Consider the following 144,179-nt stretch of genomic DNA (forward strand, 5'->3'; position numbering starts at 1 on the left):
GGAGAGGGAAGGAGCTTTTAATTATTAATGAATAATAAAGAATAACTATACTTAGGTGAGTTTCCATTTCTAATTATGAATCTAGATTAGATTTGACTGCTCTGCTAGACAGAGTTGTACTGCCAGAGGGGCCTGCAGTATTAAAACCCAGGTACTATGAACAACTTCCCACATTTTTTTTTTAAAGAGACAGAATTTTTTAATATTTATTTTTTAGTTTTCGGCGGACACAACATCTTTGTTTGTATGTGGTGCTGAGGATCGAACCGGGCTGCATGCATGCCAGGCAAGCGTGCTACCGCTTGAGCCACATCCCCAGGCCTGCCACATTTATCTTCTACATTTTGCTAGAAGATTCCTCAGCTGCCTGGAGGTCCAGGGTTCCTCCCAGTTTCTTCTCTCACTTGCCAAATATCCCAGCCTCCTTTTCCCCACACCCTACCCTTCAGAATCAGCTTGAGTTTGCCTCTTCTGGAAAAATTGTCTGGTTGGGCTCTGCCTGGTTGGACTAGTTGTGACTCACTAGAAAAGGCAAAGGACAAAATTATTCCATACCTTCTTGCATTCTTTCTTTTTTCTTTTTTTTTTTTTTTTTTTTTTTGGCACCGGGAATTTACCCAGGGGTGGTTAAGTACTGAGACACATCCCCACCCATTCCTTTTTAATATTTTATTTAGAGATAGGGTCCCACTGAATTGCAAGTGCCTCACTGAGTTGCTGAGGCTGGCCTCACAATCCTCCTACCTCAGCCTCCCTAGTCGCTAGGATTACAGGCGTGTGCCACCATGCCTGGCTTCTTCTTGCATTCTTGAACCCGAAGCCTGAGTATTGTCAATGAGGTACTTTGGTCCCATCAAGAGATTAAAAGTTCACAAACATGCTACTAAAGGTTGCACTAAGCTAAATCAGGGACTTTAAAAAATAATTGAAAGTAGTGTCAAAATCTCATCCATAATGTTGGTTCCCATGCAGATAACTGCACAGGTGGGAGGCAGTGCCCTCTCCTGGCCAATGCCACACTTGCACGTGGCCAAGGGGACTGCCAACTCATGGCACTTTTTGTGTTCACTTGGGGCAAGCCCATTTGGGGGTTATTATCATCTCTAATGAATAAGTTTTAGGGTTCTGTCTGCCCTTCCCTCTTCAAACAAGAAAAAGCAAGCCTGTGGAGGTTAATTTTATGTGTTAACATGGCTAGTCTATTTATGTGTTAAGATGCCCAGCTATTCGATCAAGCAGCAGCCAGTCTGTCTAAATCATAAATTTTTTTCTACTCCCTTTCAGATTATTAATCTATTATCAAATAGTTTATTTCCTTATGATAAAGAAGAACTGCCATTATAAATGCATACTTAAAAGTTAAAATAAAAAGTAACATTTATTAAAAGAAAACAAAGGTTCTCTTTGATATGTGATTAACATTTAAATCTATAGACTTCAAGTAAAGTAGATTATTCTCCATAATGTGGATTGACTTTGTTCAATAAGTTGAAGGCCTTAAAGAACAAAGAGCAAGGCTTCCTGAAGAGCATCAATTCACTCTTAGGATTGCAATATAGAAACCCTACCTGTTTCCAGGCTTAGCTTGGAGGCTCACAGTGGCAATGTGAACTCTTCTCTGAATTTCCAGCATGCTGGCCTGCCCTACAGATTCCAAATTTACCAGCCCCCACAACTGAGGAAGTGAATTCATTAAAAAAAATGTGTGTTTCTTGCCTCTTTCCATAGGAACCGATCAACATTAAAAGTTAGGTTCCAAATTAAGGACCAAATTGCAGATGAAGCCATGAAAATGTCACAAAAGCAAAATTCAGTAAGTCGTTCAAAGTAGTAAATATTTTCCTTAAGTCTTAAAATAGGACTTCCATAAGCAATGTGGGATTCCTCAGAAAACTTGGAATGGAACCATCATTTGACCCAGTTATCTCATTCCTCAGCATATACCCAAAGGACTTAAATCAGCATACTACAGTGATGTGGCCATATCTATGTTAATAGCAACTCAATTTGTAATAGCTAAGCTATGGAGCCAACCTTGGTGCCCTTCAACAGACAAATGGATAAAGAAAATGTGATATATATACACAATGGGATATTACTCAGCCACAAAAAAGAATGAAATTATGGCATTTGCTAGTAAATGGATGGAACTGGAGATTATCATGCTATCTGAAATAAACCAATCCCCCCAAAAAAACGAAGGCCGAATGTTCTTTCTGAAATGTGGATGCTAACACACAATAAGGCAGTGGAAGAGGATAGGGAAGAATAGAAATCAATTGAATTAGACAAAGCAGAATGAAGAGAGGGAGGATGGGAAGAGGAAAGACAGTAGAAAGAATGAGATTTAACTTTCCTGTGTTCATGTATGAATATGTCACCAGTGAAATGCCACTTCTTTTACAACCACAAGAATAGGAAGTTATACTCCAAGTAGGTATAATATGTCAAAATACACTCCACTGTCATATATATATAAAAAGAACAAGTAAAAAATGTTTAAAAAATGTAGAACCCATGAGAAAATTAAAATAAAATAGGACTTCTATAAAATTTAATCTTATTCCATAACACAACTTTTTACAAACTTAATTACCATTTTAATTAAGAAGGATTTAGAAGGATTTTTCAAGACAATTAGGTTGAGCAAATCATGTTTTTAAAGCTAGCCTAATGGTTATCTCTAGATGGAGACATTTTGTTTCATATATATATATTTATATTTATATTTCATTCAGTGATTTTCTAGAAATACCTACAAGTCTTAATCGCAGGTTATATACTCACTTCTAAGACTTATTATAGTAATGTATGTGTAGCCAAAACAGCAGGAAAAAGCTAACACATCCATTGGGGCCAGGGAGGCTTAATACAGGCTTCCAATGCCCTACCTTGTGTGAAGCCACACAAGAGAACACTCTAGCAATTGACTCCAGGGACAGTTGTGGAATGTCCTTGCCCATGGAGCCTGTTCAAATCTCAGAGTCTAAGGCTTTTATGGGGCACTGTTTCATAGGTATAGTCTGCTAAGTACCCAGCCATGACAACCCAAATTCAGAACTAACATATGAAACCAGGTGCACATCATCAAACTTGATGTTTGTGGAAAGCAGCCTGACAAACCAGCACGACATGGTCCATTGCTCCAGGTGTCTATAATAAAGTCATCAATCACTGAGATAAAGAACACTCTAAAACAGTTTCCAGTGGGTAGCCAAGGGTTACTCATGGAGCCCTTAGAGTCATGGAATGTGTAAGCAACCCAACCTGCTGTGTTAACTCTTTCCTCAGAGTCTGCATTTCCTCAACTGTCTATAATTAATCTGCATTAACTTTATAATAAAAAATAACTCTTAACATAAAGGCATCCAGTTAACAATTTTCTTTTTTAGTTATTTAATGATGCTGCTTTGTAACATCTGCACATTTCCTTGTCGTCAGCAGAGCTGCTGAGAGAAGTTAAGCCACCCTTCTAGATGTTTCCCATTGCTCACCAAAGTTGTAAAGTACCCTTTGGGAAAACCATCAACATCAGCAAGACAGAGCATGTGCAACCTGGGAGGAAGCACAGCAATGCCTACTTCACATTCCCCATCGAAGAGATGAGGAAATATAACACAAAGCAGCAAAATGACTCACTTCAGTTTCTAAAGTTTAGACTCTTCTATTAAAAACTCCCTTGGAAGTATGAAATGTCTTCTAGGTTGCTTCTGAATGTCTATGCCTTGGGCAGAAAAAGGAGGAGCCCTAAATGATGGGGTTACCTGAAATAGGTGTGCTTATTATGATTCCTTTTTCCCCCTAGATGTGAGGTGCACTGTTGAGAGCCGCAGCCGGTCAGAATGATGCCTGGCATTTGCCAGAGGGAATGTTTGAAAGGTGACGCCAGCGAACCATTGAGATGATGATTTGAGTTAAGCTATATATAATTGCTGTGATGCTGGATTGATTGTAGTGTATATTTGACCTTTACTGTCAGGCCATGGAGGGGCTCTTGCTGCCTCCGGCACCCACTACTTTGGAGTTCTTGCGGGGATTCCTGGAGAGTTCCCATTGGTTGGGGAAGTGCCGGAGGAAGGATTTCCGGAGGAGGGATTTTCCGGTTGGTGTGTGGTGTGTCCTGGGAGAAGGCCACGTGGGTGGCGTTGGCGGAAAAGCATGCATGCAGTGCCGGTAAGAGTTGAAATAAAGTAGTTGCTGTTTGAACCTACAAGGCTTTGTGGCGGCTCGGTTATTCGTGCCCAGCCAGAGTGCGGCAGGGCACTTTTGGGGTTATTTATTTATTTATAAATTATTTTTTATTTATATATGACAGTGGAATGCATTACAATTCTTATTAGACATAGAGTTATTATGATACTTTTTAGGTAGAACTTCCCTTCTTTCTCCTTGTCTAGTTTCCTGATGGCAGCACCAGGTCTTTGTCTGAAACATTATCCTTGCTTTGGGTCAATGTCCCAGCTTGAGAGCAAGTGAGAGATTAGGTTCATCTTCACTACATTTTCCCCTCTCACCTCCATTTATTCTCTTGTTTGTCTCTGCTGGACTATAACTTCCTTGAAAACCTAATGAAACTAGGTTATATCATGGTTTTGATTATGGGTAGTGAAATCAAACCATTCTAGGCTTGATTTTTGGCTTTGTATCTCATTGGCCTGTGTGATTTGAGTGCGTTCTTGGGTGAGTTATTTAATGGAAACACTCTCTTCATAAGGTTAGTGGGAAGATGAAAGGAAGCAATAACTCTCAACAAGTATAGGTCTTGGCATATGGTAAAACTTAGGTGCTCTATTTATTTGGGGAAACTTCTGATTTTCAAAAAAGAAATTTAAAGTAATTGGCACACACTATAAACTGAACTTTGTTTTTTGGGGCACCAGAGATTGAACCCAAGGGTGCTTAACCAATGAGCTACATCCCCACCCCTTTTTATGCTTTATTTTGAGACAGGGTTTTGCTAAGTTGCTGAGGCTGGCTTTGAACTTGTGATCCTCCTTGCGTTAGCCTCCCTAGCTGCTGGGATTACAGGCATGCACCACCACACCTGGGCTGAACATGTTTAAAGTATATAATATAATACATTTTGACATGTATATACTAATGGAACATCACTATAATCACATTTGTGATCATACCATTACCCCCAAAGATTTCTCATACTCTTTTAATCCCTTTCCTTGTTCTCAGGTAATTACTACCTATTTCTTACAGAAAAGCTTGTATTTTCTAGAATTCTATATATCTGGAGTCCTGTCATAAGCATTCTGTGGCTTTCTTTCGTTTAGCATTATTATAAGAGTCATCATGATGTTGAGTGTATCCATTGCTAAGCAGCATTCCACTGTATGGACATACCATAATTTGTTTATCCATTTCCCTATTGGTGAGCATTTGGCCTGTTTCCAGTTTGGGGAAGTTAGAAATAAAACTTACATGAACATTTGTATATGAGTATTTGTATGGACCTGTATTTCTCCTGGGAGAATGGATAGGATGTAAGGTATGTTTTCAAACTTTTTAAGAAACTGCTGAATTATTTTTCCCAGTGGTTGTCCATTTTACATTTCCACTAGTGTTCCCTGACAGTTCCAGTCAGTGTGGATATGGTCAGAGTTTTTGATTTTAGGAATTCTATTAAGTGTGTAATAGTGTCTCTTTATGATTTTAATTTTAATTTCCCTCATGACTAATGATGAGCATTTGTAATGTGCTTCTTTGCCACCCATATATATTTTTTGAAGAAATGTCTGTTTAAATCACTTGTCCCTTTTTAAAACTGGAGCATTTTTTTTTCTTGTTGAGTTTTAAGACTTCTTTACTCTGAACAAGTCCTATATTAGATATGTGATTTACAAATACTTTTTCCCACTTTGTAAATTGTCAATATTGTTGACAATATCTTTCACAGAACAGAACTTTCTTAATTACAATGAAATTCAATTCATCATCAACTTTCTTTTATGGAGTGTGCTTTTGGTGTTCTAAGATCACAAAGAGTTTCCTAAGTTTTCTTCCAGAAGTTTTAGGTTTTACTTTTAGGTCTATAATTTACTTTTAATTTTTGCATATGGCATAAATCAAAGGTGTTCTTCTTACTTATGGTTAGCCAGTGCTTTAGCATTATTTAAAAAACTGGGCTGGGGTTGTGGCTTAGTGGTAGAGTGCTCGCCTAGCACATGTGAGGCACTGGGTTTGATCCTCAGCATCACATAAAGATAAATAAAATAAAGGTATAGAAAATCCTATCAGGCTGGGGATGTGGCTCAAGTGGTAGCACGTTCACCTACCATGCGTGAGGCACTGGGTTTGATTCTCATCAGCACCACATAAAAATAAAATAAAGCTATGTGTCCTCCTAAAAAATAAAAATAAAAAATAAATATTAAAAAATCCTATCTTTTCTCTACAAAATTACTTTTACACTTTTGTAGAAACTCAATCTATCATATTTATGGGTCTATTTCCATACTCTTTTTCTAGATTTATTTGTCTATCTTTATGCCAATACCACAGTGTCTTGATAACTTATATTTCCTGACTTCAAAACATCTTTTAAAAGTATTTAAAGCTATTTCTTTTCCAAAGGTGTCTAGCTATTCTAGTTTTTTAAAAAATATTTTTTAGTTTTTGATGGACCTTTGTTGGGGACCCCAATCAAGTCAAGATGGCGCCTGGCAGTTTGCCAGGAGGAGTGGTTTGTGAGGAAACGCCACCGAGCCATTAAGATAATGGAGATTCCTTATTGGCTGACTGCTGTATCTAGATGATGCTAATTGAGTCAAGCTGTGTGTAATCAGTTAGATATATGTACCTCTGCTATTCCGAAATAAGGCGGCTCCTGCTACCTTGAGTTCCCTCTGAGTTTCCCCGCAGTAAAGCAGTTCCAGCTTCAACCTTCAAGTTGCTTGTCACCTCCCAGTTATTTTGCCCAGCTGGACTGTGGCAGACCTTTATTTTATTTATTTGTATATGGTGCTGAGAATCAAACCCAGTGCGGTGCGTCACACATGCTAGGCAAGCACGCTATCACTGAGCCACAACCTCAGCTCCTTTTTTTGCATTTTCAATGAATTTTAGAAGTAGCTTGTTGATTCTCTCTCTCTCTCTCTCTCTCTCTCTCTCTCTCTCTCTCTCTCTCACACACACACACACACACACACACACACAAATTTCCTGTGGTTTTGAGTAGGATTGCATCGAATTCATATGTAAGTTGGAGAGGAATTGCCATTTTAACAATGTTGAATCTTTTGATCCATAAATGTGGAATATCTTTTCATTTTTGAGGTCTTCTTTAATTTCTCATAGCTATGTTTTATATTTCTCAGTGTATAGAATTTGTACATTTTGTTAGTTTCATCGCTATTCATTTGACATTTTTGGTATTAGTGTAAATGGCATTTTAAAACATTTCAATTTCCAGATATTGGCTAGTATATAGAACTACATTTTTTATTTTTGTAGTAATGGGGATTGAACTCAGGACCTCCTCACATATGCTAGGCAAGTGCTCTACCACCAAGCTATAGCTATAGCCCTTAGAAATACAATTAACTGCTAGGTGTAGTAATGCACACCTGTAATCCCAGAGACTTGGGAGGCTGAGGCAAGGGGATCTGAGTGCAAAGCCAGCCTTAGCAATTTGGCAAGATCCTAAGCAGCTTAGTGAGACCCTGTCTCAAATAAAGGGCTGAGATATAGCTCAGTTGGTAGAGTGATTGCCTTGCATGCACAAGTTCCTGAATGCAATCCCCAGCACCACAAAAAGGGGAAAAAAGTGGGGGGCTGGGGAATGTGGCTTTTTGGTTAAGTGCCCCTGGGTTTAATCCCCAGTATCACCCCAAAATACAATTAACTTTTGTATATCAATTTATATCTAAGAAATTTGCTAAACTCATGTATTAGTTCTTTTCTGGGGGTGGGTACTGGGGATTGAACTCAGGGGCACTTGACCACTGAGCCACATCTCCAGCCCTATTTTGTATTTTATTTAGAGGCAGGGTCTCACTGAGTTGCTTAGTGCCTTGTTGCTGAGGCTGGTTTTGAACTTGCAATCCTGCCTTAGCCTCCCAAGCCACTGGGATTACAGGTGTGCACCACCATGCCAGGTGGTGAGGCACTGGGTTCGATTCTCAGCACCACATAAAAATAAAATAAAGCTATTGTGCCCTCCTAAAAAAAAAAAAAATTTAAAAATCCTCTTTTCTCTACAAAATTACTTTTACACTTTTGTAGAAAATCAATCTATCATATTTATTAATGTTTATAGAATTAATACTCATGTATTAATTCTAGTAACTATTTTTGTAATTGTCCTGGGGTTTCTCTGCATAGATAATCATGTCAGCTATGAACATGACTACTTCCATTACTACTTCCTTTCTAATATAGTTGTCTTTTTTCTTTTTCTTTCTTTATTGTACTGACTCAAGCCAGTAGAGCACTCGCTAATAGAAGGGGGAAAACAGAAAACTTTGCCTTATTCCTGATTTTAGGATGAAAGCATTCAGTCTGTCATTTAGAATGATGCTAGCTACAAATGCTCTCTCACAGTCTGAAAAAGTGTCCTTCTATTCCCTATTTTGCTAAGAGGTTGTTTTGTTTTTAAATCAAGAATTGTCACTGTTTTTTTTTTTCAAATATTTTCCACATGTACTGACATTATTGTTTTCTTTTTTAGTCTATAATATGAATTGCTAGATTAAAACAACTTTATTAAGTAGAATTCATGTAGCATAAAATTCACCTCTTAAAGTGTACATTTCAGTGATTTTTACAATATTCAGAGTTGTGCACCTGTCACCCCTGTCAAATCTCATTAACAGTTTTACTAACCTGAAAAGAAACCCTGTTACTCATTAGGAGTCATTCCCCATTTCCCCTTCTTTCTAGGCCCAGTGACTACCAATCTACCTCTATGGGTTTACCTATTCTGAGCATTTTATATATAAATAGTATTGTACTTTTTTCAGTATTTTGTGACTATATTCTTTCACTTAGTATAATATTTTCAAGGACATATATGTCTTAGCATGTATCAGAATTTCATTCCTTTTTTAAAAAATATTTTATTAGATGTCAATGGACCTTTATTTATTTATATGTGGTGCTAAGAATTCAACCCAGTGCCTCACACATGCTAAGCAAGCTGTCTACCACTGAGCCACAATCCCAGCCCCAGAATTTCATTCCCTTTTGTGGTTGAATAATATTCCATTATATGGGCATATGACATTCTGTTTATCCTTTCATCAGTTGATGGACAGCTGTATTTCCACTTTTTGGCTGTTATGAGTAAAGCTGCTACAAACATTCGTGTACAAGTGTTTGAGTGAATATACGTTTCATTTCTTTTGGCTATCCACCTAGGAGTACAATTGCTGGCTATCTAATTTTGTTTAACATTTTAAGGGACTGCCAGGCCAAGGGCAAGTTTCAAGCAAGGAAGTCCTGGGTCAATGATACACACTTGCTCTACCAGACAGATGCAGTTTGTCATAGTTGTAGTTTTTCAATTAGTCTGTGGAGCCAATGGGTGGCCTGATTAAAGACTCGTGGTTTTTGATATTTAATGCACCATTGAAGAGTCAGTGCCCAGGTGCCCCTTATGCATGTTTATTGTTACACATACTATTGGTTCTTCCAGCTCTTTTTGCCTATGTTTAACCCACCTATGTATGCTCTACATACTAACCACTGATCTGTGCTTGATGACTCTAATCAGTTCATCCATCTCATTTCTTTTATAGCAGAATTGAATATTGTGAAACTATATATCCAATGCATGTTAAACTCTCCTTCATCTGTGAGACACACTTTGCACATAGTACTGAATAAATGTTAAATAAAAAATAAGTAAAGCCCTTAGATAATCTTGACATACAAATACAGTTACTCAAACAAGGGATCCTGTTTGGTTTCTTTACTTTAGAGCTTGCAAAAACCTTCATACACTACTGTGGTAGCATCTCTTCCTGGGTGGGTAGCACACAGGTCCTCAAAAGTGGGCTGCCACATGGAACGCTGCACTCAAAGTGCATACCCAGGAACAGTGTTCTACGGAACACATTGTAGGAAGTGCTGCCATGGGAACGGCTCTGTGCAAAGACTGAAAGGGAGCTGGGAAGTGTAGATGTTTACTATGGCAGCTAGACTGAGCAGCTGAACTGAAATTCCCTTGTGTATCTTTAATAAGATATAAACATTCCACTCTCCTGGTTTAGGATAAAGGGGGAAAAAAAAAAACAAGAAGCAAGATAGACAGCTGTGGCTGAGTCAGTAGTAGAGCATTTGCCTAGCATGTCTGAGGTCCTGGGTATAATCCCCAGCACTGTATAATCCCCCCCGACCCCCAAAAAAAGACAAATAGGGAAATTCAAGTTACTAGGGGATAGAAGCCGATCAGATTATTCAATTAAACAGCACACTGCTGACACTGATTCATTTAGAGACTGTTAATTTATCTTAGGGCTGTTCTGCCTTCTTAAATTAGAATCTTCTCAACTCCCTTTGTCCATGGATGAGATCGTCCTCTGCTCATGCCAATAAATGCCTCCTATCTATACCTGCATTAGAGTAATAGCTGACATCACTGAACAGTCTCAAGGAATCTGGAGCAAATGTGCCTGGGGAAAGTAGTGTTCTTTTAAATATGAGGTGTTCAGAGCGTGAGACTAATGAATAGCTCATGTGTACTCCCAAGCCCAGCAAGAAGGAATGGTACAGCTGCAGGCAGCCAAGAAGCAAGTTCTGTTTGTTGGGACATGGCAGACGTCATTGGGGATAACGTATGGAAAGCTGTTCCAGGGTGGAGCAATTCTCTGGAATGTTGGGAACACTCCTACTCAAAGGTCAAATTACTTCTCTGGACTTGGTTCCTCCCTGAACAGAGAACTTGCCTGTCCTTCATCTCTTCCATAAATGCACATACCTGAAAGCCTACAAATGAGCTAGTTTCAAACAGGGTATGGATTTGGTTCAGAAAATATGGCCAGGGACTATGTAGCTTGAGATGAGGACAGACTTCCTCTTAGAATTCCTTCCTCTAAGGCAGGTTTTTCTGAATTGCCTTGAAGCACTAACAGGGTCCTGTATCATAGAGGGAAAAGACCTTTGCACTCCACAGACCTTGAATTTTTTTTAGTACCAAGGATTGAAATCAGGAGCACCCAGCCACTGAGCCACATCCCCAGCTCTATTTTGTATTTTATTTAGAGATAGGGACTCACTTGGTTGCTTAGTGCCTCGCTTTTGCTGAGGCTGGCTTTGAACGCCCAATCCTCTTGCCTTGGCCTCTGGAGCCACTGGGCAGACCTTGAATCTTACCCCTTTGATGCTATTGTGAGGAACAGGTGAGAATGTGATTAATGCCCTTGGGATTCTGTTGATACATCATTAATGTTCCATAAATGGTAGCTGTTTACCTGTTAGGTGCACCTTGGGCCTCACAGAGTAATCTGTGTTTCCTGCATCTGTAATTTCACAATGGATGAAAGAGCTCTGCTTGCTTTTGTTTTCTCTGCTAGACTCTTAACACTCTTACAAAACCAAATACCTAGAAAACATCTTCCAGATCCCATGATAAGCTCACATATGATGCCAGGCACTCAGTGCATTGCATGGATTACTTCATTAATACTCCTAACCTTATGGAGTTAGGTATTAACTGCAATTCTTGTTTTATAGTTAAATAAATGAACGCACTGAGAGGTTAAGTAACTCATCCAATGTGCTATGTCTAGGAAAGCAGTGGGATTTAAACATAGCTAACCAGGTTTCAGAACCTGTGCTCATTAATTTTTTCTCCACTTACCCTAATATCACAATGAGAAATACCACCCCTATTGTCTCTTGTGATTGTGGGATTCTGTTTATTCTGCAATTCTCTTTAGACAGGATCAACACAATGGCTTACAGAACGGAATCTCTTAACAATCGCCTCTTCATTTGTCTAGTGCTGGGTTTATGACCTGATTATGCTCTTTCACAAAATATCTGTTGGTGCCATTGTCTGACTGGACATGAGGCCAAGTGGACTGCTGGGAAGACCCTGTATGTTTTTTGTTTTGTATTGGGAATGGAACACAAGGGTACTTTACCATTGAGTTAAAATTCTCAGACATTTTTAAAATTTTTTATTTTGAGACAGGATCTCCCTAAGTTGCTTAGGGCCTAAATTGCTGAGGCTGGCCTGGAACTTGCAATCATACCTCAGCTTCCCAAATTGCTGGGATTACAGGTGTGCGCCACAGTGCCCAGCTGTTCTGGTGTTCTTACGGGCAACTGTTTCATAAAGTAATTGAGATTTTAAGTAATTATTCTAAAAGGAAAACAAAAACAAAAACCACATGAGGCATGGCCTTGTGTCCCTATTCCATGCCTCAGGATCAGTCACCACTGAAGTTATGCCTCTTTTCTTAAAGAATCTGAGTGAAACTGGGATTTCCTTTCAATATTTGGTGCTCAGTTCCCATATGCTTTAAAAAAAAAAAAAAAAACACATCAATTGTACCTACAAAATGAGTATTACATATCTTTGGAGTTAAATAAATAGAAGGAGTGCTCATGTATTGCCACTGCCCCTCCCTCCCCATAACAGCACTTTACAGAGATGGACTCCCATGTATCCTTCCCCAAATGCATCCTCCTCCATGAGTGGTTGCTGCATGTGGAGAAGAGCCAAATGCAAATAGCAGGAGTAAAGAGGGGACTGTCATATTAGGTTGGAAGCAAAGATAAGACTATTGCTTGCAACGCGCAAGAACTTTACCATTATTTGAGAGAATCTGGTCAGGGCAGTAGATATTCCACCCCAAACTGCCTGATGATTAAAAAACTAGTTTGATAATCCCTGAGGCATTTAATACTTATAGGAGGGTCACAAATTATTATTATTTGGTACCGGGAATTGAACTAGACTACTGAGCTACATCCCCATCCCTTTTAAAATATTTTACTTAGTTTCACTGAGTTGCTTAGGGCCTCACTAAGTTGCTGAGACTGGTTTTGAACTCTCGATCCTCCTGCCTCAGCTTCCCGAGCTGCTGGGATTACAAGTGTGTGCCCCTGTGCCTGGCTCAAGAGGGTCACGTACTCTAGTACACAAAAATGTGCCTCTAACAGTGATGCCTGTAGTCCCAGATAATCAAAAGCTGAGGCAGGAGGATTGCTTGAGCCCAAGAGTTTGAGACTACCCTGGGCAATACAGCAACACCTGGTCTCAAAACAAGAACACAACAAAACAAGAACCTCTCCAACACCAAAAAGTTGACAATGATGAGTCCAGCCAATTGATATTTAAGTGGTTTAACAAGTTTTTGCCATTTATTCCCTCCTTTGAAACACCCTACAAAATAACTTTGCTGCTCTCCTTTTTTCTTCCTTACTGTGAATTAGAAACTCACACAGGGATGGAGGAAATGAACTGCACTTCTACCATGGGTTTGGTAATGTTCATGTATACAGCAGTCACTGAGACCAGGAAAATTGGACATAATTTTAGGAGTTACTCAGTTTGTGTGGGGATTAAGTTGAGAAAAAACTTGGAGCTGTTAGGGGTAATTTGACTTTGGAGAAAAAGACACAATTGAGGCCATAAGGCACAATCTTGGAGGGATGCCCAGAAAATTTGGAAAACTTGTTCCCATCTTTCTCTAGCTTCTCTGTCCTAGAAATACCTGGCTTCCGGATCTAGGACGGTAAGGGGCTCTCAACTTGCCATTGAGATTTACTGAAGATAATGTGATTGTAATTAAATGACTTGGATATTTTTCTTTACTTTCTTAAGAGTCAGAATAAGTAATACCCTAAATAATGCATATGAATTGAAGGTTAGCTTCTATGCTAAAATGTGTTTTTTAGGACAAGTTTTTTCTCTAAGGAAACAGACACTCTTCACTGGAAATTATTATTTTTGCTACATATTGTATGCATACACATATATTAAATATTCTTAGTTGTAGATGAACACTGTTGAGAGCCACAGCTGAAAGGGGCCCCAGCAAACTTCCAGCTGCCAGCTGATGATTGGCCCACAGTGGCCCCAGCAAACTTCTAGCTGCCAACTGATTGGCTCCTCTGCTGTGATGCTCATTGGGGGACTTTTTTTGGCTCCGCCCACGTGACCCAGTTAATCGGCCTCAAGAGCAGGAGGAGTGGGGGAGGTTGAGAGGCTTGTGGGAAGCCAGTGGTGGCAGTTGGGCGCTTGAGGGTTTTTCCTGAGGAGCTGTGTGGTGTGGTATGTGTGTTCTAAAGTTCATTTCTTTTGACAAGTGGCTCCTGAATTGTGCCCAGCCAGACTGCAGCAGAACACAATAACTTGGTTAGTTTTACATTGTGCTGAGGATTGAATCCAGGGCCTCACACATGGAAGGCAAGCACTCTCTACCATTGAGCTATATATAACCCCAGCCCCAATTTTTGCAATATTTAAGATAATGACATAACTTATTCTTGAAAACCAGGGCATTTTTTAAAATGTAAGGGAATATTATAAATAATTATGCCTGAAAAACAAACCAGAATTGTTCTGGACAAACTGGGAAGCCTGAGTATTTATAGTGCAATCTTCGTGTTCAAAAATATCTTCATCTCATTATGTCACTTTTTTTTTTTTTTTTTTTTTGTATTGGGAATTGAACCCAGGGGCACCTAACCACTAAGCTACAAACCCCAGACATTTTAAAATTTTGAGACAGGGTCTTGCTAAATCGCTGAGGATGTTCTCAAACTTGCAATCCTCCTGCCTCAGCCTCCCAAACTGCTGGGATTATAGGTGTGTATCACCGTGCCCTGCTTCGTCATGTCACTTTTTAAAAATATATATTTTTTTAGTTTTAGGTGGACACAATATCTTTATTTTATGTCTATGTGGCGCTGAGGATCGAACCCAGTGCCTCATGCATGGTAGGCGAGCACTCTATCACTGAGCCACAATCCCAGCCCCTCGCCATGTCACTTTTAACCCTCAAGTTTAAAGATCTGATTTTAAAATGGTAAGTTAATATAGGCACCATATTAGATGTGCATTCTTTCAGCTATACTGATAGACCACATAGACCTCTTAGGTTAGAGCAAACAATGTCCACTTCTTCCTCTAATGGTTCTGTGAGCACTAGTATTTGTTTTACAGTCCAGAACTCAACTCAAACCTCAAAATAAAAACTACTCTGTGCATTCCCAACACTTTTTTTTCACTGAACCATAATGGTCTGCCTTGTAGAATTTCATTTTTTTTTTTTTTAATTATAGATCCACCAGACATGGAGACCTATCACCACTTTTCTGATAAGAAATCTGTTAAGTTTAAGTGGCTTTTTTCCTAGTTAACATTAACCTTCTTCATCTTACATCTATTAAGGGGTGGGGGGAACCAGCTCAAGTCAATCCTAATCATTTTTAAGTTAAATAGTTCAGTGGTTTTTCTCTTTTGGTACAGATTTCTTTGGCCCTTCAAGAAAGGATCCAGGTATTCATTTAATACTTGGGATTTTGTATGTTGCAGTAACCAAGCAACAGTGAAGATGGTTTAACTCAGCCTGTCCTGCATTGGCAAGTTTAAAAAAAGGACTGTCAAGCCACAGTTGGCAGAACCTCCCTCTGACTCTCCCACCCTCTGTCCAGTTCATGTGCATCTTGGCTGCACAGCTACTGCTAACAGAACCCTCTTCTGTTCACCACTCTGCCACCCATGGTCTAGTCTTTACCACAGCTGGATGCTCATGTCTCCAGTGACTGCCTACTTATGGGAGCTAGTGGCTTGACCATTTGCTACCTTTTAAAATTCTCATATCTGTATCTTAAATCTCCTAACTGCTACACCTTTGAACATTATTTTCTTTTATAAAAATACATTTTTAAAGTACTAAATTGGTGCTTTTAAGAATTGTGATTATTCACTGTGCATTTCAAACACCAGCTTTTTTTTTTTTTTCAGTGAATAGCCAATAAAACTTGAGACAAAATACATGGAAGGTGTGCTATATATAACCTTCAATGTTATGGATCTGACTTTCTGGGTACAGTTTTGGAAGCATCACACTAAGGCACATTATATGGGAAACTGTTTTCAGGAATAGTTTCCTCCTGTTAGGGAAAAAGCTTTGATAAAAGTCACATCCAGGACTTTAATCCCAATTCCACACAGGAACTATGTGATCTCTACAACCTCTTGGATACATCACCTATAAAATGAGGATAAGAATCCTACTTGCTCTTTTGTTGTGAGGCTTAAATGGGATAGTGTGTGTAAACTGGTAGGTGTTTGTCCTAGGGTGTCGAGCAACATGAGCAGTAGTACAAATAGCCTACAGAGGAGTTATCCTTAGCTTCCAGGATATGAAGCCAGTTGAGAAGTAGGACAATTTATGAAGCTCAATTGATTTTAGCTTCCTCATCTAGAAAGTTAACCAGTGTTACCTTGGAGAAGTTTTCCCACAGCTTTGATACCTGCTCAGTGGTACCTTATAAGAGGACAAGAAACAAGCCAGGATGTCTTGCGGAAGAGAAAAGGGAAGGGTCTAGACTGATTACCCAGGAACTGCAGAAATAGGTACTGCATGCCTGAGCATAATGTTAATATAGTGGACATGTTCTCAATGACAAGGAGGCTGGCTCTATTATTCCTAATGTCATATTACATGATATGACATTGGGAATTTACTTTGCCTCTTCTAAAGTTGGTTTCTTATCTCTAAAGAGGCTATTTTAAAATTACTATAAAAATAACCATTAAATAAAATGAGGTCTGACATAAAACCACCATAGAAAGAGCTTAAATTAAAAATTTTTTTTCTTGCGTGTCACTAACACTTAAGTATGGCTTAGAATCCAAGATGGCCTCAGATTCTACTATACTTGGGAACCTGTGACTATAAATTACTTAAGCAAACCTCAACTAGGAGCCATGGTCATCTTCAATAGCAGTTTTTGATTTTACTTCCACTCCCAACAATTTATCAGTGAGTTAAATACATAAAAGTGGAATTGTTCTAGCAAATGCAGGGGGAGAGACTAAGCTTTACTCATTTGGTATTCTCCTCGATTCTGGAACCCCAGAGCTCTCCAAGTGTGAAAAGAGATTACTGAATTTGTCCAAATGAGGGAAAAGGTTTAAATGCCACAGGAATAAATAAATAAAATTAGGGACAGCCCTAATTCTATTCTGGCACTAGAATTCTATTGCATGTCTTTTTTGAAATAGGTAGCTAATGGGATTCAATTCTAATTTAGACATGTTGCAAGAGGCCTGATACTAGGAGTATTATATGGTAGTAAAAATGGACCTGTCTGGGTCAGGTCATACAGGATAGCCTTTTTGTTCAGTTACAAGGCAAAAAGAAAAGAAATCTCTGCTAACAGTAGAATGGACCACAAATTATTTGTTAATCCTCACACTGGAGTTCCAAGAAACTCTTGTGGGAAATGGCCAACTATTCCAGGCTTAATATGACCTTAACTAAACGTGCAGAAGTTGTAGCCATAGTAGCTCTTGTTTTTAACAGCAAGCAGGGTAGTGGCAACTGGGGCAGAGTGGGAAGGTCACATGACTTTGCACAGATAATCTGGTTACAAAGAACGGCCAAGCCTTGAAGGGAGGAAAGGTACTGTTATGTGGACACTGTTTCTAAAAGGGGGTTTTGGAGGAAGGGCTCTTTTCAAGACAGACAATCTAAACTCCTAAGTGAACGCAGGTCACACACACAGGCATCTAAAAGCCTTGTTTTCTTTGACAATAAATATGCAGTTAATTAGACTCAAGACTTTTCAGGGAAGCCCAGAATTGGGCCTGGAGAATAAATACATGGGAAAACTGCAAAACCATGAAAATACATTTTTTAAAAAAAGCTTTCAGGTATAATACACAAAAGCAAACAAGTTTATCTTAAAAAATATCAAGTATCACATCCATAGCCTATTCCTAATTATAATTACTTCTTAAAGCAACATTTCTTTGTTTACAGATACAGCAGCAGGTGATAAAACCTAACATCTCAGATTGCTTACAGTTCATAATACAAACAAATGTATATGTCTTAAATCACATTTTAGGCAGTTTAACTTAAAATGCATAGACAATTACATACATTAAGTTTGTCATTAAGTCAATGAAGAAAAATCACAATTTTAAGAAGTTACAAAAAACCTTTGTAGAGCACACGTAAATCAAGTTTGCTTAATGGCAACAAATCTGTACCTGCTTATCAATGATGGGCAGTCAAAGTACCTTTAACCAGGGACAGTGTGAGAGGGAAAAACACCCTATTACTTTGTACACTTAAATAGCTGCACTGATCAACATTAACTTCTTGAAACATATTTTCTTACTTAAAAAAAAAGAAAGGAAAAAAAAGGGCATCACACACCGCCCTTTAAAATGCTCCAAAACTGGTTTGTAATTTCTACTAGCAGCTCTTCTAAAATACTCTTATAATGGGTAACTAATAATAGGTGTACTAATGAATTATGTAAAGTCATCCCTAGACTAGGAGCTCCTCAAGGATAGGGATTTGCTTTCTCTGACCTCTGGCATAGCACCTGATCACAATATGTGATTATTGAATGAACACAGACCTCACATGTTTTCTATAGCCAGAAGTCTGCATGGCATTTTAATACTGATTATTTTATTGGCAGTGTTTCCCTTGACAGAATTCTGAAAATAAAAAGAACAGTGTCTTTTGATAATATTGCTTTACTAAGATTATAGTCTTTCCTTGAAGGATGCCCATCATTTTCTAAGCATTTTATTAATGATTCTTCTGAGTTTAGCCTTATGCTTTTCAAATTAATGGTAATACTTGAAAGTCTGTGCTTAACTTCTGGAATTTATAACCTGGCATTTCATGAAGCTGGTTCTACCTCACTCGGGGTGAGGAAGACAGTGGCACTAACTGTTTAGAAGTGCAGGCAAGGACTAATATGCAAACCAGTCTTTTAATGGAAACTTTAAGTAGAGCTATTTTCACCTATACCAAGTTTAAAAACTGTATATTTGAGGTCAAAAGGCAGCCCTAATTAATTATTTTTGAGGTAATACATATCATGGGCAAATGATTTCTAGAAAATATTTCATTGTAGTTGTGACTCAGGCCCTTTTCTTTTCTGAACTATTATTCTCTACTGAAAACAAACAATAGCAAAATGGAGAAATAGGGATGATGATCCTTGGTTACTTAAAAAACGTTTTTTCCTGAATAACCAATATATTACTTTACACAATAAATCAGAGCTGTAAATAGCATCTTCAAAAGCATGAAAAGGTGGCAGGTAAGACCTGGACAAGCCCAAGTATTTGTAAGTCGTCCTTTATTTATATTTAGGTACTGGGGACTGAATCCAGGGGCACTTAACCACTGAGCCATATCCCCTGCCCCTTTCATGTTTTGAGACAGGATCTAACTAAATTGCTTAGGTTGGCTTTGAACTTGTGATTCTCCTACTACAGGAATGTGACACCATGCCTGGATGAAGTCCTCCTTTAAGGAGCACTGAATTTTTAACAACTCTGTGAATGAGAATCTACGGTCTAGGTTTCCATTTTTTCATTATTTGTGGGTTTGGCATTTTAAAACTTGAAAAAGATTCCAACTCCAGAACACCATTGTTTCTGAACATATTGTAATTATTTTTATCAAATTTATCTAGAAATTCTTGTTTGAAGCCCAAATGTAAGCATATTTGATAGTGTGTATCCCTTAAGACCAAATATGCTTGGCAATGTCCTTCCATAAACCAACCTCAGCCTAGCCTGACTTGTTTTATTTATTTTTGGTACTGATGATTGAACCCAAGGTCCTTGACCATTGAGCTACATCCCCAGCCCTTTTTGAGATAGGCTTGAAGTTGCTGAGGCTGGCTTTAAACTTGTGATGCTCCTGCCTCAGCCTCCTGAGTCACTGGGGTTACAGTTATGTGCCATCACACTTGGCATAACTTGTTTGAAAAGCATTATTTCCCTACAAAGAGTAAAACCCTTCCCATATGCTTTTCCTCATCTGTTCACTGAAACTTTTGCTTTTCTTATTTCCACCCTAAACCTAATATCTTTTGGCCCAGAGTACCCGCAAGAATTGAGACATCCCCACTGCAAACCCTAGACAATTAGAGAAATGAGCTCTACAAAGATACAAGTACCAGTCGTAAGGTTCTTGGGGGAAAAAAAAAAAGGTAAAATGGCAGTCTGGGTCACTGGCAAATACTTTTAGGAGTATTAAATACTTTTAGGAGTAATAATTTCAAATCTTGGCCTTACAGCCCTTCAAATTGTTTAGTAAAACATTTTTTCCCATAATAAATGGACTCCACAATTATAGATCTCCACACTTGCTACCTCTTTTAGTGGTGTTACGTTAAACATTTCATCTAAAGCTAGAGTTATCTCAATTTAGGACAGTCACAATAACTATAAATAGAGGTATCTTTGCTTTCTCATTTTCCTATCTTATCCTTCCAGTTAAATGACAGCTTAATACTGACTGATAAATTTAAACTATGATACATAAAGTTACTTGTTTTGCAGACTGGAGACTACTTTGACTAGAGTTCTTGGTAGATATAGTTACTACCTGTTCTTAAAAAGAACAGGAAAGAACAACAACAAAAGAATACTTTTGCCACTATGTAAGGGCTAAGAACCTTTCCCAGTCTGAAGATACTTAAATAAATTAGTTTCTACCTTTGCAAATTCTGAAAGCTTGAATCTATCACCTGCTTAAAATAAGGGACGTTTAAATGCTGATGTTCCTCTCAAAGGTGACCATATTCTTTTCTTAAAAGGAGGTAGCTATCAAATCATTAAACTGGCAGCACTAGGCATTCTTGACATTTTAATTACTGGAGAAATAAACTACTGAATATTTTATTTCAAAGAAAAAACAGCTCCAGCATAAATGTTTTCTATAATCATCTGAGAAATCCACAACACAGTTTAGTAACCCAATGGATACATTCAAATTTTCAAATCATTATTGATAAATAAGATCAGATCTAAAGGCAAGGTGCCAAAAAGCAACCAAAGCTATTTTGGTAGTTATAAACAATACTCAATATTTAACAACATAGTCACACTGCTTTAAACTCAGTTGCAGAGAGCTACAATTTATTATTTTCACTGTAGAAGATAATGTTTTCAAAGATGGTACTCAATTCCACTTATCTGCCTGTCAACAAATACAGAACTTAACAGCCATAAATACTTTACAGGTTCAGGAAACTATGCAGGAGACAATGACATAGCTTAACCAGACTCTGAAAGACAGAAATATTTTTGATTCACACTTGTACAAAGAGAACAGTCATGTCTGTACGACTTATAAAGTTCTCCAAACATAACTGTTATATATTCTGTATGTTCTGATAACAAACCTCACATTGTGTGCTAGTCTTCTATATAAGGGAGTCATTAAAGATGTGTTCCCTCTAAAGAACTGGGGGGTGGAGGGTGACTTCAGGGAATGGTCTGGGCAGAAAATAAACTTCTAATTTCGAGGAAATGAAGCAATTTCTAGGGTTTATCTAGTATGAGGTTTAAAACAAAACAATTCTTTCCTTGAGCTCTTCCCAAAGCAATATGCATATCTTATAATCCATTCTAAAGTAATACAAACAGATATCCGTTCTCCAAGAATATGATTTATACATCTCTGAATGAATTAAAAAGAAAAAAGTTAGGGCTATGGGTGTAGCTTAGTGGCAATCTAGCATGTGTGAGGCCCTAGGTTCTGTTCCCAGCACTGCAAAATTAATTTTTCATAAATGGCAAGATTTTAGAGCTGAGCTATATAATCCATATGACAAAAATAAAACAAATCTAAGTTTTTTACTAAAAATCTGAGAATAAAAATGAACACTGGCTGGATAATGAACATCTGATAATAATTAATTTTAAAAAAAAAAGGTGTATCCAAAATAAAACCATAAGAGGACCAGGTTTATTTATCACAGGGGAGAGCAGCTCAAAATGTTCAGAGGCATCATTTGTTTAAATTATAATGTGATTGTTTTTGAAGTTTATTTGGGGAAGGGGAGTGATTATAGAAAAATACTTAAAATCTGCAACTTCATTGGCAAAATATTTTTAACAATAATCCTTATCATCTTAGATTTTTAAATGTGTAGTTTCATAATTTAAACAAATTTATCAAAGAGCTATTCAATTTAATCATTTCCCCCCCATGAAAACCAAATAAAATCACACCTGAATGATTTACTTCTATGTTTTTATCTTCTATGTTTTGTACTACACATCCAAGAGGCAGATATCTTCTGAGAGGTGCAAGAGTTGTTCTTTCATGAATGCCCTCTAAGAATAGTGAAACCAGCAATTTTTATATATGCATTCATTTGCATATATATGTACTTCAAAAAGCAAAGCGCCATCTCTTCATCCACTGTTAACTTAATGGTAAGACTGCAATAGAAAAAAGAAAAAGTCAACTTCTAGATTTTATAAATGGAGTTTTTAACTCCTTGCTGTGGCTTAAAATAAATTTATTGTTTAATAAACCCAAACAGCAAGTCAACTTATTTACTCTGGCATACAGCTAGCAAAAAAAAAAAAAAAAAGACTTTTAGAGAATATATATATAGCAGATACAGCCGAGATGGGCATTTATTAGCTGGAGTTCTGGTTAGTTTATCTTGTGGATTAACAAATCTTTTTCTTTTCCTTTCCTGTAAGGAGAATCTTGACTCTGGATACTCACTTGGCTTATCTTGTGTGAGATATTGCGTATTTTTTTTTTTTCCAGTCATATACCTAATACACTCCTCAACTAAAATATCAGCCCTATTCTAGTCTGACTTGACAGTAAAGCAAGAAAAATTACATTTAACTCACAATCAGGAATAGTAGTATAATCTCAAGCTCAACGCTACTAAGAATTGAACAAAACTTTGGCTGAGAAGCACTAGGGGGAGTTGCCTGAAAGATGAGCAACATACTCATTGTCTTAAGTTCTCAAAAACTCTCCCTCCGTATCAAGTCAGATAGGAAGAAATTGCTCTTATTAAACTATGCTTTAGTGTGATGCTATAAAAATAATATTGAGAGACATAAAAAACCACAACAAAACAGTCCAATTAAATGCATCTCAAGAGTCTACCAAAGGATGCTGTTGTGAATAATGTTTTTCCTATTATTAGTACTCAGAATACTTTTGCTCTTATCTTTTTAAATGCTGTATCTAAATTTTCAAACTTACTCATTTTATGTATTTGCAAACCTTAAAAAAAGATTTCAAAGACTCTATAATCTTCCATCCAGAACTGGGAAGAAGCAATCTTTCAGTTGTGCTTATGTAACTATTAGTGCATGTGAAGTAACAAATTGAACACTCACATGGGGGCCACCAGGCATTGGCGGAGCACCAGAAGGTCCTGAAGGCACTTGAAAAGGATTATTGGGAGTAGGATAGAGTCCTGGTGTGGGATATGATCCTGCAGGGGCAGGATATGGTGCTGGTGGTCCCCAGGCTCCTGGTGGCACAGTGCCCCATGGAACAGGTGGTGCTGCCCCTGGTGCCTGGGGAGGAGGAGGAGTGGGATATGGCCCTGGAGATGGATATGGCATATTAGGAGTAGGATACTGCCCTCCCATTCCTGGTGCCCAAGGTCCAGAAGACATGGATCCCCATGGACCTAAAGGACCAGCTGCAGATGGATCTGTGGGTGCACCATATGGTCTAGGTAGCTCTGGAAAGGGCATATTTGGTGTAGGATAGGGCCCTGTGGGGCCAGGGCCTGGCACAGATGGGGCTGGATAAGGACCACCAGGTGGGGGACATGATGGTCCAGAAGGAGGAAAGGGTGCTGGGGGTCCTGGAGGTGGTCCGGTGGGAGGCACGGAGGGATACATTCCTGTTGGTGCTGGTCCAAAAGGCACAGTGGAGGGTGTTGCACTTGGTGGGAGTCCAGATGGCACAGAAGGTGGAGCACTTGGGTTATTCCAAGGGTTGGAACCTGGCCAGCCTTGAGGAGGTTGACCAGGTTTGGTATTGCTCACAGCAGGGGTTTTGGCAGGGGAGTGTTCAGGTAGTGCATCTGCCAACTGGAATACAAAACAGACATGTCTTATTTGTCTTATCCAGGAAAAGTCAACATGATTATAAACTCAAATAGATTAGTAAACCATCAGAGTGAGGGATTACAAACCTCAATAGCATCTTCAAAAGCTAATATGTATTTAATATAAAACTTGAGGTGTTACCTTGATTATCAGTGCAATTTTTTTCAGAAGCTCAACTTTTCTAAATACAACTGATGAGATTTCTTATTCTTTTTTTTTTTTACTTTTTTATTATTAATTGTTCAAAACATTACAAAACTCTTTCATACATTTGATTCAAGTGGGTTATGAACTCCCATAGATTTCTCATTTTCAAAAACAGTTAACTTGAGGTACAGTTAACTTAAGATAATATATGTAATAGAATAAACATAGCGCCTGCTATAAAATAAGTTTCAGTAAATGTTGGGATTATCACTACTATAAAGTGTGAAAGAGAGCAAGAGAAGCAACACAAAAAACTTCATTTAGAGATTCATAAACACCTCTGGATACATTTTCAAACATGCAGTTATCTATGTAAATAAAGGTAAACCACCTATTAAAATCACATGCCAAAAAATCCAAGCATCACAAAAAACATCTTTTTAGACAGGACAATGTTTTCCTTAAGAACCAAAATTAACTCATCAAGGATAAACATCAACTTACCGAAAATTCATCAGACATTTTCCTAAAGAAAGAAAGAAAATTTCAAAATCAGTATTTATAAAAAACTCAATGGAAATTTTATAAATGTATTATTTTTACTTATAGGGAATTATCATTTTATTTTGTGTTTTTCTTAATAGGAAAATTTTTCGACAGAAGTTCATATAGCTCTATCAACTTCATCCCTTTTAATGGCTACACAACATGTAATAATGACTATATAGCAAAGTAGTTTCCCTGTGTTGCCAAGGCTGTTCTCCAACTCTCAGACCCAAGCAGCCCTCCAGGTCTGCCTCCCAAGTAGCTGGAACAAGCACATACCACAAAGCCCAGCCTGATCCACACTTTAAAGTTCTGATTTCTGTGGCAGTTTAGGTTGTAACAATGGTGTAGTGAACATCTCTGAATACTTAACTCTGCTCATGTGTGAAAAAGTACCATGAGTGGAATTCATAGAGTCTACTGCTAACTATTTGAGAAACACATATCAATTTACATTGTCACCCCTTTTTTTCTGGATATTATTAAATTTTTATGTCATTTTATTTCATTTTGTGTGGTACTGGGGATTAAACTCAGGGTTGTTCCACTAGAATTTTCCCAGTCCTTTTTATTTTTTGACAGGGTCTCACTACTTTGCTGAGGCTGGCACTGAACTTGTGATCCTCCTGCCTCAGCCTCCTGAATCCCTTGGATTAAAACCACACCTGGCTATAAATCATTTAAAATCATGACAGATTAAAAATTGACATCACTTTTTAATTTACATAAGTGGAAGGTAGAATAACTTTTTTTTGGTGCTAGAGCTTGAACCCAGGGGCACTTAACCATCAAGCCACATTTCCAGCCCTTTTTATTGTGTTTGAGACAGGGTCTTGCTAAGTTGCTGAGGCTGGCTTTGAACTGGCAATCCTCCTGCCTCAGCCTGCTGGGATTATAGGTGAGTGCCACATTGCCCTGTAAGAATAACTTTTTAATACTTAATTTACATTTCTTTCTGTGAATTTACTGCCATCTTGGACCACATTTAGCAGTTTTTAAATTTTTAAAACCTTTCTGCAGTGCTAGGGATTGAATCCGGGGCTTCTAGGCAAGAATTCCACCACTGAGCTATACATTCTAGCCCCACCATTTTAGAACTGAAATAAAATTAACACTCAATAAAATACAAAGATCTTCAGTATTCAGGTTAACAAGACCTAACCATTGTATATTCCCTGTAACCAACCCAAATAAGATATAGAATGTTTTCTATCACTACAGGAAATTTATTTGTGTTCTTTTCCCAATCACCTGTTCCCTATCATCACTTATCTGAGTTACTTTTGCTTGTTCTTTAACTTTGAATGAATAGAATAAGATAGCAGGTTCTCTTTGTGCCTTTGAGAATTTCACTACTTAGTAGTACCATCATTCTCCTCTCCCCTCTGCTTTTTAAGATACTAAGAAATCAGCTGTCATTTATGAGACTTTTTTTTTTCTACTTAGATCTTTTCAACTATAGATCCCTTAAATATTTATTTTTTGGTATAAAAATTTTAATTTTTTCCCTATGTATGACTTCTGGATTTTGTGATGTATGTATGAAGGCCTTCTCCACTCCAAGATTAAAAAGAAAATTATATGTTTATGGTTTAAATTGTTTAAAAATTTAAATTCTTCCAAGAAATTATTACCAAATAACCTAGGTTTATCAAGCAATTAAACTATCTTCAAGACTTCATTACTGCTACAACTATTATTTGTGAAATGGTTATCATTGAATGCTCAAGGTCTCTACTTCTCTAATGCAAATTCTATTGTCATCCCCAGTTTACAGCTGGAGAAAAGGAAGCCTAGCAAGTTACTTTCTTTAAAGTCTTAGAGCTAATGACAAGTAGAGCAAGGGTTCAAACCCACATACAATCTGACCTCAGAGCCTCAAGCAGGCTACAGATCCTCAATCACTTCCCTCAGATCTGGTGGACTCTATTATTTTCTACTGATTTGTACTTAGCATTTTTTAAACCTTCAATTAATTAATTAATCAATTAATTTTTAATGCGACACCAAGGATTGAACCCAGGGCCTCACATGTGCAAGGTGAGTACTCCACCACTGAGCCACAACCCCAGCCCCGTACTTAGCATTTTTAAAACAAATTTTAGTGTCAGCTACCCTACTGTTTTTCCCAGGTGTTACTGAATATTCTCATGTTTATTTTTTCCATGTTATTTTGTAAAAAATTAAAGAAATTGTTGGTGTTCTCATTGGAAATGCATTAAATTTACAGATTAATGAAAGGGACATATGAGATATTTAAAATGTCAAACCTTATTTGAGAACAAAATGTGTCTTTCTTTCAAAATATGACATTTTTTCTTTTCTCTTTGAGATGGGGTCTTCCTATGTTGTCAAGGCTGGTCCTGAACTAGTGTGCTCACCTGTCTCAGCCTCCATTAGCTGGGACTACATGCATGTGCCAGCTAACCTGGTTTAGTTTGTTTTCTTGATCATATCTCTTACTTTCTTACAAAAGAGATTTCTGCAAGCCCTTTTTTTTGTGGTTGTAAATAGGCTCTCCTCCATTGTATTTTCTAATTGGTTAACTATATAAATGGGAAAGGCTTTTAAAATTTTAGTATATTATTTTCATAAGCAGTGACATCACTGAATTATCTTAAATATTTTTAAGTTGATTCTTAAATATTTTTCAGTTGATTCTTTGGGGTTTCCAGATAATAATTTTATATTCTTTTTCCAACATTTACAGCTCTTTCCTCTTTTGCCTCAGTTAGGATAAAAAACAATGAAATGTCAAATGATGACAGGAACATAGTGATCTTTTTTCCAACTCTCCTGGAAATGATTAAGCATGAGTTTCATTTTTAGTTTTAGATTTTAAAAAATTACAGTGAGATTTTATTTATGCCTGTTACTATACTTATTTATTCCTATTTTAAGCACATGAATACTTATTAGTATTGAGCCATCTTGCATTCTTAAGGGTTTTATTTTTAATTATAATTTATCATGAGGAATAATCTCCTTGCTTTTTATTCAAAATATCAAAACCACACCTTGAATGTATTGCAAACATAATTATCCATTCATTTAAACATTAAGGTCTGTGTTCCACTAAAATCACATTACACAATAATACTCAGAAGGATCAATGTTAGATGAAACTGTCAATGTACGATATGTTTGAAGTCTATAAAAGACTGACATACTGTTCAAATACAGAAAATAGTTGTACATCAAGATTCACATTGCTGGATGTGGTGGCTCATGCCTTTAATCCCAATGGCTCAGGAGGCTGAAGCAGGAGGATGGAGAGTTCAAAGCCCGTTTCAGCAAAAGCAAGGTGCTAAGCAAAATTCAATGAGACCCTGTCTCTAAATAAAATTCAAAGAAGAGATCAGTGATTAAGTGCCTCTGAGTTCAATCACCAGTATACCTTCCCCCGCAAAAGATTCACACTAATTCTGGAGCAAAGAATCTTACTAAAGTGACCCATTCAATTTCATATGGTCTTGTTGGTCAGGTTTTCAGAATTTTTCCTTCACTCTTAGTTTTTGAAAAACATGATATTCAATTGACTAGTTAAAGAATTTCATGAATATAAATTATATAACAAACTCAAACTAATATACAACTCTGGCTTTAAAGTTTTTAAATCAAGTGTTGAAATAATGAAGTCCTGACCAAAGGAATTAGGAATAGGTCACTTCCTGTTCTTCCTCACTGCCTTAGTAAATAGACCTGCTCTCCATGCTTAAAATAAACATTGTTCATGTTAATTGGAAGCATTCCAATTTGCTCTTTAGGCTATATTTTCATGTAAAAATAGATTGAAAAAAAGAGTTGGGACATCAGTAAATTCAACATGAGTAAATTTACAGAACGTAAAAATATCTCAATTTTCTAAACAGCTATTCTAAAAGAGCTGAACTACAATAATTAGTAAGATGAGGCAAGTGTAAACTTGAATTTGTCAAAAAAAAAAAAAGCTTATAATCAATAAATGTTTTCATTCTTCCTTTTTGGTCTAATTTAAAGCTATTACTTTTAACAATTTCCATTACAACTTTATGACACAATCTACCCATTACCTGAAAAACACTTAATTTCTGAGCAGCAAGAATAGTAATTTCAAACAGAGTACAAAATGTCTTTAACATACACTAGAAAAGTAAAAACATTTCACTGACACCGAAGGCCTTTAGTGGGAATGACAATTTAATTATCAGAAGTTAAGAAAGCTGAATTCCTAGCAACATCGGACAAGTAATAATTCAAAAAATCAAATTGTGAAGGAGTGATAAATAGTATGAAATACACTAGGAGACCTGGATATCAATCCTTTTAACAAATGCAAATTTTCAAACAAGAGATCATTTTCTTATCTATAAAACACAGAATTCCTAAAGGACTTAAGGGTATATATTTCCAGAGCCACTCCTGACACCTAGCTACCTCACAGATAATTAAAAAATAATTATTTATATAAAGTGCCATAAAATATTTATTCAGAGAAGCTAAACCAAGTGTGTTGGCACATGACTATAATCCCAGACACTCCAGAGGCTGAGGCAAAAAGATCACAAGTTCAAGGCCAGCACTGGAACTAAGCAACACCTGTCTCTTAAAATCAAAAAAAGGGCTGGGGATGTAGCTCAATGGCAGGACACTCCAGGGTTCAATTCCCAGTACTTAAAAAAAAAGGAGCTAAGGTAAATCAGAATTTTTGTGTTCATTTGTTTAGCATGGGCAAGACTGTGAGTATTGTATTGAAAACAAAATTTGAATTAGAATATATGCTAATTTTTATTAGCATATTTATAAAATTATATTCCATTTTTTACACTGGATAATTCAAGAAATTGTGATGGAAAAGTTTTGAGCACTTAAAATTCCCAGTAATACCATTTACATTTATTTAGTTACTTTCTGGAAAATATGTGATAGGCACTGTTGGGCTGTGGGAAAATTAGTACTATGGTATGAATATTCCTGAGAAGTGGTGTTTCTGCAGTTTAGCTAGACTATAGAAAGCAAAAAAAGGAGAAAATTTTAGCAGAAAATTCTTAGACAAGTGTTTGAATCATTTCACTTAAAAGTCAGTTTACCTGAATGGACTTGTTTCTTCATCAATATAAAATGAACCCATAAAATTAAATGGAGACTAAATGGGACTCTTGGATCAAGTTCTAAAATCATGCTTGGAAAACAGTGGGTAGAAAACAAATATCAAATTCTCTTGTCTTCCTTTGTATATGAACAATATAGCATAAAATTAGAAGAGTACATTGCCTGCTCTTCCCTAGATGGCTGGACTCTGGCCAAGTACAACTTTCGCAATCTCAAAGGTAAAGGGAGACCGGAATAGCATTCACCTCACAGATTTGCTATGTGATTTATATAAAATAAATTAACAAATCTCTGCCTGGTATAGAACAAAATCTTATCTAACACTAGCTTTTACAACTTCTGTCTTCCATAAACCTTTATCTGCTGTTCTCAATCCAGAAACATTTGAAAATAATTTTTCCAAGTTTGGCACAAAACTTATTTGATGGCAAAATCTGACTTGAAGCTATTCATAGTTTTTACTAATTCCCACTTAGATTGAATATTCACACCCACTGCTGTACAATCTATTTTCAGAGCCCAGGATAGAATCTAGGACTCTGAACATGCCAGGCAAACACTCTGCCACTGAGGTGCGGTCCCAGATCCTGCATAAATATTAATGTTAGATTATGGGTTGCTACCCCGATTCTGCTGGGGGTGTTACCTCATTTATGTAGACCAGTCTTTGGCAGACTGGAGATAGGCATTTACCATTCCTCCTGGAAAGAAAACTAATATTTCAACATATACAACTCATAAGTTTCTAAAGCAAGTTAAGTTTTGCATAGGAGGCTCAAAGACACCAATAACTAGAAATATTTCTATTATTCCTGCCCAAAGAGTACTACTGAATAAAGAACTTATGAAAAACTTCTGAGGGCTATGCCCATAATGAGGATTCGGTTTCAACACAGGCCTTTACAACCTTCAGGTGTACAAGTATTTCTCCAGTAGTAAGGCTGTAATATTTTTTTGGTTCAATGTGATTTGATGCTTCGACATTAGAAGCATCATCTATTAAAAGCACGCCGTTTTCAAGGTAAAAAGAAAAGACGGTTCAGGCATTTACAGGCGACTATGCATAATACGTGCTTCTAAATCCTAAAACGAATGTTAACAGAACTTTGCACTTGTAGTTTGTCAGGCGAAGTATCTAATGCATCTGTGAGCAACTCTAGTTGAGCGATTGATCATGAGCTCAGAGACTCTAGTAAGAATCCATTCCGGCCTTTCTCTCCCTTTTCATCAGAAATTAATGAATGGGGTGGTGGGGGTCATGGCAAAGGGGCACAGGGCCGGAAGCCCTGAAGGGCCAGCGAACAAAGGGAGTCCGGGATCAACCGGAGCGAACCGGCCACGGAGCGGGTCGCGCCGCCCGGGAAGGGGGGGAGGGGGTCGGGTCGGCCACCTCCCGCTCCGCCCCGCCCCCAGCCAGGCCTGACGTCAAGCGCCGAGAAGCCCACGGAGCGCGACGTCAGCGTTCCCCGACGCCTTCTCCCTGGGGACGGCGGGGGGAGGGGGCCCGCGGCGCGAGGGGAGGGGAACAGAACGCTTGGCTCCGTCTCCCCAGGGTGCTCACGGCCCAAGCAGTGGAGATGACTCAAGGCACCTCCGTTACCGCGCCCGTCTCCCGGTTGCCGCGCCCGCCAACCGCGCAATCGCGGCTCCCAGCCCTCTCCGCAACCCTCACGAGCGCCGAAGCAGCCTCACCTGGCAAGATCCGAGCCCGCAGCAGGATGTAGCAGCGGCGATGGTTTAGAGGGAAATGGGCGATGAAGAACCAGGCGGAGCCTGACTGACGACAGCGGCGGCAGCACCAGCAGCAACAGCAGAGGCAGCAGCGGCAGCAGCGCGCGGCTCCTCCTGGCGCCGGAACAGGAAGCGCCGAGCGCACCGCCCCCGCCCCTTGACCGGGCCGCGTTCGCCCCCTGCTGGGCGCCGGCGGGACTGCGCCTAGTCGCCGGCCGCGGGCTGCCGTTTTCTTTTTGAGGGCCGCGGGAAGGGTTCCGAATTTTCCAACCTCCCAAGGACTCAGAGCATCGCCTGTAGTCGGCGATGTTCAAGGTAGCCTCATGGAAATTGCCACTTCTTGACTTTGACTTGAGGGCAGATTCGGGATCCCCACTCTGGACTCCAAGCATTTTGGGTGTGGGACGCGGTCTGGCCGGACCGAAGGCCCGGACCCTCCGGACAGAATTGAAGAGAGCTGACTAAAAAGGTCACTGTAGGAAACAAATGTGTGTAAATGGTTTGACCAGTATTTGCTAAAGGTTGTCTGCAGACTTCTCCCAATTCACGCCTCTCCTCACATGTTCATTTTTGAATAAACATTAGGTACCATATAGTGGGGCCCAGGAGGTGGACACATGGACCCAGCCAAGAAATCTGCTGGGTAGTAATGATGTATAAGAGTGATGTGGGTATAAAAACAAATACCGGAACATACATTATTTTTATATAAAAATGTATGTAGTTATGTGTGTGTAAGCCATTAGTGGGTTAGTGGGTGACTAAAAAACCTCTTTAAAGACACCAAGTGGACCTACTCTCCAGTTTTTAACGGAAAAGGAGTAACAGGAAATTTGGATGCGTAAGACTTGGGGTAGTCCTAGTTGGGATGAAGGCACAGTTTCGGAAAATTACACTACCAGTATGGAGGACCTATCCTGTCCTCAAAAGAGGCAGCGAATCAGCAGTGACTTATGGAGTCATTAAAGCCTGGCGTAACAGAAAATAAAATGGTCTGGTCTTAAATGCAAATTTTGATATCTTGCTCTCATTTTTAGAATCAAATCTAAAATATTTGCATCATAATGTTACCTTCTTTTGATTAAAAAAAAATTATACCCAATTGGTGTGCCTCCCTCACCTCACCTTAGTCCTGACTTTGGGTATCGAAAGCTTTTCCTTGCCTGCCAAGGACCAGTAAAGGAGCACGCTGGAGGTTCTATAGGAATGACATGTCTACAGGAAACATTTGCTTAGTTACAAACTCCCCATCTAACACTTTTTCAACTGATGTGTCCAGTTCTTTCAATTCTTTACAGTTGTCAGATCGGCAATGTGATAGGAAGACTTTCCTACCTTATGTTCCCTTCCCTTTTAACCTTAGTTTCACCACAAATAAATCTTGCAGGTATAATTGCATCCTGGCCTGTTTCTGGAAGCACCCAAACTGATAAAAACTAAAAATGTATACAAACGGATGGTGTTTAAGGATGCGAACTTTTCAAAAGTGTTCCTTTTCAAATACCGAGTTGAATGTGTGAGGTAAGGACATTTTAAAAACAAAACACAAAGTCTTTGGGTTTCACATGTGAAGATTTAATTAAGTGAAAAATTATTCGGATCAAATTGTTTAAACTCACATCCAAGAAAAAACAGTCAACATCAAAATTAGAAATAAAAGTGGAAATAGACTACTTTGGGGGGTATGGTGTGGATCATACAAGCCTGATTGACAAGAGTAGTTTTGTGAAATTACTATTTAAAACTCTGTATATTCAAGTATTTATTGTTTGTACTTGGCTAATACAGATTTTATTCAATTCTAGCAAAATCAGCATAATTTGAGTAATTTCCTTAAGTTTTTACACCATGGCTCTCAAGGCTGAAAGCTTAGATTTGATCATAACCATGGCAAAGTGATTATCATTTTTATTGCAAATGTAATCAACTTAAAAAGACAAACATCAATTTGACCTTATGAAGGGCAAGAGGAAATTGCAATTGTTCATTTAATTGCAGTCTAAACCATAAATTCAAATTGTACTGTTTTCTATTGTCACATCAAGCCAAGAAAGCCTATTACAGACTACAAAAAGTGAATGTGACTCTGCAGGGTCTACTAAAGAAATATTTTGAAAACCTACCATCACATTATTACTTTATGGGTGTACAGCAATTATTTTCAAGTATGCTCCATGGGTCACTTCTTACCAAAGGATTAACCTTCAGGAAGTGAAGTGAAAAGTATTATTACCTACACTTAATAGGAAATGAAGGCAAAGGAAGATTGAGCAAGCTATTCAAAATTACAAAGTAAAAGAATAGCTTTGAGATAGGATTTATGAGCTAACCCTCTTTCCATTGTATTATAAGCAGTCTATATGTTGCTTACAAGCCAATGTATTTTTAAAAGTTACCTCAATTTTTTTTTTGTGTGTTCAATGTCTTAGTAAAGATTTATAGTGCTGCTTGTTTCTAGTAGGTCATCAATAAAGAAAAACTCTTTGTGCTTTGTTCTTTCTTTAGAAATACAAGTGAATGTAAAACTGATTATGTTAAAACAAAAATGGGTAAAATATTTTTTTCCCAAAGTAAAAACAAGATTCCTTGACTTAAAAAATCTTTTACTTATGTGGGCATTACTTAACATTTCTAAAATAAAATAAATTACTTAACATTATATAGTAGGCTATTTTACATTATTTTGTTGTCTGCAGGAATGTATTATAACTAAGGCTACTTTCCTGTAAAATTTGCTCTACAAAAGTCAAAATATAAAATGTGACATGTCTATTGGATTCTGAATATAGCTAAATGTGATGAGAAATATTTTTAATGAAAACAAGAGTTAGATCTCAAGGTTTTTGTTTCATAGGAAATAAGTGCTCTAATACATGTATCTATAAAATGATCCAAACTTCAGACACAGGAAGTTGATAACTTGATTTATTTTAATGGCTTTGGCTCATGAATAAATGATAAAATTTTGCTTTTCCTTATCAAAAGAAGTGTAATTTATATGAGTCCTATTGCCACATTTGTTCTTCTTTTTAAAGGATTTTTAATTACTAAAGCATTCTTTATATTATTTATAAGAAGTCAAAACTTTAACTGAAAGCTGTTTTTTTGACCACAGTTGGCCATTAGCTGAAATTCAGGAAAGAACACAGGTTTGATCACCAAATCAATAAATCTAGCCACAGGCTGACTAAAAGCTTCCTTTAATCTTCCTATTAGGTCTTCCTTTAAATTAAACCATTCCCTCTATGAATTATTTAGGTGAATGCATGGTTATAGAAAGATTACATATGACTTTTCATACAAAATGCTAAGGAACCTAAAAAAAGAGAAAACCCCATTCAGCATATTCCAAGAATTACAGCATGAATTAAGATGCTATAGATTAAAAAGGTGGTGGGGGGGAACGTGTTCGAGGAGAGGATATATATCCTGAAAAGCTTGAGAGAAAAATAGAAAAGTGAAGTTTATTTCCTGATTAGCACAAGATAATTCCCAAAGCACAGCTAAGTGCCTGGTCCAGACAAGCTATTAGCTATTAAGTAGTTCCCTTTCACTGTCAAGTCTTTTCCCTGAGGTAATGCCTAAATTCTTAATATCTTATTTTCTTTTAGCTCCATTCTCTTTTACCAGTAAGCTCTACATATTTCCACCATGCTGAATTCTTTCTCAACTCTGGAGTTTCTACTTTTCAAATGTTCATAATGTTTACTCTAGTGCTATAAAAGTGTCGGAATAGAAATTTTGTATCTTTTCACATTTTTATTCTCAAAATTTACTCATTTTATTATTTTGTTTTGTTTCTGCAGTACTAGGGCCTTGCTCACATGAGGCAAGAACTCTACTTCTGAGCTACATCTCCAGTCCTTATTTTATTTTGAGACCCTCTTGCTAAGTTGCCAGGTTGGTCTTGACCTTGCAAACCTCCTGTCTCAGCCACCCAAATAGCTAAACTTACAGCAGCCACCATGCCTAGTTCAAAATTTACTCATTTTAGTTACAGTCAATAAATACATTTTTGATGACTTATATATAATACTGATGTTCTTCCATGTGTACTCTCACAAAAACATAGAGAAAGGGGATAATCTTTTAATATTCTAATCCCTTAATTTTTTTAAAAAATTAAGTTCTTATTCTTTTCCATTCATGATAAATAATTTCCTCCTCAAGTCTTTATATATGTCTACTTTCCAAATTTCTTTTAATTGTAGCAAATACCAAAGGGAAAATACAAATCATTTCAGAGTAAATGAATTGCCTGGCTGTTCTCATGTAGTAGATACTTCAAGGATGCACATATGGCAGTATTTTGAAAATGTTAAGAGTTGTTAATACCTTGAATTGAAAAAAATAAAAAAGCCCAGAGAAAATATACCACAAGTAATCAGTTTGAATTATATGAAAAGCTATTTAGATCTTGACTTTCATAGAAACACTAATTTTTACCACTATAAAAGATAACATAATTATATTTCATTTTTCTTTATAAAACTACCCTTTAACAGAATATTCATAGGCTAGTCATTCCTTAGGTTTTCAGTACTGATAAAAAGTTATTTTTAAAAGAAAAGTATTTAAAATAATTGTTTCACAGAAACAGAAAGTCTTATCAAATTCTGATAAAAAACTATAATCATGGGTAGAGTCTTACCACGCTATTTTCTTTCACCAAAGATGGTTATTTAGGAAGTGTTATATTAATAAGATAAGCTTCTCAGTGATCTATAAAAGTGCCACAATAAAGATGAGGTAGTATGAGACTTTTCTACCTTTGTAAAAGGTAAATATCATCTTTAGAAGTGATATTTATCCTGACACTGATGTTATGATAATCCTGAGTCTCATCACTTCTAGAAGAGGTGCCACTTGAGTAGCTACCTTTTGTAGAGATCAAGACAATCTTGAGACCACTGAGAAGAAAATGCTAGAAGATAATGGTAACAGATTTTCCTGGCTTAATTTTGTAATTGCTAAAAGTTTACTTTAAAGCTATTATTGAAAAATGCTATTTTTATGTTAATAGCAGACCTGCAAGATAGGAAATGGTATTTCAACATAAAAGCAACAATAAATAAAACATTTGCTCTACCTTGGAAATTTTGTAGGTCAAAATAAAATTCAATCCAAATAGAAGTTTCCTAATACAGCTAAACTAGCATCAAGGTATCAATGGCTTTTTTAAAAAATGCCAATTTGTACAAAGGGGCAGACAGTTCACCAAAAGGAAAACTGTGGAATCTTTCTAGATTTATTAGTCACTCTTTTAAAAAAAAATAGGATATCATTTCATTTTATTAGTTACACTGGGCTAATGTTTCTAAAAATGCTGCCCTCTTCTTGGGATAGTAAATTTGAAACATGATCATTTTTTTGTTCTGTTCAGTATAATGTATGCCAGACAGCTTTCCTTTTTTGAAGTCACATTAAAAACCAAAGTTAATTCTGAAGATAATAATTACTTGGAACTTGAAGATCAAATAACACAAAGCTTCCTGAATATTGATCTCCATGTATACTTCTTGAATCTTTATTCAAGTCAACTGAAAATAATGAAAAACTACTTAGGTCCTCTTTGGTTAACCAGTAGAAATTTGTGGTTGTTTATAATCTATGGAAATTCCTGAAAGTAACAGGCTCAGAGCTTCTAAAAAACAGCTAAGTAGAATCAACAGTTCATAAATGAATACAGAAAAACCCTAGTTGCTTTAATTACTAAGTATTAATATTGTTATTATTTTTAAAGTTTTCATTGAGAAATAAAGTTTATGTTTTAAGGTGGGGGTTTTAGTTCAGTGGTATAGCACATGACTATCACGGGTGAGGGCCAAGGTTTGCATATGGTGCACGCATGTACACATAAGGATGATTTAACTCTTCCAGGTAGAGAAGACCACCTATTTAGGAATAGCAAATGACCATGCCATATTGTAGAATAAATGCACCTCCAGAATGTCATGTTTTCATTTGATGCTCATTGATTTGGATTAATCCTGTTTTACAGTTAATATTTAAATTAAAAACACAGAAAGTTTGACTTTAAGCCATTTTGTTACCTGTAACATTCCTATAGTAAATTATAAAAGTCAATTACACTAGTATGGATGAATCGTAGCACTCATCTTTACTGAAGAATTTTAAAGCTCAACAAAAAGGGGATGAGGAAACTATATTTTATGTATAGGAACACTGACAGCATAGGTTAAAAATATTTTACATGTAGAAAAGAACATAAGTTTATTATTAAAGAAAAATACAGAATATCCAAATGTATTTGTAAAGCCTACCAAATTTCAAATATGCCTGGACCATCTATAAGTTAAGGAAAGAAAATTTTAAGTATACAATTTACACAATAAAAACCCAAACTGAACATACATGGTTAAAAATATATGTTAACATCCAACAATTAGTGTAGCATAAGAAAAATAAACAGATCCAGCAGAGGCTTATTTTTGATTCCAACTGCCTTTGTAGAAAAATTCAAAGAGGAATAACAAGAAAAATAAAATGTTAAATGAAAATACATATGCAATTATTCCCATGTTACTACCCTTTTCCTAGCATTGTTGTTCTGGCGCATCAATCCTGAGTACTCTAACTTTTGATTTATAATGATACTCCTTCAAATATAATTTCATAGAAGGAGGAATTGGAAGGGCATCAATACCATCGTAAGTTGTACAATTACAAATAACTGTTCTGCAAATATGCTGCAGGGAAAAGGGGAAAGTCCGAATTAAAGGAGTGGATAAAAGTGGTTCAAAGAACATACAGGCGCTTGGGTCCTTATAATGTTCCAGGAGCCCAGTAATATCAGGAGAATGGAAGACACAAGGATCATGTGCATCAAAGCTAAAGTTGTGATTCCATTGTTCAATTCTAGCATGGAGAGAACGACTATAGCGTCTAAAACTAACAGAGAATAAATAGTCTTCCTGTGCTGAGTCTCGAAGTAAAAAGGTACCTTCTGGTTTTCCTTCTAGTAGAGCTTCAGCTGCATATTTATCCATAACTCCCCAGTAACATGGATTGTTATTGATCTGAAGGAGGTCTGGTACAAGGCAGTGAACATAATCAATCTGGGTGTGGTACTTAGGAGGTGTTTCCAACTGTAGGATATCATCATCCATTTCCCATTTGGGTTTGTTTCTTTTTCTGGAACTTGTGCAAAGTGTTATAATTTCATCATCTGAATCCATATCACTATCTTCTATACTGTTATTTGGACCTAGGTTCATCATAGAGCCAGTCATGGGACCACCTCTACATGAAGCATTGTTGGTAGTTATGACACAAGGTTGAACATTGGTATGAGAGAAACAGTTTACATCTTCCATGTTTCTTTGTTTTAGCTGACCATCCCTCAATTCACTCTGAGACAAGTCTGTGCTTACCCATTCATCTGATTTGGGACTTATAGGAGCAGTGTGTCGTTTAATAAAATGCCATCTGAAGGCTAAATCTGATCGAGGTGGGAAAGGACACTTATCTAACATTAGTTCACTGATATGAATTTTTCTTTTAGATGGAAGCCCGGAAGAGTGCCGACTACTACAATTCTTTATTGGAAAACACTGCCCCACAGCATCTTGCAATTTTTGTTTAAGAGATCGGCCTAAAAATCTATGACCACAGGAATGATCTAAGTCCAACTCAATGGATGAACAGCTGTGATTTCTTTCTTGACTCCTTAAAGGAACTTCAGTTTTCTCTATAGTATCCACTGTTTCAGCATCTGAACAACTCTCACTCTTTTTGGACCAAGACAACTTCTTTCCACTCCACACATAACCATCCTTTCTGTCAGCACTTCTACTTCGACTAGTTTTGGGTCTTACATCTATATTTTTACTATTATTTTCACTACTTTCTGCCATTTTAACAAATTTATCCACAGATTCCAGTGTTATAAGTACTGCTTTTTCAGTTTTTCTGACAGGATGTTTCTTCTGAGCACTTTCCGGATATATCTAAAGAGGGGAAAAAAAAAGTCATTAGCAATGTATTATCCACCTTTTATTTATAATATAAAGCCCCAATTAGACACAGATGAAAACATAATTAGTACATGAAAAAGATGAGTACTGGCTATGTTGAAAGCAATCCCAAGTGTTTTGTTCCCACTAAATGTAATCTTGGAGTTCCACAGCCAAGAGTCTGAGGTTCTGTTCCATAGCTCATTTCCAATGTGTATCAGAAAAAGCCATATCTGTTCTCTCAGGTATAACATAGGCTTAAATCTGAATAATTTCTAGTCTTGATGTGTATTTCCTGCCTCTCTCTTTTCATTTTATTTTAAAATTTCACAACAGATCAGTGAATTCTTTTTTGTTTGTTTGTTTTTGTGGTGCTAGGGATCGAACCCAGGGTCTCATGCATGCTAGGCAGACACTCTACCACTGAGCCACATCCCCAGCCATAGACCAGTGAACTGTAAGAATTACAAGTCTTATATGCTGTCTACCCTATACTGTTCCTTCACTTCCTTCTTCTTGTTTCTGTTCCTACTGATTAAAATATGAACAATTTTAAGCTGCAAAGTTAAGAAAGTATTAAATAAATAATTACCACCAAGCAGTAGGAATGTAGTTTCAACACATTTCAACTTTACTACTAATTTATGCAGCTTTCTAGAAATATGGAATTAGACTTTTATTCTTGAACTTTTTTTTTAAAGAGAGAGAGAGAGAATTTTATTTTTAATATTTGTTTCTTCGTTTTTGGCGTTGGCGGACACAACATCTTTGTTTGTATGTGGGGCTGAGGATTGAACCTGGACCGCAGGCATGCCAGGCGAGCGCGCTACCACTTGAGCCACATCCCCAGCCCTCTTGAACATTTCTTGAAAACAAGTAGATTTCTATAGGATATTACCTCTCCTATGAAGTTGGGTAGACAGGATAGAATTTACATTGTAAAATACTGAGTTTCACAAAGACTCATGGCAATGATTGGTCATAAGTAGAATTAAAGTATTTTTCAATGAAATAAGATTTTAAGTCAGAAACTAAGGGAAAAAGTTCTATATTCCCAAATATATTGCAGATGAATTTTGAGACTGGGAAAAACAGTTACACAACATTCTGATTATGATTAAGTTTCTGACAATGCAAGAACATTAAAAATTCCAAGTCAAGTAACTCTCAGGCACTTGAATTCTTTTTTTTTTTTTAATGGCCCTAGGGATTAAACCCAGGGCCCTGTGCAGGGGAGGCAAGCATTCTACCAACTGAGCTACGTCCCCAGCCCTTGAATCCACTTTTGAAGTAAATTTTGAAACAATCATGTTATATGATTGTGCATACTGGCAAACAAAATAATTTATAAGTGCTTAAAAGTGTGAATAAATGATACAGACTTTCCAAATAGAGTATTCCTCTTTTGGTGATTAGACTTATTATTTTTATATAATGCGCCCACTGATACGTAATAATTTAAAATCCTTAGGGAAAAATGTTTCTAATCTAATTTTCAAAGATACACCATCACTTAGCAGAGCCAAAATTATATTCAACAATAACTTTGCTTATTGACTAAATTCCACTGAACAAACAATAAGCAGAAGCAACAAAGCTAGCTATAGAATATGAAAATTCACTAAGGTTTGTATCAGAATAGCAGTTTATTATCTGTATGACCAACTTTACTAGACTGGGTGAATTTCTTAATCTTGCCTCCTTGCTGCCTCTTAATTATGACAATTCTTTTTTTATATCCTCTATTCTTGATAATATTCACACCTTTACCAGGGTCCTGCTTCAGTATTTCTCTCTTAATTCTTCATTGTCTTCAAAATTCACCAAAGTCTCCTTATAAAATCTTTTTTTTTTTTTTAAATATTTATTTTCAGTTCTTGGCGGACACAACATCTTTGTTTGTATGTGGTGCTGAGGATCGAACCCGGGCCGCACGCATGCCAGGCGAGCGCACTACCACTTGAGCCACATCCCCAGCCCCTCCTTATGAAATCTTGATTTTAATGCTTCCTTAGAAATTTCCTAATGAGTAGGAAATTGGATTTCCCCTCAAAATGAAAATAGTTTTTTGTTTTTTCCCCAATTATACAAAAAATAATTGTAAAGTTTGAAAATGGCTGAGTGAAATATTCTTTCCTCAGAAGTCAGCCCAAAACAATAAGAGAAAATAAAAAGTAAAATCACAAACCTAGGGCCAGAGGTGTAGCTTGGCGGTAGAACCCTCACTTAGCAAGTTCGAGGCTCTGGTTGCCAAAGGAAAAAAGTCCACAAACCTCATCTCCAACAAACTATCAGAATCTAAAACCTGAGAAAACAGAGGAGCAATAACTGACTCAGTGGCAGAGAGCTGGGTGTAGAGGTGACATGGATAAAAAGGAAGCCAACAGAGCAGGCAAAGTTCAGGACCTTTAGGCACGAAGAGCTACAGAAAGTGTGGGCAAAGAAAAGGAAGGAAAATGGAAAGGTATGTTGAAAATTTGTCTAAGAACTGTTAGATTTCTTAGGTTTTTACTCCCATACTTAGAGACATTTATTATTTGACAAACTAAACCAGAGGTTCAGGACTTTGGATACCAGACATAGGAAAGTGCAGAGGGGAGGCTGGGGACTAAAAATAGAAGGACTAAATCAAAAGTTTTTTAGTCCCTTCTTCCACGTAGCTCCCAGAACTCTGGTGGGCAAGCTTACACTTCCCTACTAGAACAGGAGAACATACTTTTTTCTTTTCTTTTCTATTTTTTAAGAATCTAACCTTTAGTTATTTGTTTTATGTGGCGCTAAGGATTGAACCCAGGGCCTCACCTGTGCTGGGCAAGCACTCAACTACTGAGCTACAATCCCAGCCCAGGAGAACATACTTTGCTAGGAAATAAAGTGGTCAAAGAGAGAAGACATAGATGCTGAGAGCTGGGAAACCACTAATAAAAAGCCAGAAGGCCACACAAGCATGCCCTGAAGCTCACCTCTACCCGGCCCCGCCTACACCTACACACACACACACACACAAAATCCAGGAAGCACAGTTGTGCTCTACTCACAGATGATCAGTTTTTAGGAAAACTTCTAATATAAATGACAGACCAAAACATAAAGTTTGAAAAAACACTAAACTGTGGAAGGATTAGACAATAAAAATAGATTTCTGAGCCTCAGTGGTGAAGTGGCACTTTGCAGGAGGGAGACCCGTGTTCCATCCACAGCACCACAAAAATAAATAAACAAACAAAAAAAATAAATATTGGTTTCTTCCAAGTTAAGAGAAGTTACTACAATTATGAATAACACATAAGAAGGAGGTGAGGACAATCTGGAAATTAAAAATGACTGCTGAGAAAAATTTGGAGGATAAGTTGAAGAAATAGAAAAAATAATGGTTAAATAGGCAGGAAAAAAATTAGAGGCTCAATATAGGTATTTCAGAGAAAACAATAATAAAATGGAGAGGTGAAATTACCAAAGAAACAATACTGGCAATTTTCCTAGTGAACATACTGAACACTATGGTTGCTGCTCAATTCTAGATTATATTAAGCCAATTAAGATCTAGAAGATCACCCCCCCCAAAAAAAAAACCTCATACCTAAAGGACATGAGCTTCCACAATGAAAGAGCCTACTGAGCATCTAAGTACACAGACTGAGTAGCCCTAATATGAAAATCTGAAATGCTCCAAAATCGGAAACTTTTTGAGCATAAACATGATGCCACAAGTAGAAAATTCCACACCTGACTTCACATGATTACATCACAGTCAAAATACAGGCCCCATAAAAATACTGTGTAAAATTACCTTCAAGTTATATGTATAAAGTTTATATGTTTAGACTTAAACCCCATCCCAAAGATATTTCATTATGCATATGCAAATATTCCAAAATCTAAATTGGGAAATAATTCTCATCCTAGGGAACACTGAACGTGTGCTGAAGACTTCCTGAGAAGGAAAGAGTTATAATCAAAGGACTACAAATAAAATGGTATTTGGTTTCTCAACAACACTGGAAGCTAGAAATTAGTTTCCTACCTTGAAGAGATAACCAGTCTATCTATCAGTAAAATATGAGGTTAAAATAAATTGTCAGACATGCAAATTTTAACCCATATTAGATAATATATTCTTCCTGTACACTCTAACCCAAGGAAGATGTGTGATAGGGAAGAAGAAATGTGAGTTCTGGGGAGCAAGAAGGGAATCTCTTGAGAGGGGGTGTGTAGGGGAGGGTTTAGAGCTGCTGGAGGGTAATCAGCCCAAAATAACCACACAAGGACAAAAGCTCCAAGGTGAAGGATCTTGAGGAGAAAATAGATTGACTTAAAAAATTGAGAGTGCGAAAGCAAATGGAAAAAGGACTACGTAACAAATCGTTACAGAAAAATAAGAAAGTTATCCAAGAAAATAGGAGCTGCAGGTATAGCTCTGTGGTAGAGGGCTTGGCAAGCAAGTGTAAAGCTCTGGATTAGATATCCAGCATCACCAATAAGGGGGGAAAAAAAGAAACATAAAAACCACCTGCTCAGCAGTGAATGTTATTTAAATATTCATCAAAATTGTGATATAACTAATGTGAAGATGCAAAGAGAGAGAGGATAGAAGTAAATTCCTATTCACCAAAAAGAGGAATTCAACACAATGTGTAAAAATTGCTGAATCACAAAAAAGCATAAATATACTATTTAGGAAGATGAAGGTAAAAAAATCAAAGAGTTAAAATATTTGAAAGTAGAACCAAGTGACAACTATCATAATCTCATCAACTGGCAGTATCTGTTTTAACATTTTCAGTATCTTTATATACATATATGGCAAGAATGTAGTTTCATAGCACAGAGATGGCAGGTATTAGAAACATGGTTTGAGTCCAATCCTGTTTTGTACTATGTGTATGATCTAGATAGACACCTCAATGCATTCAACTGCAAAATGGATGCTATTTCACTGGGCTATTGGGGACAAAATTTACATAAAGTAATCAACTTAACCATGGAAATGCATTAAGTTAAATAAATGTTAAAATATACTTTTTTGGGGCTGGGGTTGTGGCTCAGTGGTAGAGCACTCACCTAGCATGTGTGGGCTCTTGGTTCGATCCTCAGCACCACATAAAAATAAATAAAGGTATTGTGTCCAAATACAATTAAAAAATAAATACTTAAAAAAATACTTTCATGTATTTATAAAACAGATATTGTTTTGTTAAAGTAACTAAGTTTTACAGAAAGTTCATAATGAAGAAATCACAGAATATCTCTATTCCAATACTTAATTATAAAAAAATTTTTATAAGTTTAATTTTGAGAAGAAAACCCAGTGTTTTAAAGTGAAAGACCAACATGCCAGATAACAGCTGAAATTCAATAGACCACAAAGCTATGGGAAAATTTGTCATTTACCCCCAGAAAACTAATCTCCAGACTTTCTCTATACAAGCTTATGTGCTAACAAAATAGGTTTACTTTGTTAAGGCTTACCAAATTTTAAGTAATAGGTACCAATTGATGGACTATCTATGGGTTTTAGGTGAACTTCTTACCTGTGCTAATGCTGCAGATGTCCATAAAAGAAAGTGAAAAATACCATTGTTTTAGGCCGAGTTTTCCAAACATTTTCACACACTTCAGAGTGAAAATTTTCTTCTGTTTTGTATTCATCTCAGAATTATAGCCTTGAAAGTGAGGCCCCTAATACATGACCAGTATAATTCTACATCTTGTACAACCACAAGAATGAGATCTTAATTAAAATAAGTTATACTCCATGTATGTATAACATGTCAAAATACACTCTTCTATCATGTATATATAAAAAGAACAAATTTTAAAAATCTCTAGCAGCATCTGTCTGTCTCAGGTTACATATTCTGCCTAGCTTTTCATGTACAGATACTTGGTTGAAAATGAAAATGTAACTTGAAAATAGAGAAAAACAGATTAAATTTTGCTATGCCACAAGTATTTAAAATATTCCCTTTAAAAAGAAACTTCACTTAAAGTGTATAAAAATCTGTTCAGATCACAAAGGATAAACCTTTAATAAGTTTCACAGGACTTGAGTTAGGCATTGTTGGTTATTATGTTTAAAGTGACTTTGATGATTCAAAACTCATAACAATAACTCATCTATCTTGGTAGTAGAAATAGAATAAATGATGGCAACTATGTTGCATGATCTTGTGTATGTTATAAATCTATAAATATTTTTATTTATAAATTAACAATATAATTCTAAATCGGATTGTCAAGTGCTCTGAACTAGGACCATTAATAATGGGCTGGCCCTACTTTGAAAATTGTCAAGATTGACAGCCTTCAGTATTAAGACATATTCCTTTGGTTTGTTATCACTTTGTAAAGCAATGCAGATAAAATAAATGCAACAAACATGGAGACAAGGGGAAAAAAACTGAGGAAAAAAAAAGTGAGGCCTCTGAGTTTGATCCTGAGTACTAAAAAAAAATTATTAGAGTTTCACATAAAATTTTCCTAGCTATTATTTTGCTAGAAAAGTATGAGTTCATGCTCAAAATCACTTTTGTAAAATGTTGTTCTCCCTTATCTTATATATGGTCCAGTGTGGGGAGCTACATTGAGTTACCATGCCTTCCAGTCCTGATGCACCACAGGGAACTGTAAGATCACTGTAGTCTGGTGCGATAGTGCCATGATTCCTGACTCAAGTTTTTTCCCCACTCAGATAGCAAGGCCAGTCTTCTGAATAGGCATACCCCTGTGGTTGAGCTACACTCATCTATTCTTTTGTAATCTTACTGCTTTGCCCTATTTGGGATAGAATGTTCCATGGAAACTCCCTTTGTGTGTCTCCTTCTCTTGCTCTGCCTTTGGGTGTGGCCTTCCCAGATGTCAGTCAATCTGCAGACAGCAGACATCATGAAGTTAAACTCACCCCGCCCCCAAACCTGACCTCTTGCCTCATTTGAATGGCTTCTCCCCAATAAAAGGGTTCAGCACGTGTTCTCTCTCTTTCCATGGACCCCTAAGATCAGAGAAGCCATCAGAGGACCCAAAGAAAAAGGTATCTCTGTTTCTTGTGTGATTATTTCGTGCAGTCCAGTTCACCTGGAGTGACCTTGACTGTTTAGTCGTGAGACACCACAGTCCAGAATGTCACTGAATTATTATAGTTTTCAAAGTAGGAAGAAAATTTAATTTCTAATTATATTTGTCTAAAAAGTAAAAAAAAAAAAAAAAAGATTAAATTGAATATATGGCTGACGATGTTACCATCCCTCATTGTCATATGTTCACTTATCTGATGGTATGCTGCTCTAGAGGGAAGAGTGGGAGTCCCAAGGGCTGACAAGTTAAGGCAGTCCTCCTTACTTTACTCACTATCAGAGTACTGCAACTGCTGCACATGATGCTAGATTGGATTTGTGGACTGTATTATTATTTAATTTTTTTTAGTTGCTGATAGACCTTTATATTATTCATTTATATGTGGTGCTGTGAATTGAACCCAGTGCCTCACACATGCCAGGCAAGTGTGCTACCACTGAGCCTCAGCCCCAGCCTAGGACTGTATTATTTTAAAAAGAAACTTTACAATACTTTATTAAGATATAACCATAGAAATCTTACTACACACAAAACTTGCTAGTTAATTCAAGGCAAAGTACTTACATAACTTGTTGAGCTTTTAAGAGGAGTTAAGCATTTTTCTTCCACAAAATGACAAGTGCTCCAAATTTTATGACCTTTACTAAGATTCTCAGAAGTATTTAGCAAATAGGTATATTTTGAAAACATCCATGCATTTCATCAGTAATGTCATAATATAAGTAAACTCTTCATAGTTTTTCTGTGACAGATTACTTCAGGGTATGTTTTCAATTTATATTTCAAAAATTTTCAATATTAAAAATGAACTCTGCATTAGCAAGCAATAATTTCTGGAATCTTTGTCACTTTCACAGAGCTCAACCTCATCTGCTTCATTTTAGAGACCAAGACCTGCACTTATCACATGCGAACCAAACATACAGGTGGCAGATGTGGAGCCCCAGAGCTCACTTCCCTCCCTATTCTCCTTTCTCATCTTCCTCTGGACTCACCTCGGATACAGAATATCAGCAGCACCAGGAGCTGAGCAAAGCACTTCATTTTTATTTTTTTCCCCCATACTTTTTAGTGGTACATTATAGTTGTACATATTGATGGGATTTGTTGTTACATATTCATACTAGTACTCAATGTAACAATATAACTTAGTCAATATCACTCTTCAGCATTTCCCCCCTCCCTCCCTCCTTCTCAACCCTTGGTCCTTTTTTTTTTTCTATTGATTTCCCTTTGATTTTTAGGAGATTAAGCCCCACCATTGTTTTTCTTTTTCCTCTCCAGCTTCTGCATAGGAGAGAAAATATAACCCTCTGAGTTTGTCCTATTTTGCTTAACATGATGGTGTTTGGTCGCATCCATCTTTCTGCAAATGCCATAATTTCATTTTTCTTTATGGCTGAATAAAACTTCATTGTGTATATATATCACATTTTCTTTATCAGTTCATTTGTTGATGGACACCTAAGCCAGTTCCATAGTTTGGTTATTGTGAATTGTGCTATTTATAGGTAACCTCTTAATAATTACTGAGGCAGTAACTTTTCTGCATTTATGTGCCAGATGCAGTGGTCACATCTGTAATCCTAGCAACTTGGGAGGCTGAGGCAGGAGGATCACAAGTTCAATAGCCTCAGCAACTTAGCAAAGCCCTGTTTCAAAATAAAAAATAAAAAGGGCTGAGGATGTAACTCAGTGGTAAAGGCACCCCTGGACTCAATCCTCAGTACCAAAACCAACCAAAACAAACAAAAAAACCAACATTTGCTATGAAGACATCTTATTAGGAAAAAAGATACTCAGAATTTCCTTCTTTGTTATTTGATTTTGTTACAAAAAGTCATAACAATAATGAAACTCTTATATCTTTACACTTGCCTATGGGGAAAGAAAATTTTCTAACCTCTTGCAGAAGTTTCACTAATTCAAAATTCTTAAAAATACAAAATTCAATCATACTGCTCTCATAAAGATAAAATTATTTTTATTTATTACAAAGACCAAAAAATTTTTAAGAGAGGTGCTTTGGTGTTTGCCTCTACATGTAAACTCCAAATGTAAAAAGTGTAGAATTCTGAATTGAAATGAGATTAATTCTTGAGATTAATAATCTCTGCATAAACGAAGTAGGAGATCAAAATGATATATTTTGAAATGATGGCTTTACTACCAATTTGTGATACAGACATCAAAGATAATAGCTTGAAAGAGTCTGACAAATTCTCTATGCACTTTTTGCAGTGCTGAGAACTAAACCCAGGTAAGTAGGCACACTGAAATCAAAGATCTTTGTTAGTGGTTGCAAAGACCTTTTTTTTTCTTTCTTTCTTTTTCTTGGTACCAGGGATTGAACTCAGGGGATTTGTTGTTACATATTCATACTAGTTGTTACATATTCATACCTGAACCACTGAGCCATATCCCCAGTCCTATTTTGTATTTAGAGACAGGGTCTCACCAAGTTGCTTTGTGCCTTGCTTTTGCTGAGGCTGGCTTTGAATTTGAGATTTTCTGGTCTCAGTATCCTGAGTCGCTGAGATTACACATTTGTAATCCCAGCGTTTTTTTGTTTGTTTGTTTGTTTAATAAAGGCAAAAGAATCATTTGGGAGAGGCTCCTCATTCAATAATTAATTCTTTATGAGGGAGATATGTTACACTGCCCAGGGGAATAAACTGTGACATTTTAAAAAATCATTATTTCTTAGTGAGCAGAGTTTATATAATAAATGCTCTGTCAAGAAAGCAAGTTCCAGGGAAGGAGTTGTGGCTCAGTGGTAGAGCGCTTGCCTAGCAAATGTGAGGTACTGGGTTCGATCCTGAGCAACACATAAAAATAAATGAATAAAATAAAGCTATTGTGTCCATCTACAACTAAAAAAGTAAAAAATAAATTCTTTAAAAAAAAAAAAAAAAAAAAGCAAATTCCCAGATTCACCACTCTCCATTCGGTCCCAGGTTCTACCACCAACTGCAATGACAGGGATAACAAAATCAATGCCCACTGTGGCACTTTCATTAATAAATTAAATAATATTTAGTTCTACTCAATAAGACTAGGAAAGTGATTTTAGTTAAAGATTTCTATAGAAAACTATTAAAATATAATAATTAAGAAGTTTCTTTAACTTTCTCTGGAAAATTATTCTGTATTCTTTAGAATACTGGATAACAACATTATGTATTAATTTTTTTCACTTAACTATCTATATCTAAAATGCTGATCTACACCTAAGATCAGAATTCCCATAAATACTAAACTGAAATAAACTTGATCCTATAAAGAATAATTCAGTATACTACATAAAGAATTCATAAATTCAGGGTAGTATTTCAGCCTGGGACTTTGCCTATTAAATTCATGATTCCAAGTTTACCTGCTATCATGTGCCCCAAAACTCCTTGAAAGCATTCTGATCATAGTCTGTAATATTTGCATTAGATACTGGAGAAATATTTAGGCTCCACAAATAGAATTTGCGGAATTTATTGGATAGCAGACAACAGATGAATTCCTTGAAATATTTTTTACAGAAAAAAATATGAAAATGAGTTTGTTCACATGAGAAAAATATTTGAACTTAAAAACAATTTTCTCATTACAAAAGCAATACAGGTTAATTTTCCCATAAATATTTTGAAGTATCTCCCTTTAAAGAGATACCTAGGTCTCAAGAGATTTACTGGATGGTAATTAAAAAAAAAAAAAAAAAAAAAAGTAATCATTGGTTTAGTACCTTTGTACCCTCCCTTACCTCTTTCCCCCTTTTCTTTAGTGCCAGGGATTGAACCCAGGGGAGCTTAAAAAACACTGAGCCACATCCCCAGCCCATGTTTTGTTTTTTCCTTTGAGACAGGGACAGGGTCTTGACAAGTTGCTGAGGCTAACTTTGAACTTGGGATCCTTCTGTCTCAACCTCCTGAGTTGCTGGGATCACAGGCATGCACCACTGTGCCTGGCCTTCTACCTCTTCTACTTTCTTTCCCAATTACAGTTTGATTATGACAGTGTTTCTAAATCTATTCTAGTAAACACTATTTCTGAAAGATGCTAATACATATTCTGCAGAGTAGTAGGTTTTAGTGCTTTTTCACATTGCATGGTAACCAGTTAATAAAAATGTATATTTCAAAATTGCTAAAATTTTTAATGTTGTTACCATAAAAACTACATCAGTGAGGTAAAAGATATGCTAATCAGTTTAACTGAAGCATTCTATTAAAAAATACTTTGATTAAAACATCACATTGAGGCAGGAGCTGTGGTGTACATGAATTCTAGCTACTAGAGAGGCTGAGCTCAGGAGGAGGATCACAAAGTTTGAAGCCAGTCTGGACAACTTAGTGAGCCACTGTCTCAAAATAAAAAATAAAAAAAGCTGGGGATGTAGTTGAGTGGTAGAGAGCCACTGTGTTCAGTCCCCAGCACCACCAAAAACATAAAATTAAAAAAAAAATAAAAATTAAAAAGTCACACTGTATCACATAATTACATATAATTATTTGCCCATTAAAAACAAATAATTAAGGGCCAGGGTTGTGGCTCAGTGGCAGAGTGCTTGCCTAGCATATGTGAGGCACTGGGTTTGATCCCCAGCACTATATAAAAATAAACAAATAAAATAAAGGTATTGTGTCCATCTACAATTAAAAAAATATTTTTAAAAACCAAACAAATAATTAATGATTGACACTAAAAAAAAATTCATATTCTGGGGAAAAAGAGGTCCCCTTTCAAATACATTTGGAAAATGCTTCTCCTCTGCAAGATTACAATACATACTGAACAAAAAGTTCTAGGAGGTACTTCAGTAAAGAAACCTGTTTATGCCAAGGTTTCCTATATTTAACTCTCCACAAACATTTTTTGTGGAACAAATTTTGGGGAAATTATTAAAACGAATGTATGTTTCCCAAGCTTACTAAGAATAAGTTGAAATGTCTAGTAACCTATTGTTAAAGAAGGTTAATGTGGAATGAAGAAAGTAGAAAACTAAGAGCTGGCAGTACATGGACTTCTAAAAGTAGAAGGACAATAGTATCTTAGAAAGCCGAATATAAAAGTTGTACTATTAAAACATTTGATGGAATAAATCGGAAAGATGTATTTTTTTCCCTTAAAAATTTGTAATTTTTAATTATAAAAACGACATATACTCAATAAGTAGTAAATCAATGTTCAGGGCTGGGGTTGTAGCTCAGTGGTAGAGCACTTGCTTAATGTGTGAGGCACTGGGTTTAAGCCTCAGCACCACATAAAAATAAATAAATAAATAAATAAAACAAAGGGTATTGTTTCCATCTACCAAAAAAAAAGAAAGAAATGTTCAGAAAAAAATTGAGAAGGTGCAAAAAAGGTTATAATTCAAGTACCTGGAAGTGAGCAATTCAGACATTTTGGCCTATTACCCTGAACTCTTTCTTTCTATAAGACCAATTTAGTCTAAAAAGGAAATTTTAAAAAATTAAAAACCCATAAAAATCAAGAACCTACAGTTATTCACTATCCCATATTTAAAATCACCATAGTGCAGATGAAACAGCATGAGTTGCTAAATTGTAAAATGGTAGGTAAACTCAGACCTTGCCATTCATAGATATGTTACCTCCTTTAAAAAAAATCTCATTTAGCGCTGAGAATATATTTAGTGGTAAGATATTTGCCTGGAACATGTGAAGCCCTGGGTTTAATCCCTAGCAGGGAGGGGAAACAAACAAACAAAAACAAAAAAACCTCTGCCTCATTTGGCTTCACTTTTCTCATTGTAAAATCTGGACATGTTTTAACTGCCAGGATTAAAACATATGAAAAAAACATACTGAGATTAATGAAAATGTTATTACTCAGAAGTTTTCTAAATGATAAAAGTGCCAAAATCAAGGAAAAAGGAAAGAGAGGAAATAAAGGCTATATATAAGGCAGAAAATCTGAACAAAAACGTATTTAAAAATCTGAATTTAGGAGATTCAAAATTTCTGAAATGTCATAAAGCCTTTTCTATTACTCCTAATATTATAGTCCATTAAAAAAGTTTTACACTTTTAAATTACTTAAAAATAACATGGGTGAAAATCACAAGTTTTTAATGACCCAAAATTTGTAGTTTCATGTAAGCTAACTAATAGTACTAATAGTAGTGGTACTGAAATAACAAGCAAGTTTTTTTTTTTTTTAAACTGATTATAGATTATTCTTTTCACTACTTTACAATTACATATGCTTACTTACATTTAAGGTTGAGTAACAAGTTTCACCTACAAACTAGTAAAAGGGAATTCTAGATTTAAATAAAATTCGTTTTTATGTCCTGATGTTTTTAAATTCTAAGTTTTATGGCAATAACTATTATTTGAAGAGACTGTGGTAGAATACCTTGGATTAGATAAAAGACCTATGCTCTGACAGGGCATTGAACCCAGGGGCTGAGCCACATCCCCAACCCTTTTTATGTTTTATTTTTGAGAAAGGGTCTCTTAAGTTGCTAGGGCCTTTTTTAAGTTGCTGAGGCTGGCTTTGAACTTGCAATCTTCCTGCCTCAACTTCCTTAGATGCTGGAATTACAGGCAAGTACCATCATCCCTATTAGGTGTGTGATTTTAGATAAACCACGATCTTTCCAACTCTTAAGTTTTTCATTTATGAAATATTTATTATATCTGTCTTGCAGTGGTAAAAAATCAATCTAGTAATGTCAACATGAGATTTAAATACTGTTTGTTTGTGGGTTTTTTTTTTTTTTTTTGCCAGAATTGGGTATTTGGAATAAGGTGACTTTTACTGTATCATACCATTTTACACCTTACTAAGTTTATACATGTGCAATAATATCTACCACCCAAAATAAGTAGGTTAGTAATTTTCAGGATACATTCAGAGATAGAAATTTTCAGACTTCTAATCTGCCTTCAATGTTATTTTTTCAATACTTTGTTCTCCTGAGCTCTGGTTATCCTCTCTTCTAGTCTTATCTTTCAAAGGATTACTAATTTTTACATGGAATACATATTTTATTGAAAAGGCATTTTTAAAACTCCTTCCATAAGGCAATACCAATATATCATCTTGGATAAATTGTAAGATTTAGATAATATTACCATTGGTAGAATGCTGATACATCGGTTTTCTCACCCTACTGCCCTTGAGACCAACAATATCTGTAAGCCTAAGGGTACTAAAGTCCTGACAACAGAGCAAATTAACCTTCACGGCAAATGAATTTTCGACCTTGGCTTAATTTTCAGCTAGTTCATTCAGTTACCTACTCCTATGAGATATGCATGTTAATAAGGATGAACACATTCCTTTGGAAAATTTTTACACCTATATCAGTGACACAGCTAAATTGGTTTCTTTTTAAACAGCTATATTATCTCAAATTACCAGACAATTTTACTAATACAGTATTTAATTTACATAGGTTTCATAAATGCACTATCATCTTGTATATGTTGTTTCAGTTATCTATTTCTCTCAACAGAATCATGAACTCACTAAAGGCACTGACTTAAGCAAATGGAATTATGAAAACATACTACAAAAGCAGGAACAAATCTTTTAATATTTAAAACATTTTACTGGATAATGATTTAAACCCACTTTAAACAAAACTACTACACACTCACCCAAAGTATCCCACTAATAACACAAGACATTAATAATAATGAATTTTATATATCCATTAGTATCTCCTATGTACTCTAATTGGGTGCTACTAAGTACCATCTCCATTTCAGAGACTAGGAATTTGACATTCAGGAGAGAACCATACTCAAGGTCACACAATGTGTCAAGAGTAAAATTAAAACCTTGGATTGTTCAATCCTAAAGCTGAATCTCATTCATACATGTGAAATCTACAAAGGAGAATTTTCTTTAATCTGTGAATCAAATGGCTTGATTGTTAAGGCACAAAAAAATTGACAGATTTATAGATACTCCATTTAAAACATTTTATAGCTATAACTCTTGTTTCAATTTGCAGATTCTTCTTATTGAGCTCTGAACAGTACTACTCTGAAATCTCATGATTTATTCAATATAGAGATGAATATTATGAGTTCATCTTGAACCACCCACTCTATCCAATGATATTAAATTACTTGGACAAAAAATTATGAATCAGTCTACCTAAAAAATGAATGATCTCTAAAAAAATATTAATTCACTTAGAGAGCAGCATCTCAGGTATCTTTGCTCTTGTGGGAAATGAACAGTAGGTATTTCCCCACAAATCCCAAGTTGTATTTGAGCCAATCACTCATCCTTTTCATTCATACACAAACCTCCGTGTCTAGCAAGCCTATTTGGAGCCCTAGTACTAAAAACAACCCCTCTTATGATGCCACCAAGGCAAGAACACCAATTTGTCCAACTGCGCTCTCAACTTTTCACAAATGATAGATTGGAAAATAGGGAAATCTCTGCAACGGAAAGACGTCTCACTGAGGTCAAAAAAATTGGTCTGACTGAAATTGAAAGGTGGGTACTACAAAAAAAAAAAAAACAGAAAAATTCTCAAAGATAAATACTAACGAGAGATTGTCATTGTGAAGATATTCATCACAGACCAGTCTATCAATACGGAAACGTGAAGACAAGAAAAGCATAAACTTGATGGTCAAGAACAAATGAAGCCTACAACAATAGGTCGTTTAATTTTAACTCTTCTTTTGGATCTAAACATACACTTCAGTGAACTTTAGTGGGATATGAATCGGGAAACAGAAGATACTTTTTAAAAGGGATACCTGGATAGAGTCTCAAGAAATAAGTATTAATTCTTCATCTCTACAGAAGTGACAGGCTGAGGGTACGAAATATGCCAAGATTAAAGGACCGACAAGGTCTCGCTTTATTCTTTTCTAGAGAACAAATTAAAAGATCTGGCTCTAACTGTGTTCCAAGGAGAGGCTGGATCCGTCGCATGGGAGGACAGCCAGGAAGGAAAGAGCACGACCCGGGCTGCAAAGCCCGGCAGCGGCCACCCTTCCCCCACTCACCTCCCAAAGCGCAGCTTAACTGGGGCTGACCGAGTAATTGCCGCCATCACCATAGCCGTGGCTCTCAGCGCACGTTCAAGTGGAGAAAGAAGGCCCAGCCACTCCTCGCACCTCCCGTAGATCCTACCAGGCGGTTGCCTTCCTTCTTGCCAACCCCGTGCCCCTCCCCTCGACGACCGGTTCCCGTCTCGGACTTCGCGGTCACCGCCCCCGCCGGCTACCCGGGCGCTGCCACCACTTCCGCGTTCAGCTCCCTCTTTTCCACGCTCACTGCCCAGCAGCCGGTTCTTTGCCTCGCGGCCGGCGCGCAGCTGACGCCACCATCAGCGACCTCGGTGGAGACCTGCGCTGGGCGTGGGCGGGCCGCGCAGGCGCAGCGTGCGGAGCGTGCCGGAGCGCGGGAAGCCGTCTGCGCGGGCGCTGGGTTTTCTCGGTTCAGGCGCGGAGCCTCCATCGCCACAGTGAGTCCTTGCTCGCCTTGCTAGCACCAGCGGAGAAGCGTGTCCCCTTCCCGGCTTGTTGTGTGACAGATCTTCTGCTGCACCCACTTGCGTCGCTTGGAGGAATCGGGGCTGTGGAGAGCGTGCTCGGGAGGAGACTAACCTTTCTTTTCCCCTCCCACTCCCCGCTTTCCTCGCCTTGAAAATAGACCATCTTTATAAGACATTTTCGGGTAGGGAAAAGAAAACATGCCTGCAACACAGAAGCCGATGAGATATGGACATACAGAAGGACACACAGACGTCTGTTTTGATGATACTGGAAGGTAAGCTTCTTGGAGAAAAAGAACGTTTTTAGGTGTAAATATCAGGACTTTACTTTTTAGTCCATGAGAAAAATTAAAATCTTATTTCCAAAGGAGTTGGAAAGATGCTATCCCGTATTCTTGCCCATATTTTCATTTTCTCAGCATCTCACATGAATTTTGTCAGATCACTTGATATTGCTAGCTTGCCAAATTCAGTAGTCCGCACTTTTTTTTTTGGTTTACATCCTCCCCTTTTTTTTTTTTTTTTTTTTTTTGGTACTGGGGATTGAACCCAGGGGCGCTTAACTACTAGTCACATTCTGAGCCCTTTTTATTTTTTATTTTTTTAGAGGGAGTCTCATTAAGTTGCTTGGGGCCTCACCAAGTTGCTGAGGCTGGCTTTGAACTCATGACCCTCCTGCCTCAGCCTCTTGAGCTGCCAGATTTACAGGCGTGTGCCGCCATGCCCAACCTACTTGTCCTTTTTTTTCCAGTGAATTGGGCTTTATTATTTGAAATTATGAAAAAAAAATAGCCATTGATAAAGCAATATTTCTTGCAGGACTGAACATTGAATGTACATTTGCAAGAATATAAAATAGATTCCCAGAGCTATTCAATACAGGAATATTGTTAAGAAATGAAGTTCAGAAATAGCCTGAATGTCCATCATTTGATTAGTTACAACTTTGATCTGTCTACACCATTGAAAGTTAAGATTTTTGCATATGTGGAGTGTTTTCCAGGTTGTTTCATTGAGTAAAAAATAAGGGGCAGACAGGATATACAGGAGCACTCCCTTTTGGGTAACCTACTTGTCCTTTTGACTTCCCAATATAATTGCCACTTCTCTGTCTCTCTCTCTGGGAAAAAGAACAGAAAATTTATTACTTGCCTAAATCACGTGACATTAGACTCCTCAACACCATTTTTCTTCTGTAGGAATTCATCTTCTGAAATTTGCAGTTCTTTAAATGGCTTCTTTTTTGCCATATTAATTTTATAATCAAAATTATATATACTTTAATTTTGTTTACTTTTGGTATGTCCAGGTAGGACATACATTGGAAAAATAAAAGCACTGGAAAGATTAGAGGTTTAAAATGACTTATGAGGCAGGGGTGTACTTCAGCTGTGTAGTGCTTGCCTAGCATGTGTAAAACCCCAAATTCCATTTCCAGCACTGCAAAGACAGACAAAAAACAAGATACAGGTAGCCATTGGGATAATCACCTTTGGATAACAACTCATATATTAATCCATTTATTCATTCAGTAAACATTTATTATTAAAGTTTCTTTGTGTCAGAGACTTCTTGGTGCTGGAGATTCAATAATGAGCAAGATAAATGGTCCCTGTTGTTGCAGAGATTGTACACTCATCTTTTTTTTTTTTTTTTTTTTATGTTATGGCAAAAGGAATAATTTTTATGCCAAGGAAGAACTGTGGAGAATATTAAACTCACCTTCCTTTTATAGAATGGGAAGTCATCAATGTTTGTTATTGAGGTTTGTTTGTATAAAATGGGGGAAAAATATTGGCTAATACCTTAATTTTATTTACATCCCAAAGAAAGGTACCATTAAAAGAAAACCAATATGCCTGAAACTGGGTGACTTTTTACTATGTGTTTCCTTTACAGTTGTATTGTGACTTGTGGAAGTGATGGTGATGTGAGAATTTGGGAAGACTTGGATGATGATGATCCTAAGTCCATTAATGTTGGAGAAAAGGCATATTCATGTGCTTTGAAGGTAGTAAACAGTCACATCAACTGATGTGAATGATACTGGCATGTGATAGTTCTACTTGAGTGAAAATCTTTTTTATAGACGTTTTAAATGTAGGTGAACCTTTTTGTTTTTTTCTCTGATGAACCTTTTTGTTTTTTTCTCTTATGAAGTTATGTTTAAAGATGCATAATAATGCCACAAATTGCCCCAAAATTTTAAGGGTAAAACGGGAATGGTTTTTTGAAGGTGATTAATGTGTATTAATGATGAACAAATTAAGATATTTACAAGAGAATTGCACTTTTAAGAAAAGTTAAAGTGTTCCCTTTTATTATTTGAGAGGAACATCAATGGGATTTTTGGCTTACTGCTATGATTTGATTGTCCCTCAGAAAGCTTATGTCTCAAACTTACTCCCCAACACCACATTAGTTGGTTGTGGGGCCTAATGAAAGATGATTAGGACACAAGGACTCTGCCCTCATGAATACTTCAATGCTATTACTGTGAGAGTAAATTTGTCATTGCAGAACTGAGTTAATTTTAAAAGGGTGAGTTGGGTCCTCTTACTTGCTCTCTCTTTGCTCTTCTGTCATGGGATGACACATCAAGAAGGCACTCACTGAATGCAAATCTTTTTTTCTTCCACATTTTTTATGAGTGCACTATGGTTGTACATAATGATGGGATTTGTTACATGTTCATACATGCACACAGTGTAATAATATAATTTGACTAGATGCAAATCTCTTGATTTTGGACTTCTCAGCTTCCAAAATTATGAGCCAGTAAATTTCTGTTCATTATAAATTACCAGTCTGTGATATTGTTATAGCAGCACAAAATGGATTCAGACACTCACTAACTCAGATAACTTAAGAAGTTATTAAAGAAAATAGTAATGTTTCACTAACTTTCAATATATGCACATTTCACGTTTCCAATGTCTTGTGTGAGATAAATAAGAGAATGTGATATAGATTACTAAGAGAGTGAAGACATGTTTTCAGAAAATTAAGAATCTGAAAACCACTGAAATTTTTATTGTGATGAATTTTAATTTGGGTGTATTGTGTTTGAGTAAAAGAAAAATATCTTTCCAAACTCAGGCTCATTAAAGTAGAGGAGATGGTCTTAAAACATTTTATATATTCTTTTTAATAGGTCATATATAGTAGAAGATACATTCCATAAGAATAAATATAAATGACCAATGTACATTAAATATGAGCTGTCACTAATAAGCAAAGAAGTGCAAATTAAACAGTCAGGTTTTTTCCCCCCTATAAGATCAGCAAGGAAGCCGGGCATGGTGGTGCATGCCTGTAATCCCAGCAATTTGGGAGGCTGAGGCAGCAGTATCACAAGCTCAAAGCCAGTCTCAGAAACTTAGTGAGGCCATATCTCCAAATAAAAAACTAAAATAAAAAGTGTTAGGGATGAGGCTTAGTGTTTAAGTCCCTCTGGATTCAATATCTGGTGCCAAAAAAAAAAAAAAAAAAGAAAAAATTGGCAAGGATAAAATATATTGCTAATCCCCAGTAACAGTGAAGGCTTAAAAAAGTATGACTATATTTAGTTTCTGGAAATATAAGTAAAACACTTTAATTGTTCAATTTTAAAAATTTTTGCAGTACTTTTAAAGGTGATAGAATCTGGGAGTGCTTTACCCCTGAGCTACAATCCCTGGTACCTCCCATGCCCTCTTTGTATCCCCATACAAACAGGTTTTCATTAAGTTGCTGAAAGGCTGATGTTGAACTTGGGTTGATGCTGTCTCAGTATCCTGAGTCATTGGGATTACAGGTATGTGCCATCAGGACTGGCTTTTTTTTGTGGGGGGGTACTGGAGATTGAACCCTTGGGTACTCAACCCCCCAGCCAGTTAGTTGGTTTGTTTGGTATTGGGAATTGAACTCAGGGGCACTTAACCATTGGGCCCTTTTTCATGTTTTATTTAGGGACAGGGTTTCACTAAATTGTTTAGGGCCTCACTGAGTTGCTGAGGCTGGCTTTGAACTTGCAATCCTCTTTCCTCAGCCTCTCAAGCCGCTGGGATTATAGGTTTATTTTTTATTTTGAGACAGGACCTCACTGAGTTGCTCAGGTTGCCAAACCTGGCTTTGAATTTGCAATCCTCCTGCCTAAATCTCCCTAGCTACTGGGATTACAGTCATGAGCCAGGGAGCTGGCAATAAGACACTTTTTAAAAAGAGAAATTGATACACTTTATCAAAATTAGAATACTTAAATTGATACTATATATTAAAATTAAAATATTCACGGTCATTTCTGATTAGTTTTCTAGGAAAATATATACTTTCTAGTTTATGTGGACAAAGATTAGTAAAAAACACTTGTTATTTTTGAAATATCAACTTTCAAAATAGCAACAGATAAAAAAATTGATGTTTCTATTAATCAAGAAGTTGGTTAATACATTTAATAAAGCTATACAATGGAATATAGTGCAACCACTAAAAAAAGAAAAGATATAGTTTTATATGCCCTCATCTGAAAAAGATTTTGCTAGAAATTGAAAATGAGAAAGTTGCAGAACATTCTATAGTATAGTGTTGTTTGCTAAAATTATATGTATATGCACACATATACACACACATATATTATTATTACTGTATTTTCATGAGTATAGAAAAATACTAAAAACACCAGGATGTTAGTGGCAATTACTTTAAAAGAGTAAGGAAACTCGTTCTTTCCTCATTTCACCTTCATATTTTTTTCTCCTATAGTAAGCATGTGTTGCTTTTGTGTATGAAAAAGACTGTAAGGAAGAAAAAAGTAAGAACTTTTGTATTAGTTTGTAGTGCGTTGTAACAAATTGCCACAAACTTACTGTCTTAAAACATTAGGACATTATTGCCCAACAGTTCAGGAAGCAAGATGACTGAAATCAAGGTGTCATGTCAGTAGGCTTGGTTCTTCCCAGGCTCCAAGGGAGTATCCATTCCATGCTTGTCTTCTGTTCCAAAGATTGTGATAGTCCTTGGTGTTCTCTGACTTGTAGACACATCATTCTAATCTCTCCCATGGATTCAGCATTTAGATTTTATCCCACTCCAGAAAGATACAATGAATTTATTATGGAAACATAGGGCACCTCTATAGTGGCCATTGTGGCTGTGCCTTCTGATGTGCTCTTTCCTCATTGAAATTGTGTATTTTCCAAAAAGTTCTGGAGTCTCCTTCATTTTTATGACATTTGGGGTCCATAAAAATACTACTGAAATGTTTCTTACAGAATACAAAATTTACTAATATACATTTCAGGGAAGTTGAACATTGAGTGGTAATTTTTCTCTTGATGTAAACTATAATTATTAAGTTTTTGCCTTTCACAGGATTTTTATCTATGAAGACATTCCCAACTGATTTGAATTTGTTATGTCAGTGTTTCTTACCTTTATTTTTCTTTCAGAATGGAAAATTGGTCACTGCAGTTTCTAATAATACTGTTCAAGTTCACACATTTCCTGAAGGAGTTCCAGATGGTATATTGACTCGCTTCACTACAAATGCAAATCATGTGGTCTTTAATGAGGATGGCACTAAAATTGCTGCTGGATCAAGGTAAGACTCTTTGACATCAGAGAAAGGAAATAATGTTAGAAGAAAAGCCTCATTTGTTTTAGGCTAATATTTCCAGGACCCTGTTAGCTTATTGTTTTTTATTGTTATTTTACTTTTATATGCAAGTCTTCTATTTAGTGGAGGTTTTTGAAGACAAACTTGTAGTATTTTGTGAATTGACATATATTGCTTTGCAGATAGCCTATTGAGTAAATGGTGCAAAAGACTGGAGAAAGGAGATAGCTTGAAACAAATTTTAAAAAATTATTTTAGGTATCAATGGGACTGTGCAACCAGAATTCTGTAGCTCTCTTGAAGTTTATTTGTCATAGGGAAAACATGTAATTGTTACACTTGTGAGATTTAGTAAAGGTATCGTACCTTCTAAATTGCATGGCTGTTATTAGCAAATAATGAAAACTTAGGATGTAACAAAGGAGCCATTTAGGAAGTGTTTGTATTTTAACATAATGGGAAATCTTGATTTTTTTTTTTTGAGAGAGAGAGAAATTTTTAATATTTATTTTTTAGTTTTCGGTGGACACAACATCTTTATTTTTTATTTTTATGTTGTGCTGAGGATCAAACCTAGCGCCCCGCGCATGCCAGGCGAGCGCACTACTGCTTGAGCCACATCCCCAGCCCCAAATCTTGATATCTTTATAGAGCAAAACTAAAAGGTAAATTATATTTGGCTGTCAAATTTTGCAAGTTGCAATACAGAAAATACAGCATTCACTCTTGTGATTTTGAAATATTTGAGTATAGCTTTTAGGAGAGGGTTTGTATTGGCATTTACTCATGTGCATTATTCTATTGTGTATAGTGATTTTCTCATCAAAATTGTGGATGTGATGGATAGCAGCCAACAGAAGACATTTCGAGGACATGATGCCCCTGTCTTAAGTCTTTCTTTTGACCCTAAGGGTGTCTTCTTGGTAATTAATTTTCCTTCCTCTCTTTTTGTGGCTTTCTTGAATGTGTTTAAAATTAGTGGAAAATTTCACCCAGTTGGCAAAAAAGTCATTTGAGTGAATGAGTTGAATCAGTTTCATGTAATATTCTGGCTACAACAAGAAATCTTGTTTATCCTTGCAGGCATCAGCTAGTTGTGATGGATCTGTCAGAGTTTGGGAAATTTCAGATCAGGTAAACTCATCAATTTGAATTTAAAACTTTTGGACCATTTCTATAATGTGGGTATTACATATTGTATTGTTGGGCCAAATTAGTAGTTATTTTTCTCTATTGTTTGTCTCCTGCCCCAACCCTTTTTATTTTTTGTTTTGAGGCAGGGTCATGCTAAGTTGTTGAGACCTCAAATTTACAGCCTCTTAAGTTGCTGGATTAGAGGCATGTACCACCACAGCCAACTGTAGTTCTTTCTTTTTTAAAAAATTTTCTTTTGGTTGCCTATGGACTTTTTATTTAATTTATTTACTTAATATGTGGTGCTGAGATTCAAACCCAGTGCCTCACACATGCTAGGCAAGTGCCCTACCACTGAGCCACAACCCAACTCGACTGTAGTTGTTTCTTTCTTTCTTTTTTAATGGACACAGTACCTTTATTAATTTATTTGTTTGTTTATTTTTATGTGGTGCCGAGGATTGAACCCAGTGCCTCTCATGGGCTAGGCAAGTGTTCTACCACAACCCCAGCTCCTGTAGTTGTTTCTTTAAGTAGCATTAAGTATTGTTTTTGTGATCAAGTTTCAGAATATTCTAATGTAATATTCTAATGTAAATATTCTAAAAAAATTCTAATATATATGTTAAAGACTTATTGTTTTTGTTGTCAATCACAAGGGGAATTACAGTTTATATTTCACTTTAAAGCTTTGTAAATAAAAAAGATTTAATCATCATATTTTTATAGATAATACCATGTGTTGCGCCTAGTATTAGAAGTTGGGGAGAGAAAAATAAATAATGCATGGGCTATACTTGATTTGAAGAGTCACATGTACAACTTATTCCAACTTAGCCTGATAAAGGCTTTAAAGGCCTTATGAAAAACGCTTTCCAGATTGGCAGAAGGAACAGTTAAGTTTTCCTTAGACAATCAAAGTGGACTTGACATTCCTAGAAATAACATGGCTAATGGGAAAAATATTCCCAATAGGTATGTCTTAGTTTCTTCCCATTGGTCTGACTTTAACATCTTGATATTTTAGGGTAGACATTTCAAATTTTATTTATTCTTTGAGACACATTAAGATTTTAGCATACTGAGGGTATGTGTATGTGTGTTTATTCATTCAGTATGTTATTTACTCATGAGACATAGAAAATACTAATTTAAAATTTGTACTCTTTATACCTCTGAAGAACTTAAACCAGTATAAGTTAATGAGGCATTATTATTGAATTAAAGTTCATTAAGTTGCTTTGTTTTTTATATATCAATTTGAAGAAGCCACCTATTAATTATACTCAGTTCTGCATATATTTTGGGGAAATTTGCATAAGGGGAAATAAATTTTCTTTTTTCTAAACTCAGACATGTGCTATTAGTTGGCCACTCCTACAAAAATGCAACGATATGATAAATGCAAAATCCATCTGCAGACTTGCTTGGCAGCCAAAAAATGGGAAGGTAAATTACTCTTATTTTTGAGTTTTTGAATCATTTCTTTTGATCCTTGTCAACTTTCAATGTAAGAATAATTTTTTAAATTTCAACTGTTTCATTTAGATTGTAGATTTTTGAGCCATATGTCAAAAAATATTGAAATACTTTAAGAAACATTTAAATTTTTTGGAGCTTGTTTTTGAAGTATATGTTTTGCCTGAATTAATTGCATATTTTTCTTTACGTTCTGTTTAATGGAAGAACTATAGAAACAGTGTTGTTATGTCCACTCTTATTGGTAGTATTTAATGTTTTGGAGATACTGACACAGAGAACAAAATGTTAAGAGAAGTTTGAAAGAAAGAAAGACAATGTTTGTTTTTTTAAAATGAGACGCTTGTGTATGAGAAATCCCAAGAAAAATCAACTGAGAGTGAAAACTTTCTAATAATAAGATTCAGAGGCCAGGGACAATTCAGTGGTAGAGCACTTCTCTGGTGTGTACAAGGAGCCCTGGGTTCAGTCGTCAGCACTGGTGGGAAAAAAAGAAAGAGGAAGAAGAAGGAAAATTCAGTAAGGTAACTGGAAGCATAATTAATATAAAAACCAATAACTGTCTTTTATACAAACAGTAGCCAGGTTAAAATACCATGAAATGTGAAAGATGTATGTAAAGAAAACTTCAACATGCTTTTAAGAGCAGAGAAAACAAATCCTATTCTTAGAAGGGAATTTTTTATATACCTAAAGATGTTAGTTCCTCCCTAAATTAATTCATAATTTTGACAGCATTCAAACATAAAATATCAGTCAGGTGTTTGGCAGGATAAGACAGTTTATTTTCAAGTCCATGTGGAAAGTAAATCATTGAAAAGAAAAGTGATGAAAGCTTCTAAACCAATGAGATATTAAAACATACTATGAGAATTAGAAGTTCATTATTGACTCATGAGTAGTCACATACCTATTAAACAGAAATAGACAAAAGTTATATGTGAGAATTTAGTGATTAGTAAAGATGGGTACTAGGGATTGAACCCAGGACCTCAGGTTGGCTAGGCAAGCACTGTACCACTGAGCTACACTCCCAACCCCATACAGATAGGTTCTTTTTTTTTTTTTTTTAAGTTGTTGATGGACCTTTATTTTATTTATTTATTTACATGTGCTGAGAATCGATTCCAGTGCCTCACACATGTGAGGCAAATGCTCTACCTCTGAGCCACAACCCCAGCCCACAGATAGGTTTTAAAGTTAAAAATATATGCAGCCTTTAATACTAGCAGAAGTACTAATTAAAATAATGGGTTACATTATTTTTATTTATCAGAGATGGTCAAAAATGAAAAATTTAATTGGATACAGTGTGGAAGAAGATTCAGTAGTTTTTATCAGAATAGATGACTTAACAATTCTAAGTGCATATATTATGAGCATGTTCATAGCATGCACTAAAAGTACATATTAAAAAAAATGTTGCACCAAATGTTGTTAGTAATAGAAGATTGGAAACATTCTGAATGTTTATTTACAAGAATTGGTAAAATCAATTATGGTAGTTCTGAAAGTGAGTTTCTCTAATTATTAGAATGAGGTATATCTTTATGTCCTTCAATGGAATAATCTTTAAGATATATTAAGTAAAACACAACAAGCTGTAGAATAATAGGTATATGTATGATGCTACTGTTTACTAACTAAAAAGAGTGGGAGTGTGTATATATTTAAATATTTATATATATACTTAAATATATGTACACATTCTTGTGTAATCTATGCTTAATTGCCATTGAGGTATAGAAATAGAATTTAGGGACAGGAGGGAGACTTTCAGCATACCCATTTGTGTCCCATGAACTTTACCCCTGGTACTGGGGATTGAATAAATTTGCTTATACACCTTATAAATTTATCTGGATGAATTATATGCCTTCCCCCCCCCCCCACGTTGAATTTAATACAAACTTTTGTTAAAATTATCTTTCCTAATAGTTATTGGCAGTTCCTGTGGAAAAATCTGTAAAATTATATAGAAGAGACACTTGGAATAATGAATTTGATCTTTCAGACAGTTTCATATCTCAGGTAGGTTTTGTAATTGACACTCTAGTAGGCTACAGAGAGTTTTTAATGAAAACTTCACAAAATACAGTAGCAGTTAAATATTGGAAGTGAAGAACAGCTACAGTCTGCTGTGTCTATGTCTACCTTCTATCCCCTGAACTTTTTTTCATTCTATCAATAACTGGATATATATAGGTCTTATCTTACCTTTATCCTTTGTGAGATTTGATAAGAAAATCTTTTAATTTATAAGAAGTTAAATTTAATGCTAGCAGAGAATTATAACAAGTTATTCTTGAATTATCATTGATTGGCTTTTATTGTTAAGTGAGTTTCATTGAGACTTGTGATCATAGTCTCTGAAATTTTCGAGCAAGGAAGGTTATTGATCTATATTCTCTCTCTCTCTCTCTCTTACGAACACACAAGCATGCATACAAATATTTTGCAATGAAGGAAGCATAGGCCCCAATAGGTCAGCAATGGCTTATAAGATTCACTTCAGTTACTAGTTTCCTTATCTTGATAGTGAATGCTAAGAAGATACTTGGTATTTTTTTTTTAATGTAATAATTTTTTAGATTTTACTTTTAAAATTGTTGCAGTATAGCTTGCTCATGATAAACAAAGTAATACCTGCTAGCAATAGTTGAATATTATTGAAAAAGAAAGTTTGAAAATAAACAAACTTGAAGCTGGGCGCTGTGGAGCACATCTGTAATCCCAGTGGCTCTGGAGGATGAGATAGGAGGATCTCAAGTTCAAAGCTAGCCTCGGCAATGGTGAGGTGCTAAGCAACTCACTGAGACCCTGTCTCTATATAGTGGCTGAGTGCCCCTGAGTTTAATCCACGGTGTTCCCCCACCAAAAAAACGCAAACTTGGTATTGTCATTCCTATGTCAAATTAGAAATAATGTTGAATAGGAATATAAAAATTTATTTAAATTTGGTAATAAAGTAATAATTTAGTTTCAAGTTATATACAATTGTTATTTATTTATTAACTCTTTTTTTTTATAGACTCTCAATATAGTAACCTGGTCTCCCTGTGGGCAATACTTAGCTGCAGGTAGTATTAATGGTTTGATTATAGTTTGGAATGTGGAAACCAAACACTGCATGGAAAGGTATGATTCAGTACATATTGCTTTTATTCATTTCTATATTTTGTTTTATTTTGAAACATTTTAAAGTTATAATTATTAACGAGAATGAAGATAATAGCTTTTAGATTGTAAAAAGTCATTTCACCCTTTCCAATTAAAATTAACTGTATAGTTTGTTTTCTTGACAGTTTTTAAGAGCCCGCTTTATTTGTTTTTAGGGTGAAACATGAGAAAGGTTATGCAATCTGTGGCCTGGCCTGGCATCCTACTTGTGGTCAAATATCTTATACTGATGCAGAGGGAAACCTTGGACTCCTGGAAAATGTATGTGACTCCAGTGGAAAGATGTCAAGCAGGAAGGTAATAAGTAATATGGTCAAACAGTTTCTTCAAAGTGTTTTTGGAGCTTTGGAAGACATCACAAATTATCTTACTTTATTATAAAAGTACCATTCATGTTACTAACTTAGATGCTCAGTAATAATATTATTATTAGTGTTTAATAATAATTAAGCTTATGTAACCATTTCAACTTGTGTAACCTAATGTTTTCCAAATGTATTAGAAATTGTTTCCCTCTGTATGTCTTCCCAAGGAATTTTCTTTGTTAAATACTATTTTAGTATCCTGTATTCTAAGGATTGTTAGGTAAATGTTTTATAGCTAAAACTTAAGAGTTAATAGTTGTAACAGGTCTCATTTTGGTTTGTAAACTTTTTCTGCTCTGAATTAGCCTAAGCTGTTACAGTTCCCTCTACAACTCTTCTGCTTAGTCATATAGCTTTGCTACAGTGCTTTAAATAAGCCACCTTGTTTTATATTTCCTTGCCTTTATTCATTATTCACCCCATGTGACAAATATACCTTTTCATATTTCAAGTCTTAATTTAGACCTCCAGTTAGTTGCAGACTAAATGCATCCATTTATCTCCACTTCTCCTGAAGCCCTCATTAAAACTACAATAAAGAAAAATTTTTTCAGCTTTCATATTTTATTATCTAGTATTTTGCTAAAAATTCTGATGTGTGTTTCCCTAATTTCTTGACGCACACACATAAATGGATCAAAAAGTATTTTCATTTAGAAAAGTTGACTCCAACCAGAAATGCAAAACATTAAAAAATAAGCAAACTTGTCTTGTCATTTCTATGTCAATTATAATTAGAAATAATGTAGAATGGGAATATAAAATTTTGACTTTGGTAATAAAATAGTAATTTAGTTTCAAATTATACAAAATTGTTAGCTTAAATTTCCTGGTATACTACTCTTAACCCTAAGGTAGAAGGAGTGCATTTTTTTGCACATATATGACCACAATCTGACCCAAGCTAAAAGGATAGAAAAGACACTTTGAACAGTCCCAAGTATATATAGGAAGCCTTAGCAGATTTCTCTGAAATAGTCTTGAGTAGGAAATTTCTAATCCTACATGGATAGTGCTTTTCTGTGGGTTTCTTAGTATGAGTCCAAACTTCACAAAGCACCTTTTAAGACTGGGCCACCCAATAACACATGTATAGCAGTAAGTACAATAGGCTAGATACAGAGACCATTTAAATAATGGTACAAGAAAATCAAGAACCAGATGCTGAAACTTTCCCTTGTGTCCCACAGTTGGAATAAGTAGTTGGACCCTAGGTAGTTTTCCACTTCTTGGTAGATGGTTGCTGAAATACATCTTGTACCCCTGACTGCTATTTGTTTATAGAATGTTGTGTTCTGGTCACTCTTTTGGTCCATACTGAGTTGAAGGAGGTGATGTCTTGATCTACGAGGTAGGTGAGTGTATTTAGTATAGCCAGAACATACAAAGTTCTTGACCTGTGTGAAAAGAATGCTTTTGAAATGAATAATCTCTTGAGGTTTAAAAAACAAAAAACAAACAAACAAAAAAAACCAGTTAAACAGAATTTGGGAAACTATAAGATAGAAGGATGATTAGAAACTACCTTTATGTCTACTGCCATACCACCGTGAACGCATCCAATCTCGTCTGATCTCGGAAGAAACTACCTTTAGGTCCTCAAAAAGTTCAATTCTAAGACCTCAATGGGTAGAAACTGAGTAAAACTTTTGGAGTGCCTGACTAAATCCCCTGGCATATCTTGGTAGCAATAGGGACTTCTAAAAGTGGGACTGACAATAGGGTTAATTTAATAAGCAAAAAGATCCTTTCAGCCTCAATATCATTGTGCACAGCTGGGTAATTGCCCTCCCCACATATATTCTGGCAGAATGTTAGAGATGTGTTTGTTCTTTGGAAAAAGTAACAGAGAAGTTCCTTGGTTCAGGAATACTGAGTACAGTTGAGCAGCATTGGATGAAGGGAGGAATACTGTACTGAAAACACAGACTTAAATCAAAGTGTAGGTACTTGAATGCCGAAATTCCCTGATCACTTCTAATTGACTCTCAAAATATTGTCAGCCAGTCTTATGCTTTTCAGGCAGGAGATTGGAAGAATCTTCTTTGGAAATCTGTTCCAAAAAAATCTGTACACAAAAAATGAGAAAAAAATACCGAAAGAGACAAGGGATTTTGGGGAAGCAGGTAATGGGGAATTGAACTCAGGGGCACTCAGCCACTGAGCCACATCCCCAGCCCTATTTTGTTATTTATTTAGACACAGGGTCTCAAAAGATGCTTAGCATCTTGATTTTGCTGAGACTGGCTTTGAACTCGCAATCCTCCTGCCTCAATCTCCCAAGTTTCTGGGATTACAGGTGTGTACCACTGCGCCTGGCAAGAGATTCTTAATTATAGGGAAGACAACAAGTTGTAAAAAAAAGGAAAAGCAATCCTAATATATTACATCTCTAATAGGAAGATAGGAATAGTGCCTACCTTTTAGCGTTATTATGAGGATGAAATGAAATGTAGGTTAGAAGAGTATCTAGAACACTTTGTAAGAATTGGCTATTATTATTCAGCCATGAATAGCATTTATATAATTTTTAAAAATTTATTTAGTTTTTATTCGTCCATTGTAGTTATACATAATAGTGGAGTTCATTTTGACATAGTCATAAAAATATAGTTTTCTTTATTTTAATCCCCATCATATCCTCTTTTTTTCCTGTTCTCCCTCTGATTTCCTTCCCATACTTTATTAGTCTTCCTTCTATTCACTTGCATGATTTTAATAATGTAAATACTGTGCATCGATTACATGAAGATGAGAACCTATCTGTATTGGGAGGATTAGGATAGAAAATAATGTACATGAATGAACTTGGTGGTTGTAAAAGGCCCCAAATCTTCATTTTCTGTAGAAGGAAATTAATAGGATCTATTATATATGATTAAAAATTTAAAATAATACTAGGATATTATTTATTAAACTATAAAACTGACTAGTACATAAGCATGTATAACATTAATAAAAATAAAATATTAATTAAAAAAATTTTTAATTCCAAGGTTACCTCTTATAAAATGTTTAAATCCTGCTATCTAGAATTTGCCACTCTCTCCTTTTTGCTTTCACTCTTCACATATTTCTGTCACAACACCTGTTAATATTTTATAGCCTTCATCATAAATATAAGGCACAACCCTCAATTTCCAATAAGAAAAATTTTTAAAAACGTTTTTGGCCAACTTTAGTACATAAACTTTTAAGACTGTAGCTGGAATGATTAAATATAACATTTAGTTATTAATTACTCATCAAATTATATGCTTACATATATTTAGAAGTACTTGTGCAGTTTCTTTTATCCTGTAGGAGTAACTTGTAAACTCTTGCCACGAATCTGCTTGTTATTTTACTTTGTGTAAAGTGATGTAAAAACTTGTATACGGTGGCATCCAACTCCTGCAATGGTATGTTCATAATTCTAGGAAATATGATTAAATATGTTGAATATCTTTGCCTCCTTTGTTTTTCTTTAATTTTACCACTTTACTTGAGGTTGTTTAAAGCAAATATATCTTATCTAAGGAGTATAATATGCTTATATTTCAGGCATTTGCTTAGTTACCATGGTTTATAAGTACATATTGGAAGATTGCCTTTGGGGTCTGGGGATATAGTTCAGTGGTAGAGCACTTGCCTAGGGTGAATGAGGCTCTGGGTTCAATCCCCAGCACTAAAAAAAAAAAAAAAAAAAAAAAAATGCCTTTTGAGTAATTTTCCCCAAATAATTCACTAATGCATTCTAATTTATATTAATTTATTCAAGGTATCTAGCAGAGTGGAAGAGGATTACAACGATCTTTTTGATGGTGATAATACAAGTAATGCTGGTGATTTTCTAAATGATAATGCAGTTGAGACGCCCTCTTTTTCAAGAGGGGCTATAAATGATGACGATGATGATGACCTCATGCTGGCTTCCAGTCATGCTAGACAACGAAGTCATGTTCTAGAAGATGATGAAAATTCAGTTGGTATGAGTTTGATTTGTGCATGTGATAATCTACCTTGTTTAATTTTTCAGTTTTTTATTAAAGCCAATAAAGTAAATTTGTGGAATGTAGGGCAACAAATCCTTATGTTAAAAAAAGTGTTTCAAATCAGTGATCTAATCCTCTGCTTTAGTGAACTAGAAAAAGAAGAAATTAAATCCCAAAGAGGAAGGGAGGAAATAATGAGCAGAATCCAGTGAAACTGAGACCAGAAAAACCATAAAATTACTGAAACTAAAACCTACTTCTTTGAAACAGTCAATAAAATAGAAAACTGTATATCATGACTGATCAAGAAAGAGAAGACACAAATTATAAGAAATGAACAAGGAATAATTACCGTAAATAGTACCTATAGTCTTATACTATCCACTATGGTAGATGCTAGCCATATGTGGCTGTTGAGCACTTAAAATATGGCTAGCGCGCGCGCGCGCGCGTGTGTGTGTGTGTGTGTGTGTGTGTGTGTGTGTGGCTGAGGATTGATCTGAGAGCTTCATGCATGCTAGGTAATTGCTCTACTACTGAGCTATATCTCCAGTCTCAAAATATGACTTGTTCAAATTGAGGTTCATTAAAAGTATAAAATACAACCAAATAAGATTTTGAAGATAGTATGAAACTTTGTGCTCATAAATTCCACAACTTAGATAAATAAGTTTTTTGAAAGATGCAAACTACTAAGCTAATTCAAGTAGCTAAACTAAATACTATTATGTCTGTTAAATAAATTGAGATTATAATTTAACACCTTCAAATAAAGTGCCTGTTGCAACAACTTATATACTAAAATAATACATTTAAACATAACTTGTAAAATGCCAATGTACAGTGGCGAATTTTCCTGCATTTAAGTCATATAATATTTATAAATAGCAGTCTTTATTAGTTTTGGTCTCAGGAGCACTTTACAATCTAAAAAAATCTTGAAGATCTCTAAAGAACATTTGTTAATGGGGGTTATGTCTATTTTTATTTACCATATTGGACATAAAAACAAATTTTAAAATAGCATTAATAAATTTATTAAGTGTGAACATGTGGGGCGGGTACCAGGGATTGAACCCAAGTGCACTTTCCTACTGAGCCATATCCCCATATTTTTTTTTAGACATAGGATCTCATGAAGTTGCTGAGGCTGGCTTTGAACTCATGATCCTCCTGCCTCAGTTTCCTGAGTCATTGGGATTATAGGCATGTGCCACTGTGCCCTGTGTGTTGGGGGGGGGGGGGAATGGTGGGGAGACAAAGCTAGGGATTGAACCCAGGGCTTTGTGCATGCAAGGCAAGCGTTGTACCAAGCAGGTACTACATCCCCAGCCCCCCATGTGAAGAAATTTTTGTTAATTAAAAAAATAGAGAAAGAATGGTGGCATCACAATCTTTGTGGTATCTAACGTAGAAGAGAGATTCTCTCATCTGCTCCTGGACTAAATTTATTGCCATGTATTGCTTGTACTTGAAGTATGTGGGATGAAGAAAATTTTACCTCACTCAAAAGATGTAATACGTGAAGGGAGAAGTATTTTAATAGCCCGTTGAAAGAGTTATAGATAGTTTTTGATACTGTTTGTGTGTGTCTGTGTGTGTGGGATTTATTTATTTGTAGTGCTGTAGATCAGACCCAGAACCTCATGTGATACGCATGTGCTCTACCACTGAGCTCCATCCCCAGCCTACATGATAGTCTTAAAGATTATTTTCAGTGTGGAATCTGGAAGCTTCGGTGAACTGATTTTCAGCTCTGTTATTATTAAAATCCATTAGTTAGGGTTGGGGCTGTGGCTCAGAGGTAGAGTGCTCGCTTACCATGCATGAGGCACTAGGTTTGATCTCCAGCACCACATACGAATATTGTTCACCTATAACTAAAAAATAAATATTTAAAAATAAATATTAAAAAAATAAAATCATTAGTTTAACTTGAACTTTGAATGATTTGTTTGTTTTTTAAACCATATTTAACTTTTAACACATGCTTTGTAATTTGGAAAATAATGGTTCACTGAGGTTTATAGATCTTCTCATTGGCACATTGAAAATTATATAGCTGGGCATGTGGTGCACACCTGTAATCCCAGAGGCTAGAGAGGCTGAGGCAGGAGGATCCCAAGTTCAAAGCCAGTCTGAGGAAAAGCAACTCAGTGAAACCTGTCTCTAAATTTTAAAAAATCCAAATTAGGACTGGGGATGTGGCTCAGTGGCTGAGTGCCCCTGAGTTCAATCCCTGGCACCAAAAAATAAACAAATAAATAAATAAAATATATTTGTTACTATCATAACCAATCTCTCTTTTTTTTTAATTTTAATATTTATTTTTTAATTCTTGGCAGACACAACATCTTTGTCTGTATGTGGTGCTGAGGATCGAACCCAGGCCGCACGCATGCCAGGCGAGCGCGCTACTGCTTGAGCCATATCCCCAGCCCATCAGAAGTTTTTGTTTGTGTTTTGTAGTACTGGGGACTACTTAGGGCCTCATGCATGCTAGGCAAGCATTTTACCAATGAGCTATATATATCCCCAATCCTCATCAGAAGTTTTTAAATATTAGGAAGTTGTCAAGCTTATAGTAGCAAATACAAGTTTTCCAATATTTTGATTTTCTCAGTTTTAATCACTGGCAACAAATTCTGTCAGTTATTTTTCTTAAATGACAGTCTCACTTCATTCTTTCCAAGAAAATGTTTGCCACATATCCATGTCTGCATAACCGTATGTTAGCTGATGTTTATCATTTATTTTTAAACATTAAATAGTTTCAAAAAAACTTTAAGGCAACCATCATACTTCTTTTATGCACATTAACCATTGTTGTGCCAGAACTTTTTTGTTTTTTAAAACAAACTGAAAGGATCAATATTTAATAAAATTAGTGTTTTATTACTGTGAGTGGTAGTTAATAATGCAGTAACTACTAACATATTTTGGTATCACTGTCTTGATTTACACTAAGGCACCAGCAGTCTTATCCCAACAGTATTTTTGCATCATCTCTACATCTCTTCAATAGTGAGAGAGGCAAATGTGTCAGTTTTCATTAAGTATGAATAGAAAGGTTATTAGATTCCATAATGCTTTTCTTTTCCAAGGTTATTGGTATTTATGATTCTTTTCATTATATTCTTTGTATTGCAGATGTTACAATGCTAAAAACTGGTCTTCTCAAAGAGGAGGAGGAAGATCAGACAGGTAGCATTCACAATCTACCACTTGTAACATCCCAAAGGCCATTTTATGATGGGCCCATTCCAACTCCCCAGCAAAAGCCATTCCAGTCAGGCTCTACACCCTTACATCTCACTCACAGATTCATGGTAAGCCTTGGATCTACACTTAACTTTTAAAATAATTTCTCAGCATTTTTTATAATGATAATTTATTGTGTTGGATTTTAAAAAAACATTTTTTTCAAAACCTTGATTAAATGGATTGGAACACTTTGGTTGATTATAATTTTGTGGTTGATTTATTTTATGATTAACTCAGTTTTACTCTTATTTCAACATTATTGAAAATTATGTTAAAAAATTCTGTTTTGCAAAATGACATAATGAACCTAAATAAATATGACTGTATATCTTGAAATACTTCCTGGCTGGATGTCCAAACCTTGTTTTTCATGTATTTATTATGTAGAAGATTATTCTGATTCCAAACTACTAGTTAGAAGATATTTTTAGATGGTGACTCCTAGTAATGTATTAGAGAGTGATAAGTACTAATGGAGATGGGGAATCTGCCCCTTTTCCTCACCCTACTTTCCTGGAATGTAAGCTCTGCAAGGATAGAGATTTTTCTGGTTTTTGTTTCTGTGTGTGTGTGTGGTGGTGGGGGATTGGACACAGATCCTCTAGCATGGTGGGTAAGTGCTCTCCACTGCACTATACCCCCAGCCCTGTTTTTTTAAACTGATAGCATTTAAAACCAGATATTGCACAGTAGGCATTAAATATATATTTTTGAATTGATGAACTATTATTTTTTGCTTCAAGTTTGAGAGCTTAAGATGTTTAGTATCCTGTTTATTGGATATTTGAGGTTTTTTTTTTTTTTTTTTTACCTGCAAATTCCATTATTTTATTCTCTTTGAATGCTGAGTAATATTCCATTGTGTATATATACCACATTTTCTTTTCTTTTTTTTTTATATCGATTTATTTATTTATTTTTTATTATTGGTTATTCAAAACATTACAAAGATTTCAGAATCACATCGGTTACACATCCACATTTTTACATAATACCATAATAGTAACTTTTGTATTCTGCTACCTTTCCTATCCTCTACTATCCCCCCTCCCCTCCCCTCCCATCTTCTCTCTCTACCCCATCTACTGTAATTCATTTCTCTCCTTATTTTTTTCCCATTCCCCTCACAAACTCTTATATGTAATTTTGTATAACAATGAGGGTCTCCTTCCATTTCCAAGCAATTTCCCTTTTCTCTCCCTTTCCCTCCCACTTCATGACTCTGCTTAATGTTAATCTTTTCCTCCTGCTCTTCCTCCCTGCTCTGTTCTTGGTTGCTCTCATTATATCAAAGAAGACATTTGGCATTTGTTTTTTAGGGATTGGCTAGCTTCACTTAGCATAATCTGCTCTAGTGCCATCCATTTCCCTGCAAATTCCATGATTTTGTCATTTCTTAGTGCTGCGTAGTACTCCATTGTGTATAAATGCCACATTTTTTTTATCCATTCATCTATTGAGGGGCATCGGGGTTGGTTCCACAGTCTAGCTATTGTGAATTGTGCTGCTATGAACATCGATGTGGCAGTATCCCTGTAGTACGCTCTTAGTCCGAGAAGGGCAATAGCTGGGTCAAATGGTGGTTCCATTCCCAGCTTTCCCAGGAATCTCCATACTGCTTTCCATATTGGCCTCACCATTTTGCAGTCCCACCAGCAATGTATGAACTACCCAGATTGAATCAGGAAGATATAAACAACCTAAACAGATCAATATCAAGGGAGGAAATAGAAGAAGCCATCAAAAGACTACCAACCAAGAAAAACCCAGGACCGGATGGATATACAGCAGAGTTTTACAAAACCTTTAAAGAGGAACTATTACCAATACTCCATAATCTATTTCAGGAGATAGAAAAAGAGGGAGAACTCCCAAATTCATTCTATGAGGCCAATATCACCCTGATTCCCAAACCAGAGAAGGACACCTCAAAGAAAGAAAACTACAGACCAATATCCCTAATGAATTTAGATGCAAAAATCCTCAATAAAATTCTGGCAAATCGTATACAAAAACATATCAAAAAGATTGTGCACCATGATCAAGTAGGATTCATCCCTGGGATGCAAGGCTGGTTCAATATACGGAAATCAATAAACGTTATTCACCACATCAATCGACTTAAAGATAAGAACCATATGATCATCTCGGTGGACGCAGAAAAAGCATTCGACAAAGTACAGCATCCCTTTATGTTCAAAACATTAGAAAAACTAGGGATAACAGGAACTTACCTCAAAATTATAAAAGCTATATATGCTAAGCCTCAGGCTAGCATCATTCTAAATGGAAAAAAACTGAAGGCATTCCCTCTAAAATCTGGAACAAGACAGGGATGCCCTCTCTCACCACTTCTATTCAATATAGTTCTCGAAACACTGGCCAGAGCAATTAGACAGACGAAAGAAATTAAAGGCATAAAAATAGGAAAAGAAGAACTTAAATTATCACTATTTGCGGATGATATGATCCTATACCTAGAAGACACAAAAGGGTCTACAAAGAAACTACTAGAGCTAATAAATGAATTAAGCAAAGTGGCTGGATATAAAATCAACACGCATAAATCAAAGGCATTCCTGTATATCAGCGACAAATCTTCTGAACTGGAAATGAGGACATCTACCCCATTCACAATATCCTCAAAAAAAATAAAATACTTGGGAATCAACCTAACAAAAGAGGTGAAAGATTTATACAATGAAAACTACAGAACCCTAAAGAGAGAAATAGAAGAAGATCTCAGAAGATGGAAAAATATACCCTGTTCATGGATAGGCAGAACTAACATCATCAAAATGGCAATATTACCAAAAGTTCTCTATAGGTTCAATGCAATGCCAATCAAAATCCCAACGGCATTTCTTGTAGAAATAGATAAAGCAATCATGAAATTCATATGGAAAAATAAAAGACCCAAAATAGCAAAAGCAATTCTAAGCAGGAAGTGTGAATCAGGAGGTGTAGCGATACCAGATTTCATACTGTACTACAAAGCAATAGTAACAAAAACAGCATGGTACTGGTACCAAAACAGGCGGGTGGACCAAAGGTATAGAATAGAGGACACAGAAACCAATCCACAAAATTACAACTATCTTATATTTGATAAAGGGGCTAAAAGCATGCAATGGAGGAAGGATAGCATCTTCAACAAATGGTGTTGGGAAAACTGGAAATCCATATGCAATAAAATGAAACTGAATCCCCTCCTCTCGCCATGCACAAAAGTTAACTCAAAATGGATCAAGGACCTTGATATCAAATCAGAGACTATGCGTCTGATAGATGAAAAGGTTGGCTCCGATCTACATATTGTGGGGTCAGGCTCCAAATTCCTTAATAGGACACCTATAGCACAAGAGTTAAAAACAAGAATCAACAAATGGGACTTACTTAAACTAAAAAGTTTTTTCTCAGCAAGAGAAACAATAAGAGAGGTAAATAGGGAGCCTACATCATGGGAACAAATTTTTACTCCTCACACTTCAGATAGAGCCCTAATATCCAGAGTATACAAAGAACTCAAAAAATTAAACAATAAGAAAACAAATAACCCAATCAACAAATGGGCCAAAGACCTGAACAGACACTTCTCAGAGGAGGACATACAATCAATCAACAAGTACATGAAAAAATGCTCACCATCTCTAGCAGTCAGAGAAATGCAAATCAAAACCACCCTAAGATACCATCTCACTCCAGTAAGATTGGCAGCCATTATGAAGTCAAACAATAACAAGTGCTGGCGAGGATGTGGGGAAAAGGGTACTCTTATACATTGCTGGTGGGATATTTGAGGTTTTATTCTCTGAGGAATTTTACCTACTGTCTTTTTGAAAGATAAAGACCTGGTATAATTTTTTTTGTAAATAAAAATATTGATGTTTAATATTCACAAAACTGCTGCCATCAGTAATCATCAAGTAACATCTTTTCTTACTAGTGTCAATACTTTATGTATAATTATTTAGTTAAGTATATATAGCTATATTTATAGTTATAAATACATAGGTATATTCAAAATGACTATATAATTAAATTAAGTATTGGCGATAATTTTATTAGAAATACTAGGGCATAGTGTGAGCCTGTAGTGACATGAGTGGAAGATTAGTTTCCAAATGCTGTCAATTTATGTTGCCTTAAAATATATTATTTATCCTATAATGTAAACCAGTTAGTTGGAACAGAAAAAAAACAAATTCTTGTTAGTATACATAGCATAAATAAATTAAAGTTTTGAAATGTTTCTTTTGAGGTTTTTAAAAAGTCATGTAATTTATTTTTAAACATTAAATACTCAACTTGTTGATAAATATGCTTATAATTCAGGAAGAAAAGAATAATTAGTAATTATAGTTCTGATACTGCTACTGCTACCTGAAACTAGAGTTACATAAGATGTGATAGCTTCTATAACTTAAACCTTGATACAGATTGAGTTACAGTATTGTTAATTCATACTCCTGTAGCCTACTGATTTTTTAATTTTCAGTTTTCCTCAGACTTGTATTTTATCTTACATATTTGTAGGTGTGGAACTCGATTGGAATTATTCGCTGCTATAATGATGAACATGACAATGCCATAGATGTGGAGTTCCACGATACCTCAATACACCATGCAACACACTTGTCAAATGCTTTGAATTATACAGTAGCAGATCTATCCCATGAAGCTATTTTGTTGGCATGTGAAAGCACTGATGAACTAGCAAGGTAAATTCAAGATTATTAGGAAGAATTTGGCACTGGTGAGCTGCTAGATATATTATTGAAATTAAAAACAAAAAGTTAATAAAATAAAGTTATATCTTTTATAGTATGAAATTTCAGATAAAAGCATTTGGTACAAGTACTGGTTTACACATAATACCTCAGAACATGTGTCTGATTTTGCTCTAATTATCTCCGAATTACATTCTCTTAACTACATATCAAACAAAATGACACGACAAAATTTGTAGCTTAAGAAAGATGGTATTAATTTTTACGTTGTTAGTGTTATAAGGGTAACATATATTCGTTAGGGAAAAAAAGTACAGAATTTTTAGAAAATGAAAGTATCTATCAGTATGAACCCTCCTTTTAAAATTTACCTTGTTGAAGTGTAATTTACGTACAGTAAGTGTTCCTATTTTAGGTATATGATTTGATGGTTTGACAAATGTGTAACTACTACTACAACTATTTACATGTTTTTTGTTTTGTTTTGTTTTTCTTTCTTTCTTTCTTTCTTTTCTTTTTTTTTTTTTTTTTTGGTACCAGGGATTGAACTCAGGGGCACTCAACCACTGAGCCACATTCCGAGCCCTATTTTGTATTTTATTTAGAGATAGGGTCTCACTGAGTTGCTGGGGCTGGCCTTGAACACGAGATCTTCCTGCCTCAGCCTCCAGAGTTGCTGGGATTATAGGCGGGCACTACCAAGCCCGGCTTCTTTTCTTTTGTGGTTGCTATGGATTAGATTTGAAATCTACTCCTTGGGGAAAAAAAATTATGAATAAGGAAAAACAAAAGTACTGTTCATTAATTTGCTGTTTTTAATATATTTTGGACTTTACATGTTTTGATAGTAGTTAATACATAGGTAGCTAGGAAAAAATCATGATAAGGCCTTAGATGCAGCTATGTTTTTGAGGTTTTCTCATTTTTAAGGAAAAATGTTTTTTTCTTTCTCTTTTTTTTAATATTATAGCCAGATTAGTCTTTCTTGATCTCTTATATTGATACTCTTGATATACTTGATGGATGGATTTTACTTCTCCTAGGTGATTTGAAATTAAATTATTCTAATGATACATAATTGCTTATTGTGCTCAAAGTATAGCTCACAACCTAGCATTGTGGGTCACCTGGAATTTGTTGAAAACCCAGAATCTCAGATCTCACCCAGACCCTCTGAATCAGAATCTGCATTTTAATGAGATCCTCATGGAACTGAATACATTAATTAAAATCCAGTGAATGCTATATTAGGTCATTTAACATTTTGATTAGTGTGCTAATTTACACATTATAAAATCAATTCAATACTTCATTTATTACTGAGTTAAATCAGGTTATTCAAAAAATCGCAGGCCTGAGATATAGCTCAGTGGTAGAACACTTGGCTAGCATGCACAAGGTCCTGGATTTGATCCCTAGCACCACAAGAACAACCACAATAATACAAAAATATTGTTGAGTAAGTGACTCCAACACAGAATATCTTGCATAATTAGAACATATATTTCCATGTGCAGTTTTGATTTTAGATATCCTTTTTGTTCTCCTTAAATATATTTCACAGACCTATACAATGTTACCTTTTTTATAAGATTAGATATTAAAATTACTGTTCAGAATGTCACTGCTGTTTGTGATTCCAAATACCTATGGTATCTGTATTCTGAAGCTTAAAGAATAACTTACATTTGGGCTGGGAATGTGGCTCAAGCGGTAGCGCGCTTGCCTGGCATGCGTGTGGCCCAGGTTCAATCCTCAGCACCACATACAAACAAAGATGTTGTGTCTGTCAAGAACTAAAAAATAAATATTAAAATTCTCTCTCTTCTCTCTCTCTCTCTCTCCCTTTTTTTAAAAAAAAAAAAAGAAGAACTTACATTTATATGTATGCTCAAAGGAAAAAAAACTGAAACATGAAATTTTTGGCAGTAATTGGTGGTAGTCTCTGATTCTACTATGTGTAATAATTTTTCTTTTTTCTCTTTTGGTTACTTTTTTCAGTAAGAGAACTGTTGTTTAATATTTTCATACTTCCTATCTTTAAAAATCTTAGTTGTGGGCCTGGGGTTGTGGCTCAGCGGTAGAGCACTTGCCTGGCACGTGCAGGGCCCTGAGTTCGATCCTCAGTACCACATATAAATAAATAAAAAATAAATGAGGGTATTGTGTCCAACTACAACTAAAAAATCAATATAAAAAAAAATCTTAGTTGTGTTTTTTTTTTTTTTTTACATTTGCAACATAGAATCACATTTAATGGTTTTAGCTTGCCTTTTTAGTTAATTAACATTATATTGTAGAGCATTTTCCTGTATCTTTGAATATTCTTAAAAATATGATTTAATAGTTTTAGTATAATTCATTTTCAGGATATTTCATAATTATTTTCTGAAAACAGTTTTTATACTGAAGTATATACTAGAAAAATAAACTTTTGTTATTGGGTTTCATGATTAGTTGTATATGTAAAACATCTCATAAAAGTTGGGTTGTCTCTCTTTTTTTATTTTTTTTATTTTTTAGCAAGCTTCACTGCCTGCACTTTAGTTCTTGGGATTCAAGCAAAGAGTGGATAGTAGACATGCCTCAGAATGAGGATATTGAAGCCATATGTCTGGGTCAGGGATGGGCTGCTGCTGCCACTAGTGCCTTGCTCCTTCGATTATTTACTATTGGAGGTGTTCAAAAAGAGGTCTTCAGCCTTCCTGGACCTGTGGTGTCAATGTCAGGACATGGAGAACAGCTTTTCATTATTTATCACAGAGGTAGATTTTTTAGTCTTTCATAAATTATATTATGACCTGCAGTAATATGGAAATTATTGAGCTTTTTGTTGGTACTTCTTGTCTTGCTTTTGCATTTATTTAGTATTTGCATCAGTGTAATCTTTGAATGTGGAGAATTTTGTTGTATGTACTAATAGCAAAGAAAATGAGAACTTTATAGAACTTATGTGGTATTGTCAAGAGAATTCCAAGTCTGATTGATTACTTACATGTCTAAATCGCATCTTTGGGCAAGCATGTCAGTGAACTTTCATAATTTAAAAAAAAAAAAAACTCAAAAATTAACTCACTCCTAGTGTAAAGGACGAAAACAACTTTAAATGTGACTTTTCAAAAGATGCTGCCACCTTTTCCTCACTTCATGTTGTCTTCAGTCCCCACCACTTTGTGGTCTTAAAACTGGTCTTACCAAGATTACCATTGATATATTAGCACTTTTTTTTTTTTTTTTTAACAATTCCATCAGATATACTTTCTTGGCTTCTCTGAAGTTCCTGTGTGTTTGTGACTTCTAAATTGATATCACTTGTTGTACCTTATTGCATGTCTGGATTTTCATATATTATTGAAATTAAAAACAAAAAGTTAATAAAATAAAGTTATATCTTTTATAGTATGCTCACTTGAAACCTCTATGTAGGCATCTCAATTCTCCTCTTTCCCTCACTTCCCAAATCAGCTCCATTAGAAAAGCTATATTGTCGTGTCAGTTCTATGGAGTAACAGATTCCAAATCTGTCTCTTCATTTTCTCCACTCATACCCTGGACCAACCAGTATGTCATGTCAGACTGCCATAATAGCCTATCTATTCTTTCAGCTCTCATTCTTGGCCTTTCACGGTCTGTTTTTCACACAGCAGCATGAAAATCAGATCATCTCCCTCTTCTGCTCAAATCTCTCTGAGGTTCTTTCACTTTTTGTCAGACTTCTTACTGTAGCTGGTAAGGTGAGCTGATCCTACACGAACTGACCTTTGCCCTCTGTAGCCTCATCTCTTGCCACTTTCTCTTTTTGCCACATTCTGGCCATACCTGCTACTTTGTGTACTTTGAGCACTGTGAGCTTGCCCCTGCCAGAGGACCTTCCATCAGTGATTCCCTCTTTCTCCTGTAGTATTCCTTTCCTTAACATTTGCATGGCTGGCCCCAACTTGCAATTCATATCTCAGATTAAATTTTACTTTCTCATAAAGGCCACCTCTAACTATAACCTAAACTAATCTCTCAGTTCATTCTAGCACATATTTGCTTCAACTCTTTGGTAGCGTTTTTTGCTCTTCTTGAATCTTTTAAATTTCTTTTTCAACCTGAGTATGAATTTAAGGGGGGGGGGGGACTGTTTACCATTTTAGTCCCATTGTCTAGACCAGTGCCTAGGGTTACATGATAAGTTCTTTATAAATAAATCTTAATTAAGTGAATATCATTTATAATCATTTTATATAAATAGTCCATGTAACATGTTATTCTACTTCTAATACCTGAATGGTGCCTCACATGGGTTGTCTATAAAAATAATACTAGTTATTCTAAAATTGAAACAAGATCAATCAAGAAAATAATTTAGATTGCATTATTGCTGAATAACCTTCAATGCTTGATTTATATTTACATTTTCTCACTAGGTACAGGATTTGATGGAGATCAGTGCCTTGGAGTTCAACTATTAGAGCTGGGGAAAAAGAAGAAACAAATTTTACATGGTGATCCTCTTCCTCTTACAAGGAAATCCTACCTTGTCTGGGTTGGTTTTTCAGCTGAAGGCAAGCTAATTTTTTCTTTATATTAAGCTCACTTTTCAAGAAGAAAATCATTAATAAATTTAATTAAAGATAAGTTGTCTATATTTTACATTTAATTTCTGTATTTTAACATGTTGGCAGAATTGGAAACTGTACTTGTTAGGTAAAGTAATATGTGTAAAGAACAAGATTTCTTTTTATGAGAATTCACATTAGAAACTTACTAATGGAAATGGTTTCCTAATATTTATTTATTAGACAGCAAGGAGGAAATACAAATCAACAGTAAAGTAGGATCTTTCCTAGCAGATTGTACACAAAATTAAGAATTTTCTGGAACTGTCCTGTCCATTGCAATTAACTACTGGCCACATGTGGCTATTGAACACTTAAAATGTGGCTAATGTTCTTTAAGTATATTCTTCAAATTTAGTATTAGAGAAAAATATAAAAAACTCTAATCTTTTTTCTGCTGTTACATTTTTAAGTGGTGATATTTTGGATATATTGGATTAAATAAGACATTAAAATAACTATCCCTCCTTTTTTAAAAGAGGCATTATGAATTAAAAATTCATATTTCTGTAGGGCTGAGGAAGTAGCTTAGTGGTAGAGCAATTGCCTAGCATGGGCAGTGATTGCCCTGGACTAGTACTGCAAATAATAAATTTGCAATGTGTTTACACACATATATTTGTAACATATGTATGTATTTGTTATATACATTACATTTGTGACTCACATGTTTCTGTTGGATGGTGTATTTTAGACCCATTTATAGTGGCTTATGATATGATTTGAAAGACAGGGAAGAATACTATATTTTAAAGCATTTGTTAGCCCTCTCTCAGAGGCTTAAATATTTTTGTTATTAGCAATGTATGGTCTTTGTTAACATCACTGAAAACCTCAATTTTGTTTGTTTGTTTGTTTTGCTGTATCAGAGATTGAACCCAGAGGTGCTCTACTTATCTTCAAACCTAACCCTTTTCGTTTTTTTATTTGAGACAGGATTTGCTAAGTTGCCGAAACTGGCCTCAAACCTGGCCTACCTTAGCTTCCCAAGTACCTGGGATTACAGGCATGCCCTACTATGCCCGGTTTATACGTCTTTAAAGTGTTGACCATTTTTGGATTTGTTTTCTATTGGGATATTATTAGTCATTTATGCTTTAATAATAATAGTTCCCATTTATATAGCTTTTTCTTTTCCCAAGTTCCAATCATATGTAATCCCTGAGGAAATTAATGTTTTCAGAGTGAGAGAGGTATGAAGCTACAGGTATGAAAAGGGTTAATTAGATAATTTGTTATGCACTTTCTGAGGTGGGAGCATAGTAAGTAGGAAACATTTTTACTATGAAAGAAAAGAGTAACAAAGGTATTTGTTTATGTCATTACCTTCTATCAGTTTCTAATCATTTTATCAAATCTCTCTTAACCTGGAAGGAGCCTTCAGATGTTGGGTTTTTTTGTTGTCGTTAATGTTTTTCTCTGTAATTGGCTTAAAGTAGTTACTGTTACATTCCAGCAGATGGCAGAGTTTTCATTGAAACTGTTTTTTTCTCTTTATTTGGGTAAATTTCAGTCATATCGCATGCAGTTTTTTTCTTCTGTTAGGTCATAGTCTGTATGTGGTTCATGAAATTTCACAGAGGGTAGTCTTGGGTTATTTTTCTTTTTTTACTTTGCTTTTTGAAATAAAAGTTAAATCCTGGTGGGGCTGGGATTGTGGCTCAGTGGTAGAGCGCTTGCCTAGCACATGGGAGGCCCTGGGTTCGATCCTCAGTACCACATAAAAATAAATAAATAAAATAAAGATATTTAAAAAAAAAAAGTTAAGTCCTTGGTATGTATTTTTTTGAAACAGGGTTTATTTAACAAATATGTGCTATATCTCCAAGTAATTTATTTTTTGTTGGAATATAGGTACCCCCTGCTACGTGGATTCTGAAGGCTGTGTTCGAATGCTTAACAGAGGGCTTGGTAATACATGGACTCCTGTGTGTAACACAAGAGAACACTGCAAAGGAAAGTCTGATCACTACTGGGTGATTGGTGTCCATGAAAATCCCCAGCAGCTAAGGTAGGCCATTATTTAAAAAGTGCTTTAAATTCTTTCTTAAAGGCTCTTTATCTTTCATCTTAGTGAATTTACTTGTTTTCCATAGTGTTTTGGTCAGCTTTTTGGCTGCTGCAACTAAAAGACCCCAGAACAATTATGGAGGAAGAAAAGTTAATTTGGTGGCTCACAGTTTCAGAGGTCTCAATCCATAGACAGCAGGCTCCATTCAGAGAGGCTTCATTGCTGGAGACAAAATATATACCCCAAAGCCATGCCCCCAGTGATCTCTCTGCTCCAGCCATACCCTATCTGTTTTCAGTTACTATCCAGTTAATCGCATCATGATTAATTCACTGATTGGGTTAAGGCTCTCATAACCCAATTATTTCTCCTCTAAACCTTCTTGCACTCTCTCACACATGAGCTTTGGGGGGATTCCTCACATCCAAACCATAACACATAGTCATTAAATTGGGAATTTTTATAATTCTATTCCTTTTTGAAATATATATGTTTTTATTGTTGTTGTTGTTGTTTTGTTTTTGCTTAATTATCATATGTAGGGGATAGGGCTAGTAGAAATTTGTTTATTATAAATGTAGAATTCTCAGTTCATATAGACTCAACTCAGTATTTTATTGAAGATTGTCCTCTTTTTTTGATATTTGATGTCTTAGTCTCAAAGAATGTCAGTTGACATTTTATAGGTATTTGGTGACTTAAGAGATCTTTGTTTTCATGGAACTTATAGTTTGATTGGAGAGACAGATAACAGAAACAAGTAAAATATTTATTCCTGCTTTGGATACATTCCACTAATTAATCTGACCAGACCCATGATGGAGAATTAATAAAAAGGTATATTCCAGGAAGGGTGATTATGAAAAACTCTGGCCAGCGGTACGAGTCTTTATAGGAGACTACATTCTTTGTAGAATGAAGTAAAAGTAGTCCATGCAGAGTAAGCAACATGGACAAAGGCTCTGAAGTTAGAAAAGGATTGAAAAGATTTAAATGTGGCTATGATACAAGAAACAAGGGATAATGGAGTCATAAATCCAAGGTGATATCAGAAAGTTAGAGGCTGTATTATAGGTCATACTTCAGCAGTTTGTATTTTATGTCATTTTTTCAGAAAATAATCAAGGACTTTGTCCAGGGAAATCGTGTAATCTGATTTATGGTACAAAAAGAAAACTGTATATGTAGTAAATGTATTGAAAGGGTTAAGACTAGAAATGCAGATGGACATGGTGGCATATACCTGCAATTCCAGCTACTCAGGAGACTGAGGCAGGAGGATTGCAAGTTCAAGGTCAGCCCCAACAACTTAGGGATACTCTGTCTCAAATTTTAAAAAAAGTCAGGGCGGGGGGTGCAGGGACATAGCTCAATGTTAGAACATCTCTGGGTCCAATTCCCAGTACAAAAACAAAAAGACTGGAATTGGAGAGATGGTTTTCAATGAGGGGATTTAGCCCCTCCTTCAGGAATATTTGGAAATGTGGGGTATTATTTTTAACTCTTATAGTGGTGACCAGGGGCCACCCTAGCATTTGGAGCCGTGGTGCCAGAGTTGTTAAACATGCTGTAGTATTCAGGACAGCTCCATACTAGAGTTTGTCCCTCCCCAAATGTTTGGGCCTTCACCGAGAAACACTGAGGGCGATTTTTGCAATCATCTAACTCTTGACTATAATTTATTTTTTATATTTTAAAATATTTTTAGATGTTGATGGGCCTTTATTTTGTTTATTTATTTATATGCAGTGTTGAGAATCGAACCAGTGCCTCACACATGCTAGGCAAGTGCTCTACCACTGAGTCAAAACCCCAACGCCTGTGACTATAATTTAGAATGTAGTAGAAATAAAGAGAAGCAGATTTGAGCTGGAAACATCAGACTTGATAGTAGATTAAGGGTTAGAAATAGGAAAGAATTAATAATGATTTTGTTTTAACAGCTGGATGTCAAACCATTTTCCATTTAAGATGGAAAGGAATTCTTTCTTGATGTTAAAAGTTTGAAATGCCTGAGAAATATCCAAATTGAGATACTAAAGTAAGGAAAAAATTACTTAAAAGGAGTCAAATCATAGAAGCTGTAGGAGAGACAAATTCAAGAAATAGACACAGTAGTCAGGAAGAAAAATACAAATGGCTTTCAAATATATGAAAAGATGATTAATATCATTGAATATAAATATAAAACTAAAGAATTTTTAAACATTATCTGAAAGGTTGGTAATATTCTTTTTTTTTTTTTTTTTTAATTTGTTAATGGATCTTTTTATTTTATTTATTTATATGCAGTGCTGAGGCTCGGACCCAGGGCCTCACACATGCCAGGCAAGTGTTCTACCACTGAGCCACAACCCCAGCCCCTGGTAATATTCTTCATTGGTAAATATTTGGGGGAAGTAATCGTGTTCATACATTCCTGATGATAATATAAGTTGGTATAATCCCCATGGAGGACGATTTGCCAGAATTAGAAATGCACACGTTCCTTGACCCATCAATTCTGCTTTTAGAATTTGTCCTACAGATTTAGTAGTACTTGCTAGTTCAAGTGTGATCCACAGACTAGCAGCATCAACTTAACCAGGGAGCTTGTTAGAAATGCTGCATATGAGGGATTGTGTCAGACCTACTGAATCAGAAGCTGTATTTTAACAAGATCCCAGGTGATTCATGTACACATGAAAGTTTGGGAAGCTACTATTATTAGCACACCTGAGGTGTGATACATAAAAATGGTATCCTACAGATAGGGTTGTCTTTAGCAGAAGACTGGAAACCTAAATTTCTAAATACATTCTGTATATCTGATTCCTAGAATACTACCGCTTTTTAAAGAAGTAAAGCAAATCATATATGTAATAAGGAACTTGTACCCAGAATATGTGAAGAACTCTTATAACTCAGAAAAAGAGACCCAATTTAAAAATAGGCAAAGGATTTGAGGAGTTATTTCTCCAGAAAAGCTATTCACTGGCAGATAAGAATGCAAATATATTCATGAAAATAAATCCATTGTTGTCAGTCATTAAGGAAATGAAAATAAAACTGCCAAGAAATATTACTACATATCCACTAGGATAACTGTAATCAGAAAAGGCACAATAATAAGTGTTGATGAGAGTGTGGGAGAATCAGAACCCACTGGCACTACTGGTAGGATACAAAATGATAGTTTGGTAGTTCCTCAAAAGGTTAAACATATGACCCAGCTACTCACTCCTAGTTATGTAACTAAGAGAATGTGTATACACATTCATACAAAAACTTGCATGTAAATGTTCATAGTAGATTTATTCATAATAGTTGAAAAAACAATGCAAATGTCCATCAACTGATGAATAGATAAGTAAAAAGTGAATCTATTACTGGACTATAAAAGATAAAATAAAAATAAATACTACAACAGATGAACCTTGAAAACTATGCTAAGTAAAAGAAACTAGACACAAAGGGCTATATACTGTTTGATTTCATTTAGATGAAGTATCCAGAATAGGCCATCCAGAAATAAATATATTAGTGGTTACCAAAGGGTAAAGGGTTGGGAGGAAGAGTGGAGCACAGAATAGGGAGTAACTTCATGGGTATAAGATTTCTTTGGGGGATGATGAAAATATTTTATATTTAGTGATAATTGATGCACAACTCTATGAATCTACTGGAAACTACTGACCTGTATGCTCTGTGGTGTGACACAACTAAGGTACATTTCATGTGAACTCTAATGTGTGAATTATGTCTCAGTAAAACTTACAAAAAGGATAAGGACACTATGTGGTGATGTGGAAGGATCTGCAAGATGTGTTGTAGTGAAATTAATATCTTTTGTTTGAAAGGGAGGAGAGCATAAGAATACATAATTTTATTTGATTATATATGCTGAAGAATTTCTGGAAATTCTAGAAAGGAAAGTAGCTAATTGGTAGAGAAAAGTTCAGTGGGATAATAGAAGAGAACTTCTGTGTTTTTTCTTTTTTTTTTTTTTCTTTTTTTTGGTACTATGGGTTGAAACCAGGGACACTTAATCACTTGAGCCATATCTTTAGCCCTTTTATTTTATTTTTTAAATTTTTAAAATTTTTTCCAGTTTTAAAACAGGGTTTCACTAAATTGCTTAGAACCTTGCTAAATTGCTGAGGCTGGCTTTGAATCTGGCATCCTCTTGCCTCACCTCCCGAGCACCTGGGATTACAGGCGTGTGTCACTGTGCTGGACCTATATTCCTTTTATACTTTTTCAACATATAAATGTATTCCTTATTCAAAACTTAAATAAATTGAACTTTTAAAAAATGAAAGCAATAATTCAATAAGCTGAATCACATAAGGCTAGAAATCAAGTTCAAGAAAACTTCTCATTTTGGCTACATGGAGGTTATTGGTGACTCATAAAATTGATCTTAGTGGCATAATAAAATATTAAATTGCAGATTAGGAAAGGCATGAGATGTAAGGAAATGAAAGTAGAATATGTAAACAACTCTTTTTAAGAAGTTTGGCTGTGAAGAAAAGCACATTTTGGTACCTAAAAGGGGATAAGAAGTCAAGCAGGGGTTTCTTTAGCTTGGGTGATTCTATAGCTTTTTTTTTTTTTTTTTTTTTTGAGGAATACTGAAGATTGAACCCAGGAACTTTTTACATCCCCAGTGAGCCACATCTCCAGTCCTTTTATTTTTTAGGCGAGGTCTCACTAAGTTGCTTACAACCTTGATAAGTTGCTGGGGCTACCCTCAAACTTTCAATCTTCCTTCCTCAGCCTTCTGAGTTGCTGGGATTACAGCTATGTACCACTGTGTCCAGTTTTACAGCATTTTTATGATCTTTTGCCACGGAATTTAATAAAAAGGGTGAGATTGACAATGTAAGAACACGAGAAAGCCAAAGGAATGAAATCTTTAATAAAGAAAAAGAAAGGTGGTAGATTTTAGACTACCTATTTAAATGATAGACATCTTATCACTTGTAATGAGAGGGAAAAAGATAGGCACAAATGTAAAAACTTCATAGAGAACTACAGAGGAATTGTTCTTTATGAATGTTTTATCTTTACAGAGTCTCCAGATATTACATTATTGACATATTTAGCATTATAAAGATCCTGGCACCTGTAATTCCAGTGAGTCAAGAGAATCACAAGTTCAAGACCAGCCTGGGCAACTTAGCAAGACTGTCTCAAAAAGCATAAACAAAAAGGTCTGGGACATAGCTCTGTAGCAGAGTACCCTAGGGTTCAATTCCCAGTACTGTACAAAAAATAAGGAAAGATTATATTAGTTAACAGTCTTAGGCTATAGCTTGTTCTTAGGAGTTTTTTGCATGTTCATTTCAAGGAATCATATTAGAAATTTGAGTTAAAGAACTTATGTGCTGTCTTATTAGAGAGTTAAGGTTTGAACCTATGAGGATTTTTACTATCCTTCCTCATCCTTATGTTATTTTGTTAGTGAATTTCATTATCTTTTTTTAAGAAAGATTTTTTTAAAAAATATTTGTTTCATTGTAGATGGACACCATACCTTTATTTTATTTTTATGTGGTACCAGGGATTGAACCCAGTGCTTCATGCATGCTAGTTAAGCACTCTACCACTAAGCCATAATCCCGGCCCAAATGTTATTATCTTAAGGAGGTATGTGAAATTATTCAATTGCCATGAGTAATTTTGGTTTTTCATTTAATTTAATATTACAAATTATCAAGCTTTTTTTTTGAAGCTCAATTTTTAAACCCCTAATATTTATATAACAAGCCTTTTCTTGCCTGCTTTTCTGTTAAGATTTTAAAGAGTTTAACTGTCATTAGAATCCATGGTAATTACAGCTGGTAACATTTAACTGTTAAAATTAACATGGGATAAAGAAATAATGGACTTTAAATTATAGCTTTTAGACTTGGGAAGATTTTAGAAATTGTCTGTGCCAATGGTTCCTGACATTTTCAAATATAGGAGCCATTTTTAAATATTGAACATTATTGACCTCCAAATGGTAGTAGTTCTACAATCAGCTGGTAGATAATTCATAATAATAGAAGCTTCTATAGACCTATAGAAGTGCTATATTAATTAATTAATTAATATTTGGTACTGGGGATTGAACCCAGAGGTGCTCAACCACCAAGCTATACCCCAGCCCTTTATTTTTATTTTTTTAGGCAGACTTTCGCTAAATTGCCAAGACTAGTTTGGAACTTTTGATCCTCCTGCCACAGCTTCCTGGGTTGCTGGTATTACAGGCGTGTATCACCATATCCAGCTCAAAGTTGTATGTTAATATAAATTTGTATTTATAAATCACATCATTTATATGCATATGAAAATTCTGATACATAACGTGGAAAATGTTTTGTGTTGAGTCTATGAATAATTCATGATTCCTGTGTGAATTACTCAGTTGCCCTTCAGGGATTTATTTTTTTAGTTGTCAATGGACCTTTATTTGTTTGTATGTGGTGCTGAGACTCAAATTCAGCACGTCACACATGGTAGGCAAGCGCTCTACCACTGAGCCACAACCCTAGCCCCAACTACTGGTTTCTTTTGGTCCAGGTCCTGCACCCCCTGCCTTCATCTTTGCATTTACCCCAGTTTTTATATGTGATAAAACTGGGGTTCAAAAAAGATCAAGTAACTTATTTGGGATCACACGGTTAATGGCAAAAAAACCCAAAATATTGTTTTGTATCAAAATAAAGAAACAATGGCAGTTGAGTTGATATGTACATTACTTTTTCCTTAAGAATCAGTCTATTATAGTTGAATTTCTTAGGAGAGTGTTATAAAGCAGACATTTGAAACACCAAGAAGATATCCTAAAAAGTCTGCTTATGAAAATGTATTTAATTTTATCTACTGTATTATTACCCTGATTTATTTCAGGGTGTTTTCATTTTTTCCAGGTTTGTTCTGGAAAAATAGGCTTGCATATTTTTCAAAGGTTGGAAATTATACTACTCAGTATGGTCTATTGCACTTTTCATACCAGCTGTCTTATATTTAGAGACACTCAGAGATGATTGATTTCCTTCCTGTGGAAAGAGATACATGAAAGTCTAGGGTTTCTACACCCACCATCAGTAGTCTAGTCCTGTGTTTACCTGTTCTTGTTATCAAGAAATTTATTCTGTTTATTTAAATTTCTGATGCTTCTGTTTGTTAGTGTTGGTATTTCTCTGGAAAGCAAGATGTCCTAGTGGTCCCAAGTTCAGACTCCGAGTCGCAATATGGTGTGACTGCTCTGCTGTTCTGTTCTTTATTTGACGTGGCCATGCTGGTTACATTCTTTGAGCCTCTTTTCCTCATTTCTAATATCAAAATGTGTTCCTCTCACAGAATTGCTATGAAGATGAAGTTGTAGAACACTCACCCTTAGTGAATGTTCATTGAATGATAGCTATTAATTAACAGTGGTTTTCTTCCTAAAAGGCAGTTAGCTTTGTAGTTCATGTTAATGATACTTGTTTCTTTAGTTTTTTCATTTTACATGCATTTTCTAACCCAATTCATAATTTTTCTTTTTGTTCAGGATCTTTTAAAAGGGAATATGATTAGTTAAAAGTAATTTTTAAAAAATTCATTTGCCAGTGCAAAACATTTCTCTATAATTATGAAATAAGAAATTATTGATCTATAGATCTATCACCTCTACCCACTTTTACTTGAATTTCAGTTTAGGAAAACTGCATTTATTGTGTCATGATTGCAACTGGTTAATATATAACAGAGGTAACTGATTATCCTGTGCTACAGTCTAACTTGGTCTGTGTAAACAGCCACCTTCCTTTCTTCTTTTTAGAAACTCTGAACATGAATATCAGATTTTTTTAGTTGTGTTCATTTAACAAGCTTTTGTTATAGTATAGTACTGACTATATGTATTATACTACACAAAAATTAATTTTGCAACCCTGAAGAGGTAAGTTTGTAAAATCATTATGCTAATCCTGAACGAAGTGCTTTAAAAGAGGTGTGAACAGCCAGGGGTGGTGGTGCATGCCTGTAAATCCCAGCTACTGGGGAGGCTGAGGCAGGAGGATCACAAGCCTCAGCAACTTCATGAGACTCTATGTCTCAATGAAAATTAAAGAGCTGGGGTTATAGCTCACTGGTGGAGCTTCCCTGGGTTCAATTCCCAGTACTCTTAGGGGAAAAAAAAAAAAAAAAGTTGTGAAGAAAGTCCTTTGTAACACAGAATAGAAAGCAAAACTTTCTGACTAGGAAAGATTGGTTTGGACATTGGCCCCAATTTTCTGTAATCTGCTGTTTTTTTTTGTTTTTTTTTTTTTTTTTTTTTTTTTTTAACTCTCCCTTTAATATAATAAGAAAACAGATTTGGTGATTATTTTGCAAAGAAATTGAAGTAATTTTGTCTCCTTAGTAACAGTGGTTTATTTTTTCACATTTCCTCTTCCAAATGGTTTAGGCACATGGTTTCTAAGAAATTCATTCATAGTAGGCAAAACCCATCAAATTAACAATTAAAATGTGTTTTTTCCCTCTGTTTTCTCTATCAGAGGGATTTTTAATGAAGAAAAAGTCTTTAGTTCAAGTCTTTAAAGCTAAAAAATTATAAGAAATATGAATTGGTGCTCTGCTTTAATGTAAATGTGGGTTAAAGTGTTAATAAAATCTCAGCATCTTTTGTGATCATTGTTTGCTGTGTATAAATTAATGAAGTATTTGAGCTATAAAATGTTTTAAAACAAAATATATCATGTTATAGAAAAAAAGAGTGTAGATAAAAATTAGCAATCTTTTTAATTTTGTTAATGTATATGTATGTATGTAATTATACTTACATTTGTGAGTGCACATGTTCTTCTATATTTGGCCCAAGCATTAAGTCGTGGTGGTTGTGTTGTTGTGGATAGTTGCATGGCAGTTGCTACAGAAATTTTTCAAAATCAAGGTGTTTGTGCTGCCACCTTATACTCTGTTCTGAAAATCACTGGTTTCTATAAAATCATAAGAGGGAGGAAAGTAGAAAGAAAATAAGATTATATGTCAAAAAAATTGGCTCTTTGAAAACATTTGTATTTTTATTGCCAATCAAAATCCCAACTGCATTTCTTGTAGAAATAGATAAAGCAATCATGAAATTCATATGGAAAAATAAAAGACCCAAAATAGCAAAAGCAACTCTAAGCAGGAAGTGTGAATCAGGTGGTATAGCGATACCAGATTTCAAACTATATTACAGAGCAATAATAACAAAAACAGCATGGTACTGGTACCAAAACAAGCAGGTGGACCAATGGTACAGAATAGAGGACACAGAGACTAATCCACAAAGTTACAACTATCTTATATTTGATAAAGGGGCTAAAAGCATGCAATGGAAGAAGCACCAATCTTCAACAAATGGTGCTGGGAAAACTGGAAATCCATATGCAACAAAATGAAACTGAATCCCCTCCTTTCGCCATGCACAAAAGTTAACTCAAAATGGATCAAGGAGCTTGATATCAAATCAGAGACTCTGCGTCTGATAGAAGAAAAAGTTGGCTCCGATCTACATATTGTGGGGTCAGGCTCCAAATTCCTTAATAGGACACCCATAGCACAAAAGTTAATAACAAGAATCAACAAATGGGACTTACTTAAACTAAAAAGTTTTTTCTCAGCAAGAGAAACAATAAGAGAGGTAAATAGGGAGCTACATCATGGGAACAAATTTTTACTCCTCACACTTCAGATAGAGCCCTAATATCCAGAGTATACAAAGAACTCAAAAAATTAAACAATAAGATAACAAATAACCCAATCAACAAATGGGCCAAGGACCTGAACAGACACTTCTCAGAGGAGGACATACAATCAATCAACAAGTACATGAAAAAATGCTCACCATCTCTAGCAGTCAGAGAAATGCAAATCAAAACCACCCTAAGATACCATCTCACTCCAGTAAGATTGGCAGCCATTAGGAAGTCAAACAACAACAAGTGCTGGCGAGGATGTGGGGAAAAGGGTACTCTTGTACATTGCTGGTGGGACTGCAAATTGGTGCGGCCAATTTGGAAAGCAGTATGGAGATTCCTGGGAAAGCTGGGAATGGAACCACCATTTGACCCAGCTATTGCACTTCTTGGACTATTCCCTGAAGACCTTAAAAGAGCATACTACAGGGATACTGCCACATCGATGTTCATAGCAGCACAATTCACAATAGCTAGACTGTGGAACCTACCCAGATGCCCTTCAATAGATGAATGGATAAAAAAAATGTGGCATTTATACACAATGGAGTATTACGCAGCACTAAAAAATGACAAAATCATGGAATTCGCAGGGAAATGGATGGCACTAGAGCAGATTATGCTTAGTGAAGGTAGCCAATCCCTAAAAAACCAATACCAAATGTCTTCTTTGATATAATGAGAGCAACTAAGAACACAGCAGGGAGGAAGAGCAGGAAGAAAAGATTAATATTAAACAGAGACATGAGGTGGGAGGGAAAGGGAGAGAAAAGGGAAATTGCATGGAAATGGAGGGAGACCCTCATGGTTATACAAAATTACATATAAGAGGTTGTGAGGGGAAAGGGAAAAAAAACAAGGAGAGAAATGAATTACAGTAGATGGGGTAGAGAGAGAAGATGGGAGGGGAGGGGAGGGGGGATAGTAGAGGATAGGAAAGGTAGCAGAGTACAACAGTTACTAGTATGGCATTATGTAAAAATGTGAATGTGTAACCGATGTGATACTGCAATCTGTATTTGGGGTAAAAATGGGAGTTCATAACTCACTTGAATCTAATGTATGAAATATGATATGTCAAGAGCTTTGTAATGTTTTGAACAATCAATTAAAAAAAAAAAAAAGGAAAGGTATTCAAGTCTCATGAGAAGAAGTGTAGTTTCAAAAACATTCCTGGGGGGTTGGGGATGTGGCTCAAGCAGTAGCACGCTTGCCTGGCATGCGTCTGGCCCGGGTTCAATCCTCAGCACCACATACAAACAAAGATGTTGTGTCCGCCGAAAACTTTTAAAAAGTAAATATTTAAAAAAAAAAAAAAAACATTTCTAGGTACTGGAGCTTACTTTTTTTTGTTTGTTTGTTTTTTTGGTATCAGATATTGAACCCAGGGGTGCTTAACCACAGAGTCACATTCCTAACCCTTCTTTATATTTCATTTTGAGATAAGGTCTCACTGAGTTACTTAAGGCCTCAGCTTCCCAAGCTGCTGTAATTATGGGCATGTGCCACCATGCCTACCTGGAGCTTACCTTATTTTTCCTTTTCTTTTCTTTTCTTTTTTTTAGGTGAGATACCAGAGATTGAACTCAGTGGCATTCTACTACTGAGTTGTATCTCTGGCCTTTTTAATATTCATTCATTCATTCATTTATTTTGGGAGGTACTGGGGATTGAACTCAGGGGCATTCAATCACTGAGCCACATCCCCAGCCCTATTTTGTATTTTATTTAGAGACAGGGTCTAACTGAGTTGCTTAGTGCCTTGCTGTTGCTGAGGCTGGCTTTGAACTTGCAGTCCTCCTGTCTCAGATTCCTTAGCTACTGGGATTATAGGTGTGCTCCACTGCGCCTAGGTTAATATATTTTTTGATACAGGGTCTCACTAAGCCGCTGAGGCTGGCCTTGAACTTGTGATCCTCCTGCCTCAGCCCCTAATTATTGGGTTTGTAGGTGTGCTTCACCACACTCAGCTGCTGCTTAATTTTTTAAATTACTTTACTGGGCATTTAATAATAGTAGGAGATGTTTATGAAAGCAATCTTAAACCCAGGGGCCTAATTTCTATTTTGCATTTAAATGTCTTAAGGAATTCTTTGATTTAAAGCTCTGATAAAAAAAAAAAAAAAAACTTTACTATAATTTAAGTGGTTGACTATTTGTAAGCATAGACCAAAGTACTATTTTTTTAAATGACTTTATGAAAATAGAAAATGTGTGTGTGGTAGAGTGTACAATCATGGTATTCTTTATGAAATCATTTTGAGTGCATAAGTTAGATTGTCAAACATATATACACATTATTCTGTGTATTGAATTCTTTTTAATTAAATAACCTTAGTAGTCTTACTAATGAGTGTCTTCAAATGTCTTATACGTAGCCTTGTCAGAAAAAAACTAGGCTAAGTGTGTTACCATCTAAAGGCAATCTTTGATTTAGCAGAGTTGGGTCTAGATTAAAACTTTATGATATTGCATTTCCTGTGCCACTCTCACCAATATCTAATAAACACCTGTATTTGGACATTTCATCATCTTGTTCCCTTATTTGACCTTTTCTGCCATGGGTAACAGATGAATGAGATCAAATGAATATCCAAGATAAAGTGCTGATTACATGAGCCCTCCACATGTATTTATGGCACAGTTCATAGTTTTTTTTTTTTTTTAAAGAAAGAATGAAAGAGAGAGTGAGAATTTTTTTTTTTTTTTTAAATATTTATTTTTAGGTTTTGGGCGGACACAACATCTTTGTTTGTATGTGGTGCTGAGGATTGAACCTGGGCCGCACGCATGCCAGGCGAGCGCGCTACCGCTTGAGCCACATCCCCAGCCCCAGTTCATAGATTTTTAAAAATGGGTGGTTTGCTAAGGAAAATATAAAGAGGGCTGATTTTATTTTGAGTCATTGTTATTTAATAAAGCTAAAGTGAGTTGCTGACTTTTGAAAATTATGTATCTCTAGCAGCTTTTGTGACATTTTAGAAGTTTTTTATGATAGAACTTTTTCTTTACTGACAGGTGCATCCCTTGTAAAGGTTCTCGGTTTCCTCCCACCCTTCCACGCCCTGCTATAGCTATATTATCCTTTAAGATTCCATACTGTCAGATGGCAACCGAGAAAGGACAAATGGAGGTATGTGGAAGCCTTACCTTGTCACTCTGAATTTGACAGTGCACTATCTATGTGACACAGACAAATTAAAATTATTATGATGTCTAGTGTTCAGTATTTAGTACTCTTCAACTTGCTTTTTAGGGACTTTTATCTACAAGATAAATGGTTATAACCATCAGGGCCACTATTGTAAGGCCTTCCCTCTCAGGATTAGGCAAGTCCTCCATACATTTTGTGAAATAAGCACCTGGTTTGCCCCACCTTGGTCCTAGCGCTGTGCCATTAAATGCCATTTAAAATCTTGCAATTAGGGCTGGGGTGTGGCTCATTGGGAGAGCACTTGCCTGGCACGTGTGAGGCACTGGATTCGATCCTCAGCACCACATAAAAATAAATAAATAAAATAAAGTCATTGTGTCCATCTACAACTATATAAATAAAATAATTTAAAATCTTGCAATTAGTTATTTTAAGTGAGAAGCAAATCATCTTCTAAAAAGATCATTAGCCATGATAGCTAGGAACTATTTAATTAAAACACTGTATACTATCCCATATATATACATATATCCTCCATTTTTAAGAACCAAAGATAAAGTCAAGCTGTAATATTACATTGAAATTTGAATTATAAAATCAAGAAAGAATTTTGGAAAATATTTTATTCAAAAACTAGTATCTTGAGATAAGTATTTAACATTTGCCTGATGTTAAAGTAATGTTTGGCTTTAAGTAATTTTATCCATTTTTGTAGGAACAATTTTGGCGTTCAGTTTTATTTCACAACCACCTTGAGTACTTAGCTAAAAATGGCTATGAATATGAAGAGAGCACTAAAAATCAAGCAATAAAAGAGCAACAGGAGCTTTTAATGAAAATGCTTGCGGTGAGTTCAATAAATACATTGAAAAAAATGAAAGTTAATGCTTTTCTATATGTTGAATTTCTTAAGAGGAATTCTCAAATTTTATCTGGTGGTGTTTTTCTCCCTTACAAATTTTGTTTCCCACTTGATGTTTCAGTTAAAATATTTAAAAACATTACTTGTGGCTGAGATCACAGGCTGACATAGACTTTGGATGTAGCTCATGCTATATCCCTTTTGCTTTTACCTACCAACCTGTGTTTTATAGCAGGCTCTCCAGGTAACTGTGAAGCTTAATAAAGTTTGAGAACCTGTGCTCTGGCTCCTGTACAAACCATACTTCAGTTTGGGTTTGAGCTGGTTTTAGATCTGCAGGGTTGGGTGGTATTTTGGCTATGCCCATTACTATCTTTGAGTTACCTGCATGTAGTAAAAGTTTGCTATAGCCAGTGGTCAGGTTTGGTGCATTGTATACTTTAAGTATATTTGTTTTTGGTGTAAGTATCCTAAAGTTCATATGATTATGTCCTCCACATTGGTTTATGAGAAAGAATATAATATTTTTCCTCTTCTGGACTTGTCTAGACTGTCAGCCTTTGAGGGCAGTGACCATGTCTTCCTTTCTTTTCCAAATACTGTGAGTCAGAGTTCCACTCTGTTTAAGAATTACTGCATACATCTGTATGCAGTGGCACATGCTTGTAACTTGGGAGGCTGAGGCAGGAGGATTACAAGTTCAAAACCAGCCTCAGCAATTTAGTGAGGTCCTAAGAAACTTAAATAGTTTCCCTGTCTCAAAATAAAAAATAAAAAGGGCTGGGAACTAGCTCAGTGGTAAAGTACTCCTGGGTTCAATCCCCAGTACAAAAGAAACAAAAGGGAGAAAAAAAAAAGAATTACTTTTTGCAGGCAAATGATATCAGAAATCTTGAGGACATTCTAGAACTTCTATGCTAATAGGTCAGATGTGGGATATCTAAGTAATAAACTTCTTCTAATTACAAGACCCTTGGGGGTCTTCAAAGTATCAAGAGTGTGCTTCACTTTGAACTAGAGTTGTCCCACTTTAAATTTTGAAAATTCAAAAAAATGGAGAAGAGGGCTGGGGATGTGGCTCAAGCGGTAGCGCGCTCGCCTGGCATACGTGCGGCCCGGGTTCGATCCTCAGCACCACATGCATGTGTCCGCCGAAAACTAAAAAACTTAAAAAAAAAATAAATGGAGATGAGTCGGTGTTTTCTAAAGACATTTTACATGAATATTCTTTGTTTAATATTGTAAGCATGAAAAATAGAACAAAATGAAGTAATGTTAATTTAGAAACTATATAATTGTTTCTGATCATTGAAGATCATAGAACTTCTCCCCACCAAATATGCTTACTATTATTTATTTGCTAGTTCTGAGCAAAGTAATGATGGATTCTTTTTACAGTTATTTTTTCTTTGAATTTATTACCCTATTTGGGTTGGGTGGCTGATGGAAAATAAATTTAAGAGAGCCACATTTAAATTTTAAGCAATTTTTTTACTTTCCTTGCAATTCACAACTTAAAATTATATTTCATCAAACCTAAGTTTTTAATTGTAAATTTTTTTTACATTATTTTCTTCATTTAAGCCACTGAGAAAGAAGGGGGAAATGCAGCCATTTATTGTAAAATGCTTTCCAATTTTAGAGATGTTAAAGTATGTAAAAGTATGCATCTTACATCAGTGAGATAAGGTATCTAGAAAACCCTTTTCTCTGTTTTGCTAGTAGTATCAGTGTGTTTTAAAAGTTCTGCTTAATCTAATATGATTTTCCCCCTTTTGGGTTAGCTTTCTTGTAAACTGGAGCGAGAATTTCGTTGTGTGGAACTTGCTGATCTAATGACTCAAAATGCTGTGAATTTAGCCATTAAATATGCTTCTCGATCTCGGAAATTACTATTGGCCCAAAAACTTAGCGAACTTGCTGTAGAGAAGGCAGCTGAATTGGCAGCAACCCAGGCAGAAGAGGAGGAAGAAGAAGATTTCAGGGAAAAGCTGAATGCTGGGTAAAATCTACTTAATTGTTTGAATTTTCCTTTACCATTCTGAATATTAAGTTGGTCTCTGACTAGCTTGTTATTGAATAATATTGTTGCCTTTAGTTACAGTAATACTGCTACAGAGTGGAGCCAGCCAAGACCCAGAAATCAAATTGAACAAGATGCTGAGGATAAGGAAGAAGCTGTTGATACAAAAGAAAAACCAGAACTACATAAGCATAGTGAGATATATTTTCTAGGCTAAAAATTGAATTCCCATACTTTTTCAAGGCATCTTTGCTGTCTGATTGTTGACTATCAAGTATGATTATTTTCCTCATTTATATTGTATTTTTATCTTAATTATAGTGCAGAACTCATTTGCCAAAAGTTCAAATTCCTCTGATGTGTCAGCTATTAAGTCAGGTGAGAAATATTTGTAAATTTGTAATGTCAAGGAAATTTTACAGATAGTTTTTTAAAGGGATTTTTTTTTTAATCAAAAACACCTTCCCTTTCAGAACTTGCTTTGTTTTTGTTTTTATCAGAGGTGTTTGTGAAACTGATCGTTGAACACATTTATTAAAATGTCTGTTGTGTGCTAGATATTTTGCTAAATGATGGTACAGGACTCAAGCAGACATGCATGGTTGATCCCTGCCTTAATGCTTTTCCAGATCAGCTGGCACAACATGTTGAAGACAGATGTGCAAATCACTAAGGAGACATTGAGGATGCTAAAGAAACAGTTGAAAGTAGTTGCCTTTGAGAAGTGGGACTGTGAGATAGGGAAGGTTGGAATAGGGGACTGCTGTTTTTTTTTTTTTATGTAAAACTTATACTGATGCCTGTACTCCCAGTGGCTGGGGAGGCAAAGGCAGGAGGATCACGAGTTCAGGGCCAGCCTCCGCAAAAGCGAGGCCCTAGCAACTCAGTGAGACCCAGTCTCTAAGTAAAATATAAAATAGGATTGGAGATATGTCATATGTCTCTGTGGTCAAGCGCCCCTGAGTTCAATCCCCAGTACCCCCCCCCAAAAAAAAAAAATTCTACTGCCATATGACTTTTAAAACTATTTACATTTCATGCTTTTAAAATTGTGTACATATATTAACTTATGTAAAAATATTAACTTTACAAACATGTATATATTATTAAAAGAACATACAGCAATTGACCATAATCCAGTCAGTGGTAGAGATCCCAAAGAAGGCTTCAAGGAGTGTTTAAAGCAGAAACTGGAGGGATGAATGTCAGCCAGGCAAAGGTGAACAGGAGAAGGAGTAGAGGAAGTTACAAAGAGCGCAGGGAGCAAGGAGAAAGGGGTGCTGAAGGGGTTTGGGCAGGAGAGAAATTCTGCAGGCATAGTAGGCCATATTAAGGATTTTGATATTTATCGTAAGGTCACTGGGAGGCTGTTAGAGGTTTTAAGCAGGGGCATAGCCTGGCACACAGCTGAGGAGGAGGAATGGGTTTATAAGAAAACTGCTGAAGTAGTCCAAGTGAGATTGAATAGTGGCTTGGACTAGGGTGGTGATGGTGTTGGTTGAGAGAATGGGTAGAGTATAGAGGTGTTTCTGATGTAGAGAGTACAGGAGTTCATAGTGTAAGAATGACTCTTAGGTATTTTTGTTTTTATTTTGTTTTTTTCTGGTACTGGGGATTGAACCCAGGACCACTTTACCACTGAGCAACATCTCTAGTCCTTTAAGACAAGGTCTCACTAAGTTACTGAGACTGACCTCAAACTCACAATCTTTCTACCTCAGCCTCCCAAATTGCTGGGATCACAGCCTGAGCCCCTGCAGCTGGTGACTTGTTTCTTGAATAGTTGAGTGAATGGTGATACCACTTACTGAGTCAAGAAACATGAGGGAAAATCAGATTTAGATAGTATGATGGTGAATTATGAGATACATAAAATGTTACATAGACAGTTGGATATTTGGATCAGAAATTTAGGAAAGTAGTCTGGCTTAGATAATGTACATTAAAATCACTGGGAGTAGCAAAGCAATTTAAACCAGGACATGGGTGAGCACACTTTGGGAGAGTATATGAAGCAAGAAGAAAAATGAACTTAGGCCTAGGAAAACCCCAACATTTAAGCATCAAATAGAGGAGTAGGGGGAACTGTTGAAAGAGAATGAGCACATTGGTCCAAGGAGAAAGGAGGTAACTCAGGGGTTGCCATATCTCAGAAGTCAAGGGAAGTATGAAGAAGAAAGGAATATTCCACGATTATGGAATACCACTGAGAGGTCAAACAAGATGATTGAAAAGTATCTACCATATTTGATCATACAGAGATTATTGGGAGCCTTAGCAAGAAGAGATTCTGTATGGTTATAGGGCTGAAAGCTACATTATTATATGGTAGGTTGTAAGAGCAGGGAGGAAATGGGAATAGCAGTGCTGACAACTTTTGAAAAATTTGGTTGGATAGGGTGGTAAGAGAAAGTGGTGGCTGGAAGGAATGTAGGGTATCTTTTTTTGTTTGTTTGTTGATCAGGTATATTTCACAGTGGCAAGTTAGGTTAGTTCCCATCTGAGATTATTTTGCCAGGGGATGTAGGACAAAAGTCATCCATATTTGTTACTAAGTTTTAAATTTGCAAAGTGCCTTTGCTTTCATATAATACAGATTTAAATATTTCTTCTAGTATTAAAAGTCATAAGTCATCTAGTTTTTGCCATGATTAAGTAAGGGTTTCTTTCTTGTGAAAGGTGCAGTTATCTCTAGCAACCAAGGACGAGTAAACCCCTTCAAGGTAAATTTTTTTCCAGCATTATTTTCTGTTAACTACATGACCATACAAAGAAATAGTTCCAAATGATCAGATGACCCTCTTTAGAAGCACAGAAGACTTACCTTTATGAAAACAAAGAAGAAAGCAGCCCTGGTTCACATCTGAATCAATTATATTTTCTAATTATATACCAATGGTTTTAAAAGATACTCCATGTTTTTCTTTGAGATGTTATTTGAGAATATATGCATCAATCTTAATTTGAATCATATTATATGTATTCATTTCCAAAGATGAGACCACAATGTAAACTTAACAGAAATTTAAAGGAAAAATAAACCTTAGAATTTTTGTTTTCTTCTTTAAACATAAAGTGCTAACATTAGTTTGCTCTTAGGTATTAGCCAGTTCCAAAGAGCCAGCTGTGTCATTGAATTCAACACGTTCAACTAATATTTTGGACAGTATGAACAAATCATCCAAGAAATCTTCTGCTCTTAATCGGGCAGCAAATAATGAAAGGTCTCCAGTTATAAAACCTCTGATTCCAAAGCCAAAGTCTAAGCAGGTAGTGTTTCATCTCCCTACATCTTCAATGAAGAGCATGTGAACTGTTTGTCTTCAACGTTGTTTGCTGTTTCAGGTATAGGATTGGAGGAACCAGTCTTTCATCATTCTAGTATGGAAATGGATTTAATTATGGTTTTGTTCCAGAATTGTGTGTGTGTGTGTGTGTGTGTGTGTGTGTGTGTGTGTGTGTGTGTGTATGAGTGTGTTTCTCTCTCTCTCTCTCTTTCTCTTTCTCTCTCTCTCTCACACCCCTATCCCCAGGGACTTAGCTAACTACCTATATTTTAAAAATACCTCCCAGGAAGTTCTCATGCATATCCCTGTTTACTAATGACTATTCTAGTATACGGACCTAATCTTTCTTCTGTATTCTGACTCTATCCACTCTCATGTGTTTCACCCCAAAATTCTCATCAGTTAAATACATTCATTGTTTTTCTTTTCCATTTCATGTAATTTGAAAAACAGAACATGAAATAAAGTACTTTTTTTTCTTGATTGTATGTGTGTAAATGTTAATTTCAACTGAGAACTCAAGATTTATTTGTTGGTATAATACTTCTAAATAATAAATAATTATAAATGTTTCTTCACATATTTCAGAACTTTCTTGTAACATAATATGCTACATGTGATACTTAAGATGTTTGGTTTTTTATAGGCATCTGCAGCATCATATTTCCAGAAAAGAATTTCTCAAGCCAGTAAGACTGAGGAAGTGAAAGAAGAAAATCCTAAAAATGAATCATCTGAAACCCCAGCTATCTGTCCCCAAAACACTGAAAATCAAAGGTCAGTAATAGGGAGACTTGTATTCTAAGTATCCCAGAAAGAAAGCATACAGTAGGCACCCATTATTCAAAGTACAAATTTTTACAACTCTATTATTCTTATAATCACTGATAGTGAGTATTTAAATGCTTGTGACATAAATAAATATTAACTAATGGCTGTTTACATTACTTATTAGAATTTGCCTTAATAAACTTCTAAGTTCTAAATTGCACATTCATTTTATTGGGACACTATTTTATAATTCATGTTTTATTTGTTTTAACAATCATTGTAACACATTTCTTATGTAGCTTTCCAAAATTATTCTTTGCATGTGCAGATACATTTGTTTGTTTTTTAAAATTTTTACACAAATGATAACAGACCTTACTTTTTTTTTTACTTAATAGCTTTTACAGATCATAAAGAACTTCTTTAATTTTTAACATCCATTGATTAGATAAGTCCTAATTCATTTAGATCTCTTCATGTGGACAGAAAAGTGGTTGTTAGACTTTTGCTAGTATGAATAGTTCTGCAAAGAATACAGTTCAAATTAATATGCACTAATATTAATAATTTTATAGACAATGCAAAATTGTTCTACGATGATGTCTTATTATATACCACTATTAATGTAAGAGTTTCTGTTTGCCCATATCTTCTTTACTCATCAATACAGTGTGTTACTAAATTTTTTTTTTTTTTTTTTTTTGAGAGGGGATCTCACCATGTTGTTCAGTCCGGTCTCAAACTCTTGGACCCAAGTGATCCTCTTATCTCAGCCTCCCAAATAGTGGGGACTGCAGGCATACACCATGACACATGGCTTACTAAATATTTTGATCTCTGCTTTCTCGATTTGTTTTAAATACATTGATTAAATTATCTAATTTTGCTAACGACTTTATATTAACCAGTTTAACAAAGGGAATAGCTTATTTTTGTATTTTTCAGGGATAATTCTTTTTTTTTCCTTCTTTTATTAGTACATTATCATTATAAATAATAGTTGGGTTCATTTGGACAAAATCATACATGCATGGAATTCCATTTCAATCCCTGGTGTCTCCCTCTTTTGCCTCCCACTATTCTCCTTCCTTTAGTCTACTGGTCTTCCTTTCACTTGTTTATTTTTGATTGGTGCTTTATAGACCTACATAAAAGTGGAATTCACTTGGTATATTTATACATGCACATAAGATAATTTCGTTAAGTTTATTACATATTTCCTCCCCTTTCTCACCCTTCTTTTCTCCTCCCTCCCTCTTGATCTCCTGTTCCACTGATCTTTTCTATATCTTTTTGATATCTGATCACCTCCCCCGCTTTCCCCTTGTTTTGCTCTAGCTTCCACATATGAGAGAAACATTTGACCTTGAGTCTGGCTTGTTTCACTTAGCATGATGTTCTCCTTTTCCATTCATTTACCAGCAAATGCCATAATTGCATTCTTCTTTAAGGCCGAGCATAATTCCATTGTATATATATACTACATTTTCTTAATCCGTTCATCTAATGATAGACATCTGAGCTGGTCCCATAACTTGGCTGTTGTGAATTTTGCTGCTGTAAGCATTGATGTGGATATATCACTATAGTATTCTGATTTTAATTCTTTTGGATAAATACTCCTCAGTGTATTGGGATAATTGGATCTTATAGTACCTGTGGTTTTAATTCATGATTATTTCCCGTTTTGTTCTGAATTTGATTTAGATCTTAAACAGTGAAAGTTTTATTATTTAAGGAAATTGAGACAGGGTTGAGGATGTAGCTCAGTGGTGGAATGTGTACCTAGTATATGGGATGACTGGGTTCAATCCTCTGTACCACAAAAAAAAAAAAAATTGATAATTCATCTTTTTTTTTAATGTTTCTTAGTTGTAGTTGACACAATACCTTTATTGTATTTATTTATTTATATGTGGTACTGAGAATTGAACCTAGAGCCTCACACATGATAGGCAAATGCTCTACCACTGAGCCACAACCCCAGCCCCAATAATTCATCTTTTCATATTATCTGATTACACATCTTTCGGAATATCATTAAGGCCATTACCATTTTTTAAAGAATATATATATTTTTTTGTTGTAGATGGATGCAGTATCTTTATTCTTATTTATTTTTATATGGTGGTGAGGATCAAACTCAGGGCCTCATGCATTAGAGGCAATCACTACCACTGAGCTACAACCCCAGCCCCAAGGCATTACCATTTTTAACCAAATATTCTGTCACAGATATTGAAAAAATAAATCAGAAGAGAAATATTTTTTAAAAAAATTTGGAACTTCTATTTAGAGGCAGATGATTGTATATTATTAGACTTGTGCCATTTCCCCAAATTTAATTAAAATAAGTCTTTACTATTTTCTGCAAATTCAAGAATCTTTGTTCAGCGTTTATTTTAGCATTGATTTTTGTTTGTATTATTTTTCTGGAAAAAGAATTACATTAAAAGATTACTTGGGATCTATATTTTCAGAAATTGGACAAATGGTTATAGTCACCCAATTAATATTAATATTTTAAAATAACTTGGTATTCTTGCTGGGTATGGTGGTACACATCTGTAATCCCAGTGACTCAGGAGACTGAGGTAGAAGGATTGCAAGTTCAAGGCTTGCTTCTGCAACTTAGACCCTGTCTCAAATTTTAAAAAAAGTGCTTTAGATGTGTCTCTGTGGTGCACCCCTGGGTTCAATCCTTAGTATTGTGGGGTGGGGGAGACACAACATTTTTATCATTAACATTTTACACTGGTATCTTTGTTGTATATTTAAAATCATCATTTAGGATCTATTCAGCTTCAGCATAGTGAAAGATAAAATAGCTGTTGGGTTAAATGGGGGGTCTCTGGTGTCAAACTGCCTGGCTTTTGAGTCTCAGGTCTAACTTTTACTATCTCTAATGTGGGGTAAGTTATTTCATCTCTCTAAGCCTCAATTTAAGACCTAAAGACAATCTGTGTCACAAGCAGAATCTAGTAAAATTTACAAGTGTGTTTTTTGTCCATGCTTTACATAAAGATAATACAGGGGAGGACTCAGGTCAGCTGTGAGCACAAGGGTGAGATAGTGGGAAAGGGGCTTGAGAGAAATCAGAAAGATTTCAAATAGCTGGTGTTGGAAATGGAGAAAGAGCCTTCTAAGGACAGTTGGAAGGGTTTTACCATGCCAGAGGGGCTAAGTGAGCTTGGAGACCTTGAGCCTGTCAGCATTCATAAAAAGTTCCAAGTATGACATTAAGGTTGTTGCTGCACTTAGAAAGAACAAATGTGGGTAATCCTTTTGAATTGGCCTTGCAGTAGATTTTGTCATTTAATTAATCCAGCAGTCTCCAGTCAATTTGAAGTAATATGAATATTAACAGAGATAATTGTCTCCCTTTATATAGGTTTGCAAAAAATGAATTGTTAATTGCTAATTTAAAAAGCCATAAAGTACTTTAAGCTGTATATCAAGCATAAATTTATTTCATAATTACTATTTTAGGCCAAAGACTGGGTTCCAAATGTGGCTGGAAGAAAACAGAAGTAATATTTTGTCTGACAATCCTGACTTTTCAGATGAAGCAGACATAATAAAAGAAGGAATGATTCGGTTTAGAGTATTGTCAACTGAAGAAAGAAAGGTAAGGAAAATTGTGCTGAGATTGAGATTTTTTTTAATATTAATTTTTTTTAATATTAATATTAATATTATTTTATTTAGTTTGCTATGTGATGCTTGGGAATCCAGTGCTAGGCAAGTGCTCTACCACTGAGCCATAATCCCAGACCTGGAGATTGAGATTTTACTGGATTTTCCAGGCTTAAAAAATTCTTATAGAAATGCCTTTTTCTATGTTTGGAAAATTGAATACAAAGTTAACTCATACATTCAGACTACTACCTCAGGGTCCTTGCAAGTAGAATTTTGACAAATACTATCTACTTACACATGAGTATTCTCCTTTTGATGGGGGAGAAATCCATTTCATTGTAAATTAAGTCTGGTGGCTTAACACCTCCTGTGAATTGCTGCACTGTGAAGAAAGGAGGAAAGGAATGTGTCTGGTATACCAATAATCCTCAGGCTTCACTTCCCTAGGGAAGCATTGTGCCACATGGGCACCTACTGACAGATACTTACTTTAATGAATTGGGTTTTATGAATGAAGGTATTGTATAATGAGGAAACTAGAAACTGGTCTAATCACTTCTAACCTTATTTAGAACTTCTTTAGTAGTTTTGTGTGTCTTATTTTTGTTAACTATTATAAAGGGATTAAAATTCTCAAGGATTAGATAAATTAGCAGGTGAATGTACAAGACCTTATATTGCAAAAGGGGAAGAGATGGGGCAAAAGTTGTGATCAGTTCTGTTTTTTTGTGGGGTGTTTTGTAGTTCCAGGGATCAGGGCCTTGTACATGCTAGACAGATATTCTGCCACTGAGCTGTATGCCCACCTGTGATTATGTTTTTGAATTTTTAAAAATGAAGTCAACATTTTTTTTCTTCTTGAACCATTTTGATCATGGTGTAGTCAATATTTTTAAGGTAAATGTTAAATGTTCTCTTTAATCCAGTTTATTAATGTAGCAAATTCTACAGGTCAAATGTCTCCTTTATATTCAAAGAAATAAATGGCCAGAAAAATACAGTAAGAGGAAAGGAACTATTATAGATTAAATGAGACTTCATAGATGTGGATGTTATTTGTCTTTTTCAGAGTGAATAAGAATCAATCATAAAATAATACATACTATATAACTCATTTATTTAACACTTGTAAATTGGCAATGTGATAGGGATGAATAACAGAATAGTGGTTGCCTGGGGCTGGAACCTGGGTAGAAATTTGGTGGGGTGGGAAACAAGAGGAATCTTTGTGGTGATGGAACTCTTCTGTATTTTGACTTTGGAAAATGCACATTCCTACGATAAAATTAAATGGATATACCCATACAAACAAATAAGTAGAAGTAAAACTGATGATTGTTATCAATGTCAACACCCTGATTGTGCTAATTGTGCTGTAGTTTTGCAAGATGTTACCACTTGGGAAAACTGGGTAAAGGCTACTTGGAATCTTTCCTATAATCCCAAGTAAATCACAATTATCTCAAAAAGTTCCTGCAATTTTATTATTTGCACTTAATACGGTTAAATACAAGAAGAAGTTAGATTGAAATAACAGAAATAGAATGCAAAATTTTTAATGTGTTCTCCAATTAAAATATTTTTTAAAGTATTTATTTTAATTAGGTATATAAAAGCAGAATGAATTTTGATTCATTTTATACAATTGAAGCACAACTTTTCATTTCTCTGGTTGTACACGATATAGCGTTGCACCACATGCAGTCATACGTCTACCTAGGGTAATGATGTCCATCGAGTTTTGTTTTTAAATTTTTAAATAAAATTGATTTTTAAGGGATGCATGAAAACAAAAATCTTATATATTAATGGGACGACATGATGATTCAATACATATAAGCCTTGTGTAGTGTTTAAACCAGGTTAAGCATTTATCTCTTTTATCAATTATGAAGAAAACTTTCAAAATCCTTTCTTTGAGCTTTTTGAAATGTACAGTACATTATTATTGTATCTAGTTACTCTCCTGTTCAAGAGTACTCCTTTGTCCTAGCCATCTATACTTTAGTACCAATTAATAAACATTTTCCTATTCTTTGCCCAGCCACTAATCTTCCTGGCCTCCAGTAATCACCATTCCATTTTCAACTTCTATGAGATCAGCTTTTTAAAATTTTAATGTATTTATATATTTGTTTGTTTTTGTGGTGCAGGGCATCAAACCCAGGACCTTATGAATTTTAGGCAAGCATTCTACCACTGATCTACGTTTCTAGCTTTTCTAAATTCCATATATGAATGATATTCTGCAGTACCTGTCTTTCTGTGCCCAGCTGAGCATGGTGTCAGACTCCTGTAATCCCAGCTGATCAGGAGTCTGAGACAGGTAGATCACAAGTTCAAAGCCAGCCTCAGCAACTTAGTGAGGCCCTAAGCAACTTAACGAGACCCTATCTCAAAATAAAAACAAAAAGGGCTGGGATGTGGCTCAGTGGTTAAGCACCCCCTAGGTTGAATCCATGGTTCCAAAGAGAAAAAAAGATCTTCAGTTCCAACCATGTTGACACAAGTGACAGCTATTATTCTTTCTCATGGTTCAGTAGTATTCCATTGTGTATATATATGTACCATATTTTCTTTGTCGATTTATCCACAGATAGACACTTCACTTGTTTTTATTTCTTAGCTATTATGAATCATGCTTTAGTGAACATGAGAATACGGATATCTCTTCAATATACTGATTTCATTTCCTTTATATACTGAGTAGTAGGATGACTGGATCATGTGGCAATTCTATTTTTAAACCTCCATTCTGTTTTCAATAGTGACTGTGCTAATTTAAATTCCCACCAACAGTGTAAAAGCTTTCCTTTATCTCCACTGCCTCTCCAGCATTTGTTATTCTTGGTCTTTTTGATAATAGCCATTCTTCCTAGGGTAAAGTGATATCTCATTGTAGTTTTAATTTAAATTTTCCTGATTAGTAATGTTGAACATTTTTTCATATGCCTATTTGCCATTTATATGTCTTCTTTTGAGAAATGTCTATTTAGAATCTATTGCCTATTTTTTAAATGGGTTTTTTGCTATTGAGTTTTCTAAGTTCTTTAAGTATTCTGAATATCACACCTTGTCAGGTGGACAGTTTGCAAATATTTTCTCCCAGAGAATAAAAGATTTGTTAACAATTAGAACCTTTAATGATTAACTTAACAATTCAAGTGACAACTGTTTTTTATATATATGTGTTTATACATATACATAAGTGTTCCTAGAAAAGTAATAACTCCCATCCTGTTTCCTTGTTATTGTTAAAAAGTCTTTTCTCGTCTCCCCCAATATTTTCCAAAGGCATGGACTAACAAGGCCAAGGGAGGAACTCCAAGTGATGAAACTGAAAGAAAGAAGCGAAAACATGCAGCTGATGAAAGTCTTGAAGCAGAAAACCAGAAGGAAGCAGCAAAGGAGAATCTGAATTTGCCTAAAAAGCAAAAACCCTTAGATCTTTCTACAAATCAGAAGCTGTCAGCATTTGCATTTAAGTAGGAGTAAAGGAAGAAAGTGACCTTATGGATATTTTTGCTCATCTTTAAATATGAACTTTTTTTTAATATTTAGGAGATGGATTATTATATATTTTAAAAGTTTAAAGACAACTGTTTTTCTTTATAAGATAGTGGGGTATTAGCTCAGTGGTAGAGCACTTTCCTAGCAAAAGGAAAGTCCTGGACTCCATTTCCAGCACAAAAAAAGAAAAAAACAAACTGTAGTAATTATATTGATATAGGAAACAGCATGTGTGCAAATTATTCTGTCCCCACATGGAGCAGAAGCATTATGATTATAATTACTAACTACAGGCCCTATTGTATCCCAATAGAAGTCAGTTTGATTTTATTTCTTACCTTCAAAAATCATCAAAACCAAGATTATAGAACCTCTGCACAACAAAGTTATCTTCTAGGGGTTTCTTTGGTTGGTTTATGTCATGTACTGGGAAATACCACAGTAGACCTCTTCCCAAGTATGTTAGCATAGACTCTTTTTTTTTGTCTATATTAGACCTGGGGGGCCATGCTTTTTAAATATGGACCTCAAATATGTAAATAATCTTACAAATAAAACTTTGTTTTAGAAATTTCTTTATATATGGTTTTCAGTTTTCTGTATAGTGTAGGCTTTTTTGGATAAATAAAACTTTCTCACTTTCCATATGTGGCTTGCTATGGTCTTAATATTGTATTTCCATGAAGTGGAAATGCTTCTAGAAAATATATTACACATTTACCACCATAATTTCTACACTCCAAAACCCCCTATACCACTAGCTCTGCATTGTCTATACAGTAGAGACCAGAAGGCATTGTTTGAAAGTACTGCAGCCCAGTGCACAATGTGCTTCTGTAGTATGCTCTGATTATCAGCCATCAGCAATACTTTGCTGAGCAAGTCTTTGAAAGCTTAATAAGAGTAGAGTTAGGAAAAGTGTTTAACCCCTCTTTTATTTTGAACAAACAAATTTGAATTATTTATTTCATTTTGACTATTCTAAGCAGAGATTAAATGCAGCAACATAATGGCAAAGTATAGGTTGGGGAAATGGCAAAATAAAATCAGGTGACTCAAAATTAAGAGTAGTTTATAGATTTAGGTGAACTGGAGTCAAAGGATACTTTTTATCCCACCATGAGTAAGGTTAGGAAGACTACATATCTGATTTTTTAGATCAATAGCTGGTGTAGAGAGAAATAAAGCACAGTGGTTGGGAGCACAGGTTTTAAGAATTAAGTGAGATAAAAGCACTTAGTTCCTGACACAGTAATATTTTGTACAAGTGTTGGCTATTCCTACGCTATTGCCTAGTTTATCTTGCTGTAATCAAGTTTGATTCTGAATACTTATGAACTAATTTTTAATTTCAAGTTTCTGAAGTAAAGGTTTATTTTTTAATATTTGAAAAACATGTTTATAGATGGGCTTCATTTCCTCAACTTGCATATTGTGCCACTTGGGAGGCCAAAGCAGGAGGAATCCAAGCATGAGGCCAACCTGGACAATTTAGCAAGACCCTGCCTCAAATTACAAAAGTTTAAAAAGGCTTGGGATATTGTTCAGTGATATAGTATCCCTGGATTCACCCCACCTGACCCCGCTGCCAACAAACTTGTTTACTGTTCAAAGTATAGGATATAATCCATGAGTGTTAAATTTTAGAACCTTAGGAACCAAGTAATACCAAGGATTTGCAAGTTTTTTAAATCTACTTTTCTTTGGTTGAAAGAGGTTTTTATATTGATTTGGTTTAACTTACAGATTAGAAGAAACCAAAAAACATTATCTTCATTTCTTTGCTATAAAAGAGTAAATCTCTTTTTCCCCCAGTTCTTTTTTTTTTCAGAGAACTAAGAGTTAGTAGAAAAATGGAAATGGAAATAATATATTAGCCATTATCATATCAACAATATTCCCTATTTTGAGCTTTTTGTATAGCACAGAAAGTTTTTGTATACTTAATTTCATTCTCCCAAAACAAAAGCTTCTCAAAGGAGGTTATTTTAGTTTTGCATTCTTCAAAGGGGCATTGTGTTAGTTTGCAGAGCATTATTGGGCAATTGCTCAAATATGAGGGTAGAGATTTTCACTAAGATCATAATTAAGTTTATAGTCAAGAGCACTAGAAGACCAGTTTAGAGCCTTTCAGTAACTTTATTTGAATTATAGAACACTGTTTAGAGAGTCTTACCAGATCCCTAGAACGGCTCACCTTATTGCCACTTGAATCTACCCAGCTTAGGGATTTCCCAGCCATCCAAAAGAGGAGCCATGGCAAATGAGCCAATCGAGATTATGCTCTCTGGTCTTTGAAAGGGGAGAAAGCGGAGAGAGAGGTTATAGGTACAGGAACTAACCAAACAAGTCATAGTCAAGACAAAGGAAATATTGGAGAACCCTTAGCAAAAGCAATGCCTCTAAGTCCCATCAGGGTCACCAAGAGATGTCCCCAGAGAAGGATTCGAGGAGTTTCCAGAGGAGAGGGGGACCTCAACTCAAGACCAGCAGGGTTCTTGGCATATGTGACAGAAAAGAATTTTAGCATGAGTCAAAGGTATAGAATATGTATCTACCTTACTTAGGAAGGTAGATACACATTCAAGGGAGAATTCTGGCTATCAGGAATGAAAAGCAGGGCCTGGGATTAATGAAGTCACTCTCCCTTAGCTGTGTCTGGCAAATGATGTTGGATCCTTTCCATCTTGACCTCTGCATGTAGTCTCTACATGGCCTGATTTGGACTTTCTCACAAAGTAGTGACTTGGATGACAGGCACCCCAAAAGACAGATGTTGTATCACCTTTCCCATTCTAAGCTCTAGAGGTCAGCAGGATCACTTCTGCCTCATTGTGTTCCTTAGAAGCAAATCATTTAAGGTTAGCTCATGTTCAAGGGAAAGGAACTTAGTTCATTCCTAAGAAGGAATGTTGACGTGTAAGAAGAGCATGTGGAATTGAATGTGTCATTGTGCCCATCTTTAGAAAATACAAACTGCCACACTCAGCTGGAGATTTCATGGCCTCATGGAGTACAGTCAGCAGGAGACAGCCCCTGGCTCACCCATAGTGAGGTATATAAGAGAAAATTCTCCCCTTCATAAAGTCAGGATCCTAAAGGCCAACTGGCTCGCTGAGGTTATTGTTTTGTTGGCAGTGCTAGGGATTAAGCCCAGAGCTTTACACATGCCAGGCAGGTTCTCTACTACTGATCTGTACCTTTAACCTTTCTCTTGAGTTTAAGGGTAAATCAAAATAAGGCTCCTGTCCTCACAGACTATAAACACTTATCTCAAACACTGGCAATAGTGTATTTGATAATACATGTGATAGTCCTATTAATAAATTTATAGTATCACTGGCCCCCATTCAGGTTTTTTTGAAAGACTAATAAGAAAAATCTATGGCAAGATTAGTCAAGAAAAAAAGAAAAAATAAGTGATCTTAGAAATAGAAAGGAATTTAGTAACTACAAATGGTACAGATAAGAAGAGGCTGGTAGTGGTCAATTTTAGCATCAACTAGGCTAGCTACAGTTGCCCTTATGCAAACGCATGTGTGTTATGAAGGTATTTTATACATCATATTAAAGTTCATAATCAAGGAATTCTAAATAAGGGAGATTATTCTAGATAATATGTATAGGCCCGATTCAATCAGTTAAAAAAGGCCTTAGGAGGAGAAATGAGGCTCCACTGACAAAGAAGGATTTACCATGTGGATAATAGCATTTGGTCATGCCCAGGATTTCCAAGCTGCCCTTACTGATGTAGGCCACACTCAGCTGGAGATTTCATGGCCTCATGGAATCAGGATTGCACACTTGCCTGTACCATATGAGCAGTTTCTTTCTTTGCAATAATATTCTCCTCTCTCTCTATGTGTAAAATCTGAAAAAAGACTATCCTTTACCCAATAGGGCTACAGTAATGGGTTGGAAAACTTAATACTGTTAGAATGGTAATAATTTCTGAATGTGTGTGTTTGTGTTTACATAGATACTGCATATATGTTTACATATATATTAGTCAACATTATATATAAATCAAATAGAGCCAGCATACACACACACATGTGCGTGCACACACATACATGCGCGTGCACATACACACACACACATATACTAGTTCTTTTTCTCTGGTTGAATACTGACTGACACAAGGTGATAACTTAAGACAATAAGTTGGGAAACTGATGAAATGGAAAAGGACAAGAAAACAGCTTATTAAAACAATCAAGAGAACAAAGAATAAAAAAATTTAAGAATAAATTTTAGAAAATAAGTGCAAAACTTACATTTTGAAAACTACAAAATGTTGTTGAAAGACCAAAATAAAAGGACCTAAATAAATTAAAAGATATCCTCTGGTTATGGATCAGAAGACTTGATACTGTTAAGATGACAATATATGCTAAATTTTATGTATAGATTCAATGTAATTCCTATCAAAACCCAGCTGGCTTTCTTTTTGGTTTGCTTTTTGTTTTTGAGAAATCAAGGGACCTAGAATAGGCAACACAATCTTGAAAGAAGGATTTTTAAAATCCTTTTTTTTTGTGTGTGGTGCTGGGGATTGAACCCAGGGCCTTTACATGTGAGGCAAGCATTCTACCAACTGAGTAAAATTCTTTTTACTTGAAAAAAAATATAGTCTTAGACACAACTCCAATACTTACCACAAAGCTACAGTAATCAAGATAGTGGCATGAGGATCAAGTACTGGCATGAGGATAGACATACAGAAAAATAGTACAAAATTAATAGTCCAGAAATAAACCTCACATTTATAGTCAATGTTTTAAAGTTGTTGGGATAGTTTAATGGGGAGATGATATAGTATTTTCTAAGATGTTTCTGGGACAACTAGATAGATTCAGAAGAATGAAGTTGGACCCTAATCTCACACTCTATCAAAAATAAATCACAAATAGATTAAGACCTACATGTAAGAGCTAAAACTATTAGATTCATAGAAAAAAAAAAAAAGTGTAAATCCTTGTAAACTTGAATTAATTTCTTAGATGTGACACCAGAAGTACAAATGACAAGGAAAAGAAAAAAGTCAACATCATAAAAATTAAACACTTGTGCCTTAAAGATCCATTATCCTATCAAAAAATGCAATTTCTATCAAAAAAGATTGATTTTTTTCAATCTCTGTTATCAAGAGATTGAAAAAGAAACAAAACAAAACAAAAACCATAAGCCAGGCACAGTAGTGCATGCCTGTAATTCCAGGGACTCTGAGGCAGGAAGATCACAAGTTTGAGACCAGCCTGAACAACCTAGCAAGGCCCTAAGCAATTTAGTGAAATCCTGTCTCAAAATTAAAAAGGGCTGGGGATGTGGCTCAGCGGTAGAGTGCCCCTGGGTTCAATTCCCAGTAACACACATACACACACACACACACCCCATAGACTGGGGTAGGGGGAATTTGCAAATCATATTTGATAAGGATCATGAATATTTATACTATATAGAATACTCTCACAAATCAATAATGAAAAGACAACCCAATTTTAAAATGGGACTTGAATAGACAACTGCTCCAAGAAGATTATAAAAAAAATGACCAAGAAGCACATGATAAGATGTTCCAAATATTTAGTCATCAGGAAAATGCAAATCAAAACCATAAAGAAGTCAAGTATGGTGGTGGTGCTCACCTGTAGTCCCAGCTACTCAGGAGACTGAGGCAGGAGGATCACTTGAATCCAGGCGATTAGTGCTAGCCTGGGAAACAGCGAGGCAGGCCCTGTCTCTTAAAGTAATTAATTAACAAAAATCTGACTCAAGAAAGAATAGAAAATAAGACTAGCTGAGAGCCAATTTAAAAAATTAGTTCATATTTATAATTCTCAAAAAGAAAATCCCGAACTAGATGAGTTTAAATAAAATTCTATCAGTCAAGTAAAAATTAAAGTATTAAATATAGTGGCCGTCATAATCTTGATATCAAAACCCAACAAGATTAATTCAAGAAAGGAAAATTGAATGCGTGCAGTGGCACATGCCTGTGATTCTGGCAACTCAGGAGGCTGGGGCAGGAGGAAGCAAGTTTGAGACCAGTCGGGGCAACTCAATGAAGCCCTAAGCAATTTAGCAAGACCTTGTGTCAAAATAAAAAAGGCCTGGGATAAAGCTCACTGGTAAAGCACACCTGGTTCAATTTCCAGTACTAAAAAAAGAAAGGAAGGAAGGAAAATTAGAGCCAGGTATGATGGTGCAGTGAGTGACTCAGGAGGCTCACACAGTAGGGTCATAAGTTCAAGGCCAGCCTGGGCAACTTAGTGAGACCATGTCTCAAAATAAAAAGGAATGTGATTTCGATATAGCTCAGTCTTCCTGGCTTCAATATCCAAATCCCCAGTACCAAAAAAAAAAGAAAATTAAACCAATCTCATTCATGAATATAGTTGAAAAATCTGAAGTAAAATTTTAGTAGGCCCGATCCCCAATACAATGTATAAAAAATATATTTTAGCTATCCTGTTGATTTAAAGCTAAGAATACAAAGTTGGTTTAACACTAGAAACTCAGTTTATGCTAATTCAAGGATAAAATTAAAGTGTTTTTGCATAAAATATGTACTTCATATATGTACTCTGGTATATTTCTGTCAATTTGTGGAATTAACTTTGTATGTCACTGAACCATCTCACTCAAGGGCTCATAAAAACACACTGAAATATTTTTATGCAGAGGAAAATAGTATAAGCAAAGATTTAAACTACTGTAAGACTTAGGGGCTGGGGATGTGGCTCACGCGGTAGCGCTCGCCTGGCATGCGTGTGGCCGGGGTTCGATCCTCAGCACCACATACAAACAAAGATGTTATGTCTGCTGAAAACTAAAATAAATAAATAAATAAATAAATATTAAAATTAAAAAAAAAACTACTGTAAGACTTTACAGCTACTGTTCTTTTACTTGCACATTTTATTTAATAAATATCTTGTTTTCTCCTTGCATGTTTTGTTTAGAATTTTATGTCTCTTTTGTAATTGTGGGTACCTATTTGTTTATTTCAACCACAAACCCAGGTTTTTGAGGGCAGGGACTATGTTAGCAGGGTGATTGGCATAGTTGACACAGTACAAGGTTTTAGGATTCATGCCTTGCTCTACAACTGGAGCAATTTCAGGGAAACTTAGCTTCTTTGAATTTCCATTTCTTATGACCCTTTATTAGAAAGAGGACAGAGATTTCCAGCTTAGAACTCATTCTCAGACAACCTGCATGGTCCACATACCCAGAAGAAAAACTCACATGTCACTTGCCTCATTCCCCAGGTTATAATGTGCTAAAAGTGCACAGTTGACCCCATTATTGGTGGGGGGGAGTGCGGGGGGCAGGCTAATATGTCTCCCAGATATTTGAATTTGGACACAGAAACAGAATCATTTCATTTGAAGAACAAAACTTTGTGATCAAAGCAACAGCCACGGAAAGGGAAAATTCAAGTGGCAGGGATACAGAGAAATCGTCAATGAGCAGAGAAAACCAATCTAGTTAAAGCAGAAAAGTAGGGGCAAAATTAAGAATACACAGAAAAATTTTAACACATCACCATCATCATGACTGCTGTTGTGGTTTCAATAACAACAACAACAACAAAAAAAACCCAAAACAAAACAAAACAAAAAAACCCTAGAGAAAAAAGGGTGAAGAGTTGGCATTCTAATTCTTAAAACAACAGTATAAAGGGGACTAATGGCAAATAAAATGTTTTGCTCAGCCTTGAATCTGCCCCTCTGCAAACAGCTGGCTTAGAATTGATACAGTTTTTTCTGGAGGGAGGAGCAGTAATGTGGTTTCATAAGATAGAGACTCCCCATCACATCATTCCCCACCCCCGACAAATGAAATGTTAGAGCAGCTGATTAAAAATAGTAGTTGGGTGTATCTAGAATACATAAAGGTCTCTGAAATGTAACATTGACAAACAAAAACCAAAAACATACAATCCAATTCGAAAATGAGCAAAAGTAATGCACAGTTCGCTAAGAAGAAAATCAGATGAGGGGCTGGGGTTGTAGCTCAGTTGGTAGAGCATTTGCCTTGCATGTGTGAGGCACTGGGTTTGGTCCCCATCACCCACATAAAAACAAATAAATAAAATAAAGGTTAAAAAAAAAGGAAATCCAGATGGAAAAGAAGCACATATAATGATGCCCAATATCATTAGCCATTACAGAAATGCAAGTTAAAACTATAATATCACTACACATTTAACAGGAGAGCCAAAATGAAAAACAGGTAACATCAAATACTAGTGAGGATGAAGAGAAATTGACCCATTCATGTATCACTGGTAGGAATGTAAAATTGTATAGGCACTCCAAAAAATAGTTTGGCAGTTTCCTTCATAATTAGAATTTACTTGCCATGTGACACAGCAATTTCCTTCTTAAATATTTATCCCAGAGAAATGAAAACTTATTTTCATTCATGAGTTTGTTCATAAATTTAGAGCAGCTTTATTTGTAATACTCCAAAGCAGGAAACTACCCAACTGTCTCTCAGTGGGTGAATGGTTAAACACACTAGGGTAGGTACATCCATGCCATAGTATGTGCTTCTCAGCAATAAAAAGAAATAAATCGTTGACATGTACAAATTGGATTATTCAAGAAACTATGCTGAGTGAAAGAAGACAATCTCAATAAGATATATACTACATCATTTCATTCATACAATATTCATGACAATGTAATTACAGTGACAGAAAACAGATTAATGGTTATTGGAGTTGAAGAGAGGAGAGACATGGCTCTGAAGGGGTGACAAGAGGGAGCCATGTAAGGATGGTCCAGTTGAGTGTCTTGATTACTGTGGTGGTTTCACAGGCTATGTTTTGTTACACACACACACACACAAATGAGACTGAAATAGTAAAATCTGAATAAGTTCTATGAATTGTACCAATGTCAGTTTCTTGGTTTTGATCTTATTATTATACTCCAGTTGTGTAAGATATTCATAATGGGAGAGGATGGTGGGAATAACTATTAGGGATGTCCTACAATTGGCAATGAAACCCCCTAAGTTAGCATTTGTAGTGAATGGGAGATAATTTCTACTCTTAACTCCCTGTATGGGGAATTGATTTTGATCTCACTTTCTCTGTTGTATTTGGGGATGGGGGCTGTCGGGAGCCATTCTCACACGTGACTGGGTGACTCCCAGTTAGGGTCTGAGGCGCTCTGGCTGTGTCGGAGCTTTCCCGGCCCTCTCCTGTTGAGAGAACCTGTCCGTGTGGGGGTGTAACTGACCACTGACCCCGGAGGCCCAATCACTGACCCTGACCTTGGAGTGCGGCCCCCCGTTCAACCTTCATTGGATGGAATTATCCCCTGAGTTTCTTGCTCCCCAATAAAAGGCTACTCCCTGGCGTGCTCTCGCTCTCTCTCTCCTGCTAGCCCTGAGTAATCCTTGCTGCCCTGCCGGGCGGTTAGAGGAGGAAACCAGAGAGGGGAGCCGTCTCGGACCTGGTCATAGAAAAAGGTAACTGAGTCTGTGTGTTTATTTCGATCTCACTAGCTAACTTTTATGCCAAGAACCTCATTAATGAAACCATTGCGCTGGTCGCATGGTAGAATTGGCACCCACGAGGGGGCCAGATTGAGTGGGATTAGCTAGATTGATTAGATTAATCAATCTAGATTAGCTAGATTGAGTGGGAGCGCGCGCTAACTTCCTCAACTGATCTCATAGAGTTAGGAGTAACTAATAACAATCTCATTTTGGCTAAAATAGGGGGCTTTACTGGGGTTTGAACTCAGAGGCACTCAACCACTGAGCCACACCCTCAGCCCTATTTTGTATTTTATTTAGAGACAAGGTCTCACTAAGTTGCTTAGCACCTTGCTTTTGCTGAGCCTGGCTTTGAATTTGTGATCCTCCTGCCTCAGTCTCTGAACCATTGGGATTACAGGCATGTGCCACGGCGCCTGGCACTTTTTCTGCTGTATATGAACTCTTTACCCTCAGAGCTATACCAGCCCCTGTGTCTGAGTGGAGACACTGGCAACTGTCTAAGAATGCCTAAGGAGGAAGCTGGTGAGAGCTGGAGTCCTTGATGGTATTGCTGCATGCTTAACCCATGCCTAAGATGCCATCTCCAGACTTATGGGGAAGTGAGTGTGTGAAGCCACAGATCTCAGCCTGGGCAGCAGGTGAGAATCACACTGAAAGCCCTGCCACACCCTCTACCAAAGAAATCAGGTCTCACCAAATGGGAGCTGGGCTTCCTGGTGATTTTCATGTGCAGTTAATTTTGAGAATCCCTGGTGTAAGCCACTTTTATGAATATTCAGTCTCTAACAACAACAACAACAACAAAATCTACATGGCATAGTTTATTTTTGAAACTTACAGCCAGATAAAACTCAGGGCCCCCACATGGTGAAAAAGATTAGAGCCAGGTTGTTTCCTTATCGGCTTTGATTCATCCATATGTGAAACATTCATAACATCGAAGTTAATTTCCACAAATACTTGGCTGGCTGGCTGAGACAAATGTACAGTAGCAGTTGTGATGCTAAAAATAAAAACACAGTCAGAGCGACAGAGAACCATGGCTTCGCACCACTCTGCTGAGCTGTTTATTCCCCTTGTCTTGATTGTAATTTCTCATTTGCTTGTTGAATGTTGGTATTTCTGGCAGGATGGTGGCCACTGATCCTATAGGCAGCAGCTTGTCTGTGTTTTCCAGGTGCAAAGTAATGAACCAAAGGGCATCAGGAGACCCTGGCATGAGGACTTGTTCCGTTAAGATCATAAACATGTCATCCCCTTTCGCATCTGTGCCCTTGAGGGGAGAGCTACAAAATAAAAATAAAACGAAATAAAAACAGGACATGGTAAAATTTTCTATTACCCTAGTGTTTTAAGACTGGATTCCAAAAACTGACGAATCACTTGCTGAATTATTGACCCTACAAAATTTTACCTTTCCCTCTCTAGAGATCCCATTAAACAATTGAAAACAGATAGTAAATAAATTCACAAAATCAATGATGAATAATGACATGAAGGGGGTTGGGGGAGATTCATACACGAAAAAAATTCGGTAAATTTAGGAAGATAGACAAAAAACCCCAACCAACCAAAGTAAATAAGCTAACCGCCTAGACCCATCCAAAACCTTCCTGGGCATAGGACTCACTGGGGAACTTGTTTAAATTCAGATTCTGATTGGTTGGACAAGGGTCTGGCACAAAATTCTGTGTTTTTAAGAAACTCCCAGGCGTTGCTGCATGGCGGGCCATTCTGGTTGGTGGATCACAAGTTGAGTGAGTGGCAATTGAATCACCAGTGCCCTGTGGAACCTGAGAGGGGTTTCATGCTGCTGGAGATGTGAGGCGTGGGGCTGGAGCCAAGAAGATGTATTGCAGCTCTCCGTTGCGGGAGTTGAAAACCCATAGCTCACAGGGCCCACTAAAGTAAGAGGAAGGGAGCTAAAATGATTGCATCCTGACTATTGCCAAGGTCCAGAGCTGTCCATTCTTATAATTTTTAAAAAGACAAAATATCGAGATTTCCTTTCATTCTTGGCAACTCGTAGAAGGCTTCTGTTCTCAAAAAAGGAAGCACATTTTCTAGAGAGAACCAGAGCATTTCAGGGATTCCTACAAGCTCACAAGTCTGTCAAGGAGGGAGGAGCCCATGTGAAACGTCATGGTGTTGCCAGGATGAGGACTGATTCGTCATATTAACTATGTTCAGGGGGTGCTGGGGTTTGGCTCAGTGGTAGAGCACTTGCCTAGCAAGTGTGAGGCACTGGGTTCAATTCTCAGCACCACATGTAAATAAATAAAATAAATATCCATTGACAACTAAAAAATAAAAATAAAAATTTTAAAAATGTGGGAAAACAGCTGGGCACGGTGGCACGTGCCTGAAATCCCAGCCATTTGGGAGACTGAGACAGGAGGATTGTAGGTTCAAAGCCAGCCTCAGCAACAGTGAGGTGCTAAGCAACTCAGAGAGTCTCTAAATAAAATACAAAATAGGGCTGGAGATGTGCATTAGTGGTTGAGTGCCACTGAGTTCAATCCCCAGTATTCCCCGCAAAAAAAAAAAAAAAAAAAAAAAAAAAAATAACGTGGGAAAATATGAGGATTTGACTAAGGGACCTGATGGAAGTTAATGTTTAAATTCTCATTTTGGTTTCACATGGGGGAATATTCTCCACATTATCATGATACTGGCCCTGTGGAGAAGGAATCCTGCTGCTTGCTCTGTAGTGACCCATGGCCACATCATTTTCTATCTTGTAAGATGAAGAAATTATGAACATCTCAGTGGTGGTGTTGATGTAACATAGTGACTCTGTTTTAAAAGAAATAAGAAAATGGTTTATTCTGAAGCAAATATGAGTGATCATGAATTTGGCAATATGGATTCAAGTTATCCTGAATGATATGTTCCATCATGGAAGAGGTCACATGAACTTTTATAGTCACAGAATCAAAAAAAAAAAAAGGCATAAATCAAGAATTTACCAGTTACATAGGTGGGAACACTAGGTAGGCAGCTGCAGCAAAATGGAGAAATCTCTTCTATAGATTTCCAATGTTATCTTACAGCATTGTTAGCTTCTGCTAAACTTGGTGATACAATTGGGGAAGTTTATGTCTTTGTCAGAAGAAAGTTAGATACAAAAGTTAAGGTTAATGACTTCCTACCCCCAGTACTGGGGATTGAACCCAGGGCTTTGCACATGTTGTGCTGCCCCTGCCTTTGCCTTCCAAGTAGGTGGAATAACAGATGTGTATCACTGTGACCAGCTGATAAATGACTCTTAAAAGATGTAAGATAGCCCAAGATGATCTTGACTTTTGACCTTCAACATTCCATCTCTACACAATCATGATATTGTAGTTAGCCAAGGTCAAGCAGTCTGCAGAATCTTTCATACAGATGCAGCTTCACTAGGCACAGTGGTGCAGACCTGTAACCCCACTGTTCTGAAGGCTGAGGCAGGGCATTTTAAAGAGAGACCGGTCTCAAAAAATAAAAAGGGCTGAGGGTGTAGCCCAATGGTAGGGAACCCCTGGGTCCAATCGACAGCACTGACGAAAATCTGGATTTATACACAGAATTGGTTGATTTAAAAAGTGAGAGAGCAAGCCAGGCGTTGTGGTGTACTCCTGTAATCCCAGCAATTTTGGAGGTTGAGATAGGAGGATCATGAGTTCAAAGCCAGCCTCAGTAACGCAGAGGTGCTAAGCAACTCAATGAGATCCTGTCTCAAAATAAATTTAAAAAAAACTCAAATAGGGGTGGGGATGTGGCTCAGTGGTGAAGCGCCCCTGAGTTCAATTCACAGTACCTCCGCTAAAAAAAAAAAAGTGAGAGAACAAATGATGAAGCCCATTAGTATTTAGGGTATTTGATTAAAGTTTACAGTATATGGAAATTCTTAGACTATTTTTTCAACTTTTTTAAAATCAGAAATTCCAAATTTAAATATTTCTTTTAAAATTCCTGGAAAATCTAGTCGTTTTTCTTTTCCTCTACATTAGGTACTTCAGCATTTTTGAAAAACAATTGCTTTAAAGTGAAGGATCCATGACAAAATTTTGCTTGGAATAACATTTAGACATTGGAGGTCTAAAGAAAAGCAAAATGTCCTGCTCTTTTTAGCAAACAGTGTGTTGTCTGATAGAGCATCTAGATTTGCCCGATGGTTGAGAGATGCAGGCTAGCTGAGCTTGCCTGGAGGCATTGAGCTGCCATGGCTGGCACAGAGAGCCACTTGTCGCCTGTTTGTGGCTCTGCTGGGGAGAGGCTGGCAGTGGCTGACAAAGGCAAGCGTGGCACCACTGGGTCAGGAGATAACATTTTCCATTAACTGCACATGACTTGCCTATCTTTAGGCTGCCCCCACAACACACTGGCCAAGAACATAACCTAATTCCTAAGTCCAAGTCTAATATTTCCTTTTTCACTTGTTTTAACTAGAAATTAATTTTGTTTAAGGCATATACCACATTTATCAGCAGCTCAGTATGTGAGATTACTTAGTATGGGAGAGGCCCTGATCTCAGATCTTCCTGAACTGGAACCATTAAACTATTATTGTCATCCCTTATTTTATACATAAAAGAGGCTGCATTTAGAGAGGTTAAATAATTTACTTAAATTCACATGACTTGTGATATGCCTGGGCTTCGGATTTTTATAAGTACGAATTAAAGTTTCTCAAAAGCAAAACTAATTTGCTTATCGATAGCTGGTACAGATTTATTACCCTGTCTCATCTTGGTGACTGTCCTTGAGTGATCGTTAATGTTGAAGAAGAACTCTTATTAATAAGATACTTCATCAAATTAACTGGATAGTAAGAAACCATTTTCTCAATGTGGCTGTATAAAGAAATTGTGGTGCATATATTTACAGTGAAATACTATCCAGCCAATACAGAAGGATGAAATACTGCCATTTGTGAGATGGTTGGAACTGGAAATCATTATGTTAAGTGAAATAAGCCAGGCACAGAAAGAAAAGTATCACATGATCTCATTCATGTGTGGGATCTAAAAATGTTAATATTATAGAAGTTGAGAGTTGAACAACTGGTTACCTGAGGCTGGGGAGAGTGGGGAGGGAGGATGTGGAGAGTTTCATCAACAGGTTCTAAATAACTGTTGGATAGGATCATGAAGGTCTGGCTTATTATTGTACAATAGGGTTACTATAGATAAATGCATAGTACATAAAAATGCTAAAAGAAAGAAGTCTGAATGGGTTTTTGTTGTTGTTGTTCTGTTTTTTGCAGTGCTCGGGACCAAACCTGGGGCCTTGTACATGCTAGGCATGAATGTTTTACTGTAAAGGAATGATAAATGTTTGAGGAGACTGATAAGTTAGTAATCTGATTTAGACATTACACAATGTATACATGTATTGAAACATCACATTACCCCATTCATATGTACAATGTTTATGTTTTTATATACCAGGTAAAACTAAATTTAATCTAAAATTAATAATTCAATGATATAAAATTAATAATTCAATAATATAAAAAAATTAATAATTCAATGATATAAGGCTGGGGCTGTGGCTCAGCGGTAGCACACTTGCTTGGCATGTGTGAGGCACTGGGTTCGATCCTCAGCACCGCATATAAAAACAAATACATAAAATAAAGATGTATCAACAATTAAAAAAAAATTCAAGTGGCTACCTTATGAAATATTTAAAAAGTAAGCTGTGATTGAAAATTTTGTAATATGGAAAAATTAATATAGTGGTAAAAAAAACACAACAAGGCAGGTAACAGTATAAAATAAAGCATAACTGTATTGACTAAAAAGAAGTAGAGCAAAATGATTGTAACATTGTGATAAGATTATGGGAGATTTTAATCCTATTAAAAGTAGTACTCATTATTTTTCCAGTAAAATTTTATTTTATTAAAAATATAGTAAGCTTGCTTAACAATCCCCAAAATTCACTTAATGAATAGCCAAGTATAGGTCCTGTCTGTAGGGGTTCAAACAACATTAAATTTTGTTTTGTTTTCTAATCAGACTTGGAAGGATACAGGGAAATTTAAATGAAGAATATTTACATTTAAAATATGGAAAATTTCTATACTGTTTGCTAAATGGCTTGGCAATAACTTGACTGTCATTTTGCTTTAAAGATGCTTGACGGCCTGCTCCCACTGGGAAGAAAGAGAAAATGTCAGGGTGGATCCTTGTACCGGAAAATCAGAATATTCCCTGGGTCTCTACTGACTACCAAAAATGACTGTTGAGTATTCATGGAGAGACTACTCCTTTTCCTTAGGATCAGAAGATCCTGGGAATAAATCTGTTCTGCTCTGTTTGCATGGCACAAAAACACCAACAGCCTTCAAAAAGACTGCGGCAGCCCCTGCTGCTGGTTCTTTGCTCGGTATTAGACAATCCCAGGAGGAAGATGGTGTATATACATAACATTTGCTCATTTCCCTTGAGCAGGCATAATACTAATATTTATGGATGCTTACAAAAAGCCACTTGATGCAAGAGCCAGGTGACCATAAATGACAGAGGAAATTCAACTGAATTGGTTCAAGATGTGTGTTGCTGGGAAACTATGTCCAGAGGCAAATAATCGTATCGATTCCCTGGAAATGGTGACACTAAGTAAGTGAATAGACAGGTGCAGCCACACAGACAGCACTTAGCCTTTTTTTTTTTTTTCTCCTTAGATGAAAGGTTTGCTCTTGTTTTGAAAGCTGATGGAAGATTTTGAGGAAAGAGAAGACTAAAGAATGGTCACTTGATATGATTGTCCTACCATTTATTATTAGATACATTTACCAAGGCCTTTTGCATACATGATTCCTAATTTTCCAGACAACTTTTCCCTTTCTACAAGTGAGAAAACTACAACCCAGAGAGGTTAAGAATCTCCCCAAGGTCATGTAATAAAGAGAAGAGCTAGGATTTGAAATCCATGTCAGTTGGACTTGAGCCTGGGCTCTTATCAGTGAAGCTGCTGAATGATCATATCCTTATGGTCAAAGGAAAGTATTAAGATAGACAACATGCAATTTCTTTGTAGAGGGTGAAGGATGCTGAATATGGATCTAGATTCTATTTGTGAGAATGGAATTTAACACCTGTGAAAACTGTTTCTGGTGTTTTCCTAATATATAAATGGGGGTGGTGGTGTACATTGAAGGTCTCAATTACAGTTCAAGTATGTGGAGGACCAGACCACATCTCTGTTGTACTCTTGATAGCTGATTGCAAAACAGGAGCAAATGGGAGTAAAGAGGCTTCCAGGGTCAGAACCAGTGAGATGTCATTTGTTTACTGAATGACCTTGGGGGAGTCATGAGGATCGTGGCCCTCATGTTGCAGAGGTGTTTAAGGGGTCTGAATTTCATCCACAGTCCTGGGGTAAGAGTGTCATTATTTTTCTAAATAAATTTACTTGACCTCAATCCCTCTTTGTCAAGACGGGGCAATCTTTTCTTTGAGAACTACACTAGAAGATGGAGTTGGAGACTGCTTTGGAAAACAGAGAGAAGTCTTTATTATGCAGTTCTGTTTATTACCATTGAGTTACCCCAAGGCAGGCAATTCCGTCCTAGCTCTGAAGCTCAGATCTGAAGTTCAGAGTTGCCTTACAGCTGCTCCCAAAGCTGTGGCTCTAACTGGCCAGTCCTTTGGTGGCCAAGAAGTTTCTACTACCCAGAGAAATTCCCTCAAACCTCTCTTTTTCAGTCCAGGCCATGTTTCCCAGTGCACAGTGGTGGGCCTTTTACTACTGGTTTCAGAGGTTGGCTGAGAGATTAGAGAGAGTTGTTTTTTCTTTTAAGAGTTATATATTTAATATACTTTAACAAATTGAACTAAGATCTGTAGATTCCTTTTCTTTTCTTCTTTTTTTGAAGTACTAGAATTGAACCCAAGAGTGCTTTACAACTGAGCTACATCTCCCAGCCTTATTTCTTTTTTATTGTTGAATTCAAGACAGGGTCTTGCTAAGTTGCCTAAGGTCTCACTAAATTGCTGAAGCTACCTTGAACTTGTAATCCTCCTTCCTCAGCTTTCCAGGTTGCTGGGATTACATGCATGTGCCAATACACCCAGCCTATATATTTCTTTAAAAATTAAATTAAAAGATGAGTGAATACTATCAGTTATAGCACATGTCACAAAAATCATAAAGGAATACCAGGATTCCTGAGTATTGGGTAACATTTGTGTAAGCACAGTGCTGTCCAGTGGAAGTATCATGTGAGCTACCCATGTAAGCTATCTATATAATTTAAAATTTTCAAGTAGCTACATTAAAAAAGAAACAGGTGACATTGCTTTTAATAATATACTTTAATCTAATATATCCAAAATATTAGCACTCAATATTCAATCAGTATAAAATTATTGATGAAATATTTTATATTATTTTTATTCAATCCTAAGTATTTGAAACTTGGAATGTATTTTTCACCTATAGCACATCTTATTCAGCCTATGTTTCAGGTGCTAAGCAACAATATATAGCTAGACTACCGTATAGCAGAGAGTAGGTCCAGGGCTTCCAAATTCCATACAGGCCAAACATTTTTTGCTAAAGTTTCTCCTAAAGAAGTTTTGAAGTTTATGTGTTTCCAACTCTCCTGTGCTTCACCCACACATTGTTAGATTGATAATCTGTTAGAGTCTGTAAACAAGTCTGGATGGCGCCTGGCAAAATGCTACTTCACAAAATGGTTTGTGAAGTAACTCCAGCGAGCCATTAAGTGTGGAGATTCCTTATTGGTTGACTGCTGTATCGAGTTTATGTTAATTAGATAAGCTGTGTGGAATGTATAAATATCACTCCGGTCCTACAATAAACGGCTCCCACTCCTGCTGTATCAATCTACACAAGTTGTTCGTCACCCCCCGGTTAGTTTGCTGCAGCCGGACTGCGGCAATAATCAAGTTTTATAAGATTAAATAGTTGTAAAGGATATAATTTGTAGTGTCTTTTCCCCCTGCTCACCTTTGATGCTAGGATTGAACCCAGGGCCTTGTGCATGCTAAGCATATGTTCTACTACTGAACTAACTCTTAGCCTGTAGTTCTTTTAAACATTGATTTTAAAACAAAGTATAAGAATATTTTTAGGACAGTCAAAGGAATAAAAATAATATGTCCCTTTGTTTTCTCTATTATTCAATTATACGTATCATTTAGTAAGTACTTTTCTTCATTTTTCTTCCTAACCTGACATTTCCATTCACGTTCCTTCCACAGAACTTTTTCCAAAGCCCTTGTTAATTTCTCGAATTAGCCTCTGAAAATAATTTGTTGATAAAAGCTGGGTGTGGTGGCACACACCTATAATTCCAACTACTCAGGAGACTGAGGCAAGTTAGAGGCCCTGGGCAACTTAATGAAACCCTGTCTCAAAAAAGAAATAATAATACATTTTTGCAGGACTGGGGTGTAGTGGTAGTGTGTCTCTGGATTTAGTTTCCAGTGCTTAAAAAAAAAAAGGAATTTGTGCACAAATTTAAGGAATATTTTCCATGACCTAGAGCTCAAATGTTACTTAAGTTATTCTGGATTGTGTTTTATTTTCATTATTAGTGGTATATATTGTACCACAACAAAATATATGTCACAAAATTTGATGACTATTAAATAATAGTATTGTTGGAAATCAATTCCTTATTGGCAGAACTGATCTGCTCTCTTCATTATATTCATGTAGCCTTGAGTGAATATTATTTATTGCTGGACTGAGACTAAGAAGATTCATAAATAATTCTATTCCATTCAATTCTATTCAATTTGTTTTTATAAATATAAGCACTGAATAGATGGGATTAGCTGAAGTTTTAGCAACTCTATTATTTATCTTGCTTTCAAGTTATATGTGAAAAATATGTAATCAAAAATTATCTTAAATGATCTATTAGCTGATGACATAGTTAGGTCCTTTATTTTTTTTTCTTTTGCAGTGTTAGGTATCAAACTCAGGGCCTTGTACATGCTAGGCAAATGCTCTACCACAGAACTATAATCTCACCCTGGCCCTCTTTTAATTTTGATGACAGCAAATAATTAAGAACAATCAACTTACAAAGGGTTACCCAGTCATTATTGTCACTCACTTTGCACATGGATGTCAACAGTTTGGCCTGCCTCTCTGAGAGGTGCCTAGGATGGGCAGTGTATTATAGAAATATATTGGATGCCTGAGGAAGATGACTTTTCTTTGGTATTTAGAGCAGGGAAGTTGTGAAACGGAAGTGGGAGAGGAGATTTCCTATAAGCAGATCCCTCTGGACAAAAGTACAAATGGACAATGACAATGACAATATGGACACTAATGGGCAGCCATTAGAATTTGGCTTGTGTTGAGGGTCACAATCAAGTCAAGGTGGCGCCTGGCACTTTGCCAGGAGGAGTAGTTTGTGAAGTAATGCCAGTGAGTCATTAAGATGATGAGGATTCCTTAATGACTGACTGCTGTACCTAAATGATGTTAATTAAGTTAAGCTGTGTGTAATTAGTTAAGTATATACCTCTGCTCTCCCATAATATAGCGGCTCCCATTGTTTCAATCTTCACAAGTTGCTTGTCACCCTCTGGTTATTTTGCCCAGCCAGACTGCGGCAAATGGTGGCCCGTACGGGGAGCCCCGGGACACTCAGGGGTAAGTGACAAGGAAAGCTGCCCGTTCCTAGAAATAAATAGGATGGGAGCAAAGCTGCTTATCCCTAGAAGCAGATAGGGCAAGAGGAAGGATGGCCATTTTGAGAAAATGGAGAAGATTGATACAGTGTGTTTTTGTCTTGTTTTGTCTTGGTGTGTTGTATTGTCTTTGTTATGGAAATATGATATCAGAAGTTGGTGGAAATCAAGCTGAAAGGGTGTTAAGTAAATTGCTGAAGGAAGGAGGCACCCCAGTAAAACCAAGAACAGTTAGGGAATACTTTGATAAAAGCCCAGGGACTCTAGTCAGAAAGAGGAAGAATGTTCAGAGGAGGAAGGACTATCAGGAAAGGAGTTGCAGCAAAAGGCTACTACTAAATACTTTTTGTTACCGGAGGGTGTGTGAAGCAGCTCCGCGTGCGTGAGCCAGTCATAGCGCAGCAGGGACTTTCCAAGAGGCGGCGGTGGCCACCGACATCTTCCCCGCACCACCCCCCCCCCCCCCCCCCCCCCCCCCGGCCCGGGAACAGGATGCCACTGCTGTGAGCCCAAACCCAGACCTGACCTGGAGGCACAGTCTCACAGCTCTTGCTCCCTGTGCCTGGTGGCAGTTTGAGTCCAGGACACTCCCCAGGGCCGTCTGGGGCTGCCTGGGGACGCTACAGCTGGCAGCAGAAGATGAGCCCGGCATCCCTGAAGTTTGGCCATTTCCAATGCCAATAACTAATGAGTCGTCAGTTTTTTCCCTATTTGCTGCAGGTGCTGCCACGGGACTCCTCGCTATTCCTGTGGACAAATGCAGGGTTAGCAATATCTTAAATCCATGGCAGCTGATATCCAGAACTCCAGTTTAGCTACAATGGTTCTCCCACACCTGGAGGCTGGTGGATAATGAGCACCATTGAGGCTCATTTCAAATGTAAAAAACCTTGAGATAATGTACTGAATTGTTCAGAGGGTTGTTTTCTTGGTGCCTGCTGGAATGCTACACGATTTTCTTTGGCCATCATTGCCAGAGTTCCTGCCTTCGTCCCAGTGCCAGTGAGGACAAGGGTGGAAGGATTTCCAGTGTTACTGAAAACCAAACGAGACTTTGGAATTACAGCTACCATCATCACAGCTGTTGCTGTTTCTGCTGCTGCTGCAACGGCTTCTGTGATGGCTATCACACAAACTGTATAAACAGATGCATCAATGAATGGTGTGGTTCAGTAGCTGATGCTCAGTCAAGGAGTCGATTTGCTTTGGGGGGAAATGGACATATTAATGGATTCCTCTGCTTTGAACTGCTTGTGGAACTTGCCTGGACTATGTGTCACTTATATGCATTGTGAACTATCTGTTGATGCAACGAATTGTGGTAGTACCAGGGTATCTTTGCTGATGGTGTCATTGGTGGTACAATTTTTCCAAAAGGAGCCGTCAATTGGCTTGGTATCGTGGCATTTTGTATCCTCCCCCTTCTGCTTGTAGCAGGTTATCCACAAGTATGGCTATGTGTGTTGGGCCGGTAGTCAAAGACAGGTAAGATCCAATTACAATGGTACCAACCTAAGACAGGAGGCTGACGATTTGAGGTCAGACCATCCAATGATGGGTAAGGACCATATGTAGTATTGGACAACCTAAACAGGCACGGTCCCTAAGCCACATACTTGTTGTTTAATTAAACAAAAGGGGGAGATGTTGAGGGCCACAATCAAGTCAAGATGGCACCTGGCACTTTGCCAGGAGGAGTGGTTTGTGAAGTAATGCCAGCGAGTCATTAAGATGATGAGGATTCCTTAATGATTGACTGCTGTATCTAGATGATGTTAATTAAGTTAAGCTGTGTGTAATTAGTTAAGTATATATACCTCTGCTGTCCCGTAATATAGTGGTTTCAATCTTCACAAGTTGCTTGTCACAACACCCCCCCCCCCCCCCCGGTTATTTTGCCCAGCCAGACTACGGCAGGCTTAATGTGGGGGGGGGGTCTAAATATAAGGTGAAAGGTGGTAGGCAAGGGTATGTGGATAAAGCATCCAGTGAGCAGCTGGGCTCATGGCTGTCAATCCAGGGCCTTACAGAGCCAGTGAGTGGTCAGAAGGGAGCTCCTCATTCTTGCCCTGTGGAGACAGGTACCATACCTGGAAAGAAATCTTGCTGATAACAGGACTTTTTTTTTTTTTTCAATTGGGTGCTAGGAGGGTGGAGTGGTCTAGCTCAGATTTGGGAATTAAACAAATCATGATATTCTGCAAGTAAAATGCAGTTTCTTCTACAAAATGGAATAACATTTCTCTCCTCTCAAGAGCCTTAGGAAACTTCTGTGAGACCATGAACATGAAGTGCTGTTTCCTGCTAATTTCCTTTTGTCCCAGCCCCAGGAATCATCTCTTTTTGTTTATTTATTTAAGTGTAACCATTTATTCTAATCGGTTCTTTTCACTTGGCAATAGTGACCAGTTTTTACTTTTTCACTGGGGTTTAGGCTAAGCCCAATTAAGCTCATTTTAAGATCCTATTTCATGATACATTTTGCTCCTCTGTAGCTGTTTATTTTCATGTTCCATGGGTAAATGTTCAGTGTGATTTTGACACAATAGAAGGAGTCAATCTAAAAAATTTGGACTGAGGTATGGCGAGAGTAGTTAAGAGTCAAGGGTCAAGGCAAGCACAGTGGCAAAAGCCTGTAATCCCAGAGACTTGGGAGGCTGAGGCAGAAGAATCTCAAGTTCAAACACCAGCCTGGACAACTTAGCGAGACCCTGTCTCAAAATAAAAAGTAAAAAAGATTGGGGATGTGGCTCAGTGGTGGAGCAACCGGGGTTCCTCCTCAGGACCTCAACAACAACAACAATAAAACATTATTATGGTTTAGATAGGAGGTGTCCCCCCAAAAGGTCAAGTATGAGACAATGCAGGAATGTTCAGAGGTGATATAATCAGATTATGAGTTATTAATCCTCCTATTCAGTGGATAATCTGTTTGATGGATTAATAATTTGAAAGAGTACTGTAATAGGAGGTAACTACAGGCAGGTGGGGTATGGCTGGAGGAAGTAGGTCACTGGGGACATGATTCCAGGGTTTGTATTTGTCCCCGGTGAGTAGAGCTCTCTCTCTATGCTTCTTGGCTGTCGAGAACTAAGCAGCTTTCCTCCACCATGCCCTTCTGCCATGATGTTCTGCCTCACCTTAGGCCCAGAGCTATGAAATCTGCTGACCATGGACTGAACCTCTGAAACCATGAGCCAAAAGAAACTTTGCCTCCTCTAACTTGTTCTTCTTGGGTATACTGGTCATAGCAACGCAAAGCTGACTTACACAAAAGTCAAGGGTAAGTGTATTTCTGAGGATTCTCTACACCAGATGGATAAAACCTTCCACTTAAACTAATTGGGAAGCTGGGACAATGACCCCCCCAAAAATTATTTAGATGAGAATTTCATGTTAAATGTCTTCAGCCCTGGATAGAAAGCCCTGGGAAGCAAAGAAACAGGGCCACTGCTCAGGGTTTGGCAAGATTCATAATACTTTGTTTGCCCAAGATTTTCAATAGGACAACTTGGTTTTTAGTTGATGACAACTCAATTCTAATTTAATATGGACCTACATGGTGGGTGGCCTGCAGATTAGAGAGAAAAATCTCCAATAGGATGTAGGAACTAGGAGGAGTACTATGTAACAGCAAGATCTCCCCTTCTTTGTGTAACTTCCAGTTATATCCTTCTCTGAGGCTAAAAACAGTATTTCTCAGGCTGCTAATAACATGTCAGAAAAACAAACCTTTGGGAGTCTTCAAATTGGACTTTATTCTTATTGATTTCTCAGTTTACACATTTTCAGCAGACTTTGGTACCGAGAATGGATGGCAGGCAAACTGTCATTCACCAAGTATCTGGAGTCTGTTGGGCACAGTGCTAGGCCCTTGCACTTGTAAATTTTTTCAATTTAACAAATTCAAGTATTATTTACATACAGAAAAATATGTAAGTACATCAAAACAAAACAACAAAGCTGAGTGGCAGGGTACAGTGAGCTACTCAGGAGGCTGAGGCAGGAGGATTGCAAGTTCAAGGCCAGGCTTGGCAACTTAGTGACCAAGCATGACCCTGCCTCAATGTGAAAAAAATAAAAAGAGCTGGGGTTGTAGCTCTGTGGTAGAATGCCCCTTGACTCAATTCCCAGTACAGTAAAAATATCAAACCAAACAAAAACAAAAAAACTCTCAGTGGATTACACAAAGTAACACTGTCTGCAACCATTCTTACCCTGCAAAGGCTCCCACTCTGTCTCTCCTGAGCATGACCTCCCTTCCTCTCAAAGACAGCCACTATCTTGGTTTTAGTTTATCAACAGAATCACACCATATGTTATATTTTTTAAAAATCATCTGCCGCAGTCCGGCTGCAGCAAAATAACCGGGCGGGGGGGGGTGGGGTGACGAGCAACTTGTGTATATTGATATAGCAGGAGTGGGAGCTGCTTATTGTAGGACAGGAGGGGTATATATACATTCCACACAGCTTATCTTAATTAACATAAACTAGATACAGCAGTCAACGAATAAGGAATCTCCACACTTAATGGCTCGCTGGCTCCACCTCACAAACCACTCCCTCTGGCAAAATGCCAGGCGCCATCCAGACTTGTTTACAGACTCTAACATTTCCCCCTTTTGTTTAATTTAAATAACGACCATAGTGGTTTTTACACAAACACCATAAATAATCTGCTACAAGCAGAAGGGGAGGATACAAAATGCCACAATACCAAGCCAATTGATGGCTCCAAGCAAGAAGCCCTTGGAAAAATTATACCAGCAATGATATTGTTAGCAAAGATACCGAGTTACAATTTGTTGTAGATTACAGTTTCTTGTCTCAGTCCAGGTAAAGCAGTGTCTCAATAGATTAACTCACAGTCCAGGTAAATAACAGTCCAGGTAAGTTCTGCAGGCAGCTAGCTTAACTCACAGTCCAGGTAAGTTCTGCAGGCAGCTAGCTTGAATCACAGTCCAGGTAAATTCTGCAGGCAGCTAGCTTGATCCGAAGTCTTGTCCGGTTCTCAGGAACACTGGAAATTCTTTCACCTTCGTCTTCACTGGCACTGGGACGAAGTCAGGAACTCCGGATGGCTAAAGAAAATCCTGTAGTATTCCACTAAGAAAACAACCTTCTGAACAATTTAGTACATTATCTCAAGGTTTTTTATATTTGAAATAAGCCTTAATAGTGCTCATTACTCATTAGCTTCCAGGTGTGGGAGAACCATTGTAGTTACTGGCCTTGGAAATGATCAAACTTCAGGGAAGCAGGCCGTCTTCCACCTGCAGCGTCCTGGGCAGCCCTAGATGGCCCCGGGGAGTGTTCTGGAAACTGCCACTGGGCACAGGGAGCAAGAGCCTGTGAGACAGTGTCTCCGGGTCAGGTCTGGATTTGGGCTCTCGCAGTGGCATCCTGCTCCCCGGGCAGGGGGCGGGGAAGAGCCAGTTGCCGCCGCTTGGAAAGTCCTTCCTGCGCCATGACCGGCTCACGCACGTGGCAACCGCCACATCGATTCACGCACCCTCCAGTAATGAAAAGTATTCAGTAGTAGCCTTTTGCTGCAACTTTTTTCCTGATAATCCTTCCTCCTCTGAACTTTCTTTTTCTTTCTGACTAGAGTTCCTGGGCTTCCATCAACACATGCCCTAACTATTCTTGGTTCCACTGGGGTGTCTCTTTCCCTTATCAATTTACCTAACACCCCTTCCATATTTTCATCACAAACACAATACAATACACTGAGACAAAACAAGACACAAACATACTGTATCAAACTTCTCAATTTTCTCAAAATGGCCATTTTTCCTCTCGCCCGATCTGCCTAGGGACGAGCAGATTTACTCCCGTCCTATCTATGGACGGGCAGCTTTTTCTCCTCAACTTACCCCTGAGTGTCCCGGGGCTCCCCGTAACAAGCCACCATCTGCCGCAGTCCGGCTGCAGCAAAATAACCGGGGGGAGGGGGGTGACGAGCAACTTGTGTACATTGATACAGCAGGAGTGGGAGCCCGTTTATTGTAGGACAGGAGGGGTATATACATTCCATGCAGCTTATCTAATTAACATAAACTAGATACAGCGGTCAACCAATAAGGAATCTCCACACTTAATGGCTCTCTGGCGTTACTTCACAAACCACTCCCTCTGGCAAAATGCCAGGCACCATCCTGACTTGTTTACAGACTCTAACAATCATCTAAGCTGTTCACAAGGAGGATATTGTTAGTCCCATTTTCTAGAAGATGAAATTAAGTACAGAGAAGTTAAGGGACTTGCTCAAGGCTGCACAGCTACTAATGAGTGGTTAAACTGGGATCCTACTGAGGTGGGTCCCATGTCGAATTACCTCCTTTCCTGAACCATTGCAAAATCAGAACCAAAGCTTATCAGGGGTTTCCTGCAAAAGACCCCCTTCCTCTGTGTGCCTGCTGATTTCCACAATGAGGCTAGCGTGGTCTCTATCTGTGGCTTTCTCCCTTGGCTTGAGGAAGTGTAAAGAAGGGACATGAAGTGGGAGTAGGGCCAGAGATTGAGGTTCTCTGCTTCTGTGCATGTGAGGCAAGCACTCTACCACTGAGCCACATCCCCAGTGCCCCTGGATGTTTCTTGATTTCCCTGTGATCTGTGTTCAGCTGTATACCTTTCCACAGCCTGGCCACAAAGGGGCCTGTTCTATTTAATAGTTTCAATTTATTTAAAGTTGGTGACTCTGCAAGGCTGGGAACATTTTTATACTTCCCTCCAATTTTTTTGGTTGTATGGGGTAGGCAGATCATGGAGCTTTAAAAATATCCTCAGAAATAGGGACATTCATGAGATCCAGATGGTACTGGAGTAAAGTTTGAAATACACTATTTTAAACCCACACTTCTGTTACGTTCACATTCTAGAAACTCTCATTGATCTTCCAGTTAAACTGTTTCTCCCCGACTCATTCACAAAATTTACAGTTACTTCTGTTTAATTCTATATAGATTCCCCATAAGAAGATTTTGCCATATATGCGTATATATAAAACCTCACAATTTGGTAATGTGTTTTATCTGTTCAAATAATAATATTATGGATATAATAAAAATGAGAGGATAGGTACATTGATAAACACCTGTAATCCCAGTGGCTCTGGGGGCTGAGGCAGGAGGACTGCAAGTTCAAAGCCAGCCTCGGCAACTTAGCAAGAACTTGACTCAAAAAAATAGAAAATAAAATGAGCTGTGGATGTGGCTCAGAGGTTAAGTGCCCTAGGTCCAATCCCCTGTAAAATAAATAAATAATTATTTAAAAATAAATAACATCAAATCTTGGCCTGTGTGGACAAAGCCAAAAGAGGAAAGAAGTCAATTAAAATCAAGGAGTTAGAGAAAGAAAATGAGCATTTGCAGCTTTTCACTGCTATGAAAAAATACCAGAGAAAAATAAGTTAAAGGAGGAAACATAGTTTCAGAGTTTCAGTTCATGGTCAGCTGGCTCTGTTGCTTTTAGATTTGAAGTGAGACCAAAACATCATGATGGAAAGCAGTTCCTTTTATGGCAACCTAGAGGCAGAGAGGAAGGGAGGGAGTCCGAGAGAGACAGGAATCTGGGACTCCCAAAAGGGCATGCTCCATAGGACTGACTCCCTTCAACGAAGTCCCACCTCCTACAGTTTCCACCACTTCCATTGGTCCAGTTTCCATAACTCCCAGTATGAATCATTCAGTGGATTAACCCATCAATATGGTCAGAGTCCTTATGACCCAGTCACCTCCCTCTGAACATTGCTGTCATGGGTATTAAGCCTTCAACACATGAACCTTTGGGGGACATTCCAAATCCAAATCATGGCAATGAAGTGGCCTTGGGAAGGAATGTTTACACAATTTCTCTTTTAGATTCTCTACAACTTTGCAAATATACAGACCTACCACTTGCTCTTTCTCAAGAACCATAGAGCTTGGGTGTAGCTCAGTGGTACTGTAACCGAAAGAAAGCTCCGTCCTCATGCAATCTAATTACAAAGACAAGGTCTTGAGAAAAAAGGAGAAAGAAGGTTTATTGCTTTGCTAGCAAAGATAAAACTCAGGGGACTCCTGTCCCAAAGACTGTGATTTTGCTCACCATCAGGAACAGGGGGGTTTTTATAGAGGTGATTCAGAGAAAATGAGATTAGAGAGGAGAGAATCAGGGAAAAGAAGATCATGGAGGAGAAGTTTGAGGAAAAGAAGATTGGGAAAAAGAAAAACAAAACATGTAAGTTTCAAAGCCACAAGGGATATAATCAAAGCATCAAGTGAAGCCCTGTTACAATTCAGTGTTTGCTAGCATGCACAAGGCCCTCAGTTTGATACCCAGCATAACAGAAATAAAAATTAAATAAAAACAAAAGAACCAAGACCCAGAATTTATCCACTGCTTTTGCTGGGATATTCACCACTCTCTGATTCCATCAAAACCTTTCTCAGCTCCCCCATACTTCATTGTATGTGGAAGCCAGAGCCAACACTGGACAGGGAACTTATATATTGGAAACTGAGGGGCTCTAGGGCTTTCTGCTCGAAATACCTTCCTACCAGCTTAAAATTCTAACATTTTTGTCTCTAGATTTCCTCACAATAAATATGAATTTGATACTTGAACAGGACTACACATCAACTCAATTTATTTGAGTACAAACACATATAACCTCCATATAAATTAGCATATTTTTTTTAAAAAAGAGAGAATGAGAGAATTTTAATATTTATTTTTTAGTTTTTGGCGGACACAACATCTTTGTATGTGGTGCTGAGGATCAAACCCGGGCCGCACGAATGCCAGGCGAGCACGCTACCACTTGAGCCACATCCCCAGCCCCCAAATTAGCATATCCTATAGACTGAGAAAAGTAATTTGTGCTATGGAAACAAAATACTAAGAAATTGCTAGAGCTTTGATTAAACTCAATCATTCTGTCTGGGTGCAGTGGTGCACGCCTGTAATCTCAGTGGCTCCAGAGGCTGAGGCAGGAGGATAGAGAGTTCAAAAGCCAGCCTCAGCAACTTTGCAAGACCCTATTTTGAAATTTAAAAAAAAAATAGGGTTGGGGATATGGCTCAGTGATTGAGTGCCCCTGATTCAATCCCTGGTACCAAAACAAAACATAAAACCCCAAACCTCAATCATTCCTTTGTGTGTGTGTGTGTGTGGTTTAAACTTTTCCACTAATATTAAATGAAAGAACTTGAAGAAAGAGCTAAAAGCTGGTTGAGGAAGCTTCAACATTTCGAGGTAACAAATACAGCAGAGGAAAACAGTAGTTTGAGTTAACAGAGCAGTCTTTTTCCGGGGAACAAATGGTCTTTAATGAGCAAAATATCTTTTGAGGGTAGAAAGTACATGGCCATCGGGACTGAGCTAGGCTTGGGATCCTAATGATAAACTGATTTACATTGTGAAGGAGTTTGGTGATTGAGGTGGTAGTGATACCGCTGTTGACCGGTAACCAGTCCTTGCTTCCCCAATGCTGAAGTATAACACCAGAGAAGCACGCCGAGGCAAGGTCAGAGTGGAAAGTAGAAGTTTATTAAAGGACAGCAGAAAAGACTTCTCCCGGAGGAAGAAGGGGACCCAAGAGGTGGAATCCGTGGAAGTGTGGTTGTTTCCCCTTTTTATAGTTCTTTCAGTGACGGAATGTAGGTGGGAAGGCCCGAGGGGTGGGACACAGGTGGGCCAAAGAAGTAATCTTCATTAACATTTCTTTGGGATGGGCTCTGGGCCTTGGGCTTTTCCGGGACTTCATTAACATTCCAAGAGTTGTTCTGCTTTTCCCGGAATTCATTCTTAACATGGCCTCCATTTTGGATCTTACTCGATATTAGACCCGATTTACCTAACTACACTGACTACCTAACTTTAAATCTGGCTTCAGTAGGAAGGACTAGGCAGATAGAGTTAACCTTGAGAAGAGGAAATTGGTCTAGGAGGGTCCCAGCCTTTGGTGAGACCAAGGGGGACTGGAACGGGATACAGCCAAAGATGGTTTGGTATTTAATTTTCAGCTTTCTATAATGATGTCAGTGTATTTTGTGCTGTGGGAGGGTATTCGTACTCAAACAGGCATTGTAGTGGTTGTTGTCTGACTGCTAATAAGATAGTGTAAAAATTTGGCTTGCTCATTTCATACATTGTGATTAGGTTCACTTCATTTTGTATCAAATAGTGATTATACATAGTAATGATCATCTGCGTAGGAATGACAAGGACTCAAATACCAGTGACTGGATAAATTTTGTTTTTCAAGTACTGGGAAGTCTGGAAGGACAGGGCCCATGTTTGTGTCATCAGAGACTCAGGATCTTCCTGTCTTTCCGTTTAGTCATCTTGAGCATGTGTTTGTGGCCTTCTGGGTGCAAGATGGCTAATAAGGCTTCCAGCATGGCCCCTCCACTCCCAGAAAGAAAAAGAAGGTGAAGGATATAATGGGACATACCAGGGGCACATTATCTGCCCCCATTTAAAGGCATTTCCCAGAAGTGCCATCCAGCAAACTTTTCCTTGGCCTAGGGCTCAATTTTGAGGAATCCCTTCCACCAAAATTAGGTCTACCCGTTTGTCCTAAATGACAAGTGGAAAAAAGTAATTG

The 144,179-nt window shown here is 36.5% G+C and overlaps 3 protein-coding genes and 1 non-coding gene across 4 annotated transcripts; 1 reads left to right on the plus strand and 3 right to left on the minus strand.

The window, feature by feature from the left end:
* Nucleotides 1–21,907: 21,907 nt before the first annotated feature.
* On the minus strand, nt 21,908–31,692 carry Mapk1ip1l (mitogen-activated protein kinase 1 interacting protein 1 like). Its single transcript, XM_076850471.1, has 4 exons — nt 31,541–31,692; nt 24,716–24,737; nt 23,339–24,046; nt 21,908–22,408 (listed from the first exon to the last, which is right to left on the minus strand). Exons 2-4 carry the CDS (start codon nt 24,731–24,733, stop codon nt 22,397–22,399), a joined length of 738 nt encoding a protein of 245 aa, XP_076706586.1. The 5' UTR covers nt 24,734–24,737; nt 31,541–31,692; the 3' UTR covers nt 21,908–22,396.
* Nucleotides 31,693–37,681: 5,989 nt separating this feature from the next.
* Socs4 (suppressor of cytokine signaling 4) lies at nt 37,682–55,952 on the minus strand. The gene is made up of 2 exons (XM_076850472.1): nt 55,629–55,952; nt 37,682–39,549 (listed from the first exon to the last, which is right to left on the minus strand). The coding sequence occupies exon 2, from the start codon at nt 39,454–39,456 to the stop codon at nt 38,137–38,139; it is 1,320 nt and encodes a 439-aa protein (XP_076706587.1). The 5' UTR covers nt 39,457–39,549; nt 55,629–55,952; the 3' UTR covers nt 37,682–38,136.
* Nucleotides 39,922–39,994, minus strand: Trnaa-agc (transfer RNA alanine (anticodon AGC)). The gene has a single exon. It is a non-coding gene; the product is annotated as a tRNA-Ala (tRNA).
* Nucleotides 55,953–56,030: 78 nt separating the features above from the next.
* On the plus strand, nt 56,031–113,860 carry Wdhd1 (WD repeat and HMG-box DNA binding protein 1). Its single transcript, XM_076848369.1, has 25 exons — nt 56,031–56,394; nt 58,019–58,130; nt 61,549–61,700; nt 62,527–62,638; nt 62,799–62,849; nt 64,203–64,298; nt 66,267–66,359; nt 67,360–67,466; nt 67,664–67,805; nt 71,634–71,841; nt 74,998–75,176; nt 79,648–79,832; nt 82,365–82,606; nt 84,254–84,391; nt 86,300–86,456; nt 99,173–99,287; nt 100,024–100,155; nt 101,955–102,172; nt 102,269–102,387; nt 102,515–102,571; nt 104,873–104,916; nt 105,293–105,463; nt 106,127–106,257; nt 109,741–109,879; nt 113,185–113,860. Exons 1-25 carry the CDS (start codon nt 56,318–56,320, stop codon nt 113,377–113,379), a joined length of 3,372 nt encoding a protein of 1,123 aa, XP_076704484.1. The 5' UTR covers nt 56,031–56,317; the 3' UTR covers nt 113,380–113,860.
* The last annotated feature ends 30,319 nt before the right edge of the window (nt 113,861–144,179 follow it).

This window comes from Callospermophilus lateralis, chromosome 3, assembly GCF_048772815.1.
Source record: "Callospermophilus lateralis isolate mCalLat2 chromosome 3, mCalLat2.hap1, whole genome shotgun sequence".
In the NCBI taxonomy this organism is placed as follows: domain Eukaryota; kingdom Metazoa; phylum Chordata; class Mammalia; order Rodentia; family Sciuridae; genus Callospermophilus; species Callospermophilus lateralis.

Bases quoted from the DNA above. Each gene is read 5' to 3' on its own strand.
- Wdhd1 (XM_076848369.1), top strand. From the start codon at position 56,318: ATGCCTGCAACACAGAAGCCGATGAGATATGGACATACAGAAGGACAC. The intron at 61,701-62,526 runs GTAAGACTCTTT...TATTGTGTATAG, and splicing joins AAAATTGCTGCTGGATCAAG to TGATTTTCTCATCAAAATTG. The intron at 67,806-71,633 runs GTAATAAGTAAT...AATTTATTCAAG, and splicing joins GAAAGATGTCAAGCAGGAAG to GTATCTAGCAGAGTGGAAGA.
- Socs4 (XM_076850472.1), bottom strand. From the start codon at position 39,456: ATGGCAGAAAGTAGTGAAAATAATAGTAAAAATATAGATGTAAGACCC.